Genomic DNA, 142,756 nt, shown 5'->3' with positions numbered 1-142,756 from the left:
GGGCTGTTAGGAATAGACTAATTATTGGCAGTTTTTAGTTTGGTTGAAGAAGCCCACACAATAATGTCTAAAAATGTATTTTTAAGAAGAAATATGATGAAGATGAATGTTTTACAAATTAAAAATAAACTTTATTTATATACAATTATTTTTTATTTCAATATTCACTTAAACATTAATTACACAAGTTACAACCAAAACCAATGTAAATGTTACATGTTTTTGCATTTGAGACTGCATCTCAAAGCATAAGCATTACATTAATAAGCCAGTGAGTGAGGGTCCTGGATGCCATTTCCCTCTCCTTTGAACTGATGATGGGGCAGCATATATATCATTTTGTTCATCATCTGAAATATCATGATAAAGTTAGTAAATATTAATATTTAAACTGTATATAATAAGATAAAACTAAACATTAAATTGTATCAATTGATTTTAATTTATTTATTTTACCCAAATGATTAAACAGAAACATGGGCAAATAAATTAGGGTACTAATTAAATATTTTTCTATTAATACAGTTACCAACTGAAGAATAGATTTGCATATCTCTTTTCTAAATGAAATAACAGGATTGTAATAAATTACTGTCAGTGATCTGCTCCAAAATTTGTATTTGGATAGATGGTTCCTCAACTGGAGGCTCCTCATTTGACTGTTCCTCTACTGGTAGTCCTAAAATATAAAGTTTGGGTGATGAAATGTGATATTTGTAGCTAGGAAAATGGCAACTACAAAACTATTGTTATTAAATACATGATTCAATAGCAAGGGCACTTGCAAAGAATAAGTAAAATAAAAAAGGATGTGTCTGCCAGCATAACAAACATGCTTCAGAATGAATGTCTTGTTTTATGTTTACAATCATTATTACATTAGAACCAACCTTGATCCATTGCTCCATAGACTTGTCAGGATCACTACCTACCTGACCCAGCAACATCTTTAATGGTTGGCAAAGTTCCTGGCGCCTCACTCTTCCCTGCGGGGTGTTTACCATTTTAAATACGTTATTGACGTACCTTTCCATAAATTCCACCATTATGGCGATTTGCACACTGCTTGCGTTTTTCGAATTCATTTTACAAAACGTAAATTGAAACACAAACACTTCACTAAACTTTTGTATTTTTACCGCGAGAATATTTGAACTTTATACGTCAAATTCAAATGACACAATGTTCATCGTCAAGTATAGACAATAATTTGTTTTTTTTTGACGATTTACCTTCGTCTGCACGAAAGCGACACCTCCGTGAAGTTGGCCCCCTCACTATAATTTTTTTAACTTTTTTTTACGCAAATCGTTTGAGAGGGTTTGAGAGAAAAGAAATATCGTTTGAGAGTTCCTACTTTCTCCGTAAAAACAATTTCAAATTCTAGTGTGAAGTTGGCCCCCACACTTTACTTTTTTTTCTTTTTTTCAATGCGAATCGTTAGAGAGTCGTTTGAGAGACATTAAGAGAAAAGAAATATCGTTTGAGACTTTTTACTTTTTCTGTAATAAATATTTTAATTCTGGGCATCGAAAGTTACTAATCGATTTTTCTTTTTTTCCGAATTAAATATGGCAATCATGCACTTGGACGTTTCAAATTTATTGTGTAGGTAGAAAATGGTAAGAGAGTGATTGAGAGAAAAGAGAAATCGTTTGAGAGTTAATACTTTTTCTGAAATATATATTTCAATGTCGGAATCGAAAGTATCAAATCGATTTTGCTTTTTTCCGAATTAAATATAGCAATCATGCACTTAGACGATTCAAATTTATGGTGTAGGTAGGGAATGGTAATAGAGTGATTGAGAGAAAACAGAAATCGTTTGAGAGTTAATACTTTTTCTGAAATATATATTTCAATTTTTGAGATTTGTAACTTTTGATTCCGACATTGAAATATATATTTCAGAAAAAGTATTAACTCTCAAACGATTTCTCTTTTCTCTCAATCACTCTCTAAGCATTCTCTACCTACACAATAAATTTGAAACGTCTTAGTGCGTGATTGCTATATTTAATTCGGAAAAAAGGAAAATCGATTTGATACTTTCGATTCCGACATTGAAATATATATTTCAGAAAAAGTATTAACTCTCAAACGATTTCTCTTTTCTCTCAATCACTCTCTTACCATTCTCTACATACACAATAAATTTGAAACGTCCAAGTGCATGATTGCCATATTTAATTCGGAAAAAAAGGAAAATCGATTTGTAACTTTCGATGCCCAGAATTAAAATATTTATTACAGAAAAAGTAAAAACTCTCAAACGATATTTCTTTTCTCTTAATGTCTCTCAAACGACTCTCTAACGATTCACATTGAAAAAAATAAAAAAAAGTAAAGTGAGGGGGCCAACTTCACACTAGAATTTGAAATTGTTTTTACGGAGAAAGTAGGAACTCTCAAACGATATTTCTTTTCTCTCAAACCCTCTCAAACGATTCTCAAACGATTTGCGTAAAAAAAAGTTAAAAAAATTAAAGTGAGGGGGCCAACTTCACGGAGGTATGCTTATTGTACTCTTTCGTCATCTTTATGATCGAACGACGTCATCGATGTCGTTGTAAATACAGCTTTCTGATGAAGACAGTATATCAGTGCCCAGTTGGCACACCTAAAAGCCACTGCTTGGAAATTGAATTGAATTGAATTGATGAAGACAGTGGGGCTTTGATTTAAAATGATTGAGGCAACACTCTTTGCGTCCCATTCATTGTAAATGTTTGGAATCAAATAAAAGTTTTGTTGTTCACTCGACACCTACAATTTATTTATTGGACTTTATCGCATTGGAAAGAGATTAAAAAATATTTAAGCTTTTCATTTAAAGTGATATTGTGACAAGCTCAGCGTGAACGTATCCGGGGTGGGTCGACGGGTACGCTCCCGATTCGAAATGGCGCCACGCAGTCTGGAAAATGGCGACGTATTAAACAGGGAACAAACATTTTTATTGCTCACAGTTAAAATAATTTAATCTGCATTTTGTTAATTAATTATTTTATATATCTTATACAAATTTTGAAAAGAATGGATTTTATAATTGTTGAACAAAACTCATTTTCTTTGTTCAAATATTCCTTGTACAAAGTAAAGATATAAAGAAGTAAGTGTACAAACACTTTTAATGGCGAAATATTTTTATAGGGTACAGCAGAGTAACATAAAACCATTAATAAGCCTCTTACCCGATCCGTCTAAGTCAACATTGGAGGATGGGGTAGGGGGAGGAGAGCGTTGCCATGACGCCCGGGGGCGCGGACCCGAATTTTATCGATTGATACAGCAGCCGGGTACAGGGAGAGCTCTGAGCCAAGCTAACACGATTCAACGCCCGTGTTTGCGTATTCCGACGGTTTAGGAGGGTTTTGACATACAGTAACACGTAGGATCCTATTTAAATAGCTACTATACAAACTCCCGCTCACCAAATTGCTTCTTACGTAGTATGTAATTTTCATCATGAAGTCTGATTATGTAAATTATATAACCTAAAATTTTACTTCTTTAGATCTTAACTTTGGTTAGAGAACAAAGTTAAATTTTGTAAAAAGAGCACAAGTTAAATATCATAAAAGTAACTTGGTATCGGACATCGTATTTTTATCATTATTATTAGATGTTTAATGCCATTCAACAATGCCATTAGCTTATTAAAAATAAAAAAATAAACAAAATCCTAAAACAAAACGTTCGATTTAAAAAAAAACAAAAAAGCAAACTCATATTAAAAATGTAAAAGAGCTTATAACCCAAAAGCGTAAATGGCAAATAAAAAATGGAGCAGTAGTTACAGCACATCGAAAACATAACTCTCCGAGCGATTTTTGACTGGAGATAAAGGGAGCATGGGGTCGCAAGGGTTGCCACGACTCTCTGAATGTCTCAATGTCTCACAAAACCTCCCCATGTGAATTGTTACCAGTTGCGCATATTTTTACTCGCAAAACAATCCTTTGTGTTCGCAGCACTAACTCATGTCCGATCATAAATAAATGTGTATTAATTTATTTATGTCTTTTACCGAAGTTTCCACTATGATATATTAAAAAAAAAATATCATCCATCTCTAAAGATTATATATTATATAGCTGTCGTTCGCGACTACATCCGCGCGAAATTAAAAAAAACAGCGTATTATAAGCCTATGTGTTCTTCCAAAATATTTTCTACATCTGTGCCAATTTCCATCAAAATCCGTTTAGCCGTTCCGGAGATACCTTCTAACAAACATCCATCCATTTAAACTTTCGCATTTATATTGTTAGTAAGATTAAAAAGTAATAAATAAGAATGAACTTAACAAAATAGGTTGTATATAATTTTCCTTATAGGTAAATTTGTAATGTAAATAACCACACTGGGGATATTTATCACAAAAAAGAGGAGGCCGTTTTCTCGTCTCACTTTTGTACTCCGGATTAGGTATCTATAGATATAAATTAGTATCTATGCTAATCTCATTTTCTCTTTGCAATTATAATAATATGTTTATTACAGTGAAAGTGCAACTTAAAATCCATAAAGATAAAATTACACGAAACAATAGAAACGAAATAAAGAACAACCACAAAGAAAACGGGCAGATATAATTTTTTTCCAAACGACGCCGAAAAAATTCGTAAAAAGTATCACGGAGTCCGATTAACACAATATCCTTGAAGATGTCCCTCACAAAAAGGGGCACGAGGGGACAAAAGTCCGGGATACGGTTCCCATTGAGGCGTGGGGGCAAGGGGTGACCACCCTCTCCCCGAACAAAATAACGCTCTCGCTCCATAGTGTCCATAATGTATACTTGAGAGTGGACCGTGAAAAGAAATGAGCTTTAGGGAAGATAGTAATTTTTTAACAGTAATATCACAAAACAATCTCCATACAATAGTTGTAAAAACTATTCTAATCAGTACTTGATAATATGTTTAGCGAATCTAATACAAGGGTAAGACTATGTTGATGTTATAACCCCTTGATCAAGATAATATTTAAGGAGTAGTAATGGATACGATACGACCTTACGATTTCATATTTGCTAGACCATTTACTAATTTCACTTAGAAACTTACAACGAATATTAAATTCATCAGTCGGTATCAACTTACTACTTGGTTTAAGAAAATAGATTGTATACCAAAACTAGATACCTTATAGGAGACCTGGGGAAAGCATCCTACGCCATGTAATACGTCGTAATATTGTATTTAATTTATATTTGAACGTAAATGTTCACACTGTGAGTAGATAAGGCGGACCCCGCACCTTTTAACTTGTAATTGGGGTCCTGAATGACTCGCGATTATGTTGATTGAATGTTTCCTATATATGACCACTTTTAAATCAAATTTTATATGAACATTTTTATAGCGTAGACTTCGTACGTGGAATTAAAAGCACTGAGCCTAAGGGCTTTTTCAGACTGTAATCTAGCTCTGTCGTTCTGGAATTAGATAGTAACCAAGAACCATACATGAATCCATTCAAACTTTAGTATTTATAATCTTCGTAAGATTTATTGTGAGGAAAAGACGTGTTTACAAAAATATTAAACAGGCCTGAAATTGTCAGTGTAACAACACTGAAGTGAACAAACCAATGACTCTGCAATGACTATATTTAAATAAATAACAAATAATTAAGAAATATAAAGAACAAGGGTAATCGACAGCCAAACGTCATGAAGCAATATATCAATGTGATTGTCAATAATAGAAAACTACATAAGCTATCAAAATAGCAAAAAGGTCCGCAACATCCTCCCCCTCGTGCAGCTAAGCACAAACTGGTTATTCAAACCAAGGTCAGTCAAGGCCTTAGGTGGAGAGCCTAACCAGCTTTCGTACGGGTCAGTGTAGCGTTCCCCCTGCTGTTGCAACGTCCACTACCCTTATCGCGCCATTGAATTGACAATGGCTTCTGCCTCGGCTAGTAAACTGCTTAGGGTTTCTTCTTTCGGAGCTCGTTCGGTTAATGTTGCGTTCAGAGCCACCTTTACTGATCGCACCAAGCGCTCCCAACATCCTCCAAAATTAGGTGTCGCAGGTGGGGTGAACTTCGCGAGTATACCTTGAGTGCTTGTGAAATCTTCGACATTTTCTCCGTAGAACTCTCTGAGAATGCGATTGGCACCAACAAAGCAGGTTCCGTTGTCCAAGAAAACAGTATTTGGAGAGCCCCGTCTTGCAATGAACCTTCTAATAGCCATGATGGCAGAGTCAGTTGATAGACTATGTACCATCTCCAGGTGAAGGGCTCTGACAGTTAAACAGGTGAAAAGAGCCACATAACGTTTTTCATGCCTGCGCCCGATAGTGACGCTTATGGGGCCGAAGTAGTCCAGGCCCGTAAAAGTAAAGGGCCGTCGATGGTGAGCTAATCTCTCAGGTGGCAGATCTCCTGTTTTCGGGTTTACCGGCAAGGACTTTCTTATTCTGCATAGTAGACAATCTTTAGCTACTGGCTGACGACCGTCAAGAAGGATGGGGAAGCGCGTGTCAGGATCAATGCCTTCTGCGGCTTTAATTCTTCCGGCTAACCGCAGTAATTTGTCCTCTCCCAAAGCGGGTGACAGTTTTCTGAGACGACTGTTCGGAGGATGACATGAAGAAATTCTATGGAAAAGCTCTCGAGCTGTGTTCGTTGCAGAATTTGCCTTTCAGCGGCCTTTATTAAATCTGCACTAAGAGGATAGGGTAGTGGACGCTGAAGGATGGCGGGCACAAGCAACTTCGCCTTTCAATTTAGAATTTCTAAAGGAAGCCAAAATAACACCAAACTTTGCCGCAGCTTGAAGTACCCGGGCTGTGGCACGTAATAAGCGCTGCCAATTACTAAAATTGGCAAAAATAGCTGTGACAGGTGTCGGTAACTCTTCGACAAAGGAAGTTAGTCCGACCAACTCAAAACTATTGGTCTTGAGTTCATCGGTATTTGGTGATACCTCGGCTCTGTAGGCCAGTCCTCAACGGATTTAAAACGAAAAGATGGTCCGCGAAACCATCTGTTACGCGTCGAGGTTATTGATTGCGTTCTGGTAGCGTCATCGGCACATTCAAGTCTGTTGGTACCCATCGCCAGATGCAAGAGTTTTCAAAAATTTCGCCTAAACGATGGGCAACAAAAGGCTTAAAGAGCGCGCACCACTACGTAACCATTGAAGGACTGTCATAGAATCAGTCCAAAAGAAAGTATGTGCCGGTTGTTTTCTATGACTGTCCTTAAAGGTGACCGCGTGACGAGAAGCTATTAAAGCGGCCTGGAGCTCTAAACGTGGGATAGAGGTAGGTTTCAAGGGTGTAACTCTTGCCTTACTAGAGATGAGAGAAAGCTCGATGTTGCCGTCTGAGTACCAAAGACGCCAATGAGCGACACACGCGTTCGCGAGCTCACTTGCTTCAGCAAAAACGTGTAACTGCCTCTGAGTTGGTTCAGAGTTTTTAGAGTTAGAATACCAATACGGAATTTCCAAAGAAGTTACTTTTGACAACTCTTGAAACCAATCAGACCACCTTAATGCTTCCGTGGTTGGAACTCGGTGTCCCAAGCGACATTAGACCTCCACGTTTGTTGAAATAAAATTCGACCCTTTACGACTATTGGAGCGTCCTTATCTTGCTCCCTGATCCTTACTTGAGGGAACATTTCCCGGACATCAGCAGTGAGAGCGATACGGCCCTCGCGAAACCGAAGTAAAATACCTAACAAGGGCTGAAGCAGGTCTGGACCAGGAAGCAACAAAGAGTTTAGGCTCACGTTCTCATTCGTGATTGCGGCATCGTGAACTACACGAAGTTTACGTTTCCAAGGGTGGTACACGCCAAAATGGGCTAAACAGAGCCTCATAAAAGAAGATATAGAATTACGTACCTTATTCGTTATCGTAATTAACTCTTTTAAGTAATATCCCAAACGTGGTAAATTTTTTAGAGCGGAGACTTCCCTAAATACTATAATTTCAGGGCGAGCGAAGTTCTCCTCCAGAGCTCTAATTATATCGGTCGGTTCGTCAGTAGCCAGCAACAGTGACGCGACTGCATCTCGGGCCGCGCCGCGAAGTGCATTTTGTAACCTACTAATATTTTCAATATCTGAAAAATTGCTTTTGGTTAAATCAAAAATACGTTTAAAATGTAGTTTATGATGGTGCGAAGTAGCAAGCGCCTTGGCCGCAGCTGCAGTGTCAGCAACAGCTTGAAGCAGGCTACTCCGATCAAGCTCCGTGGATATGAGCGGTCGCGTTAACACGGCCGCCTCGGACGCTTTTGTGATGTTTGAAAGTTGCTTCTGAAGAACAAAACGGTTAATAGGGGATGCAGTTGACCTAGTGGCCGGCAGAGATGCCTGGTGGCCGGGAGGCGGAACCACTAATGGCTCGCGCCCTACTGCGGGAATGCCTCTATTACCTGTATCTTCGCCAACGCATAGCACGGCCGCCTCGGACGGCCTCGTGACGTTTGAAAGTTGCTTCTGGTGAAAAAAACGGTTAATAGGGGATGCAGTTGACCCAGTGGCCGGCAGAGATGCCTGGTGGCCGGGAGGCGGAACGACTAATTGCTCGCGCCCTACTGCGGGGATGCCTCTAAAAACTGTATTTTCGCCAACGCATAGCACGGACACGTTGGATGCTTTAGTGACGTTTAAAAGTTGCTTCTGAGGAACAAAACTGTTAATAGGGGATGCAGTTGACCCAGTGGCCGGCAGAGATGCCTGGTGGCCGGGAGGCGGAACCACTAATGGCTCGCGCCCTACTGCGGGAATGCCTCTATTACCTGTATTTTCTCCAACGCAAACTGGCTGTCGTAAACTTTGTACCCATCTTTCTGTTCTTTCCACACTTACTTTGGCAGAACCACTGTGACTGCTGCGACTTAAAGTGGCTTCCGCGTCGAGAGCGGCAAGTTCGGCCTGCAATTCGCCCTCCTCTACCTGCTGGCGGAGTGCTGCCAGCCGACTTTCTCGTTGCCTCTCGCGTTCGGCCAGCTGCCTCTCGCGTTCGGCCAGCTGCCTCTCGCGTTCGGCCAGCTGCCTCTCGCGTTCGGCCAGCTGGAGCTCACGCTGCCTCTCATTTTCAGCGAGCTCCTGCTCGTGCTCAAGACGTCGGCGCAAGGCGAGGGCCTCTAGGGCGGCCTTTTGAGCCTTAATTATGGACGACGAGCGTGATGACTTTGATTTAGACGTCTCACTTGGGGCAACGGTGTCTACGTGTTGGGAACTAGTCGCAGGGCTTGTCGGCATGATTTTACTTTTACTGCGGGTGATCATTAGGTGAAAAAAATAAAAAATAAATAAAGTAGTGAAAATGAAAGCAAATACTACGAAATGAATGAATAACTAAAGTTACGTAATGAAAAATAGGTACGCTGGAAACTTACGGGTGAAGGACCAAAATGAAGTGAACAAACCAATGACTCTGCAATGACTATATTTAAATAAATAACAAATAATTAAGAAATATAAAGAACAAGGGTAATCGACAGCCAAACGTCATGAAGCAATATATCAATGTGATTGTCAATAATAGAAAACTACATAAGCTATCAAAATAGCAAAAAGGTCCGCAACATCCTCCCCCTCGTGCAGCTAAGCACAAACTGGTTATTCAAACCAAGGTCAGTCAAGGCCTTAGGTGGAGAGCCTAACCAGCTTTCGTACGGGTCAGTGTAGCGTTCCCCCTGCTGTTGCAACGTCCACTACCCTTATCGCGCCATTGAATTGACAATGGCTTCTGCCTCGGCTAGTAAACTGCTTAGGGTTTCTTCTTTCGGAGCTCGTTCGGTTAATGTTGCGTTCAGAGCCACCTTTACTGATCGCACCAAGCGCTCCCAACATCCTCCAAAATTAGGTGTCGCAGGTGGGGTGAACTTCGCGAGTATACCTTGAGTGCTTGTGAAATCTTCGACATTTTCTCCGGACAAAATGAAATGAACAAAATGAAGTGAACAAACCAATGACTCTGCAATGACTATATTTAAATAAATAACAAATAATTAAGAAATATAAAGAACAAGGGTAATCGACAGCCAAACGTCATGAAGCAATATATCAATGTGATTGTCAATAATAGAAAACTACATAAGCTATCAAAATAGCAAAAAGGTCCGCAACAAACACCTTTAGAACTTTTAGGCTTAGCACGATAGAAGTGTAGGTATTAGGTATACATTATTCTGTAGTAATCAGCTTAACACGTCACAGTGTTAAACCGAAGTGAATGCACTTAGGTTGCCTTTCAAGCCGATTATAATTAGAAATGTTTTGCTGAACACTAATATAAATAATCTTACTAATCAGAGCTGGGCATTAACTCGTTAATCCGTTAATCGTTAATTAACGAAGTTAACATTTTGCTTAACGGATTAACTTTTAAGTTAACTTCAAAAAGTGTTAACGCTTTTGTTAACTTCCGTTAAACTCAACTTCCGTTAAAAAAGTCCGTTAATCGTTAAATTAGAAACTTGGAGACGTGCTATCATTTTGTTTAAATTACGCGCCACGCCACGCTCGTAAGTTCAACTATGTTGGGCGACTGTCGGCGACTCGAATGGTGAACGAACGAGTTGATAATTGATATATGTGAAGTTCGCGTGCAAGTGTGATGCATCAGAGCGTCCGGGAAAGTAGTGACCAACAGGAAAAAATCAAAAGAAGGTTCGAAATAGTATATTTCATTACGAGTATATAAAAGCAAGAGTATGTAATAGCCCACATTGCGAACGCTCTTCGTCCCTGCAATACGCCACTTTTTGAGCAACTGCTTTAAAACACTTTTTTACTCGTGCTTTTTCTTTATCGTTTCCAAACTCGTGCTTTCTCTTTCGGAACTGTCAAAATTATGTCTATTATAAAGAAAAAATCAACCACGAAGTTTTTACAAAAAAAATCATTGAAGTTTTTATGATTCATGCAAATATTTCTAAAAAGAAGCTCCTAATTTGTTACAATATCAGATTTAATGATTTGATTATTGAATCTATAAAATTAATGAATTAGGTTTCATTTTATTTCATCTCATTAAATTTCATTTTTATTTCATATCAATAAAAATAATCTACTGAAGACTTGGCTGTTTGGGCATAGTTCCCTTTGCCTACCCAGAATGGGTGAAGAAAACAAAAAAAATCTCTGTTTGTATTCTTTTACGGTTGGGGCCATTTTTAAAACATTTTAGTTAGTTGAGTTTATTGTGTTTTTATTATTTTATTAAATTGCTTCATTATTTTGCAACTGTATTAAAAATAGTTGTTTAATACATGTGCGAAACCGTCATTGCAATTTATTCCGATGGTCAACAGTAGACATTTGTCGGAACCGGCTTCCGGCACTAGTAATGAAATATACTATACTGCATTCATACTTGTCTCTAATACTAATGTGTTATAGAAAGTATAGTAAAATTAATTTTTTAAACAAGTTTCGCCACAATAAGTGTGAAATTAGTATGTATAATTTTGGTATGGTTAACTGTTAACGATTAACTTTAACTTGCGTTAAATTTTCGAGAATTTAACGCTTTAACGATTAACGAAGTTAATTTTTTAATTAACGAATTAACGATTAACGAAGTTAACTTCTCGATTAACTGTGCCCACCTTTGTTACTAATATTATAAATGCGAATGTTATGGTATCTTCGGAACAGCTCAACGGATATTGACGAAATTTGGCATAGATGAACATCAAGTTTTTTTCTTTGATTCCGCGCGGACAGTGTCGTGGGCGAAAATTAGTATTCCTATAAGAAATATTTGAACTGAATCCAAAATAATTAACAACTGACTGTATGACTTATGAAGCTCTGAGAAAGAATACAAATGACAACTCACTCTTCAAAATCAGTCAGAATGTATTTGTATACAGGTAGTCATAATAAACAGTTACCAAAGTAATTTATCTCTGATATAAATAACTAGCAGTTGCACGCGACTTTGGGCGGAATTAAAAAAAATCTAGTACTAAACATAAGCTATGGCACCCGGTGTTAGTGTAGTTTTACAACAATGAAAGAATTCTTCAAATACAGTGTAAACTCTTTATAACGAAACTCAAGGGACTGAGCATTTTTTTGTCGTTATAGAGAGTTATCGTTATATGGAGCGAACAAAAAAACAACCAAATTAGCAAGATAACATAACATAAACAATAATACCGATAATAAATATTTACTATCTACAAATATCAACACATTTTTCGTAATAGAGAATGGCGTATCGCTATAAAGAGTGTTTCAATATGTGAGTTTTAACGCAAACCAGCCAAGTTGGGCTCACTTCAACGTTACAGGGAGTTTATTGCTATAAAGGATAACGTTATAAAGAGTTTACACTGTAGTTTCAGTAGTTTCAGAGCCTATTCAATGACAAACAAACAAACAAACAAATCTTACCTCTTTATAATATTACTAAAGAAAATAATAAAACTCGATAAATTCAAAATTAATATTTTAATTAATATTATTTCACAAGATGTCAAATATTTGGACACTCCATGTGTAACCAATATCTTCAGATCAAAGCATTTTAAAAATAATAAATATAAAATGAAAATTTTAGTCATAATTTTACTAAGTCCCATGCAAGTAACTGTAAAAAAAGTCATCCCTTTCATTCTTTCTGACAAAAGAGACCACATCATGTTTTAATACAAATCTTGCAACAGTGGAAATGTACGGTTAGAATTACTGCAATTTGTAATACAACTGACAAATGTCTTAATGCTAAATACATAATACATACAGAAAACCCTTTCTTTTCTGAAGATAAAATATATAAAGTTATTTTTTGTATTTTCAGCCGACTTCAAAAAAGGAGGTTATCAATTCGACTGTATTTTTTTATGTTTTTTTTTTTATATGATAAGGTGGCAAACGAGCAAACGGCCACCTGGATTCGCCGCAATAGCGAAGCTCCGCCTCTGGTGGTCCGATTTTGATAAAAATTATTTCAAACGAAAGGTAGTGCTTGCAGATGGGTCCCATTTTTTTTTTAATAACTAAAAGACTACTAGATTTTGAGTTTAACTTCACAATGTGTTGCGAAATTTAGTGACTTTGTTTTCATCGCTTATTGTATCTCTACTACATATTATGGTTTAATTTGATTGTATAAATTATTTTATAATTACTTTTTTTTGTTTAGAAATATTTTTGTACTTTCTAGGCGTTTATATTTATCAATAGTCCCTTATTAGTAATTAGTTTTATTTCACACAACAACTAAATTATCAGGACATAGACAAAATCCAGTTAAGTAACTTGTGACGTCAAACGAAACATACACATGAGATTTGAGACTGATGACGTCATAAAAACATGCTTTTTTACTTTACAGGGGAAGGGGTAAAGAAAAGGGGGTAAAGAATCACACCTCGCAAGTTTCATGTTATTTTATACAATATCTAATATATCAAAGTGAATTGAAAAATTTCTGTCTAGACAACAATCAGTCTAACTAATCAATTGTGGTGTAGTCATAATCAACAACTTGCACAAACTAGGGAACTGTTTGTCGATGGCGTATTTGAACCACATTGAGTTGTCTATGGTCTCAGCTTGTGAACCTTCAATTTGTAAATAAGTGTACGGCGCAAATGCTAAATGATTCCTGAGACTTAGTTTAGAATCAGCGTTAGGGATGACTTTGTTCAGCATTGTTACAGTCTGCATGTTCAGTTTGCTGAACACGTAACCTTCCTGGCGGTTGCTGAGGAAGTTTTCTTGATACAGACAAGATATAATGTCTGATGTATACGCCTTTAGTAACTGTCGATGTTCAAATTCGTGGGTATTTCGTACACCATTGTTCTTATTTTTTAACTTCGAGAATATCTTCCTGTACCTATAAAATTAAATTAAAATAAATTAATTTACATATATTTTCTCTAAAGTAATTTAAAGTTAAAATAATAGATTTTTTAAGAATTCACAGATAGTCTTAGTGAATATAATTTCAGCTATGGTGTTCTCATTTAAAACTATTTAGTTATTTCTGCCTTAAAATCTATATATATAAAAGAAAGTCGTGTTAGTTACACTATTTATAACTCAAGATCGGTCGAACTGATTTAGCTGAAAATTGGTGGGCAGGTAGCTTAGAATCAGGAAACGGACATAGGATAATTTTTACCCCGTTTTCTATTTTTTATTCCGCGCGGACGGAGTCGCGGTTAAAAGCTAGTTAAAAATAAAAAAGAGAGTAAAGAGGTTCCTAAAGTGGAGTGTATCACCCTGTATACAAAAGAAATGTATGTATGATTGTACTGACGTAAGTATGAGATGTACGAGGTGGTCGAGGGTGGCGGCAGAGGGCGCCAGCAGCGGCAGCGCCAGCAGCAGCGCGGCCGGCACACTGCACGCAGCGCCCAGGCATACATCTGCGCGTGCGCAGCGCGACGCAGCGCTCAGGCAACTCGCCAGCACTAGCGCATTGTCTAACACAGGCTTACATTTACATTCCATACAACGAATACATTCAAATACAGTAAAGTGATTCAAATAAAAGATTTTTTTCATTCATCATCAGCTCACTGTACATCCCCACTGAGGGGCTTATTGACATTGACACAAACTTAAAGGCACTTTAAGTTTGTGTCAGGGTAAGTTTTCAGTAACTGGTATACCGCGAACGAAGTCGAATCTAATAGCATTGTGAGCATGAAATCACATGTTACCGAAATGGGATATCGTCATTGTCCTGACAGACGACTTCCAAAAGCGATGAAGTAGAGTAAGAGAGAAACCTTTATAAGCTAGAAAAATATCGTGATCCCTTGGACTCTTACTTGACAGGTTTGACTGTATATCATCAGCTCACTATTCTACCCCAAGTTAGGGTTGACTAGACCATAGTCAACCACACTGGCCGGCTGCGGGTCGGTTGACTTCACACATATCATTGAATTTCTTCCCAGATATGTGCAGGTAGCATCTCAATGTTTTTCTTCACCGTTAGAACGTCGGATAAATGTACATATGTAAATCGAAAATCGAAAAAACACATTGGTACATTGCGGGATTCGAACCCAGGACCTGCAGATTGCAAGTCAAGTGCTTAACCCCTGAGCCACCGACGCTCTTGACTGTATATTTGAATGAAATCTAACACTTACAGTGATTGAGTATATGATGCAGGTCATGTGAGAAGAAAGCCTGTTCATTGTCGCTGGCCAGTGCCAGCAGAGTGGTGCCAGTGTCGTTGCAGAGCAGAGCGCGCAGTCGCGCTGGCCGAATGCTGGACCGGCTAACACTGTGCTTCAGCAGAGATACTGGGCTGAGGAAGAAACATAAATACCAACATCTGATCGACTAAATGTGGATTTATACTGTAAAAACAATCACAGAAAAGCTGACTTATTCTTTTCCTTCTTTAATATCATCTGAAATTCTTATAATCCTTTTGGCCATGGAGAAATAGTAAAAAATTTCTTAAGAATGTTTTAATACAGTTAAAAAAAATACTAGTACAGTCGAACCTTGATAAACGAGAAACCTCTATAAGCGAGAATCATTATCTGATCCTGAAGGATGGCATCCGTAAGCGTGAAAATTATTGTGGTCCCTTGAACACTTATCTAGATTTGGTTGTGATTTTCATGTTTTTATACTTTAATTATATATATTATTATATAAAAAATATATATTACTCTCATTGATTTATATTTTTTAAGGAAATATATAGATATCTTACCTAGAAAAATCAAGATATGTTTTTTGTGTAACTTGTTCAATATACTGCATTGAACCAAGCTTTAAAAATTCCATGTTTGGTATCAGTGGGTCTTTCTTATTTCTTCCCGAGTCCTGAAAAAACCAACACAATATGTTATATTCTTTTATAAATTTATGTATTTTTTAATTTAGAAATGTTTATAAAATTACTTACACAATTAATTGGATTCGTCCACAATAAATACTGTTTTGTATTGCACAACAAATTTCTTTTGCTCTGAAATTAAAAAAAAACTTAAGTCAACATGTGAATGTGAGTAAAAAAAAACATTGAAAGTATGTTTTGAGGCTGACAGAGAAAGATCATGGCTTAAAAAAAAGTAAAAAAAATTAATAATAATAACATACCTGACTTATTGTGAATCGATTCAAAAGGTTTGCATTTATCTTTCTAAAAGATGTATGTATGGATATGGATGGTATATCTTCAGGTACACATTCCGGTCTATATGACTTGAACAATCCCAAAAGAACTTGAATCTGACGGTATAAGTTCTGAAAAAATATCACAGACATTGTTAAGGATCTTTAAATCAGTTATTATTTAAGTAGTTATGTTTATCATTTACATATAGACTATTTTTTTATACATGTTTTATTAATTGCAGACAAAATTTTATAATTACTAACAAATAACAAAGAATCAGATTAATTTTTTTTTTTTTTTATATGACAAGGTGGCAAACGAGCAAGCGGCCACAGGAATTCACCGAAATGGCGAAGCGACCGCTGCCCATAGACATTTGCAATTGCAGATGCGTTGCCAACCCTCAATCGACGAAGGAGGAGACATTCCAATGCATCTCCTCCTCCATCAAATCCACCTCCCCTTCCCATCCTTTCCTTATAAGAAAAGGGTGGGAAGGGAAAGAGGACTAAAATTAGGCCTCCGGCACCACACTCATCAGACGAAACGCGGAATTACTTCCACTTCACGCCTGTCTTCTGTGTGGTCGTGTCGTCGGGTCTGTCGGGTCGTTCTGTGTGGTAATACAAGTGAAACTGAATTAAAAAATATACCTTTTTTGCTTCCCTTTTCTTTGCGCAGTTTAAAAGTTCAACAACTCTTCTTCTTGTAACATCACTTGGTTTAGTCAGATTGTACACCAATTTAATTGAATGAGGTGCCTAAAAATATAACAAATAGCTTTAAGTAGTTGTAGTTAAATTGTTTTCTTTTCATCCTAAATAGTTTAAAATACCTTGAGTAAAACTATCTAAAAATCATACTAACCAGTGCTTCATATGTCAATGTTGAATAAAAGACTTCATATCCAATATTAAGTGCATCTAATTCAACAGAATTGCAGTCCATTGCAGCTATAACAAGAAAATTGAGTTTAATACATATTAAAAACATGAAAATTATCAGTACAAAGACTGTAAAAAGAAGCAACTTTTACTATTAGTACTTAGATGGATAATTAACACACAAATTAAGACAGAGTTGATGGAATAAAACTAGGTATGCCACAAACATTTTTTTTTTCTACCGATCATGAGTAGAAATAGCTTGTAAATTTCCACTTACCTGTTAACCAGTCAAGTAAAAAGCTTATATTTGAAAAGTTTGATTGATTATCATGTTTAGCGAGAAGCCAACGTAGAGCGTAGTCAATAGTAAGCTTGCCGATTTTTTCGTTAGGAACTAAACACGCTCCCAGACTTGTCCATTTCGTTATAGCTATAAAAGAAATAGAAAAAGTTAAGCCTCTCGAATACCAAGAAAGACACAAAAACATTAAACAGCATTTATTACTTACGTATTGATAAATTTAACCAAACTTTGAATAACGTTTGGAAATCATTATACTCCAAGCCTTCATTTTCCACAATATAAGCAAGTTCATCGATTTTTCTTTGAAACAAATCCTTATCAAAACCCTTTCTTAATGATTTAATATAATGTATAATATCTTCTACATCTGTCATTTTGTTTGCAGTTTTGATTGAAAACTTTTGAATTGTATAAAAAACACAAATACAGAAGTTAAAGCATACAATCACAATGCAAAGAAGAATAACAAATTTTGAAATAAAAATACGTTACTATTTGACATCTGTCGCACGATCAAAGTAAAGCTGGGACATAGATTACAGATTTATTAAAGCGTCCTGATTAGTCCACCTCCGTGAAGTTGGCCCCCTCACTTTCATTTTTTTAACTTTTTTTTACGCAAATCGTTTGAGAATCGTTTGAGAGGGTTTGAGAGAAAAGAAATATCGTTTGAGAGTTCCTACTTTCTCCGTAAAAACAATTTCAAATTCTAGTGTTAAGTTGGCCCCCTCACTTTACTTTTTTTTATTTTTTTCAATGTGAATCGTTAGAGAGTCGTTTGAGAGACATTAAAAGAAAAGAAATATCGTTTGAGAGTTTTTACTTTTTCTGTAATAAATATTTTAATTCTGGGCATCGAAAGTTACAAATCGATTTTCTTTTTTTTCCTAATTAAATATGGCAATCATGCACTTGGACGTTTCAAATTTATTGTGTAGGTAGAGAATGGTAAGAGAGTGATTGAGAGAAAAGAGAAATCGTTTGAGAGTTAATACTTTTTCTGAAATACATATTTCACTGTCGGAATCGAAAGTAACAAATCGATTTTCTTTTTTCCGAATTAAATATAGCAATCATGCACTTAGACGATTCGAATTTATGGTGTAGGTAGAGAATGGTAATAGAGTGATTGAGAGAAAAGAGAAATCGTTTGAGAGTTAATACTTTTTCTGAAATACATATTTCAATGTCGGAATCGAAAGTGACAAATCGATTTTCCTTTTTTCCGAATTAAATATAGCAATCATGCACTTAGACTATTCAAATTTATGGTGTAGGTAGGGAATGATTAGAGAGTGATTGAGAGAAAAGAGAAATCGTTTGAGAGTTAATACTTTTCCTGAAATAAATATTTCAATTTCTGAATCGAAAGTAACAAATCGATTTTCCTTTTTTCCGAATTAAATATGGCAATCATGCACTTAGACGATTCAAATTTATGGTGTAGGTAGAGAATGATTAGAGAGTGATTGAGAGAAAAGAAAAATCGTTTGAGAGTTAATACTTTTCCTGAAATAAATATTTCAATTTCTGAATCGAAAGTTACAGATCGGTTTTCTTTTTTCCGAATTAAATATGGCAATCATGCACTTAGACGATTCAAATTTATGGTGTAGGTAGAGAATGGTAATAGAGTGATTGAGAGAAAAGAGAAATCGTTTGAGAGTTAATACTTTTTCTGAAATACATATTTCAATATCGGAATCGAAAGTGACAAATCTATTTTCCTTTTTTCCGAATTAAATATAGCAATCATGCACTTAGACTATTCAAATTTATGGTGTAGGTAGGGAATGATTAGAGAGTGATTGAGAGAAAAGAAAAATCGTTTGAGAGTTAATACTTTTCCTGAAATAAATATTTCAATTTCTGAATCGAAAGTTACAGATCGGTTTTCCTTTGCTCCGAATTAAATATGGCAATCATGCACTTAGACGATTCAAATTTATGGTGTAGGTAGAGAATGGTAATAGAGTGATTGAGAGAAAAGAGAAATCGTTTGAGAGTTAATACTTTTTCTGAAATAAATATTTCAATTTTTGAGATTTGTAAGTTTTTGAAAATCGATTTGTTACTTACGATTCCGAAATTGAAATATTTATTTCAGGAAAAGTATCTACTCTCAAACGATTTCTCTTTTCTCTCAATCACTGCCTAATCATTCTTTAGCTATACAAAAAATTTGAAACGTTTAAGTGCATGATTGCCATAATTATTTCGGAAAAAAAGGAAAATCGATTAGTAACTTTCGATTCCGACATTGATATATTTATTTCAGGAAAAGTATTAACTCTCAAACGATTTCTCTTTTCTCTCAATCACTCTATTACCATTCCCTACCTACACCATAAATTTGAATCGTCTAAGTGCATGATTGCTATATTTAATTCGGAAAAAAGGAAAATCGATTTGTCACTTTCGATTCCGACATTGAAATATATATTTCAGAAAAAGTATTAACTCTCAAACGATTTCTCTTTTCTCTCAATCACTCTATTACCATTCTCTGTCTACACCATACATTTAAATCATCTAAGTGCATGATTGCCATATTTAATTCGAAATAAAAGGAAAAACGATTTGTAACTTTCGATTCCGACATTGAAATATTTATTTCAGGAAAAGTATCAACTCTCAAACGATTTCTCTTTTCACTTAATCACTCTCTTACCATTCTCTACCTACACAGTAAATTAGAAACGTCTGAGTGCATGATTGCCATATTTAATTCGGAAAAAAGGAAAATCGATTTGTTACTTTCGATTCCGACATTGAAATAAATATTTCAGAAAAAGTATTAACTCTCAAACGATTTCTCTTTTCTCTCAATCACTCTCTTACCATTCTCTACCTACACAATAAATTTGAAACGTCCAAGTGCATGGTTGCCATATTTATTTCGGAGCAAAGGAAAACCGATCTGTAACTTTCGATTCCGAAATTGAAATACATATTTCAGAAAAAGTATTAACTCTCAAACGATTTCTCTTTTCTCTCAATCACTCCCTAAGCATTCTCTACCTACACAATAAATTTGAAACGTCTTAGTGCATGATTGCCATATTTAATTCGTAATAAAAGAAAAATCGATTTGTAACTTTCGATTCCGACATTGAAATATATACTTCAGAAAAAGTATTAACTCTCAAACGATTTCTCTTTTCTCTCAATCACTCTATTACCATTCTCTACCTACACCATAAATTTGAATCGTCTAAGTGCATGATTGCTATATTTAATTCGGAAAAAAGGAAAATCGATTTGTTACTTTCGATTCCGACAGTGAAATATGTATTTCAGAAAAAGTATTAACTCTCAAACGATTTCTCTTTTCTCTCAATCACTCTCTTACCATTCTCTACCTACACAATAAATTTGAAACGTCCAAGTGCATGATTGCCATATTTAATTAGGAAAAAAAAGAAAATCGATTTGTAACTTTCGATGCCCAGAATTAAAATATTTATTACAGAAAAAGTAAAAACTCTCAAACGATATTTCTTTTCTCTTAATGTCTCTCAAACGACTCTCTAACGATTCACATTGAAAAAAATAAAAAAAAGTAAAGTGAGGGGGCCAACTTAACACTAGAATTTGAAATTGTTTTTACGGAGAAAGTAGGAACTCTCAAACGATATTTCTTTTCTCTCAAACCCTCTCAAACGATTCTCAAACGATTTGCGTAAAAAAAAGTTAAAAAAATGAAAGTGAGGGGGCCAACTTCACGGAGGTGATTAGTCCTGATATATTTTTTGGCAAAATTTTACTTTCGTGAAGGAAAACGAAAATGATTTTAATATATTTTACTAACCTCCGTGAAGTTAGCCCCCTCACTTTAATTTTTTTAACTTTTTTTTACGCAAATCGTTTGAGAATCGTTTGAGAGGGTTTGAGAGAAAAGAAATATCGTTTGAGAGTTCCTACTTTCTCCGTAAAAACAATTTCAAATTCTAGTGTGAAGTTGGCCCCCTCACTTTACTTTTTTTTATTTTTTTCAACGCGAATCGTTTGAGAGACATTAAGAGAAAAGAAATATCGTTTGAGAGTTTTTACTTTTTCTGTAATAAATATTTTAATTCTGGGCATCGAAAGTTACAAATCGATTTTCCTTTTTTTCCGAATTAAATATGGCAAACATGCAATTGGACGTTTCAAATTTATTGTGTAGGTAGAGAATGGTAAGAGAGTGATTGAGAGAAAAGAGAAATCGTTTGAGAGTTAATACTTTTCCTGAAATAAATATTTCAATTTCTGAATCGAAAGTAACAAATCGATTTTCCTTTTTTCCGAATTAAATATGGCAATCATGCACTTAGACGATTCAAATTTATGGCGTAGCTACCTACTAGAATAGTAATAGAGTGATTGAGAGAAAACAGAAATCGTTTGAGAGTTAATACTTTTTTTGAAATAAATATTTCAATGTCGGAATTGAAAGTTACAAATCGATTTTCCTTTTATTTCGAATTAAATATGGCAATCATGCACTAAGACGTTTCAAATTTATTGTGTAGGTAGAGAATGGTAAGAGAGTGATTGAGAGAAAAGAGAAATCGTTTGAGAGTTAATACTTTTTCTGAAATATATATTTCAATGTCGGAATCGAAAGTAACAAATTGATTTTCCTTTTTTTCCGAATTAAATATGGCTATCATGCACTAAGACGTTTCAAATTTATTGTATAGGTAGAGAATGCTTAGAGAGTAATTGAGAGAAAAGAGAAATCGTTTGAGAGTTAATACTTTTTCTGAAATAAATGTTTCAATTTCGGAATCGAAATTAACAAATCGATTGTCCTTTTTTCCGAATTAAATATGGCAATCATGCACTTAGAGGATTCAATTTTATTTTGTAGGTAGAGAATGCTTATAGAGTAATTAAAAAAAACAGAAATCGTTTGAGAGTTAATTCTTTTTCTGAAAAAATATTTCACTGTCGGAATCGAAAGTTACTAATCGATTTTCCTTTTTTTCCGAAATAATTATGGCAATCATGCACTTAGACGTTTCAAATTTATGGTGTAGGTAGAGAATGGTAATAGAGTGATTGAGAGAAAACAGAAATCGTTTGAGAGTTAATACTTTTTTTGAAATAAATATTTCAATGTCGGAATCGAAAGTTACAAATCGATTTTCCTTTTATTTCGAATTAAATATGGCAATCATGCACTAAGACGTTCAAATTTATGGTGTAGGTAGGGAATGGTAATAGAAAGATTGAGAGAAAAAAGAAATCGTTTGAGAGTTAATACTTTTTCTGAAATATATATTTCAATGTCGGAATCGAAAGTTACAAATCGATTTATTTTTATTTCGAATTAAATATGGCAATCATGCACTAAGACGTTTCAAATTTATTGTATAGGTAGAGAATGCTTAGAGAGTAATTGAGAGAAAAGAGAAATCGTTTGAGAGTTAATACCTTTTCTGAAATAAATGTTTCAATTTCGGAATCGAAATTAACAAATCGATTTTCAAAAACTTACAAATCTCAAAAATTGAAATATTTATTTCAGAAAAAGTATTAACTCTCAAACGATTTCTCTTTTAATCATTCTCTACCTATACAAAAAATTTGAAACGTCTAAGTGCATGATTGCCATAATTATTTCGGAAAAAAAGGAAAATCGATTAGTAACTTTCGATTCCAACATTGAAATATATATTTCAGAAAAAGTATTAACTCTCAAACGATTTCTCTTTTCTCTCAATCACTCTCTTACCATTCTCTACCTACACAATAAATTTGAAACGTCCAATTGCATGATTGCCATATTTAATTCGGAAAAAAAGGAAAATCGATTTGTAACTTTCGATGCCCAGAATTAAAATATTTATTACAGAAAAAGTAAAAACTCTCAAACGATATTTCTTTTCTCTTAATGTCTCTCAAACGACTCTCTAAAGATTCGCATTGAAAAAAATAAAAAAAAGTAAAGTGAGGGGGCCAACTTCACACTAGAATTTGAAATTGTTTTTACGGAGAAAGTAGGAACTCTCAAACGATATTTCTTTTCTCTCAAACGATTTGCGTAAAAAAAAGTTAAAAAAATTAAAGTGAGGGGGCCAACTTCACGGAGGTGAAAGCGACTGTCGTCTGTTACTGCCACAGAGTACTTTGTAATCAAGTCTATGACACGGTAATAATAATACCGTGAGTGAGAGAGATACAGTTATACCCTCAGATGAAGAATTATATAGATATGACACGCGCGTTCACCCGTAAGGGACAGATAGAGAGTACTATAGACTATACCTATATATAAGTAAAAGGATTGGGGTTACCAGTTATTTGTTTTGTCCCGAAAATGAATAATTACGATATAATTTAATATAGACCAATTTATATATTCCCAATTAAATTGTAATTAATAAACGTAATAAATATAAAAAACAATGCGTAATTTTTGTTTATGTGACTAAGATTACGTAAACAGATTTTTTTAGTAGTACTTAGTCAGGTCATAAATTCTGTCACATGTTTAACATAAAATAATTGAAACAAGTTTATTCATTATGTGACAATTTATATACCAAAATGAACTTAACAAAACATAGATTCTTATGACACTAAAGTTTATTCAAAATGACATCCGTGATTTTGAATACAGGCCTTCAATCTGCTCGGCCAGTCGTCTATCACAGCACGAACGAGGTCTATGTCAATATCGGCGGCTGCCTTAATCAAGGATTTCTTGAGTGACTCCAAAAAAAGAATTTCCCGATATTTTTTTTCCCGCGTACCGCTTCAACAAAGCGCGGCATCTCTTCAGTCTTAGGTCCATTAGACGAGCATTCAAACGATGTCCTATTTTTCTTCGATATGCACGAAGCCCTAAGTCTTCATAAAAAGCTACAAAAAACATACCAATATTATAGTCATATAATTTTAAATTACTCTGTATATCATTACAGTGAACACTACATGTAAAACTACTTAATATTAAACTATTTTGATTGTAATTTCTAAGAAACAAAATTTACATGGGACAAATTAAAAAGCATACTCTTTAAAATCAACGGGATAAGCGAGTATCAAATATTTAAAAACACAGCATATACCAGAATTAAAAACTCCTTTTGAAATCTGTTGAAAATAGTATAAAAATGTGAATTGTTTCACTTGTATACATTATACATACTATAATTTATTTCCCCTAAATTCAGGGTAATTTTTACAACAAGATGGTGGTATTATTTTTACGGGTAATAACCGACCAATTTGAAAAGAAGTTTAATTTGGCCGCTTGTTTCCCAGATCTACAGTATATTATTTGACACAAATGACATCTGCGTTTGGGCGCATAATGTTCGAAAAATACTATTTTATTTTAGCTGATTTTACCCGTATTTTAACATATTAGTTATTACAAAGACTGTAAAGAACAACTAGTTTGTATTTTCTTCCTTATTTTGTATGAATACATGTGAATAGGTGCGTAGTTTCAGTACTTACGAGTGAAAGGTTATGTTTTTCTCTTTTCGCTCACTACGGCTTTTACAACCGACAATACAGCAGTATACCATGTTTTATAAACTTTACCTTACTAAAACTGTAATATCAAAATATTTTTGCACAATTACAGCCACTAAGTACTCACAATTTTCGAAAAATAGCACGAATGTCAAACTTTGTTAGGGACAACCTAGGTTGTTTGTAGGGGACAACCTTTGTTCCAAACAAACGCCAAAGCCTGGTACGCAGTAAGGGACAGAAGATAGTTATCCCTGTCTTTGTCACGTCACAGGAATTGGGTATAACTGTATCTCTCTCACTCACGGTATTATTATTACCGTGAGTGAGAGAGATACAGTTATACCCAATTCCTGTGACGTGACAAAGACAGGGATAACTATCTTCTGTCCCTTTTTGCGTACCAGGCTTTGGGGTTTGTTTGGAACAAAGGTTGTCCCCAACAAACAACCTAGGTTGTCCCTAACAAAGTTTGACATTCGTGCTATTTTTCGAAAATTGTGAGTACTTAGTGGCTGTAATTGTGCAAAAATATTTTGATATTACAGTTTTAGTGAGATCAAGTGTATAAAACATGGTATACTGCTGTATTGTTGGTTGTAAAAGCCGTAGTCAGCGAAAAGAGAAAAACATAACCTTTCAATCGTAAGTACTGAAACTACGCACTTATTCACATGTATTCATACAAAATAAGGAAGAAAATACAAACTAGTTGTTTTTTACAGTCTTTGTAATAACTAATATGTTAAAATACGGGTAAAATTAGCTAAAATAAAATAGTATTTTTCGAACATTATGCGCCCAAACGCAGATGTCATTTGTGTCAAATAATATACTGTAGATCTGGGAAACAAGCAGCCATATTAAACTTCTTTTCAAATTGGTTGGTTATTACCCGTAAAAATAATACCACCATCTTGTTGTAAAAATTACCCTGAATTTAGGGGAAATAAATTATAGTATGTATAATGTATATAAATGAAACAATTCACATTTTTTATACTATTTTCAACAGATTTCAAAAGGAGTTTTTAATTCTGGTATATGCTGTGTTTTTAAATATTTGATACTTTCTTATCCCGTTGATTTTAAAGAGTATGCTTTTTAATTTGTCCCATGTAAATTTTGTTTCTTAGAAATTACAATCAAAATAGTTTAATATTAAGTAGTTTTACATGTAGTGTTTACTGTAATGATATACAGAGTAATTTAAAATTATATGACTATAATATTGGTATGTTTTTTGTAGCTTTTTATGAAGACTTAGGGCTTCGTGCATATCGAAGAAAAATAGGACATCGTTTGAATGCTCGTCTAATGAACCTAAGACTGAAGAGATGCCGCGCTTTGTTGAAGCGGTACGCGGGAAAAAAATATCGGGAAATTCTTTTTTTGGAGTCACTCAAGACATCCTTGATTAAGGCAGCCGCCGATATTGACATGGACCTCGTTCGTGCTGTGATAGACGACTGGCCGAGCAGATTGAAGGCCTGTATTCAAAATCACGGATGTCATTTTGAATAAACTTTAGTGTCATAAGAATCTATGTTTTGTTAAGTTCAATTTGGTATATAAATGGTCACATAATGAATAAACTTGTTTCAATTATTTTATATTAAACATGTGACAGAATTTATGACCTGACTAAGTATTACTAAAAAAATCTGTTTACGTAATCTTAGTCACATAAACAAAAATTACGCATTGTTTTTTATATTTATTACGTTTATTAATTACAATTTAATTGGGAATATATAAATTGGTCTATATTAAATTATATCGTAATTATTCATTTTCGGGACAAAACAAATAACTGGTAACCCCAATCCTTTTACTTATATATAGGTATAGTCTATAGTACTCTCTATCTGTCCCTTACGGGTGAACGCGCATGCCATATCTATATAATTCTTCATCTGAGTTTGTAATATAGGAAATCAAGTCTATGACACGGTAATAATAATACCGTGAGTGAGAGAGATACAGTTATACACAATTCCTGTGACGTGACAAAGACAGGGATAACTATCTTCCGTCCCTTTCTGCGTACCAGGGTTTGGGGTTTGTTTGGAACAAAGGTTGTCCCCTACAAACAACCTAGGTTGTCCCTAACAAAGTTTGACATTCGTGCTATTTTTCGAAAATTGTGAGTACTTAGTCGCTGTAATTGTGCCAAAATATTTTGATATTACAGTTTTAGTAAGGTAAAGTTTATAAAACATGGTATACTGCTGTATCGTCGGTTGTAAAAGCCGTAGTGAGCGAAAAGAGAAAAACATAACCTTTCACTCGTAAGTACTGAAACTACGCACTTATTTACATGTATTCATACAAAATAAGGAAGAAAATACAAACTAGTTGTTCTTTACAGTCTTTGTAATAACTAATATGTTAAAATACGGGTAAAATCAGCTAAAATAAAATAGTATTTTTCGAACATTATGCGCCCAAACGCAGATGTCATTTGTGTCAAATAATATACTGTAGATCTGGGAAACAAGCGGCCATATTAAACTTCTTTTCAAATTGGTTGGTTATTACCCGTAAAAATAATACCACCATCTTGTTGTAAAAATTACCCTGAATTTAGGGGAAATAAATTATAGTATGTATAATGTATATAAATGAAACAATTCACATTTTTTATACTATTTTCAACAGATTTCAAAAGGAGTTTTTAATTCTGGTATATGCTGTGTTTTTAAATATTTGATACTTTCTTATCCCGTTGATTTTAAAGAGTATGCTTTTTAATTTGTCCCATGTAAATTTTGTTTCTTAGAAATTACAATCAAAATAGTTTAATATTAAGTAGTTTTACATGTAGTGTTCACTGTAATGATTTACAGAGTAATTTAAAATTATATGACTATAATATTGGTATGTTTTTTGTAGCTTTTTATGAAGACTTAGGGCTTCGTGCATATCGAAGAAAAATAGGACATCGTTTGAATGCTCGTCTAATGGACCTAAGACTGATGAGATGCCGCGCTTTGTTGAAGCAGTACGCGGGAAAAAAATATCGGGAAATTCTTTTTTTGGAGTCACTCAAGACATCCTTGATTAAGGCAGCCGCCGATATTGACATGGACCTCGTTCGTGCTGCGATAGACGACTGGCGAGCAGATTGAAGACCTGTATTCAAAATCACGGATGTCATTTTGAATAAACTTTAGTGTCATAAGAATCTATGTTTTGTTAAGTTCATTTTGGTATATAAATGGTCACATAATGAATAAATTTGTTTCAATTATTTTATATTAAACATGTAACAGAATTTATGACCTGACTAAGTATTACTAAAAAAATCTGTTTATGTAATCTTAGTCACATAAACAAAAATTACGCATTGTTTTTTATATTTATTACGTTTATTAATTACAATTTAATTGGAAATATATAAATTGGTCTATATTAAATTATATCGTAATTATTCATTTTCGGGACAAAACAAATAACTGGTAACCCCAATCCTTTCACTTATATATAGGTATAGTCTATAGTACTCTCTATCTGTCCCTTACGGGTGAACGCGCATGCCATATCTATATAATTCTTCATCTGAGTAGGAAATAGAGACCTATCTTGATGTGTCAAACGAGTAGTACGTAGCAGCGCCGTCTGTACGCAAGTTTTGAAACTACTAACCTCGTGAATATATGTATAACCAGGTACCTACCTATAGATGCATACATACTATGAATGCATTGATATCCATTTTTATGTCTGACTGAGATATTAGGTTTCTATTAGTTATTTTTCATAGTAAAATTTTCTTGAATTCATAATTTCGGTAAAGTCTTTTGAGAATTAGTAATTGAGATTATCATACATTCTTGATAATATGATCACTGAATATTTATTCTTTCCTAAAATACTATGAGATACAATAAAATTATGTATAAAAATATAGATCTTATAGTAAGAAACATAGTTAGGCATATTATTAGGTTTATTAGGATTTAAACAAAATAAAATGAGGTGGACGTTTAATTTCAATTATTTATTTTTCCGCTTGAAACATTTGTGGAAATACTTTTTAGCTTTTATTTTAAATTGGTCTTCATCATCATCACACTCCCGTCTGTTGCATATTATTTTATTTATATCTTTACAATAATTATAGATAAAAAATCTGCAAGACAAATTTACCAAGTAATCAACAATTTTCTCTTTGTGGATTTCACAATTTAAAAATTCGAATTCTATTGTACTAAATATTATGGTCTTAATTAATTTTTTTAAGTTATTTTTTTCTAAATTTCTTTTCAATTTTGTATTATTGATGTCTTGCAGACTTGATATGCAACGCAGGAGTGAATCACTTGGACTGCAAAGCCACTGCTTTCCTGCATATTCTCTATACCTTATATACTACTCAGATTGATTATTACTTATTAATTCGTTTTTGCATTTTTCACATCCCTTAAAAAAAATTTTTTTTGTATTTTTTACAAAATACCCACTTACATATTCTAGGTAGTCTATACCTATTTCACGAGGATCATTTTTGTTTTCAAGGGGTGTGATTGTTACATCTGGAATTGAATCTATTTCGCAAGTTGACGAGGCTTTGCAGTCACTTGTGATAATTAATTCTTTCAAAACTTGACAGCTATCCTTCTCACAGTTGGCCCCTGGAGCATGAACACTAGAGAGGTTATTAACAAGCAATGTTGTGAATGCTGATTCGAACCTTTCTGGTGTTGGGTTTGTGTGTGGGTTTGGCATCCGTGGCTCCTTATAGCACCAAAAAAATTTTCTATCGGATCTCGATTGAGATGCCGCAACCAAACCACACACAATCACATCATATTTTTCTTTAATATTTTTTAATAATAATTGTATTCCCTCTAATGTCCACACCCAGTTATTTAGGACATATTGGGACATATTCCACTTGTCCTGTTGTTCGGTTTACGAATTTCATATCTTTTAATCTTTTAATCCATGCATTCAAACCAAAATTGGTGATGTAGAGACCTCGGTGTAGCAGCTCCGAGGAGAGGCTTTCCATGTTTCTGTCTTTTCTCAAAGCTTCCGTTTATGGAATCAAAAACCTTATGGAAGAAAATCAGGATATCAGCGGTATCCTTGCACTGATGTGGGAGAATACCCTTATCTGTGAAAGAAACAGTTGACTATTTTAAATTTATTTAAAAGAAACATGTCATGTGGTATGTCCCTACTGTAAGAATATACTTGAGCTATAATATTTATAATTAGTAGATCATAAATTATTTCTTTCCCAAGCAAAAGAGTTTTAAGACTTATTTTAATCAAATTAAAAAAGGGCTTCAGAGTTTCATATGTATGAAAGCGCCCAGTTTTAAAAACTATATTTGACAAATATTGCAATGTGGGGCCTTAATCCTGGTAGTTTTCCTAAATATAGAGTCTAAATCACAGAGACGGGTCAGGTTCCATAGTATGTTTTTTTAATTTATGTGAAAAGTTGCCAAACGAGCAGACGGTTCACCTTAGGTGAGTTAAGTGAATACCGCCGCCCATGGACATCTGCTACACTCGAGGGTTCCAGATGTGTTGACAACCTTTTGGAAATCGGGCTCCGGCCACCTCACTCACACACAGACGAAACGCGAAACTATTATACTGCCACTTTACGCCAGTCTTCTGTGAGGTCATGGTACTTACCCGGACAAGCCTGCCCATTCGAGCAAGAGCCGAGGCTGCTGCGTAGCCCTACCACCGTAATGTATGTGATCATTGGGCATTATTATCTTTAAAACAAATAATTAATTACCTGCAAGATATCCCATATTCGTTCGTACCCACTGTCTGGCTAAATATTTGGGTTGCAAATTTAACCTTCATTTTATTCATTTTGGTGTGATCGACATGATTATTTGTTAATTTGTGTAGATTTTCTATATGTTCCCATTTAGCTACTTTTTCTTTTCCATTTTCATGGTATTTCAAGTCTTTATTTAATAGATTATTTCTTATACCTTTAATAAGATGTGGTGGGTCATAAATAGGCACAATTTCGTGATCATTAATTTTAAAAAAGTGGAACCACACGGAATGGCTCTTGTCCCTTTCTTAAAAGAGCCGCGCGAGACTCTTGAATCAGCAACTTCAGACAGTTCACATTGTTGGTGCCTTGGTCGCACACACACGGTCGCCACAACAATTAAGCCAGCAGCCTGCAATTCGTTGATCACTGCTTTCAACTGTTTAGCAAGTTCTGGTCCTTTAGTTGCAGCTTGGGAAAATGTGTGAAAAGACACAGGTTGTTTGTAATTTTTTAATAGCCCACGCACCATGAACACCTGAGCATGGTCAGCAAAGTCTGCTGCTGTTGTTTGACCATTAGAGACAAAACCAATCACTCTATCTTTTTTTTCATTATATGTTAGACTGGCTTTGAGCGACATTTCATCAGGTAGCTTGTGCAATTAGTTTTTTCACATTTTCATTAAGCCCAGGCTTGATGTCTGCATCATTAATTAGTTTAAGAAGGGTTTGTGCTGTAGGCAAGATGAATATTTTCCTCAATAAAAATCTGTAGCCTTTTGGGCTCTGTTTCATTATTGACCTTTATCTTTCTTTTTTGCCTCTCGGAACTGCATCATTGTTAAAATTTTAGCTGTGCTAGATATATATTATCTAGCGATTTAAGAAGGTGAGGGTTGGTCGAAATGTTCTTTAAATTTCTTAGTTTCACAGCCTGTTTTTTGTTTATACTGCGGCTTATATATTTATTTGATTTGATACCCACTTGGACTAGCTTTTTATATAAAGCATGTTCAGCTGGTGTCGCAAATGTACGTTTACGCTTATTTGCAACAATTTTCAGAGTTCCCTTATTTCCAAATACTGCAATAACAAGCACAAAACAATAATTATGATAAAACTAATTTATAAATGTAAAGTTGTCTTTTGTCTGAAAATCTTGTTTGACATTTTGAGAGTGCTTGTGCACCAAGGGATTAACATTTTCAGTAAATGTAACGGGATCTGAAATAGCAATTTTGTTTTATGAGCTCCTTAATAGATAAACAATGACCACTAATTACATATCCTCATACGAGTAGGTACATAGATCCACTATATTCATTAACTTCAATTTCATTAAATCTTTACAACTTGGTTGTTTTCAAATCCAGAGTAAATTAAAGTATCCTTGCTAAAATATTTTTTAATTATCAACCAAAAGTCATGCTTGACATATACTTATGAGGTCTTCCTCATCATTACTTATTACCTGGTGAGATATCTATTTATTAATATAAACCTATTCTAAATATATAAAAAAAAACTTACCAATATTTTCTTTCATTGTCATATGCTCCAACTTTCCTGAATCTGGTTGCGTAGCCTTCAGCGGATGTTGAAGGATCTAGAATGATAAAAAAATATTAACTATTATCTCATAATTAAAATCTTTAATGACAGTACAGTAGTTCAACTACAATTCACAGGCAGTAATATGAGCACCGGCAGTGCCCTATATGACGCTCGCTCTTTAATCTGATGTGCCTATAACCAATGATACTTTAACAAAAGATGGCGCATGTTCGTACTTTGCGCGTCTTTTAAACTTGACCAGATTTTATCATTTTAAGACACATAATTATGTAAGTGAATGTGACAGATGATATAGAATGTATGATATGGAAACAGATAGCAGACTAATCAATTACAACGATTGCCGTAATTTGAATGCCTCAGTTTCACGTGATAGAGTCCTCGTATTTGTATATAATATCATTGCCTATAACATAACATAAGAAACCACATGAAAAGTACCTTTTGATACAGGGTCAGCGCTTTGTCGGTTCTTTTCAATTAATTAATGTAAACTTTGGCAGTGGTGATGTTGGTCCTGAAATAAAGGTATAGAGAGCATGTTAAATTGCATTGAACATTGATAGTTTATTTTATTGATGTATTTTCAGCTGGCTAATGCTGTCTTTATAATCAAAGTTGACTAGGTCTCTGATATTGCTGTGATTTACAATATTATTAAAAAAAATGAGACATCATAAAAATCTAGATTCAATTACTGTGTGCAATGAATTTCAAATTTCAGACCACTTTGAAAATTACCACAAGTTGACTTAGGACAAAAACAATAAAGACATGAATGGGGTATTATTACCTGGCATGTGCAACGTTGGTATAGCAATGCTGCTAATTCTATTATTCCGGCACAAATATTTGTCTTCAAAATGTTTATGACATACACGACGATATTTGAAAATGTGGTCATTTTCAAGTCCCAATATATTGCCACCAACAGAATAGACCCATGAATTGAATAACGCTTTGTTCTTCTTCGGATTCGGAAACTTGTGCAAAGTCTCAGATGAACCTGAAATTAATTAATTATTATTATTTTGTCAAACTAGGGCTTCAAGTTGAAAAGAAGACTAGAACAATAATTCACTATATAAATGCGTATACAAATGACAATAACCCCTCGGAATGAGTTGATCGCTCCCAAGCTATTTTATAAAAAATAGAAATGTATAAATAGTCGGTAAAAGGTGCATATTATATAATATTTTTAAAAGATAAAAAAACGAAGCCATGATTAGATGTTAAGAGTAAATATTTTCGATTTTGCCTATTAATCATTAAAAAAAAAAATATTAAAACTTATTAACTCCAGTACGGAAATACAAAACTATTATAAAAACGCTACTAAACTTAAGTTTTTACTTTTACGGAAGATACATATAGTGAGCCAAAAAGGTTGTACAGGGTCCTGGGAACTCCGTCTCTAGGATGCGGTAAAACTTACATAATGTGATACAAACCTGAATTATTTTCGCAATCTGCGACACAGCATTTCGTATTAGACATACTAAATAACCAAAATTAACTGCACCAACAAAAAATGAGTCCTGTCTCTTAAACACGTATTTAGATTAGTAATCACAAATAGCACTGCCGGAGGAACGTGGAGCTCAACTCAACGGACTTAGGTAGCAAAAGCGTCACTAATAATTCTAAATACAACTGAATACAAAACAACACGCAATAACTCTGATCCGGGCGTACAATCTTAGAACATTTTACCATGCAATAGGGATGGCGATCTCAAATCGATTAATCGAAGAACCGATTTCTCGGACCAAATAAAACGATTTTTTAAATCGATATATCGTACTGAATGGATTCAGTGAATCGATATTTTACCCTTGAAAATCGACTTTCTATTTTTTCTCTTATGGTAAAAAAAAATATTTAGAATTAGCTGAATGTATTGAATGTGTGTATTGAATGTAATGAATATATGAATGTATTACGGCATTGCCAGTTAAAGGTTTAATTACTTTAAAATTCGCGATATGGCGGTGTGCTTAGTTTTCGTTGCTTCTCTTTAGTAAAAAAATAGTTACGTTGGTAATCTTTGACTTGGTTGATTGATATTGCGTCATTGTTTTGTCTTGTTATTATTTATTCATTTGTTTATATATATGTTTTGATTGGTTGATTGTTGTAATATACTGACCATATAATACCAAAATATATTCATTTTTCTGACCATGTAGCCTGTTCTCGAGCAATAAATAGAATAAATACTTCAATTTTAGATATTCAATCACAGCAACAACTTCCACAAAATAATAGTGAAGAATTTGACGTAATAGAAGGGACTGATTTAGAAAAAGAAATTTGGGATTTTCATAAGTTGTAAAAAGCAACTCTACATGTAATACACTTGCACTGGAAAGTCAAGGCTTAAACGAAGAGTTTAAACACTATTTATCACAGGCAGTTGTGCACCTAAAGTATGATCCTATACTTTATTGGCAAGAACAAAAAAACTCTATTTATCACCATGTTCACTCAATAGCCGTGATGTATATGAGTATCGTAGGATCATCTGTTCCCTGTGAGCGCCTTTTTTCGATTGCCGACAATCGCAAGTGATGAGCGGAACCGCTTGGATCCCAGTAGACTTGACAAATTGTTGTTTTTAAAAAGCTTAGATATGAAGCATTGGAAACTATAAGCTATGTTATCTACTCTCTTAAATTTTTAATCTAACAAATGCATTTAGAAAATAAATATCTTCTTTTATATGTGAGCTGATATTTTGATATGGTAATAAAAATAATTGTAATTGTCGAATTCCCTGAACTAAAAAATTCCTGATTTTACTGATAAGAGATCCCAGAGATTATTTATTATGGTACCATTCTTGTTTTTCATAAAATGGATTTATATTTACATTGTAAATACAAATTTGAAAAAAAATCGATTTTTTAGAAATCGATTTTTTAGACCTCGATTTTTTTATGAATCGATTTATCAGGTTACGATTCGAATCGATTTAAAAATCGATCTTTTTTGGAAAGAATCGCCATCCCTACCATGCAACTAGGAGAAAATAATGATACCAAATTGAAATAGTACCGTAATCTAGTAAAAGGACCTTTTCTTAATGCCTTTTTAATTTTGTCGTTTTATAAAAGTCATGTATTTCTTGTTTGTAAATAGAGATGTCGCTTGCTGACGCTAACCGACTAAATTGAAAATAGGTTGTAATATACTACAGATTCAGTGACAAAGTGACTATTTATTCTTGTACCATTAAACTCCATCAAATTAATGCTAAATGTTACCATTATTAAAATAAATATTTTCTTCAGTAGTTTATTTTATTATACTTGAATAAAATAAACTACCAAATTATTTAAGTAAATTTGAAATACGCATAATATATTTAATAAAATCATAAATGCTGTTTATAGCAAATTAATCATTACTACAGCCATAAGTTTTGATGTAATTGATACTTTAAAACCTGTAATAAACATTTAACTACATATTAGGTGTCGTAGTAGTTATTTTGTACTTTTTACTTGCAGCAATGAAGCAAGCTGTCAAACATTTAATTTTATTCTGTCTGTTATTAGTTATTACGACCGGTCGTTTTTGCTAATAAATTCAAGAATTTACAACGCTTCCCCGAATCTCCGTAATTCATCGAGTTGAGCCTCTGCTCCTTGGGTTTGCGTCGAGTGTTTTCATCAAGCTAGTGAGTGTTTGTACTAGTATACCGAGACAGAGACTCTTTTAAGCCAGTTTAGTGCTCCTGAGTGACTACCATGTCAAGTAAACGTTGTTGTGTTCCTCAGTGTGCAGAAATCGAAGGTACGTACGAACCAGACGGTTACATACCGGACACCAAATCAGTACCTGAATAACGTTAAATTGATAAGACATGTATAGGTTCTGTTTTGGTCTCCTGGTGTAACGCTTATTGTCCGTGAATGTAAACTGCCGTACAGAAACGTAATAGTACGTTGTGGGTTGGATTTGGAATCTTTAGAAATTTGGCGGAGTAAGGTGTTTTAATTGGTAGAGATTTGGTCCCTGATTATAATAATACAACTCACATTAAAAGGTAATGCACTGTTATCGAAAAAATAAATAAAAACTATTATAACCTAAAATGCGTAAAACATGGAAAAATTACTGTGAAAGCTGGATAGCATACAGAATTTTGTGTAAGTGTGACAATATAAGATATGTGAATATTTATGGAGAAGAGAAATTATAAGGAATAAAAGAGATCCTTTTGAGGAATTAATAAAAAAAATTATGCTTACAGACAATAAAGAAATGATTATAATATACTGTTTTATTTCTGAATTGTTTAAAACTGCCCAGAAATACTTGAACACTCAGAAATAATTTCAGTTGTAATAGGTTAGAAGGTTGTGGCGGGAGCAAAGGCAACCTGATTTTATAGATAAGATATCTGATCTGATCGAATCTGTACTAAAATTAAACCAGCACGCCCCGACTTCACATAGTCTTGTCTGCCCTATTCCTAGAGTATTTTTGTAAAGTCATTGGCACGGAGGGAGAGCAGCCCCTGCCCGCCGTAGCAAATCGCAGGCACCTGTGCGAGCCATAGCGGCTGAGGCTGGTCACTGCAGGTGGCCAATGTGCCAAAGCTGTAGAGGTGAGTATGGGTGCCTGTGATTTGCTACGAAAGGGCGAAGGGGCTGCACTTCCCGTAGCGCCGTAGCCGTTATAGAAGTAACTTTGAGTCAATATTCCTGTGTAAAAAAGTGAGGTTATGATTTTACAAAAAAATACATTACTCATAAACTATACTTTTCCGCAACGAGAGGTAGAAGGGCTTTCCCTGATAGGGCACACTCCTGCTACCCTCTTCTCCCCTCCTGCTGGAGACGATAAATGTTACTTTCAGGTTAGGTCTATGGGATTTTCTTTTTTATTTTTCTCAAGAACAGTGTATTACCTTTTAATGGGAGTAGTGTCGGGAGTAAGGGACGCTTCCCCCTTCCCCTCCCCTCAACCCCTGCCCCCTCCTCCTGCCAAACGATTCTAAATTTCAACCTACGTTATTAACATAAAATTATATTTAATGAAAAATAGTTTTAATAATTTTATTGATGTGTTTCTATGTCATAGGTAACACAAGTTTTTCTTCTGTAAATGTAACGTTTAAACTCCTTTTTTGCAGATTCTCAGAGAGTACTTCATTGGTTTCCAAACCCTGAAAAAGACATTGCTCGTTTCCGAACATGGGTTCATGCTATTGGAATCGGTGGAGAGATTTTGAGTCTGAGTAATGAAAATATTTATAAACTTCGTCGAGTATGTCATGCTGTCATTTCGAAGAGAAATATTGTTGCCGTAACAACAGAATTTCTAACATAGCCGTACCAACATTACTTATGCCAGGTAGGTGCACTATGTAGCTATACCGTTAGTTGTACTACATAGATTTACCAGCCCACACATAATTTAGAAGTACATATAGAATAATATATAAGTATTAAATAGTAAGCATATTTATTTGAATGTGCATACAAAATTGGTTTTGACTGATGAAATCAAAACCAATTGTGACAGCAAAATCAGTCAAAACTATTTTTCATCAATAAAAACAGTTTAGAAATATTATACTATCCCATGCTGAATTTATTAGGTGGGTAGGTTTTTATTGTAACCTGTCTAGAAACTTTTATTTTGTACATACATAGTTATTAAAGATAACTCAAATGTTTTAATAGAATAAATACATTTTAACTTAATCATGGTTTTGACTAAAACCAGTCCAAAGCTTTTTTGACCAGAAGAGATTTGACTGTAACATAATTATATATATATAATTTGTTTTATTAATAATATAACCACATTAGTTACCGCTTAATAAGCTTTTGTATGTGTGTCTTAAGGTTTATGTTATTGCCATTTCTGAACATAATTAAAATTAAATTAAAAAAGTGTGTTATACATTTACTATAATTTGGCATTTTATGTGTCGAAAGTTTCATCACAATTGGCCTGTTCCTTTTCAAAATATTAGAATTGGAATTGTTTGTTCAATGAAACACGACACTTTACTTTTGATAAAAGAGACTGTTTATTTTTGATACACAACTTTTTAATAATATATAACAATACATTACGAAACGTAAAAATAAAACTTTATACAAAACAAACTCGTTACAACGTGAAGAAAAAACACACACAAGAAGAATAATGAAAATAAACAAAAGACAACTCTATTCGATACATTTTTTCTTAAATAAGTCGCGGCGCCAATATGTGCCAGTTCTATGCATTATCATTAGTGGCGCCATCTATTGAAACTGAATTGCTCTTAAACATCCCGCCCACCAAAGGACGAACAGTCCTTTACATCTCTATTTAAACTCAAAATCTCTAATACACAAAACAAAATAATCACCGCCCACCATGGCAATCTATGCTTAAGTAATAAAAATATGCAAAGAATATTAATCACAACACTAGTCTCTATATAACAAGAAATATAAATGATAAAATAACACTAGACTCTATACAATGAGATATATGAATGATAAAATAAAACTCGACTCGATATAAGAAGAAAAAATTAAAGCAAATAAATAAAACACACAATGAAATTAATAATTGACTCTACTCTGTGTCTTTTGGCATGGGGTCATTTGGATTATCACTCAGGTAAGACAAAGGTCGTGAATTAAGACAGGCCACTATTTGCGTCAAGACCGTCGTTTGCTCTTCAAAGGTAAGTGTAGAATCTCCGATTATTCTTTTCAGATGCATTTTTGTTGAGCGAACACCAGCTTCCCATAGTCCTCCGAAGTTTTTTGATATGTGCGTCTTCAACTATTAATTTGGTGATGTGACTTCCACTGGGTAAAATAACTGGATGACGTCTTTTATAATCAACTTGAGCCTCTTGAATTCTGCCTCCTACTCTCAAAAGTCCAGTTTCATCGATAACTGGGTGAAAGGTAAGTAGTTGACTCTTCTGTGATACACTTTGCCCCGCTCTTAAACGATTAATGTCATCTTCGAAATACATCTTCTGTGTCTCTTTTATACAATATTTTAATATAGCCTCTGTTTCCTCTCGACTCACAATTTTGAATGAAATATTTCGTTGTTCCTTTGGTAGTCTCAAGTATAAAAACTTTTTGCAATAAGACAACACCTTTAGCATTTTAGTTAATGTTGAAAATCTCGTCCAAATAAATTCTTCATGATCTTTAGTAGTAGTAGTTAGTGCTTTAATTGGTTTTGCCTCTTCTGTAGTCTCAAAATTATTGCTTGTGTTCTGTTCATAAGTTTCTTGATGTAACCAATTTGGACCATGCCACCACAATTTGTTACCTATTAACTCTATTACTTTCAGTCCTCTAGATGCGCTATCAGCTGGATTTTGATCTGTAGCTACGTGTCTCCACTGCTCTGGTTCCAGCATGGTAAGGATCTCAGATGTTCTGTTGCTCACGAAAGTCGTCCATCGACTTGGCTCTCCTGCTATCCATGCCAAAACTATCGTGCTATCAGACCACGCGTATATTTTACTCTTAGGAATGTTCATGACTTGGGACACTTCGTTTACTAATTTTGCAGCTAGTAGCGCTGCACACAGTTCCAGGCGTGGGATTGATATCTTCTTCTCCACTGGCGCTACCTTCGTTTTAGCGGTGACAAGGTTGACGGCGATGCTACCATCTTTGCTGGTCGATTTTAAATACACCGCTGCTGCATAAGCTGACTGAGATGCATCAGCGAATATATGTAGTTCTACATTATCTCCGATACTGACGTGAAACCACCTCGGAATGACGATCTTCTCTAATTTTGGTAGGTCCTCTTTGAATTGTTGCCACTCGTGTAATAATTGTGGGGTGAGTCTCTCATCCCATGATAATTTTGCTATCCACAGTTTTTGTATAAAAATCTTCGCTCTAACGACTATTGATGCTATCCAGCCCATAGGATCATAAAGACGTGCTATCTCAGACAGTACTTTTCTTTTAGTTACGTCTTCTCCATTCTCATTACTTTTAGGTAGTTGAAAATGATACTGAAAATTATCGTTTGTTTTGTTCCAGGTAAGACCTAATACTTTTATGCTATCATTAGATTTAAATTGTATTAACTGATTGTCTCTTTGATTCTCTTTACAGATGTGTTCCAGTAAGTCTTCGCTGTTGCTGCACCATTTTTGGAGTTCAAAACCACCTGCTCTCATTAAATTAGTCATTTGCTCATATATCTCCATAGCTTACTCTGTTGTTTCACATCCGGTAAGTAAATCGTCCATATAATAGTCTTGCAGTGTGATTAGTGCCGCAAGTGGATATTTTGTTTGCTCATCTTTTGCTAGTTGTTGCAAAGACTTCACAGCTAAGTATGGCGCACAAGATGTTCCAAAGGTAAGTCTCAGTAGTTTGTAATGTTGAATAGGTTCGTGTGGATTTGATCTCCATAGTATTCTTTGGAAATCTGTATCTTGCTCGTTGACAACCACTTGACGGTACATTTTAACTAAGTCTGCAACTATACAAATTCTATGGCATCTCCATCTTATTAGAATATGACGTAGATCACTTTGTAATTTGGGTCCGACGAGAAGATTGTCATTTAATGACACATTGTTTACTCCTTTGCTCGAAGCGTCGAACACCACTCTTACTCGGGTAGTCTGTTTATCATCTCTAATCACTGCATGGTGTGGTAGATAAACGACGTGATTATCACGTAACTCTCTCTCATCAGTTATTTTTCTCATGTGATTTTGCTGTAAATAATCCTCTATCACGTTTTTGTACTCTTCTTGTAGCTTTGTATTTTTAAGTAATTTCTTCTCTAATGATTTGAACCTTCGTAGCGCTATCTCTTTTGATTGACCATGTAAACATTCTGGATTAGGACTTTTAAAAGGTAATCTGACAACGTAACGCCCTTCACTGTTTCTATATGTTGTTTCTTCGTAAATTTCTTCACATCTTAATTCCTCTTTTGTCTTTCTCTTTTTGATACTTTCAGGTTCTCTTTCTATCTCCCAGAATTGTTTTAAAAGCTCATCTTCCTTTGGTTGTAAATGCATGCTGATAATATTGCGATTTTCTTGCACTAATTCATTTTTTATTTTTCCAGATAATATCCAGCCCAATTGCGTGTTTTGTGCAACTGGTCCAGATAACTCAGAATGTTTCCGAAAACCATCCAGTAGAATTTCTCCGTAGATTTCAGCACCTAGAATAATGTCTATTCGTCCAGGTGTATTGTAGGTAGGGTCAGCCAAAGGTAAATTTGTGATCTCTTGCCAATCATATATAGATGAGTCTCGGGACGGTATAAATGAAGTCAACCTCTTCAACACGAACGCATTGACTTGAATAGAAAAGTCTGGGTTACGTAAAGAAACGATCTCAAAAGAAGCCATACTCTTCGCTTGTGTTTGACCTTCTCCGACTCCTGATATAACACCGTTCACTGAATCTCGCTTTAACTTCAGGAATTGTGCTGTGGCTTCAGTTATAAATGACGCTTCAGATCCTTGGTCAATCAAAGCTCTAACTGTTTGTGAATGACCTGTAGTTGATTTGATTTTGACCATAGCTGTAGCCAGTAACACTCTGCTCAGGTGACTCTCATTAGTAAAATGGGCTACAACTTTCCTCTCAGGTTGTTTACTCCTCTCTTTAACTTCAGTCGAAGTGTTATCGTGTGTATTACTTGAAGATTCCTCTGTAGTTGATCTCTCTTCTCGGTTAGATGTTCTCTCATAATGCAGTAATGTATGATGTCGTCGGGCACATCGACGACAGCTCGTAGTTGAGTAGCAATTCTTCACGCTGTGATTAGGTGATAAGCAATTGAAGCACAAATGATTTGATTGCACATACTCAGTTCTCTTCTCTGGGGTTTGTGCTGCAAATTGCTTACACTGATACAATAAGTGTTGTCCGGAACACATGACACAGATGTAATCTCTCTTCTCCTCTTCCACTGATGAATGAAATGATCTCTGCTTTGTAATTTGTCTCGTAGTGTTGTTATGTTGTGTTGTTTTAGCTGGTCTGCTGTTGTAATGATTTGATGACTCCAACATCTCTAACGTTCTAAATCTAGTCTCGATAAATCTCTTCAGCTCCTCCCAGGTAGGTAAAGTATCTGCTTCACTGTCTGAATGTACTCGGCTCACTTCTAACTCCCATAGCTTTCTTGTCTCTGCATCTACTCTTGTTACTACCAAGTAAATTATAATAGCGTCCCATGCACTTGTATTTATCTCCAAATTTTCTAATGATTTTAAACAGGAAGATGTCGTATCTAAAAGTTGTTTTAAAGCAGCGGGCGACTCACTCGTTAAATTCTTTTGGGAAAACAAACGTTTCATAACTTCATTGGTATTGAAGCGTTTATTGTTGTATCGTCGAACCAACTGGCTCCACGCCTCATTATAATTCACATCTGTTGTAGATAGATTTTTAAGCAGAATTTCCGTTTCGCCAGTTAAACAACTCTTCAAATAATGCAGTTTTTGAGCAGCGGTTAGTGTAGAATTGTTATGAATTAACGACACAAACATATCATAGAAAGTTTGCCAATTTTCGTATCCGCAAGAAAATTTTGGCAAATGAATTGTCGGTAATTTCACATCGCTAGAGGTCGCAACAGTACTAGGTTGATTATTAGACGCTCTCACAAATGAAGTCGGCTGGTATATCTGCAGATCATCTTTTAATTTTATTGTATAAGTTTCGTAAATATTCTCAAACTCTGAATACATATCTTCGGCAAAATAACTAAGTTTAGATTTATCAGACTTGTCTACAGAGGCAACAATCTCGTTATGATTACTTAAGAATGACTCCCACAATTTATCTAACGCCTCTTTTTTTGTTTCAATATATGTCACTGTAAGCCGATCTTTAGATGTCTTTTTGTAATTGATTTGCGCTTTACTAACCCGCTCAAATAACTCCTCTTGTCGCCGTAGACACACTTTTAATATTTCAGACATTTTTAATGTTCAACGTTCACGTAAAACAATCACAACATTAATATTTTCACTTTAGTTCGATTCGTGTTTTCCCTGGTTTCGGCACCAAAATGTTTGTTCAATGAAACACGACACTTTACTTTTGATAAAAGAGACTGTTTATTTTTGATACACAACTTTTTAATAATATATAACAATACATTACGAAACGTAAAAATAAAACTTTATACAAAACAAACTCGTTACAACGTGAAGAAAAAACACACACAAGAAGAATAATGAAAATAAACAAAAGACAACTCTATTCGATACATTTTTTCTTAAATAAGTCGCGGCGCCAATATGTGCCAGTTCTATGCATTATCATTAGTGGCGCCATCTATTGAAACTGAATTGCTCTTAAACAGGAATTTTGAATGGAAGACAATATTTGTTACTCTTAAGATTTGGATAAATACGGGCGAGATTCATATGTTACTTATTATTGTATTTGATTTAATATGTATATACACTGGAATATTCCAGTGTCTATTTTGCACTTGTAGTGTGACAATTGTACCACAGTGACTGGAATAATGCTTAGCCAAAGCAGGTGCTAATTAATAATTATGTATTTATAAGGCTTCAGGTTGCTTTTCTTATTTTTTCACTTTTCACTTTTGTTTTACGATAAGCAGGATAGCCTGACCTGATTTAAAAAGCATTTGGAGCAAATTTTATTAACAGACATGTCACCTTTGTGTGAAGTAATTATTTCAATGTTATGGTCTTCCTGCAAATTGGCATTTATCTTTTATACATATTTACTGCTACATACAGTATGCCACAGCAACACAAATTCACTTATAACAATTATTCTTGTTTCAGGATCACTATCTCTACCAAAATCCCGAAAACCATTAAAAGAAAAAGAAAAACCATTACAAGGTTGGTTCATATATAATCAAGTTTTTCTCTACTACCAGTTTGCTAATTTCAATATTATTATGATTTTTGCTGCTTAATAATATTGTTATACCCGTTGTTTTTCTTTTATGTCAGTTCATCAACTAAATCACATTATTCATCTTACAATGTTATCAACAACATAAAGGTATACTACCTACTGTACCTTTTTATTAACATATAAACTTAATGAATCTTTTGTATTCCAGCCACTGTTGAACTAGATGCAACTGTTGAAAATCTTGGAGTACAAGAATGCACACTACAGGATAAATATGGTGAGTGTCCTTTACTTAAATTTTATAGAAAAAATCTTTATGTTGCACACTACAACTCCTAGGAACCAAGCTCTGGTGAAACTCTGGGCCACAGCTAGTATGATTTAAGATTGCAGAAAGAAAATTTCAAGGAAGTTGTATTAATACACTCATGATAATATCTACAAGTTTTTTTTTTTAATTTGTTAATTACTGGGTTCTATTCACATATCTGAAAATGTAGTTTTTGTTCTTGTCAAAATCGAGGGGACAGCTCCTAGACAATTTTTCTCTCTTTCTCATAGTTTCGGTTTTCAACAATAACAAAATCTTTCTAATTGTTATTTATCATATTTGATCATGTACAGGTTCATGATATTATTTATCATCAAATATAAATTGTTCACTTCAATTGTTAAACTTCAGATACTATGATTAAATAATTTGTATTTTAATATAATAATAATGCCTAACTTGGCTTGTTTTCTAATAGCTTAATTTTATTTGCAGCATTTCCAAACACTACTAAAAAAGTATTGAATCGTATAAAATTGACCAAAAAAGAGCATAATTTATACCAAAAATTGGTAAAAATGAGAATTAAATTGTCAAAATGCCGGAACAGAGCGCCGAAGCAATCATTACAATTAAAAGAAGCCAAAAATTTTATGAAGAGTAGCACAACTTTATAGCTACTGTTAACAATTTGCCAAGTGCTGCTAAAGTTTTAACTATGTTACAGTTCAGAGAGTATAAAAAGAAAGAAAAAGGGAGAAGATTTTCTACTGAAGAAAAAATATTAGCTTTGGCAATGCTGAAGCAAAGCCCCAAAGGCCTTCCCAGCAAATACTGACAACATTTTTGAACCAGGCCAATATAAAGCCTGGTATTAACAATAATGTCTTTGCTCAACTTAAATCAAGAGGAAACAAAATGAAGCCGGCAGACAAACTCTGCATATTAATGTTTGATGAAATGTCACTAAAAGCTATTACATACATACAATGAAAGAAAAGATTTGGTGGTAGGTTTTGTTAATAATGGACGCGAGACAAAACCTGAATTTGCAGACCATGCACAGGTTTTTATGATCAGGGGTCTCATAAGGAAATATAAACAACCTGTTGCTTATACATTTGCACAGGCGGCCACTAAAGGCCCAGAGCTGGCTTTGCAAATTAAAACAATAATTGAAAACTTGCAAGAAACCGGCTTCAATGTAGTGGCTACAGTATGTGACCAAGGCACTAATAATAGAAATGCCTTAAATCTTCTCTTAAATGAAACCAGGGTACATATGCTTAGAAGTGGACAAGAAGTTAGAGAAGAGACGAAATTAATAATAATTAATGATCCCCCACATTTGTTAAAAGGTATACGAAATCTTATCTTTTAGAGAAGAATTTAAGGTATACAAGTGATAATATAGAAAAGATTGCTAAATGGGATCACATTAAACAATTACATGAAGAAAATCCTGCATATAAAGGAATCCGATTAGTGCCCAAATTGTCTGACAGTCATGTTGATCCGATGAGAACGAAAATGAAAGTTAAATTTGCCAGCCAAGTGTTTAGTAGAACTGTGTCTTCCACTATGGGATACCTTGCAGGTAAGATCAGGAATGTGATGTTATTATGTTATGATTATTTTCTGTATGTATTTTTGGCACAATGCATTTTAAATAATTCAATTCAAATTTTTTTTTATAGTATAAGGGTGACAAACAAGCACACGGTCCACCTGATGTTAAGTGGTTGCTGTGACCCATAGACATCTACATCTATCATTTGCCTCTTTTCCAGTAAAAAGGGTCTCCGGTTCTCTACACTCACCATACGAACACAGCAGCATTAAGCTGGTATTCTATGAGAGCGTGGTCCTTCCCTGGTCGAGCCGACCCATTCATGCTATAACTATGATATTAATTTAGCTGCAGCATGGCTCATGTATAAAAATAAATTACTATTAAAATCACCTGCCTTCAGTTAATCAGTAATTTAAATACAATTTTATACATATAAAGTGTACATTAAATTATTATTATTTTACAGATAACGGAATCCTCCCAGCGGAATGCAAGGAGACTGCAGATGTCCTGCTTTTTTTTGACAATTTATTTGTACACCTAATTCAAAACACCATGAATTTTGGACGGAATCAAAAAAAGTTTTAAAGTCCATGAAATTTATCACAGATAAAAACAAAGTTGCAAGTAAGTGTTCCTACTATTAATAATTGGGTATGGACACTGGAAGGCATAGAAACATTAGTTAAAATATTAGCTATTGACCACAACATTACGTCTTTATGGATGCGGGGCCATAAGAAGTCATGGGTGCCGTAACACAAATCCAACGCCAGCAGGGTTCGAATGGGCGTTAACAACCTTATTGGTCAATAACCTGTCCAGTGTCCATGCCCCTGGACAACCCCTGCAAATTGTGAAGAAGACCAATGCACTGCACTACATGCCCTCATTGTTACAAAGAATAGAGAAGCTGCGACGACTTACACCGTTAGAGGAAAAAAGTCAGCCCCAAATAATGGGGCCCCTACAATATATTTCGGGATATTTTTTAAAAAAAACGAAAAATAAAATATTTAGGTCCTGCGAAATTTGTAAGGGTAATCTCTATAGCGAAATTGAAAATGATTTTATTAGAACAAGAGAATTTGCCAATCGTCGTTGGCTTTCCAGCCCTAGCCCAGATTTTTTAACATGCATATCTAACATGCAAGATATTATATATAAAATACTAGCTGTGCCCGCGACTTCGTCCGCGTGAAGTACTGTTTTCGTTGAGCATTTTTTTTAAGGATTATTATTTTACTTGACCGACGTGCTATGCGTTGATGTATGGATGTAGACATAGAGATAGGTGTGCCGCGACCGCACCAAATGTAGGTGTTTGGTCTCTACCTATCCCTCTGGGTTACGGGCGTGAATTTAGTTGTTGTTGTTGAGGTATTTTATTTAAACTTATAAAAAATTACATCAAAACAAATGGAACTTACAAAATATTCATTTACTCTTATGCAAATTTTCATCCCCTATTCCCATATTATTGCAACATTAAGGGTAAAACTTTTACAAACTTTAAATGACCTATTTATTAATATCAAATTAGCAGCCTAAAAAAGTTAGAAGTTAGAAGCTTATTCTAACTGTAAAAATGACGATACGTCCATACAAATTTTCACCCCTACTTTTACCCCCTTACAAACCCTCTTTCACGTTAAAAATTAATATTTGTCCTTTCTCAGGCTCTAAGCTAAATATCAGTAAGTATAATAGTAAAACATATTAAACAAAACATTCATTAAAACCTCACATATTGCGAAACAAATTTTCATCCCCTATTGTTATTTAGCACCCTTACGGGTAAAATTTTTACAAAAATCGAAATTCTTACTTATTTATACCAAATTAGCAGCATTAGAAAGAAGTTTCAAGCTTCTTACTGTAAAAATTACTTTACTTCCATACAAATTACCACCCCCACATTCAACCCCTTACAACCCTTTTTTCGCGTTAAAAAGTAGTCTTTGTTCTTTCTCGGGCTCTAAACTAAATATCGGTAAGGGTAACAGCAAAACATATTAAATAAAACATTCACCTAAACCTCACATATTCCCAAACAAATTTTCATCTCCTATTGTTATTTAGCACCCTTCAGGGTAAAATTTTTACAGAAATTGAATTTCATATTTATTTATATCAAATTAGCAGCCGTAGACAGAAGTTTCATGCTTCTAACTGTAAAAATGACGATACTTCCATACAAATTACCACCCCTACTTTCAACCCCTTACAACCCTTTTTTCGCGTTAAAAAATAGACTATGTTCTTTCTGAGGCCCTAGACAAAATATTCGTAAGGGTAACAGCAAAACATTCACCAAAGTCTAAAATATTCCCAAACAAAATTTCATCCCCTACAGTTATTTAGCACCCTTGAGGGTAACATTTTTACAAAAATTTTATTTCATATTTATTTCTATCAAATTAGCAGCCTTAGAAAGAAATTTCAAGCTTCTAACTGTTAAAATGACAATACTTCCATACAAATTACCACCCCCACTTATAACCCCTTACAACCCTGTTTTCGCGTTAAAAAGTAGCCTATGTTATTTCTGAGGCTCTAGAATATCTGTGTACCAAATTTCATTTAAATCGGTTCAGTAAACAATAGTAGGCGACACTTCCATACAAACTTTCACCCCCCCTTTCAACCCCTTACAACCCCTTTTTCGCATTAAAATATAGCCTATGTCCATCCTCAGGCTCTAGACTATCTGTGTACCAAATTTCATTTAAATCGGTTCAGTAGTTTTGGCGTGAAAGCGAGACAGACAGACAGACAGACAGACAGAGTTACTTTCACATTTATAATATTAGTAAGGATTAAATAATAATTTTAAAAAAAAAGCTCTCAGGGAATACATAAAAACAATTATTCTTTTATTTTTAGATTTTAATTTTTTAACATGCTCTGATCATAAAGATAAATTAATAGAATTTTTAATTAATTTAGTATGTCGATTTTTTATATTTACATATTGTAAAAATATAAATAAAATATTATCTGGCAAAAAAGATATTGACAGTGACGAGGACGTAATGCAGTGCAAAGCAAAAAAGTATTTTAAAAGATGTTTTAAGAGAAAAAATTGACATTATCTTAATAATGCATTGTGCCAACAATGCATTATTAAAATAATGTCTAAATAAAATAAAACTGGTCACGTATTAGAAAACATAACTATAAAATGTTTTATTATGACCTACTACGACGACTATTATACCAATGCAAAATAAATTATTAAGATTATAATATGGGTTTTATTTTCTGCAGCCTTAAGTAATCCCTTAATTTATTCATATGCGTTAGTCTATGAGTAAATTACGGGGTTAATAAAAATAAATTAACTGAATTTATAATAAAAACCTGCCTGAAAGCAGAAATGGTGGTAGACGTATAGCTATTTATATAATTATATATATAGCAGGAAAGTTGTATGTTTGTAATTACAGATGGCGTCAACAATCGCTTTCCTTCTGAACCCGTTGAGTAAAGCCTCTATTCCTATATATAAGAAAGTACTCTGTGCTCTGATCAAACTCAAAGTTTGAACAAAACTGGCAAGTGGCAACGGTTATTTCGATATTTGTTTCTGTCTGGTCTATGGTTAAGTCAAAACATCATAGACAAAACTTAAACATTGATCACAGATATTTAAGATAGCTTTAACTTTTGCTTTTTTTAATTACAGCGACATCTAACGTTTCTTCATATTAACTTTTTCGACAGCGCCATCTGTACATAAGTTTTGTAATTATTGATCCTTACACTTTTTGTTTAGTACTAAGATTGTGCACCCTGCTGGTTACTGCCTAGCCTTACACGGAAAAACGAGAGACGCTATCGCTTAGACGAAACGATCGAACGTTTCGTTTTTAGTTTTTTACTGCCTAACCCCGCTGCGGGGTTAGGCAGTAAAAAACAAAAACGAAACGAAAGCGACTGTCGTTCGATTGTGATTGGTTGAGAGACTGACGTCTGACGTCACGCGTTAAAACCGTAGGCAGTAACACGCACGAAAGACGAAAGACGAAGCGTCGTCTATCGTCTATCGTTTTTCGACCAATTCCTTTGAAATTCTTAGGCAGTAACACGAAATGACATTTCCAATCGTTTTAAAAGCGACACGATCGTTCGTTTTTGAGACGATCGACAAAGGTGTCTCGTTTTGCCGCGAAGTCAACCGAATCAACTTTAGTTAAATATCTTAAACTATTATTAAATATTAAATAAAACTTCTAAGGTGAGAAATCAATTTGGTATTATGTTATAAATGATTTGTTAGTTGAATAAAGTAAACAATTTATGATTTGGCATATTATAGATATGTCTCGCATGTGGACCGCCTTGATGTTAGAAGCTGCAGATGCCGAAGCTAAAAAGATGTCTCGGCAGCGTATGCTTCTACAAAGATTAAAGAATCGCGAACGGTTACTCCAAAAAATTCCGGAGTGGCAGTTAAGAGCTCATTACAGGCTGAATAAGGAAGAGTTCCACTCGTTGTGTGACGAGCTCAGGCACAATACCAGTTTAAAAGGTTCGAAAACAACTTCACTGGAACTTAAGGTAAATTGATTTCTTATGATATATGTTTTTTTTTTTAATATATGTGTGTTAAAAGGTGATTATGTATTTAATATGATTAATGTTAACTTTAGTCACTTTGAGTCTTATACTGACACAATTATTATATTTTAGGTGCTGACAGCATTGAACTTTTATGCCATGGGTTCATATCAGAGAGGTGTTGCTAATGAGGTACATATGAATCAAAAAAGTGTAAGTCGGTGTATCAGAGAGGTGACAAAAGCTCTGAATGAGATTTCAAATAAATGGATACAATTCCCACAAACAAGCACACAAAGAACTAAAATTAAGCAAGGGTAGGGGTTACTATATATATAACTTCCGTCATTTTATTTTTATTACCTTGAGCACATACAACTACTTACAAATATTATTTTACAGATTTTATACTAAGTTTAATTTTCCTGGTGTAATTGGTGCCATTGATTGCACCCATGTGGCCATAGTTCGTCCAGCTGCAGATGTACTTTGTTTTTATAACAGAAAAGGCTTTCATTCTCTTAATGTCCAAATGGTATGAACCTTTTTATGTTTGTTATAATAATTATAAGATAATTAAAGATTAATCTCAATTAAATATTTTAGGTATGTGACAGTGATCTCAGAATCACTAATGTTAATGCCAAGTTTGGTGGTGCAAGTCACAACAGTCATATCTGGGCAAGTAACAGACTGCAAAGCCATATGGAGGCTCTGCAACTATCTGGCAAGTCCGTTTGGTTGTTGAGTAATTGCATTTTTAGTAGAAAAATATTTAACAGGTGATGTTCTATGTTAAATATTATTTGTAACTTTAATATTACTTATAACATTTTAGGTGACAGTGGTTACCCTCAAAGGAGCTACCTTGTGACACCTATTCTGAATGCAGAACCAGGATCTAGAGGAGAGAACTACACTAGAGTGCATGTCAAGGCCCGAAACTGCATAGAAAGGGCATTTGGTTAAATATAGATTTTGATATTTGTTAGGTCAGCGTATCCTTTATTATCACCCTGATTATGCAGCAGAAATTGTTATTGCATGTGTGGTACTGCATAACATGCTCATAGATTCAAGAGGAACTCCTACAGATGATGAAGAAGTAATTTTGTCCACTGCTCTTACACAACCAACTGTTGTTGAAAACGGGCTGGATGTGATTGTGGGGCGGGCTGTTAGGAATAGACTAATTATTGGCAGTTTTTAGTTTGGTTGAAGAAGCCCACACAATAATGTCTAAAAATGTATTTTTAAGAAGAAATATGATGAAGATGAATGTTTTACAAATTAAAAATAAACTTTATTTATATACAATTATTTTTTATTTCAATATTCACTTAAACATTAATTACACAAGTTACAACCAAAACCAATGTAAATGTTACATGTTTTTGCATTTGAGACTGCATCTCAAAGCATAAGCATTACATTAATAAGCCAGTGAGTGAGGGTCCTGGATGCCATTTCCCTCTCCTTTGAACTGATGATGGGGCAGCTATACTCTTGAAGAGGAGGCAACATATATATCATTTTGTTCATCATCTGAAATATCATGATAAACTTAGTAAATATTAATGTTTAAACTGTATATAATAAGATAAAACTAAACATTAAATTGTATCAATTGATTTTAGTTAATTTATTTTACCCAAATGATTAAACAGAAACATGGGCAAATAAATTGAGGTAGGTACTAATTAAATATTTTTCTATTAATACAGTTACCAACTGAAGAATAGATTTGCATATCTGTTTTCTAAATGAAATAACAGGATTGTAATAAATTACTGTCAGTGATCTGCTCCAAAATTTGTATTTGGATAGATGGTTCCTCAACTGGAGGCTCCTCATTTGACTGTTCCTCTACTGGTAGTCCTAAAATATAAAGTTCGGGTGATGAAATGTGATATTTGTAGCTAGGAAAATGGCAACTACAAAACTATTGTTATTAAATACATGATTCAATAGCAAGGGCACTTGCAAAGAATAAGTAAAATAAAAAAGGATGTGTCTGCCAGCATAACAAACATGCTTCAGAATGAATGTCTTGTTTTATGTTTACAATCATTATTACATTAGAACCAACCTTGATCCATTGCTCCATAGACTTGTCAGGATCACTACCTGCCTTACCCAGCAACATCTTTAATAGTTGGCAAAGTTCCTGGCGCCTCACTCTTCCCTGCGGGGTGTTTACCATTTTAAATACGTTATTGACGTACCTTTCCATAAATTCCACCATTATGGCGATTTGCTCATTGCTTGCGTTTTAAGAATTCATTTTACAAAACGTAAATTGAAACACAAACACTTCACTAAACTTTTGTATTTTTACCGCGAGAATATTTGACCTTTATACGTCAAATTCAAATGACACAATGTTGATCGTCAAGTATAGACAATAATTTGTTTTTTTTGACGATTCACCTTCGTCTGCACGAAAGCGACTGTCGTCTGTTACTGCCTAGCCTTACACGGAAAAACGAGAGACGCTATCGCTTAGACGAAACGATCGATCGTTTCGTTTTTAGTTTTTTACTGCCTAACCCCGCAGTTCAGGTCTGTACCACGTGTAAAACATTTGGGTTTCAGTGTTCTGTTGATTTGACAGCGGTGGTTTAAAAAAGATAAACTATAAAGTACTTGCATGCATATCAGTATTACAATTTATATGATTAATTTATCTATAATAGACATTATCCTAAAAAATACGATAATTTCGATCCATGTACGATAATTTTACGCCCCTGGTACGATAGTCAGTCCACTTCAAGTTGCTAACGCTGCTGCTTACCAAAAAACTGTTTTGTTTCGTTTTTCTCTTGGAGTAAATGCGTGTGCAAAAAATTTTACGTGGATTTTTAACGACGACCCGGCTAGTTTCCCTGACTTTGACTATTCTGCTTATCACTTTGGACACGACAAAACTTTGGAAACCGACAGCTTCGTTTATTCCGAAAGACCCTTGCAATTTCATTTGGACTCCTGTTTTGTGCAAAAAATATCAGAATTTTACCATGTCTGCTGCCAAAAGATGCTGTGTCCCGAACTGCAATAAGTCACGTAAGTTATTTTGGTAATTTTATACTATAAAATGTTGATATTTTAACTTGCAATTATTTATTGTTAATTGATATAACCCCATGACATTAATAATTCTGTTTATTATTTCAAAGTAATCTTCAATGAAATAATCTTTTATAAGATCTTTTTTATGTATTTATGTATTTTACCACTGATAGACAAATATAACAAACCAAACCAATGGTGCTACACCTGGAAGAAAAACTGTTGTTATTACGTTTAATATAGTTCTTACTTAGTTGGTTATATACTATCCATACTCTCTGTCTGTCTCGCTTTCACTCAAAAACTACTAAACCCATTTAAATGAAATTTAGTACACATATAGTCTAGTGCTTGAGAAAGGACATAGCCTATTTTTAATTGAAAAAAAGTTTTGTAAAGGATTGATAGGTATTTGTTTAAGGGCTTCAACATGAGCTAAGCCGTGGGCGAAAAGCTAGTATATACATAGTTGGTTGTAGTGTTGATCAAAAGTAAATTGTGTTTATTTATTCAATTTTTACCATTCAACGGTGGTAGGGCCATGCAACAGTGTTCACTGTTGCACAAATGTGTAGGTCCGTTCGAATGAGTACCACGATCTTACAGAAGACCGGCGTAAAGTAGAACACTAGTACACTTCTGCGTTTCGTCTGGTGAGTGAGGTAGCTTGGGCCTACTTTATTTAAAGGTGGCAACGCATTTAAAACTCTACGGGAGTTGCAAATGTCCATGGGTGGCGAACAACATCAGGTGAACCGCCAGTTCACTTTCCACTACTTTATATAAAAAAGTTAAAAATTGTAGGCCATTCTTTTGAAGACTATTTTTACATGGATGTATTCTTTATTACAGGTGGAGAGGGAAATATTTTGCATTTATTTCCGAATCCTGATCCTGAAAACTTGGACAGATTTTTAGTATGGGCAAAAGCAGTCAGCAGGTGGTGACATTTTATTGTTAGATGAACAGACTGTTTTTAGGTGCAGAAGAATTTGCAATAGGCTTAGTCCAGCTGCAGTACCCACCCTTTATTTGCAAGGTAATGCATATAATAAAATTAAAAAAAAAATCTATTGTTTTTAAGTTTTAGTAAATACAAGCTGATAAATAAGTTTTTTTAGAGGATTGTATGTAATCACTCATAGTGTTAACTCCATGTAACGTCATTCGATTTAACATCAAACTCGGACACTAACAGAGTGTTTAAATAAGATTGTTTTTAATGAACATACATCTACTAACACTAGTCTGAAATAAACTTTTCTGATGTTTCTACTCTTCATTTAACAACTCTCTATAACGCCATAAAATGCACAGTCCCTTCATTGATGTTACATGGAGTTTACACTGTATATTAATAATACATATAAAGTATGATCTTATCTACTGGCTACTACTACTTAACTAATGTAAATTTCAGCTTTCCAGTCACGACAACCTTTGGAAGATATATCTAATCGGTCAAATACTCCAAATTCAATGCAGCCGGCTCCATCAACTTCAACTTCACAGACTGCTACTAGTGTAATGGAGACATGTGCAACTGTGAAAGGTTTAAAATTTCTTTGTACATAATAATTCCTTATTGTTGTGTGTATTAAATGCTTAAATTAATTTTCAATACTTGCATAAACATTCACTCGGCTATGATCACTAAGTTGATATCAAAAAGCTCAATATATCAATATTACTGGAAATAATAGTATTTTCCTTTTTTGTAAGTTAATTAATTGTTTTATTTTACTATTTTACAGATAATGCCCAAAGAAAAATTGTTAACAATTTCAATTCTCATCTTGCAGCTTTGGGAAATAAAATAAAAAAATTGCATTTTGCAAATGCAAAAGATTCTGCAATGACAAGACTTAAAAAAGCGCTAAGATTGTCTGAAAATATTACTTTACAAAAAGCCTTAAAAAAATTTACCACTACTGCTGCAGTATTAACAATGCTACAGTTCCGAGAAGTAGGGAAAAAAAATACAGGTAGGCGTTTCAAAAGGGACGAAAAAGTGATAGCTTTGGCCTTGTACAAGCAAGGCCCTAGAGCTTATAGATGGTTGAGGAAAGTGTTTGTATTACCGTCTCCATTAACACTGAGCCGTATGATATCAACAAAAATATATTTGCACAATTAAAAAAAAAGGTGCAAAAAATGAAAAAACATGAAAAACAGAACAGAACTCATGCACGCGCCGCCCACACCGCGACCGAACGACGCCCACAACACGCTTGTACGTACGAATTGACTTGAATTGCGAGTCGGTTCACTGATTCGTTTCACACATGTGAACAGTGAACTGATCTGCAGATCATCAATTTTAGTTCAGTTACTCGCGACTATTCAATACTGCAGTAGTAGTCAGGTGAACACATATTATTGTTCAGGGTAAGAAAGCGGCGTGGTGGTGGAGCGGGGAGCGCGCGGTGCAGATGCACGCGAGGTTGCGACGCGCGCTGGCGTGCTGCGAGCTGGGACTGGTGCAGGTGTACATGCCCGCACAGAGCGTGTCCGCCCGCGGGTCCCGCCCCCTGCGCGCCATGGCCGGCATGGCGGGACTCCGCGACGCAGTCGAGAGCCACGCCGTACACAAACCAGTTCTAGTGTTCAGGTACTTCGCGATTTCCGAATTTCTAATCCATATTTCTCCTTTTTGTCTTTTAAGCAATTCGTCCGATATATTTTGATCGGTTTCTTCCTTTTCATTAATAACTGTATTTCATTAATATCCATACATAAAACGCTGGTTACATATTTTATGTCACGTTATAGAAACGACATTATTATTTCAGTCTGGGACACTTGACGATGCATTCCAACACAATGGTAAAACACCTTTGGAACGATATCAGACACGATGGCCCCACCTATATTGTAGCGAAGCCCGAACTTACACGTAAGTTGCCACTTGGCTCAAATTATATGCAATGTACGTCTAACAGGTGCAAATGGAGATTGTGAAGCAAACGTGTAACTGATTAAGAAATATTAACTCGATATAGTGGATTCGTTTCCGTGGCGCGTTCGCATCGCGGACGTGTCGTGCTATACGCTGGAGGCGCGGCGTGCTACGGAAGGAGTTCGCGGCGCGCTAAAAGACACGTGCAGCACCGCCCCGCGCGCCCTCCTCGGTCTCCTCACCACCACCGTCACCCTTTCCATAGTCACCAAGAGTCTGTCGGTGCGGCTTCCCACCCCCACGCAACGCGCGCCGCACGCCGCCCACGACGAGGTAACGCATACGAACCACTAGCTGCCGCATTCAGAGGTGTTTTGTACTGTGTGCTGCTTCTTATTGTACATTTACTATAACAAATATATACTGAGAGACTCCCTTTGTGCTTAATTAACAGCTCTGAGTGCGGCATTAAGTCGAAGCAAATATTTTCATTCACGAGTCACAAATACATCAGTCATTCAATAATTCACATTTCATTTTCCCCTACAGAAAATTAAATATTTCACAAGCGGCGTTGACTTTAAGCCTTCAACATTGAAGGAATTCATCCGAGGTCCTTCTAAGTATGTTCGATTTTTTTCTTTAATTATGTTAAATTAATTTTATTGTATCACCCTCGAATTGTTTGCTTTTATTTTGTCTTTTCAGACACAAGAGAACTAATGTGGAGGTGAGCAAAGTATCTAAATTTAATTTAGTTAACATTTTTATATTCCATTTAGTTATTTGTACAGCTACGTAAGTGGATTATATACACTATAGAATAGTCACTACTAGTGATGATCATTTTTCATTCATATAATTGTTGAGTTGTACTGTGAGTGTCGAGGTGTGTATTTGTACACAGACGAAAGCGAGCCCGGAGCCTGTGGTGTCACTGGGCGTGCACGTGCACGCGGACACGCCCCCCATCACACTACATTTAGACCAAGATCAGGTATTTTATTATTTATAACTTTACATTTTATATTTCAAAGTTAATTTTCAACCGTTTCCATTTTTTTTATCTCATTAAAAGTAATCGTGTATCTTACTAAGGTCAATATTAACTGCTTTAATTCGATATTTATTCCTACAGCACTATTCTTAGTTTATTAAGATATATACTACAAAATATAATTCCTGTATGTATGTAGGTGGGCGTGTTAGCGGACGCATTGCACTGTTTGTCGCATTTGGCACTGTTGTTGCGCCGGTCGTCCGTCTCTACGCCCGTGCCAGCCTACACACCCTCAGTTCCTGCTGTCAACAAGTCACTCATAAGGTATCCCGTTGTAATACCATTTGTCTTTCTTGCTTGATATTATCCCATATGGTGGTGGGGTCAGCTTTGCCTTTTAGTCTCTTCCACTTCGCTCCATCCACGAAGTCTTCGGCAGAAACTTTGCAATCACTCATCTCTTACACCACGACAACTTTACACCTCGGTTCTCATCCTACACCTCCATTTTTGCTTGTGAATGTTTCAACATACAACATAGCGAAGCGAACCTTAAGGTTACAATTTAAAACTTATGCCAATTGTTATTTCTGTCATTGATTTGCTATAATAAAAGTAGGTAATAGACAAGAATATTCAATAAATAGTTACGAAGTTAGTTTCATGTGTTTTCTTTTAAAGTAAATTAACTAATGAAGCTCACTACCTTTATTTTTTCAGATCTGTATCCGAACAGGAAGAGAGAGAAATGCCCTCTGAACGGACACCTAGCGACAACCGCTCAGATCTTATTCCAATATTTGAAGCGAGCTCTATAAAATGTAAGTTTGAGTAGAAAAATTGCTGAAAGAACTATTTATTATAATTCAATACTCTAATTTATTTATATTTTATTTGCAGTAGAGACGAAGACATTCGTATAGGTGCAGTGGGTTATATCGCGTGCGACGGTCGCAGTATCGACTGGTCGCGCGCGACTGGCCGCAGACGTGGACGATATTATCGCCACAGTGGATCTGCAGCCTCACTATAGTCAGTTAAAACTGAAGCTTGCTTCCGCTTCACTACGTCATTATCGACGGTAAGAGAAATGCTACACAAAATACACGCTAATCTGATATTGATTACCTTTAATGTTAAGAGCTGTGTACACAGAATAAGTAAGTTTCTAATAGTCACTAACCATCTATGATCAATCTCCCGTTGATTATTTATCTAATATCCATATATTGATGTGTTTTCAAGTGTTTGATGCACAAATAAATAAAATTCTACTGTATTATTCCTAGATCGGAGAGCGATGAATGGGAAGCCGGAGCTATGGGAGGCCGAGTGCTTGAAGCTCGGGAGCCTCTCGACTCCAAACAAGACAACCATTTCCTAGCCCTCACTGTAACGCAAGCAAAGTCAGTATTCAGCATTGTATGATCTAAGTTGGTAGCAAAATTTGTAAAAAGTAAAAACTAATAATCACTTTGATAATGTAATATTTTATTCCTAGCTACTTTTTGTATCACAATGTGTTTTATTATTTTAGGATATCTAATTTACCAGCCAGTTGGAGAGAAGAGCTACATCCTAAGTTATTGGAGCAAAAATCTGTAAGTTTGAATATTTTATGGTCTTAATGTCCAGTAATAACAGAGAAGAGGCCTATTTGATTTAACTCGTAATTCATACCATTTTCAAATTGAATTCTCTATAATTTGATATCGTTATCTTTGATTTCGTTCTTAAAGCTTTTGTCCCTTGTCTATAATAACACACATAAATAAAACTAGAGTGTCTGCATGTAATATAAAAAAAAAAATATTTCGTATAAGTGTTGTATTTGCGTTGCGGATAATGAAACACCAATTTCTTAACTTATTTTATGTCTGTTTGTCTAAACGCCTTGGTTGATTTTGACGGGAAGGTAGTTGAAGCATACGGGCATATTTTACGCTACTTTTTTCTGCGTTGACGAAGTCAGGCGACCACCAGGATGTTATATATATGTAAGACGTAATAATAGACAGCAATTTTAAGGAAAGAATTTTTTGTATTATGTGTTTTGTATAATATGTAGCAAGGGGCGGACAGTATGTGGGAGGTGTATGTGACACTGGCACCACTGGAGGCAGTGATGCAGGCGAGCGTGGTGCGGCTGGCGGCGGCCGTGCTGCGTCTGCTGCGTCCGAGCTCCGCCGCCTGCCCACTGCGCCCGCCCACGCCCACGCCCACGCCCACACCCCGCCCACTCTCCCACCTCGCCACGACACACGCCCCACTGTAATAATATACTATATTTTATACAAAAACTATATAAATAACGTAAGAGGATAACCTAATATCGAATGAATTAGTTAATTTTTATAAAAAAAAATCGCGAGATTGACGTATAAAAACATTGACAGATGACAGATTATAGCAGACTTGACGTTGGCGCCATCTACTTGGAACTTTCTGTTTATCTCCCTGCACTAAAGTACGGGTCAATATGGAAAATTATTAACAATTGTTTTGAGTAGTGTTTGGGACAATATTATAATTTCAGTTGCAGCGAATGGCAGCTTCCATTTTTCTACATGTCGGCCGGCGGCTTGCGACTGCTGCTTACAGAACACGGGGCAGAGAGTGCGGAAGATGACACAATCATGCTTGTTGTCAGTATTTACTTATATTTTATAGACAGACAAACATATATCCAAACAAACAAATTACTTGTTTCCCAAACATCAAAAACATTTTTGTTTAATTTTCATTTATTTAGATATAGTTTTTACATAATTTTTATTATATATTTACAGTTTTGATTGTAGTGTTAGGACTTATATTACTATTTTTTACAGATCGGAAAAGTCACTGTAAATCCACATCCGGAGAACCCTATTTGCAGGTGCATATCTTACTAAAATTATAAATGCGATTTTTTTTAATATCATAAAGTGGCAAACAAGCAAACGGCCACCTGGATTCGCCGCAATAGCGAGGCGACCGTTGCCCATAGACATCCGCAAATACTGATGCGTTGCCTACCTTTAATCAACGGAGAAGGGGACGCACAGAAAGAGGATATTTCTCCTTCCTATGCGTTCCCTCTTATACCAAATCCACTTCCTAACTACCGACTAAAATTAGCCCTCGGGTATCACACTCATCAGACTGTACGCGGAATTACTTCCACTTGACGCGTGTCTTCTGTGTGGTCGTGGTATTTCACTAGTCGACCCAGCCAATTCGTGCACCTAACAAATATTATTGTTGCGGGATCTACCACTGTTGAAGTGTGTATTTAGATCGATGTATAGATAATTTTATATTTGTTAGAAGGTATCTCGAAACGGGTAAACACATTTGACATAGACATAGAACATAGTCTGCAAGAATATATAGGCTAGACGAAGTCACGGGCATTATTAATCCTCAGTTAGTTGGATAATATAAATAAAGTAAATTGATTTCAAATGACATATACTACTCGTATATCCAGACGTGTAGTGAACGCGTGTGCGGAGACGAGCGGGTGGGCGACGGGCGCAAGTGCTCCTGATGGCCGACAGTATGAAGCACTCGCCCGGGGCGTGGCGCTGCGCTCTGCACGTTTTCATCAGCTTGTCAGACAGGAGGTAGCAATAACATTCTAACACACAATTTATTCATAACTAGCTTTTACCCGCGACTCCGTCCGCGCGGAATAAAAAATAGAAAACGGGGTAAAAATTATCCTATGTCCGTCTCCTAGTTCTAAGCTACCTGCCCACCAATTTTCAACTAAATCAGTTCGACCGATCTTGAGTTATAAATAGTGTAACTAACACGACTTTCTTTTAAATATATAGATTTGCATGTCTAAGATCAATTTTATACTATTTAGATTAAACTGGAACAAATACTATTTCAATATTTTCAGGTAAGCGAAGCAGAAATTATGAAAGGCACGGGCGGAGAAAATCCAGCGTTGAAATGGAGTCAGCCAACGATATCACCTGTCATCACACCAATATTACATTCGTGAGGTGTGTTTTTGTTGTCATTCTCCGTCATATCTCTATAAAACTGTAGATTTTAAGGAAAATGTTGTGTTGCAGTGTGGACGTGGAGTGCGTGGTGGCGCCTACGGTGGTGGTGTACGACGAGGAGGGGCCAACGGTGGCATGCGGGCCAGCACTTGAGCTCAATCTCGCCTCCGACTGCTCCGTCGAGCTCGGCCTGCACCAGCTCGCGCTCCTCGTCTCCCTCAGCGATTCAATGCAGAATGCCCTCACACACGGGTAACACATTTGTGTTCAAATTGTCCGGTTCCAACGGACGACTTACATAAGCGAGAAACTCGGGTTAGAGAGAAACTTCCTTAAGTGAGAAAAATATCGCAATCCCTTGAACTCTTGTTTATCCAAGTTTCACTGTATACTGGCTGAATCCGACATGCGTTGCAATGCCGAAGTCAAATTACTAAATAACGAAAAAATCTCAGTGCACGAAAAAAAATTGCACAAACCTGAACATTCTATTAAAGTTTCATCGAAACATGTTTATTCATATAGAACAAAAAGTATACAATAATAAGCTAATATTCCAATGTTCTCAAAAAATTGTCTAATTAACAGGGTGGAAGACGTTGATGCAGATGAGGCTGAGGAGGAGTCGAACACGTGTCCTTACTCGCAGCTGATCCCCGAGCCGCTGTCGCCCTGGCCAGATACAGCGCCCATGCCGCCTACACCATCCTCCGCGACCGTCGCGCCTACAACCACTGCAAACTCCACACCTGCCTCTCGTAAGAGTAATTCTTATACTATTATATTTGTAGTCCCAATTACCGACGCCACTGAATGAATTTCGGATAATAATTATTGAGTTAAGCTTAATAACTTTTCTTAGCTTTGGTAGTAATGTAAATGAAACATTACAGCGTGGACGACGCGAAGTGATTCGATGCGGGGAGGCATGGATTCGGGTGTGGCGTCGGCCGCCTCGCACTGCGCAGCCAAATATAGCTTAAGTGAGGAGCCGCAGGGTCCCATCAAGAAAAATGTATCCATTGCGCTCGCAAATCATAGGTAATTAAGATTTTTACTGAATTTTACATCAGCGGCCTTGTCCAAATTATCTATGTCCAATTATAAAATTAAGCCTACTAAAATTTTGTAACAAATTCATCCATAGTGAAATTTTGATATTACAAACGACTCATCTTACCACAGGATCGATCCATGGGAACATTTTGAGTTGTTTGTGACAATGGGGGTGATCGAAGCGTGTTTGTATGCTGCGGATACTGGCGGCAGCGAGTTAGCGCCGCTACGCGCTCGCGAACCGCCATTGGCCGACCATGTGCCAGTGTCGGCCCCGCCCAGCGCCACACCGGGCCCCGCCACTGACACAGCGCCCGAAGACCAGTCACGCCCCAATGTAATCATACATGCAAATATCTTTTTTTCTATTGAACAACAGTTACCAAGATGTTATAAATAAATCTGTTTTTCATAGGTTAGTTTCAAAGACATTAAAGATACGAGTAAGAAAGACGACGGACGCGAGTCAGCGACCGCCGGCAGTTCGATCGCACCGGACGACATTAAAAGTACTGACATCGACAAAACTCACTTTGACTTAACGGTTAGTTGTTTCAGTTAAGTTAAATGGATAAGTTGAAAAAAAATCTCATTTTATATTTAATTTACAAAAGAAATTATTTAATTTTAATTTGTGCTATTGCTGTTTTCAGAATGTTTTGCCCCAAGCCAGGAAGACGGAGGGTTACTTGCAGATGATCCATATTAGCTTGCAACAACCAAACCTGTACTACTGGCGAAAAGAAACACAGAGGACGTTCCAGGTACAAATAGAAGAAGCGACGTTTTCAACTAAGTCGCCTTAAATCCACCCGAAAAATAGTGTTACCTAACATTTTTATACCTAAGTCGCATTCGCTGTACTTCAGGTATCGTTGTTCGACGCGGGCGTGGCGCTCGGAGGAGGTACATCGCGTCGTGTGCTACTGAGTACTGAGCGCGGTACCCGAGACCCACTCACCGACATTCCGCCAGCCCTCGCCACACTTAGAGCAACCATACCCACCACCAGTAAGTTGGAAACGTTACGTACACTTACGAACATGTATGCGTACACTCACGCACACGTATATAATTGCATACGTCCTCTACGTCAAATACCATACATGGCGGCCATTACGATATTTTTTAATTTTAGTAATTTTGAGAAAATTGAAAGATAAAGTGGAGTGTTATTCTAAAATAAGGACAGCTAATGTTATGTGATAAAGCGTTTTAGAATAAATATTTTGTAATTCTGTCTATGGTTATTTATTTATTTTATTTATTTATTTCGTGCATCATTAGATAACACATAATGGAGAAAAGAAAAAAAAAACATTAATTTTAGGAAAAAAACATTACACCCACATAAATACTAAAAGAGACTAATAATCAAGGCAGTCTGTCGCCGGTCATGTGGACGTGTGCACGCACCCAGTGTCGCACAATCGGGCAGTCAAACTTGTCGCTAAGACCTCTTAGTATGGTGTTGGGGCTGTCCCGCACTCTGCGTAAAAGCGAAGCTATCCGTTTGCGCAGCACGGCGTTAAAGCCGTCAGTGTGCGCATGCGCAAACATCTCGGATGCGCTACAGTGGCGGGGAAGCCCCAGCAGCATCCTAAGGCTATTGTTGTATTGTACACGAAGGGCGCTGAGAGCCCGCTGCGTGTAGCTAACCCACAGATTACACGTGTACAAAGTTTGGCAATACGTCTTAAAGAGCATGATTTTTACACCTGTACTACATCGCGAAAATCTGCGAGCCAGCATGTTACAGCGGACAGCCATCGCCCTTCGCTCCCTTTCAATGTCATTGTCGTCCTTCATGTCCTCAGTTACAACATGTCCGAGATATTTGAAGGACGACACCCTTAGTAAGGCAACATCATTTAATTTGATAGGAGGAACATGTTCTATCTTGCGACCCCTGGCTTGGAATACCATTAGCTCGCTCTTGCGGACATTGTAGATAAGGCCATGAGCACTGGCATATTCCTCACATATCGAGATCAGTCGTCTCAGAGCGGCGGCCGAAGGACTCAGCAGCACCATATCGTCCGCATAGCTGATGCTGTTCACTGTACGGCCATCGATGGAGCACCCGACACCGGTACTGCTGAGCTCGACGATTAACTGATTTATATACAGGTTGAAAAGCAAAGGCGAGGACAGACCACCCTGCCTCACCCCGCATTCCAACCTGTACGCCCGAGAAAACTGATCTTGCCATTTGACCTGATTGGTTTGATGTCCATACCAATATTTTAAAATATTAATATATTCACCCGGAACATGGGAATCTACTAATTTGGACCAAAGAATATCATACCTTACCAGGTCAAACGCCTTAATAAGGTCCAGGAAAGCCGCATAGACAGCTGTCCTCCTATCAGTGTAATACTTGACAATGTGCTTGAGAGACAAAATGGCACACTCTGTTGATAAATGGGGCCTGAAGCCAAACTGTCCATCATGCAGTACTAAATGATGCTTGAGTTGTCTCTCAATCAGACCGTCAAGTATCTTTGCTGCAGTAGTAGCTAATGTGATCGGCCGGTAATTATTTTTGTTCCCTATGTCACCAGTCTTATTCTTAACAATGGGGACAACAACAGACCTCATTAGCTCCGCCGGCAAGTAAGAGTGCCTAATACATATGGTAAATAACAAACCAAGCAGTCTCGGAAGGTGCGGGCCCGCATTTGAGAAATGCTCGATGCTAAGGCCGTCATGTCCGGGCGACTTGCCTCTCGTCATTCCTTTAATTAATAACTCAACTTCTTTAGCAGTGATACGCTTCGGCACCCTAGACACAACGACCTCAACATCACGACCTTGTTCTCTTAACGGCGATCGCACCTGAAAATGTGAGCAAAACAGATTGGCTATAGCCTTGGGATCGTGTATGCCCTCGATGCTGGCCGGGACGCAAGGCTTGGGACTCATCCTTTTTGTGTGATTCCAAAATCCTCGAAAGTCTTTATTTTTGTGGCAAGATACTAAATTATTAATTTTGATTTGTTCCCGATTTTTTTTGGCAATACTTTAATTTTTCTTTGAATATTTTTCTCGATGACCTCATTTCATCATACAAACGTCCCAGTTTGGGTCGTCCGTGACCTACCCAATTTAAAAACTTATGCCTGGCGTCCCGGTGAGCATCGCGAACATACTGGTTCCACCCAGCTACGACTGGACTCCCACTCCGCCGAATAGGCCGTGAGCTTTTCACTGCTGCATCTTGTAATGATGATATTGTTTTCATGTACAAGTCATCAATAATCTTGGTATGGTACGAATCGTTATTTGAACAAATCGAGTCACAGCATCGATGGAGTTCATTTGGAAAGTCAATTGATTTTAATTTTTCATTACAAAGTTCAGTGTATTTAGCAATTTGTTCCCTATTTCGCACCCCCCATAGGACTCTATTGATGGAGGTGCGCGGTGGCTCCGTTGTCTCCTGCAGCGTATTTATATCACACTGAATTAGTAGTGGATAGTGATCCGACCAGTAGACATCATAGAGGACCCGTGCTTGAGTAACGGAGCCACTCGCGGCCTCGGTGACCAAACAGTGGTCAAGCCAACGATGACTACCGTTTGTGTCACTGACAAAAGTGTAAGTATTAGAATTTAAGCCTAGTATTTTTAAATCAATGCACACCCAGGTTTGGTCTTTACAAAAATGTACCAGTTCGTTATAAAAAGGCTCACCTGGATGTGCATTGAAATCTCCCAACACAAATACAGATTCAGTACTATTATTTTCTACAACAGCAACTATTTCACTTAAACATTCAACATATTCTAAAAAGTTATCTGACGAATCCGTTGGCATGTAGACAGAAAATACCAACATAGAACGCCCCATGACATTCACTTTGATTGCGACGATGCGATTACTCTCACAGGGGATAACTGACACACTCTCAAAACTGGAACTGTTCCATAGAAGTGCCACACCACCGTAAGGTCTACCCCGCAGAAGTCCCGCGGAGGTGTCGACGGCGGACTTACCCACGTAGCGAAACGATCTATTAATGGTACCTAGCTCTTGAATTTCTTGTGGTAATAGCCACGTTTCTTGTAAAGCAATAACGTCAGCTTTTTTGCAGAGCGACCTTATGCAGTCAATTGATCTCTTCATTGATCGGCAATTAAAACTTATTAAGGTTGTATTATTCATGATATTTATGATTTAATTAAGCCTCAGTTGGAACTTATTTCTTTGTCTGCATCCCTTTTTCGAAAGTCAACAAGCGACGGAAAGATATCCCGTCGGGCCACAAATCACGATTTAAAAACATATTTAGCTTATGCTTAGGAACAAAAATCTTATATGAGTTGTACTCTTTCTGTTGTTTAGCTTTTATTTTTTGTAATGTTACATCTATATTCGTTTTTCTTTTTTGTATTCAATAATATCCATTTCGCACGTATCTATATGAACATTATTAATAAACAGGGGAGCTTTCAGATCGGCGGCGCGAAACTTAAACTCCGAATCTATGCATGTACCTTTTTCACCTATAAAACGGTTTCGATATCTTTTTCTCTGGACGACCTCCCATCCTTCATCCTTTTCTTTGTCTTCCCACCTTTTGCCTTTTTTACGTAACACATCAGCCATGCTCAACTTCTCTGTGTTTACGTTGTTTGCTATCGGTGAGGAGCGCACCGTGGTTTCGGTGTTAAAAACCTCAGTGACGGCCTCCACGCGCTGCGTTGGTGCAGACAAGATAGGAGCGGGGGGTGCATCGCTGCACGAGAGCGTAAAGGACGGCACGCTATCACGCCCACTCCCGCGCCCGCGCTCCGCCAGAACCGGTTGCGATGCACTTGCACTGGCGCCCGTACTGTAATTTAAATTCAAACATCTCGGCTCTAACGTATTATTACATTTATTTGGCGACTTTGGATTTGGCGACTCTCGAGGCATATTAATCATACCTATCGGACCGCTTTCACAACTATTAAAACTTTCTTGTCGTTTGGCACAACCTCGTTTTGTATTTACATAATTACAACACTCAAAATCATTTGTACTCACAATCTCTTTTACGTTTGAGACTTCGTTTTGTAATTTGTGAAATGTAATTTTATCGACAACATTGTTCTTTAGAGTCTCGACGTCGTTTCTTAGTAACAGTAAATCTTTAAGCAGTCGAGTAACGTCGATGTGGTCGAACGTTATCGGCGGCAGTTTCTGCAAATCCCGGGCCACGAACATCGGCAATTCTTCTGGATCAACTTCTTTAAATGTGCTAATGATGTCTTCCAGTTCTCGCCGACTTTTACCATCTCCCTTACGAGCAGTCTTTCTCTTAACAGGCTTCATGGAGCCAAACAATAAGTTCTTTGCAGAAGAAATATCCTCTGGCTTAAACGTCGTTACACATAGACGAATTATGCCCTCTTCATCCATTACGTCACATTTGTTTTGGATAAAACTTAATAGTTCGTTAATCACAATATTGCAACTAGCGCACTTTAACACTGTCGGGGTCAATGACCTCACCGGCTCGGACATCGTTGATACGTGCGTTCGCAATGACGCATAGACGATGACTGATTTATTAAAACTTAGATTAAAACATTTTATATGACATGATGATGATGATGATGTCTTAAGTGCGTCTATAGAGTAATTTAATGATATAACGAGTGGTGAATGTGGCAGTAATACCTGGGTGTGATGGCCATGGTGCGGTTGGCGCGCTTGGCGAGACGTGCATTGGCGCGATGCAGAGTCTGGTGTACGTAGACGCAGGCGTTGACGACAGCATCACGGTGAGAGGGCCGAGCGCCCAGCTCACCGCACGCCGCCGGGAACTCCGACGGCGCTACGTACTCCGCGCACTCCAGGTCCATGCGCCGGGTGAACTCCTTGCCCACCTAACACACACAAACACTTGTCATTTATATTTAACGACAAATCATGTTATATAACAAGGATACTGCAAGAGCAATAGCAGCAGGTGTAATAGTAACACGTATCAACATCTCAACTGATTACTCAACGATTATAATGATTCCTAAGAAGTGTTGGAAAATAAGACTTAAGAAACATCTGGGAATGGCTCACTATTGCCAGTTTGAACAAATATTTCGTAACATAGAGGCATTAGAAGAAGGAAATCGTATCTATTTTCTATACAAAACTAAAACAATAAAAGCAGAACTCAAAAGTTTAAAAATTACTTAAATAGTCTCTGTATTGATATTCACTAAGGGACTCACTTAGTGAAATATTTACTGACCAAAAACATAGAATCAACAAAGATATAATATAAAAGTACCTGGAATAGTGCTCCATCGCTCCAGTCTCCGAACCAATTGAGTACACATCTGTTGAACAGCGCAGGCGAGGTGGCCGCTCGGTCCTTCAGCCCTTCCGAAGATGGGTTCGCATCACTTGTCCAGTGAACCTACATAATAACAACATCTCTTGTCTATCATTTCTTCAGACTATTTGTATGGTGGAAAAAAGTACAAATTTTAATAAATAGTGTAATTGTAAGATTTATTATTAACCTTTTACCCGCGACTCCGTCCGCGCGGAATAAAAAATAGAAAACGTGGTAAAAATTATCCTATGTCCGTTTCCTGGTTCTAAGCTACCTGCCCACCAATTTTCAGTCAAATCAATTCAGCCGTTCTTGAGTTATAAATAGTGTAACTAACAAAACTTTCTTTTATATATATAGACTAGCTTTTACCCGCGACTCCGTCCGCGCGGAATAAAAAATAGAAAACGTGGTAAAAATTATCCTATGTCAGTTTCCTGGTTCTAAGCTACCTGCCCATCAATTTTCAGTCAAATCGATTCAGCCGTTGTAACGTATTTAAAACGTCACATAGTCTGTGCACTCCGGCGCACGCGCCGCGGGGACTGCGCGGGTTAGAGAGGCGACCCGGGCTCGGCGGGGTCGCTGCATACGTGCCGGGTCACTTGCCTGCAATCTCCTGAGAAGAGCGGTCACCGGCGTCTTAGTTTTGGTGTGATCGTTTCCGGCTAACGTTGGCGTTCGAAAGTTATTTTTTTTTCTACATTAATACTAATACAATTTAAGTACTTGTTCCCGTTTTAGGGTAAGTTTTATGGCACATAAAATAAAATATGTAATGTTGCTAAATTTAATTGTCCTTTATAACCGTATTTTTTAAACGTTCTTTGTTCTTGTTGCTAACGGTCATTTTTAAAACTTTAACTTATTTCTTTTGTACATTTAAATTTGTATTTTCTTTATTTTACATAAGATCTTATTGCTGATTTTTCATTATTTATCCTTTATCTTTATAATACGTTATTTCGCATTTTATTTAAATTTATTTTAATTTTCGCTAGCTTCGCTTTTGCTTTGTAAACTCCGTTCTGATAGTTCCACCATCGTCAAGCCGCTACGTATTGCTTTTCTTGAGTTGCTGATGGTGGATACCAGACGGAGGAACAACGCCTTACCGAACTAACGGTCTGGTGTTTTGAATTTCCAGGAGCACTGTACGAATTTTACTGCAAGCTACAATCAAGCTAGCCATCTCCGAGCAAGCTATCGCTTGCCAGCTTCATACATCGGTAGCTGACCTGCCGTTGCGACCTCAGCACCGACGTCTACCGAATTCCTGCGGCCGCCGCTTAGCTGCCTAGGGAGCACCCAGCTACGGTCGACGTGCACCTCCTGTCCTGCCGTTCCTTGGCCTGCCGCCGCTCATCCGTCGCTGGGCGACGCCACCGTAGTTCAGCCAAAGCAGGGGAGTAATAAACGCCGCGGAAGCAGAGACTGATAGCACGTTACCCCACGACCTTATAAATTTTATGTGCCTACCGCTGAGTGCTTGGTAATATTATATATATCTTTTGTTACCACCTGAGTTTCTTTTCTCACCTCATTAGGGAGTTAGGGACCCAGGGCGCAAGGACACCCTTTTAAGCCTTGCGGGACGGTACAGAGGTTCTTGAGTTATAAATGGTGTAACTAACACGACTTTCTTTTATATATATAAGATTACCATTTATATAATTCATCGTTAGAATCCAACATGAGTCCCTCCCTCTGCGCACCTTCCTTGCATTGAGTCATCAGCGCTGCAAACTCATCGCCCTCAAATAGACCGGGCACCTGAATACAAACAATGTCTACAAATTCAAACCCACTATTACATTAAAATTACTCACTTTTAAATCTTAACACATACAAGTTATTAAGCAAAGATAAAATTTTCAAAATAAAAAAATTAACACATTTAACATTTTAATAATTACGATAGTTGTATTTTTACTAAATACGAAGTTTACTACAATTAGATATGTTTACCTCTCCGTTAGCCAGTAACGTGTTCATACGCTCCAAAAAGCCGCTATCCAGTACATTAGACTCGTCCAGTATGAAGGCGACCTTCTCATCGCGGCAACCAGCACGACGCAGCACCGAACGTAAGTCTTCATCGAAATCTGCACCAGTGTATTTGTTGTGCACCTATAGACCAACAAAATATATTTTTATTAATATTGTGTATTTACAAAAACATTCACATATGTTGATTTTTTTTCAAAGTTCAATTGATAATGGACACCTTTCTACACTTGCAAGCGGTTATATTTTCACACCGACAACCCATTTTTGGCAAATGGGCAACTAACTTAACCTAGCCTACTCTAAACTAACCTATAGGTTCGCCCTCACCTTTCCCTGTGGTACTCAGCTCGGGGTCACCTCCCTCTCTTTTACGAGCCCACAAGTGGGCCCGCAGCCTAACCTAACTTACATAACTAACTAACCTAATAGACGCTCGCCCATCGGCGAGCGCCGCCCTCTCTTTTGCGAGCCCACAAGTGGGCCCGCAGCCTAACCTAACTTACATAACTAACTAACCTAATAGACGCTCGCCCATCGGCAAGCGCCGCCCTCTCTTTTGCGGACCCACAAGGGGCCCGCAACCTAATCTAACTAACCTACTTAACCTAACTAACCTAGCTAACCTACCAGTGTTGAGTTGCGCGCCAGCCGCCGTGCCGACGACACCGCTTCCGCGCCGTTCCGCGTCGCTCCGCACCTGAAAAAGTGTTAAAAAATCGCGAGAGTGGGAAAAGTTTTGAAAAAGGTGGAGTGTTGTATATCAAAGTACGCAGAATAGTGCAAGGAACAAAACGGTGTATAAATTGTGAATTTTGGATAATCCGTTTAGAAGTTATAGTTAAAAAAGTGCAAAATTACAAAGTTTTCAAACTTTGAAAATTAACGCTGGCTAAGAACGATCGACGACATACCAGTTTTTTGGTGTCAAATTGAAGAGCTCGTCGAGATCTAGGAGCCTGGACAATTTCCAGATTTTTCTGACCCGGAAAACCGGGTGAAAAATGCAGAAAAACACCTAGCACGTGGCCATGAGGTCAATGATCCGGGGCAGCTGGAGCGTGACAAAGCACACCATCGGATAGCTGAGGACGAGGTGAACAAAACGCCGTTTCAGGATCTGAAATCAGACAAAAGGATCAAAAGTTATTGAGTGAGGAAAAAAGTGAAAAATTAGTGACAACTTCAAAAATTCGTATCTCGAAGAGTAAATCTATAAGGTACTGTTTTTATTATATCATCGGATTCGGCATTTAAAGACCTTTAAATAGACACCTTACTCAGATTTTTCAGATTAGTATTTTTTAAGATACAGACAAGTTTCCAAAAAGTGGACCAAAAAGTTACGTAATTAAATTCCAAAAATAACTTTTTTAATTTTAAGTATTTTGACAAAAATTGTAAATAGGCTAAACAAGCACCTGTAAAAAATAAGGTTGACGGGGTTTTTTGACCCATTTTAATTTTCCTTCTATTTTATTTTGAATTTTGAAAATTCATAAAACTTAAACATTGATGTAAACAAAAATTGTAAAATAGTAAGAACCATTATAAGCGGTTATTAACAAGTGTAAAAAGTGTTCTAAAACGACTTATTTGTCGTAAATAGACTTGTTTGTTTGTAAAAATATTTATTTGTAATAACCGGCTTATTTGTCTTAAAACGACTTATTTGTCATAAACTGACTTATTTGTATTAAAACCACTTATTTGTTTTAAATCGACTTGTTTGTAAAATAACTATTTGTTATAAATTGACTTATTTGTTTTCAAACGACTTATTTGTCGTAATTTGACTTGGTTGTAAAACCACCTATTGTTTGCGCCCATTGTGTTCCGAGAGCTCGCTCGCTCGCGGTCGTTAGTGAAACAAAGGAGCGCGGCGGCGGCCATTCTGAATACAATAGGGCGTAATTAGTTGAAAAAATAAGGATAAGACCAAAAATAAGAATTAAGATTTTTATTTCATATCATTTTAAATTTACTTTAATTAGAATTGTAAAAATTTTTAATAATCTTTAAATTATTTTATTATTGTAAATCAAAAATCGTATTAAAACATCGTGTAATAATATAGTGGAAAAGACTCAAAATTTGTTAAACTTAAATTTGTAAAACAAAAATTTTAAATTTAATTTAGATTTAGGTCACATGTCATTCTATTAGTATTTACTCCTTAATTAACTTAACTATAATTATAAACACTAATTATACGGACTAAAATAAAATTAAAATTATTAAGGATAGTCTTATCCACATTAATACAAACGAGCAGTGTTGAAAATTTTTAAAACTTTGTATAGATTCCACTCGTGAATAAATACTGGTACTTATAACTTAATACTTATAATACTTAACTCAATACTTGAGTCGATAATAAGGTTTTAAAAATAACTTTTGAATACACGAATTAGGTCGATCCTTATTGTTTAAAATAGACATATTGACTCAGACTCTTGTCGGCAATATTAGTAATAAGTTGCTACTGTTTTCCAACAGGCGCTATTGCCCACTAGTATTTAAGGTTAATTTAGATAGACTAAGACTGTGTCCCCTATTGGGACACTTAGATATAAATTTAATCTTAAGACTGTCCCCCTATTGGGACCATAGAATTAGAAAATTTTAAATAGTCACACTAGGTAAAAGTTTTAAAAATTTTAAAATAGACCGGTCAAAGACCCATTGAATTAATCAATAATTGTTTTTTGTGTTGTCCGACTGTCCTTTATTGGGACATTACGATTATTATTTTAAGTATTTATTTAATTTTCAATTCAGTCTTTTGACCGCCACCCCTTTTGGTGGCGAATAGGTTAGGCTAGAATAAATTCACGTTTGGGTTGTACTCACCTGAGAATCATGTCTCCTCCTATGGGAAAAAACGTTAAGAACGTTGTCATCGCACACGCGGACCGTAAAGACGATGGCAAGGAGAAACCCAGAGGAACCGCCACAACACAGCCACGAGCTGTGCCACAGTCAACCTCCCAACCAACGGAGAGCGCCACGATCCGGGCCAACAGGCTGTTTCTGGCCGCGAAGGCCCAACTGGAGCTTTCCGGGAACCTGAAGTCGTCAATCAAGGAGGGTGTCCTGGACAGCCTCTCCGGGCTGTTCCAGGTAATCCTCCAGGCGGACGACCGGCTCCGGAACCTGGACCTCCAGTTGGAGCAGCTGAGGGCTGAAAAAGAAAGAGAGATTAGAGAAAAGATAGAGGAGAAGGACAAGATTATCGAAGAGTTGGCCCGGAACAAAAGTGGACAGGACATAGAAATAAAGTTAGCTGAACTCGTCACAAATACGGAATCTATTAAGACTGATAAATCAGGACGTTATGAATAGATTCGACGAATACCCACCGGGCAGGGCACTGTGCGGAAATGTCAAAAAATTGGAAGGGTTAATGGATACAGTCAAGGAAATAAAGACAAATGTGGAAAAAACAAACAAAACACTGGAAGAGGCCGCCAAGGAAACCGAGAGCGCCGATAAAATAACAGAGTGTGTCATAAAGAAAATAGAGGAAACAAACAGGAAAGTGGAGACGGTCGGGACACGGGTTGGGGAGGTCGGCGAGAGAGTGGAAGAAAACGGAAAAACCTTAAGGGAGACCGGAAAGGCCCTAGAGGCCTTTAAAGGCCCCGGGGCCGTAACGTATGCCGAAACGGCAAAGGCCCAAACATCCAAGGCCCACCTCCCGTCAGGCCAACCCAGCCACGCCCTGATCGTATCCTCCAAGATAGACATGGACACCAGTGAAAATGTCATTGACAAGGTGAGGCAGGCCCTGGACGCCCGGAGGGCAGGGATACAGATAGACAAAGTAAGAAAAATAAGGGATGGAAAAATAGTTATTAGCTGTGGAAATAGGCCAGATCTAGAAAAAATGGAAGGTCGACTTAAGACCAATAGCGACCTAAAAACGGAACCTGCGGCAATGAGAGACCCTAGAGTGATCATCAGGAACGTGTTCGCCTACAACACGGAAGCGGACATCATCGAATCTCTAAAAGTCCAGAACAAAAGGTTGTGGGCGGACATGGACCCTGATCACTTTAGGGTCAAAGAGGTCTATAGAAAAAAGGCGAGAAATCCTCACCAGGCCCACACGGTCCTGGAGGTGTCCCCACAGATGTGGCGCAGAATGATAGAGGCGAGGGCCATATTTATAGACATTCAGGGACTAACGGCCGAGGATCAGTCGCCGCTGCTGCAGTGCACTCGCTGCCTCGGGTTCGGCCACGGCCGCAAGACCTGCAAAGAAACCGTGGACCTTTGCGGTCTGTGCGGGGGGGAGCACGAACGTGCGGATTGCCCCTCCCGCGCAGACGGAAGGGACCCGGTTTGCAGGAATTGCGACCTGGCCGGGCTACGGGACGCGAGGCACGCTGCCTTCAGCGGCGACTGTCCCATCAGGCAGAAATGGGATAGACTGGCACGGTCATCAATAGCCTACTGCTGAGGGCCCCGCCGTGGCGATGTCGGTGATACAAAACCTGGCAAATGCCCGGCGGGACCGTCACAGTGTAGGAGGGTGGAGCACGTTCATCCAGATGGGCAGCACCGGTGCGGGCTATTGCAAATTGAACGACGGTTCGGTGAGGTGGATCGGCGGCCTCCGCAGCGCCAGGGTGGTGCAGAGAGGGACGGCCGGAACAGAACTGGTAAGGCCGGCGGTCGCGGTGTTCGGTGGCGGTTTGGGGGTTCTTAAGAATCCTCAAACCCTCACAAAGAGCACTGCGGCCGTCGCCCGAAAAACTGGTGATTGGACCGTAGTAGCCGTCCCTACTCACCCTGGGGGTGCGGAGGGTGACCTTTCAAACCTCCGGAAAATGCGCGGATTTGCATATCGGGCCAGCATCGGTGTTGTCCAGGTGGGTGGAAAAGGGCGCACATATAATCTGAGGAGGAAATGTGAAGGCGAGAAGGGTTGCGAGATGGCTGCAAGGGAGATCCCTGAGCGCTCAGAGCAGCGCTGGTTAAATAGCGGAGGCGTCCCCACCTTCGGCGCGAGCCGCGGGTGCAGTTGGTATACCTACAGTGGTGCCCTCTGCACCCGTGGATCGAAGGCGGATGGTGGGGAACAAATCCCAGTTATAAATTACAACCGATGGCTGAAACGCGCGGCTCTGAGCCCCAGGGGCCCCTTGGAAACAAAAATCCGTATGGAACTCGGTTCTGAAAGGAGGTCTAAAACCGGATTTGCACCGCCCCCCTCACTACCCATATTCATTAGAATATTAGGGAGTCAGAGGGGGGTGGGACCAGTTTTTCCTGGCTGCCTCGCAGCCCCGATCGCGCACACCAAAATGGCCCATAATGACATATCGTGCGCTCCAAATGCGAAATACCTCGATGAAATAAAAATAAAAATAAAATACGTGCAACAACTCACCAGTCACGTTGGCCGCGAAATTCACATGTGTGGAAAGTTGACACCGCTGCGTCCGTGTGCTACCCGGAGACATCTGGAAATAAAATAATCCATTAAAAATAAAAATAAAAAGTCTGGAGAAAAATAAAACTAACAAGATCAATTTTTAAAAACAAAATTCAAAATTTTAAATAAATAAATAAATAAATAAAATAACATTTAATCCTTCCCACCATTACAACGCAATAAAAAACTAACATATTACAAAATAATTATAAATACATAAAACAGAATAAAATTAAAATTACACTAGCATAAAGAAACATTTATAATTAACGTTGCAATGCTGACCGGATAGGGTCCTCCCTCAGCTTTGTATGCTGGGTGCTCCTCTCTGGAACACTCAGCGCTGATCTTCCGCGAAAACCCTCACGACTATCCGCACGCCAGTTGCAGCGGTGGATAACCAAACATAAATATTTATATATATAAAGATAAATAAAAATTTCAATATTACAAAAGATAAAATAAGATAAGAACTAATGAATAATATAAGAACTATGGTATAAAAAGAAGTTAAAGTTATGTATAATTAACGGGTCCTAAGTTCAATATGCAAGGTATTTAAAACAATATTAAAGAAAAGAAAAAAAAAAAAACTTATTCACTATCATTACTTCAATGTAACTTAAAACAAATAGAAATTCTGGAACAATATTAGTCTCCCTTTTACATATGTACATTTCGATAAGCAGCCAAAGAGTGCAGGAAAAAAAAAAAAAAAAATAAATAAAATTAGAAAAAAGATTTATTATAAATTTTCTGCTTTTGGACTTCTAATAAAAATACTTTTAGCTTTCTTTTAAAAGTTAATTTAGTTAGCGCATTCTTAATAGGTGGCGGGATATTATTCCAACATCTCGTGGCAGCGTATCGAAAACTACCTCGAAATGCGGCAGACTTATGTCGCTTTGTGCATAGTTGCAAAGACCCCTGTCTTTGTTTGGGACGGCTACCTTTAGACCACTCAAGCTTACAAAATAGGTAACTAGGTGACTGTAAATTAATTATATCAAAAAGAAGAAAAGCTAGATGCAGTTTCCTACGGTAACCGATCTTTAAAATATTGTTTTCATTGAAAAACAACGTTACGTGACTACGTGGCGGCACATTAAAACAGAAACGGGCACATGCGTTTTGAACCCTCTGTATTATCTTTTCAGTCCTAGCATATAAACGCGGCCCATAAACTACATCTGTATAATTTAGTTTTGACAACACCAGCGTGTCCACCAACTGTTTACGAAGGCGTTCATTCACATATCCCCGAATTTTGTACAGTAATTTTAATCTATAGAAACAGTTGCGTACGATTTTAGATATGTAACTTTCGTACCGTAGGTATTGGTCTAGCTCTAATCCTAAATTTCGAGCTTCATAAACACGCTCAACAATCTCATTTCCTAACCTTACCTGGCAATCAGTCGGTATACTGTTAATTTGATACTTGGATCCGAAAATTATGTACTTCGTCTTGCCGGGATTTAGAATAAGACTGTTGTTTATGGACCAATTTTGTAACCTTTCAAGGTCTTCATTAAGAGATTTTATAGCAGAGTCCAATTCACTACTTTTAAATGAGATGTATATCTGTAAATCGTCAGCGTATAAATGATATTTGCAATTTTGTATGCACTTTATTATATCAGCAGTATATAAAACAAAGAGAATAGGAGATAGGATAGTTCCCTGGGGGGTTCCTCTTGTAAGGGGGCGATAATCTGAACGCCATGTGCGACCGTCGTCTCTAGCCACTTCGACACACTGACCACGACCTGTGAGGAAACTTTGGAACCATTTTACCGTATTCGGTTCGAACCCGTAATACGACATCTTAGAAAGAAGTAGTGATATATCTATACAATCAAATGCCCGTGAGAAATCTAGAAGCACTAACAATGTGCACATGCCGTCGTCCTGAGCGGTGATAATGTTGTCAGTGACATCTAAAAGAGCTGTGGTTGTGCTATGACCTTTTCTAAACCCAGACTGGAATTCGGGTAGTACATTGATAGTTTCTAAGTACTCCACTAATTGGAGTTTGAAATTTAAAGTAAAATAGTAGAAAATTTGAGGAAAAAATAGGAAGGTTTAGGCAATTTTAATAGTAGTAGAACAAGCAACACCTTAGGTTCTGCCGAATCATAAAAAGAGGATAACTGCAACAATCAGGTCAGTGCAACCCGAATAAAAAAGTTTCTTGCCACGCAAGAAGTGCCCTGAACGGCAAACCTGCAAAAAAAAAAAAAAAAAACCTACCAGTGTTTGGTTCGCGGGGCCGAAGCCCTACCCCGGCAGAAGGCCGGGGCGTTCCCCTATCCACCACCCGGGGACGCGCCTCGTCGGAGTTCACCTCTCCGCCCACTCGGACAACCGAGCAGGTCCGTGGAAACCTCTTTGACCCTAAAGTGATCAGGGTCCATGTCCGCCCACAACCTTTTATTTTGGACTTTTAATGATTCTATTATGTCGGCTTCAGTGTTGTAGGCGAACACGTTCCTTATGACCACTCTAGGGTCTCTACTTGCCGCAGGTTCAGTTTTTAGGTCGCTGTTAGTTTTAAGCCGACCTTTCATTTTTTCCAATTCTGGCTTATTTCCACAGCTTATGACAATCTTCCCATCTCTTATTTTTCTTATCCTGTCGATCTGTATTCCTGACAGGCATCTAGGGCCTTTTTTACCTTATCAATGACATTTTCATTAGTGTCCATGTCTACTTTAGAGGATACGATCAGGGCGTGGCTGGGTTGGCCGGGCGAGAGGTGGGCCTTTGGTGTTTGGGCTTTTGCCGTTTCGGCGTACGTTACGGCCCCGGGGCCTTTAAAGGCCTCTAGGGCCTTTCCGGTCTCCCTTATGGTTATTCCGTTCTCTTTCACTCTCTCCCCGACCTCGCCAACCCGTGTCCCGACCGTCTCCACTTTCATGCTAGTCTCTTCTATTTTCTTGATTACACCCTCTGTCATTTTTTCGGCTCCCTCTGTTACCTTTGCGGCTTCTTCTACTGTTTTATTGTTTTATTGTTTTTTTTTTTTTTCCACATTTGTTTTTATTTCTTTTACTATTTCCATCAGACCTTCCAATTTCTTGACATTGCCGCATAAAGCCCTGCCCGGTGGGTATTCGTCGAATCTACTCATTACATCTTGGTTTATCATGGTCTTTATTGATTCTGTGTTTGTAACGAGTTCTGTTAACTTTGTTCCTATATCCTGTCCACTTTTGTTCCGAGCCAACTCTTCGATGATCTTGTTCTTTTCCTCCATCTTTTCCATAATCTCTTTTTCTTTTTCAGACTTCAACTGATCCAACTGGAGGTCCAGGTTCCGGAGCCGGTCGTCCGCCTGGAGGACTATCTGGAACAGCTCTGACAGGCCGTCCAAGACGCCCTCCTTGATGGACGACTTCAGGTTTCCTGACAGCTCCAGTTGGGCCTTCGCGGCCAGAAACAGCCTGTTGGCCCGGATCGTGGCGTTCTCCATTGGTTGGGAGGTTGGCTGTGGCACAGCTCGCGGCTGTGTCGTGGCGGTACCTCTCCGCTTTTGTTTACCATCGTCGTCCTTACGTTCTGCGTGTGTGATGGCAACGTTTTTCACGTTTTTGCCCGTCGGAGGAGACATGATTTTCTAGGTGAGTACAACCCAACGTAAAATTTTTATTCTAACCTAACCTATTCGCCACCAAAAGGGGTGGCGGTCAAAAGACTGGATCGACAATTAAATAAATAAACTTAAAATAAAAATCGTAATGTCCCAATAAAGGACAGTCGGACAGCACAAAACAAATATTGATTAATTCTATAGGTCTTTGACCGGTCTATTTTAAAATTTTAAAACTTTATACCTAGTATGACTATTTAAATTTTTCTAATTCTATGGTCCCAATAGGGGGACAGTCTTAAGATTAAATTTATATCTAAGTGTCCCAATAGGGGACACAGTCTTAGTCTGTCTAAATTTACCTTAAATACTAGTATAATTACAACTATTTTTCTTTTATAATTCTAGGCAAAAGCGCCTGTTGGAAAACAATAGCAACTTATTACTAATATTGCCGACAAGAGTCTGAGTCAATATGTCTATTTTAAACAATAAGGATCGACCTAATTCGTGTATTCAAAAGTTATTTTTAAAACTTTGTTTCCGACTCAAGTATTGAGTTAAGTATTAAGTATTAAATATAAGTATTAAGTTATAAGTACCAGTATTTATTCACAAGTAGAATCTATACAAAGTTTTAAAAATTTTCAATACTGCTCGTTTATATTTGTGTGGATAAGACTATCCGTAAGAATTTTAATTTTAATTTAGTTCGTATAATTTAGTGTTTATAATTATAGTTAAGTTAATTAAATAGAGTAAACACTAATAGAATGACATGTGACCTAAATCTAAATTAAATTTAAAATTTTATTTTACAAATTTAAGTTTAAAATTTTTGAGTCTTTTCCACTATACTATTACACGATGTTTTAATATAATTTTGATTTACAATAATAAAAGTAATTTAAAAAATATGCAATTTTAATTAAAGTAAATTTATAATGATATGAAATAAAAATCTTAATTCTTATTTTTTGGTCTTATCCTTATTTTTCAACTAATTACGCCCTATTGTATAACAGAATGGCCGCCGCCGCGCTCCTTTGTTCCACTAATGACCGCGAGCGAGCGAGCTCTCGGAACACAATAGGCGTATGCAAATGATAATGTAAGTTAAAATGTAAACAAACTATTTCTTATTTTATTTGAATTAACAATTTTAAAGTTTTGAGATTTGAAAGTCTTTACAAAATTTTACAGCATTTTTTTAAAATGTTTAAAATATTTACTAAATTTAGTTATTATTGTCGTTATATGGTCGTTATATTTGTTAAATATGTAAATATTACTTATGACACTTGATTATGTTAGTCTTAATAGTCTAATTCCAATAATAACAGTTATTACGTCTAATACAAAGGTCAATAAACCTTGTCAAAGTACGGCGTCACGTCTAGGGCAATGACCCCGGACCGTTATCTTAATCGTATTGGCGGCGGGCAACAACTCCGCCGACCATTCAACTTATAATAACTTATAACTAATATTGTCGGGAAAAGCCCGGGTCAATATGTTAATTCTGACTTTTTCCGACTTGACTAGTTTTACAAAAAAAATTTCTCATTTAAGTATTTTATAATTTTAAGAACACGTTTGGACAATTTAGTTTGCTTGTTTAATTGATATGAGTTATTGAGTTATGTTACAATAATTATATTGCCAATTTTGAGAATTTCCCACAATAATGCAGTTTTTTTAAAAACCCTAATGATTATTATTTATTAAGTTTTTACACTTTTAATATTATTCACTTTTCTTATAGTCTTTTTATATTACAATAATGAGCCATTTATTCAATTTCTAAATATTGTGAGAGTGGATGCCCGATCCCGGGGGGAGAACCCTCCCCCGGATCAGGAGAGTGCGTGGCGGCGGGCGGCGGAGGCGCAGCTCGTCACCGAATGGCGGGAGCGGCTGCTTACGGCGTCCGCCGGCCAACGCACCATTGAGGCGATCCGGCCCGTCCTCGAGCTCTGGACGGGTCGGAAGCACGGGGCTCTCTCGTTCCGTCTGGTGCAGGTACTCTCGGGACATGGTTGTTTCGGGGCGTATCTGTGCCGGATTCCGCGGCGAGAGCCCAGTGCGAGGTGCCATGAGTGCGGCCACGCTGAGGACTCGGCGCAGCACACTCTGGAGTCGTGTGTGCACTGGTCGGCCCAGCGCGCCGCACTCGTGGCAGAAATCGGGATGGACCTCTCGCTGCCCGCTGTCGTCAACGCGATGGTGGGTAGCGAGAGCTCCTGGAACGCTGTCGCCTCCTTCTGCGAAGAGGTGATGGCGCTGAAGGAGGCGGCGGAACGTCGGCGGGAGGAGGACGCAGCCGTGGACCCTCTTCGCTCATACAGGCCCAGCGCAGGGGTGCGTAACTGCATTTCCCCTCGTACAAAAAAAAAAAAGGTTGCGGAGGAGTCCACGGACCTGCTCGGTTGTCCGAGTGGGCGGAGAGGTGAACTCCGACGTGGCGCGTCCCCGGGTGGTGGATAGGGGAACGCCCCGGCTTTCTGCCGGGGTAGGGCTTCGGCCCCGCGAATCAAACACCAGACGGGTGGAGCGCAGCGATGCGCTATCCCGATGGTGGGTCTGCCGGTCTTCGACCGGTGGGCGAGGGCTTCGGCCACTGCCGGATAACCCCTAATCTGCACTGAGCGGACCGGGGGCCCTGCGCACTGAGCGCGGGGCTGCGAGGAAGAAAACCTCTCTAAAAAATTACCCGGTGGCAACACCACACTTGGCCGTCCACTGGTCATTTTGATCGGTGGACGCCAAGCAAACCGTAATCCGCACTGAGCGGACCGGGGGCCTTGCGCACTGAGCGTGGGGCCGCGAGGAAGAAAACCTCTCTAAAAAATTACCCTGAGGAGGAGTAGGATGTTCCGTGGGGCTATACCGGATAGGGCCACCCATACCGGGCAGGCCTGCGGAACATCGGCGAGGGCGTGCGGCAACACGTTAAAAGGCAGTGGACTTCGGTCGGTGTATGGCGGCCTCCAAGGCCGCGCTTCATGGCTAGGGGACCTCACCCTGCATTAAAAAGGCGGTTTCCGGTGTCCGACAACACTGGATAAAATGGAAATGGCAAGCTTCAATAATTCATTACCCCAGGAGGGTACCGCTGGTAACACCAGCGGAGAATCCCTCCCAGAGGTCACTCTGACCTCTGGCCGGCCCTCGTATTCTGGGGGGGCCAAAGACTGCCAACCAACGACCTCGGCGAAAATAACGGACAACGATGCAAATGATATGGATTCGACGACTGGAAGAGTAGGGGATGACAGGGAGAACGACTTGGAGCTAGTCTCAATGTCGGAATCCTCTGAGTCGGACAGCACACTGGAGGGCTTCCCTACTGGAAGGAAGACGAGCACGAGCACGGCGCGGAAGAAGAACAGCGGTTCCGCGACCCGTAAAATCTCCCTCAAATTCCCAACTGGGATACAGAGCAAGGGGAAGAAGAGGGCCTTAAAAGAAGTGGAAGCAGCGGGCCCGGTCACAAAAGTGTCCACCGCAGCGAGAGGCCGTACCAGACGACCAGGGGCGCACAACGCCTACCTGCAGGAGGCGAGAGCACTACTGGCAGAGGGAGAGGGAGAGGAGAGTAGAGCAGGCAGCTCGAAAGCCATTTAAAGAGGCATACTCGGAGTCGCAGAACTCGGGCGCGCTTGACGAGATGAGGCGCGAACTTCTAGAATCCGTAGGCGGGATGGTGAACGCCCGCCTCGGAGACCTGGAATCGCGCCTCCCCCCTGAGCCGGTGGTCAGACCACCCCTCCAGGCGGATAGGCTCCATCCGCCACCGCCGCGCCCTGTGGCCCGGCCAAACCTAGTGGCTGGTGCCGCTAGAACCGCAGAGGCACAACCGGCCCCGGCCCCAGCGGCCAAAGCCGGACCGGCCCCAAGGCCGAAAAGGAAAGCTAAAAAGACCGGACCGGCCGCCCCTCCCCCCCCCTCCACCTGCTGGCGGAGAGGGGAGCGCAGGGAAGGCCGCAAAGGCCAGAGCCGGAACCGCCAATCCCGCCCCCCAAACACCCGGGGGCGACGAGACACCGTGGACCCAAGTGGTCGGCCGGAAGGCCCGGAAGAAGAAGAAGAAGGCTCCGGCCGGGGCCCCGCCCGCTGCACCAGTTCACCCTGGTAGGGTGCAGCGGGTTCCCCCCCCTCCCAAGGCTGTAAAGATCGTGGCCCCCAAAACGGCGGCCATAACCGTCACCCTCAAACCGGGGGCCACGATCACAAACGAAGCAGGACAGGTCTCTGAGGCCAAATACGTCGACGTCTTGGCCAAGGCCAAGGCAGCGATCTGCCTCAGGGACCTAGGCTTGGAGACGGTGAAAGTCAGAACTAGCATGACCGGCTCCAAGCTAATGGAGGTAGGGGGGCCTGGCTGTCGAATTGGTCAGAGTCATCGGCGACTGGGCGGACATCGCGCGTCCGTCCAAACTTGCAGACCTTCGGGTCTCCGGTTTGGACGAGACGACGACGCGCGAAGAGGTGGCAGCCAAACTGGCGTCAACCGGGGGCTGCCACCCCGATATGGTCAAAGTGGGCCTAATCAGGCCCAGCTTCTGGGGTGGGGGTTCCACTCTGGTGCGGTGTCCGGCAGCGGCGGCGAAAGCCCTCGCACAGATAGGGAAGGTGGCCATTGGATGCTGCATGGCCACCGTCACCGCGGTGAGAGCCCGGCCGCTACGCTGCTTTAAATGTATGCAGCTGGGCCACACCCGGGCCCTATGCCCATCGGAGGCAGAGGATGGTCGCCTCTGCTTCCGATGTGGCCAGGAGGGCCATAAGAGGGCTGCGTGCGAGGCGCCTGTCAACTGCGCCGTGTGCAATAGGACAGGCTGCCCGCACGCACATATAATGGGGGGAGCAAAATGCACCCCCCCCCCACTGTGAGGGGGAAGGCCCGCACCATCGGCCCTCCCCCTGCGCCACAAGCGCAACCGCCGCCCAGGCTGCAGCCGCAGCCTGAAGAGGAACGCATGCAGGTGTCATAATGCCCAGACACCTGCATGCAGAGTTCCTACACTCCGCCCGCGCACAGGACCTGCTCATGCAGGCCCTGGCGGAGTGGAGAATTGCCGTTGCTGTCGTGGCCGAGCCCTACCACATCCCATCCCAACCACACTGGGTCGGGGACAAGGAGGGCTCGGTCGGAATGGTGGTGCCGCCAACGGGCCCGCAACACCTCTCTCTCAGGGAGAGGGGCGCGGGTTACGTGGCGGCAAACTGGGGAGAAGTAGTGCTCATCGGAGTCTACTTCTCCCCGAACAGGAGCCTCTCACAATTCGAGAGGTTCCTGGATGGCCTGGAGCTGGTGGTGCGGAGGGCATTGCCAGCCCAGGTCATCGTGATGGGGGACCTCAATGCTAAGTGCGCGGCTTGGGGATCCCCCATCACCGACGTCAAGGGGGCGCACCTTCGGGATTGGGCCCTCACTATCGGCCTGGTCCCGGAGAACCGGGGCAGCGCCTTCACATGCGTGCGCGCGCGGGGTGGCTCGGTCGTTGACGTGACGTTCGCCACCCCCAGTATCGGCGCGCACATCTCGTGTTGGCGCGTCCTGGAGGATGTGGAGACCCTGTCAGATCACTTGTACATCAGGTTTAGGGTCTCCACAGCGCCCCCTGGGCGTCAAACTCGCACGGCGGGCGGCAGAGGCGTCTTCCCTAGGTGGCAGCTGTCACGTCTCGACGGAGACCTGGCAGAGGAGGCCGCAATCGTCTCTGCGTGGGCCTCCGACCCCCCTCAATCCTTGGGGGTCGGAGAAAGGGCTGCCAGGTTCCGTCGGGACTTGACGGCTATTTGCGACGCGGCAATGCCTAGGGCTCGACGCCTCGCGCCCCGAGAGGGGGTGTACTCACCGGGCACTCTCGATCAAAAACGTTATGATTTACCTTATCCATCCTTTCTAGCTTACAGTGGATACAGACTGGCTCCACTCCTGCTAGCCAATTGTCACATTTCATCTTTTGGTGTCCCGGCATCCCGCAGTGGCTACAGGTTTCGCTAGTAATTCTACATAGCCTTTTCGGGTGTCCATATTCCAGACAGGTCGAACACTGAACGAGTGGGGATTGATCCTCAACCACCACCCGCTGCAGGTCGACCCGTACCTTTCCTGCCTCTATCATTTTTCTCCAAACCTGCGGGGGTACCCTCAACACTATGTGTCTAGTGTGGGGATTTCTTGCCTTCTTTTTGTACACTATTTCCAACCTGGTTGCGTCTATATCGTCTATTATATTTTTATTCTGATTTTTCAGAGCAATCATTATCTCTTTGTCGCTGTTGTAGTTAAACACGTCTTTTAAAATTACTAACGGGTCTTTATTTTGAATGTCCTTTACATTTAAATGTTTTTCCGCTTTCTTTAATCTTTCCTTTAATATCTTTCTCTCCTCTTCCGTCTTACACCCTACTATTACCTTTCTATCCTTCGCTTTTCTTATCTTTTCAACCGATATTCCGCCATCCTTCGCGTTTACTGCTACTCCAATTCTATTTAACACCTCTTCTACTGTTTCTATTTCATTTCTGGCGGTTACGACTATCGAATGTAATGTTGGTTGTTTCGTTGTTTTTATTTCCTGTGTAACAGCATTTGCGTAAGTATAATTTTGTTTATATGATTCTTTTTGCTCCTCTAATGTGGTTTGTAATACGCTAATTTTTTCATTACTTTGTTGTATAAGTTCCGCGTGTTCTTCCATTTTTTGGATTAGGATTTTCCCAAATTTTTCCATTTCCTTCTCTTTTTCTTTTTCTTTTTCTGGTTCCTTTTCTTCTCTCTTTTTTCCTTTTTCATTCTCCCCTTTTTCCTGTATTTCTCCTTCTAATTCCTTGATTATCTTGTATAAAATATCTATGGCTAAACAAACTTCATTCTTTATTTCCGTTTTGATGTTCCTTGATTGACCCAATTGTATTTTAGCTTTCTGTTCAGGCGTAACAACGCGAAAGTTGTTAACGTACAGTTTTGTTCTAAAGACACTAGATGGCGCTGTACGATATAAATTCACGCAAGTGTTTGATTCAATTGTTTATACGTGCTTGCGGCTAATCCTAATTAAACGACTATTACACCCGACCTTTTTTGTATCATTTCGGGGCTTTTTTGGGTTCTTGTACACTTTCGTTACCCATGTCTTGGCTTCCGCAGCTCGACTCCGATACTTTGGGGAGCTGTCGGAAGTCTCTTTATGTATATTTAATTTGATGTTTAATTTCCTTTGTGCCTCTTTAACTAAGGTGCCTTTTGTTTTTTCAGGAGGAGGAGGAGAAGTTGTCTTTTCTACGCAGACCATTTTGGATGTTCCCGGCCTTTCTATACCAGGTGGAGTTACCTGGCCGGTCTTCTTTTCGGGTGTTCGGAATCCAAACATTGTTCGGGCGATCGTATAAAATTTTTGAAAATATTCTCAGTCCCAAAAACCTACCTAACTATACGCCACCAATAAGGGTGACGGTCAATAAGACTTTAAATACAATATTTATAATAATAATCTTAGTGTCCCAATAGGGGGACAGTCGGACAGCACAGTAACATAAATTGATATTTTCAATGGGTCTTTGACCGGTCTAATATTTTAAAAACTTAACGACTACTCAAATTTTTGTAAAGCTTACAATCTATGTATAAAGTCAAAAAACTTTTATACGTCAATAAAATTTTTCAATTAACCTAGGTATTGCACAATAGATGCAAGACGACAATTACAGGCAGATAAAAGCTTAAATAGCTTAGTTAACTTATTTTACAATGACTCTACAATTTGTAGAGATCGTCTCTATATACTAATAAGACGATAGCGCCAAGCTCCTACAATTACTTCTTTTCAAGAGTTCTTATTTAAATTTAGAAACACAAAATTTGTTGCTCAACTAGAGTCTGGCTCTATCTAGAGTCGTTTTATTGCCTGCAATGGAAGGCTCTCAAGTCCTTTCCAACGATACCAAACACGAGTATCCTACAACAAGTGTGGCCGGAGCTACAGGGATTTGAAATTTTTAGTTAAAATCCAAGATGGCGGAGGACTTTAGTTCCACGGCTATATCTCCTGAGTCCCGTGGCCAAAGATAGTCGTGTTTGGGCTTGTCTGTCTCGGCTCGAGTAGGGCTGTTCGAATTTTTAACTTTCGTCACAATTTTTGTCAATTTATCAAGTACAATTTTACTCGTTGAAACACTAGCCCAGGTCGTGCCAAGTGTCCTATCGAAAACCCCGTTACAATTGGCCCACTAATTGCAGAGTTATTCAAGTTTTAAAATTTCCAATATGGCGTCCAAAATGGCCGCTCACGTCCTAGATTCTTTATTTATTGTCCAAGATTAGTCGAGTTTGGGCTCGTTTTGTAGGGATTTTCCTCAGGATCACGATTCCACTTATTAAACTAACACAAACTAACCCCCCGAATTAATATTTCCAAAAAACAATAAATTTTCTTATAACTGTTATAAAAATAGAATTTTAATCCGAAAAATTTAATTTAGGTGTCAAATTTATACTATAATTTTAGCTCTACAATAATATTGAAATTACAAAGTTCTAGATTTTTTAGAAGTATTTTTAAAAAGCGTTTTAATTTTTTACAAATTTTTCAAAAATCTAAGTTTATTGGTCCAAAATACTTAATTCTAATACAGCACTGTATTATTTATACTATTACCGTTTTTTAGAAAAAAATTTGGAAATTTTTACAAGTGTTTGTTTTCGATTTACGTAATTTGATTCCGAAAAAAACTTTTTAATTTCAAAAGTTTTTGCCAAAATTTTTATTCTAAATTAATCTATACACAAAATAAATAGGATTGACACCTTTTGTTGTATCCTTTTTTGCTTAATTGTCCTTAAAATAGTCCTTGTTAACTTTATAACCTTTGTTTACATTTTACAATTTATCTTAACTTAGTTATTTTTAGTGAAATCTTGTCCAAAAAATTACAAATTTGGTATCGTTTTTGTTGAGAAATGGCAAGCTGGTGCTGCGACGTCACGACCGACGTCACGACCGACGTCACGACCGGCGGCGCGTACGAGCGGACGGCGGTCGACGTCGACGACACTCGCCATCTTGGACCCCACCGGCAACGGACGACCTTTACGAACGATCGTTTATCAAGACGGCAGTAACCAGCTTTTATACAGTCCACTCTCCTAGGTCCTCGAACATTGGTCCTTTAGGATTCTCGCCGTCTTCATTTTCGTAATTATCGAAATAACGGTCTCCGCAACGTTCACGTCGAGTCTCTGCGCACTTCAAAACGCGGTCTTCAGCTATAGAAGATCTTCGGGAGCCTTCATCGTCGTCAAGATCATCATCCTGCCGAAGAAACCTCGCCGGCAACCGCGCGCGCTCGAGAACAAAGTAGTCGACGGAACGCCGGACTTCGGACCGACCCGCTGAATCTGCGAGTCATCGTCAAGAAAAGGAGAAGATTGCATCAGCAAGGATTCACTGGTGGACGGTTTGGTCACTCGTGAGTTCGTTCCAATTATTCCTTCTATCTTTTCCTTTCGTTCCTCCGGTTCGGCGAGAAGTACACACCGACCACCATGATGTCGCCGACAAGAGCGGAGACGTATCCCCGGCCTCGGACAACGTTGGCGAAGGCCGGAGATCCCACCATGGACCGGGACGTCAAAGCCACGACACCATCTACGTCCCCCACCCAATCATCCCCTGACGGGACGCGGTAGGGCTCAGCTACCACTGCGATGTGGATCCCCCACTCCGCCATACTCTGGAACAATAAGTCTTGAGCTCTGGCGGAGTGGTTGATATTAGCCTGGAGGAGGTTCAAGTCCATTCTTAACCTTCGACCATTGGAACCTCCTCAGCCACTGGCGCTACCGCCTGGGGCGAGGAAGAAGACTGTCCGGCCACCTGGCTCGAACTGCCTTTTCCTCCCTTCTTTTTCCCCTTGGGTGGGGAGACGCAGGCTCTGCTGCCCGCGCGGTGGCCTGCCGGCCTGCCAGCGGCAGTGCAAACCGCGCAGCACAGTGCCGCGGAGCATTCGCGGGCCTTGTGGCCCGGTTGACCGCAACGGTAACACAAAGCGCTGCGATCAACCTCTTCGCTGCATTGGCCCACCGTGTGCCCACGTTCGTGACACTTAAAGCACATAAGGGGCCGGGCGTCCAGAAGCTGAATCTGCGCGGACACCCAGCCCACGAGCAGCCTTCCGCCCTCTACAATTTTTTTCGCAGCCGCGACGGGACAGGTAACAATGATTGACCCTAGTCCGTCGCGGCCGGCGTTTATTCCTCCAGCCCTCACTTGTTCCGCTGGACATACTCCTGCCGCCGCAACAGCGGCGACCACCTCGGCACTGGTAACGGAGTCGTCCAGACCCGTAACCCGTAGGCTAGCCATTTTCATGGGCCTGGAGACCCGGACGACTTCGCTACCTAAGATCTCCCGCAGCTTTTGAGCCAGGGAGTCCGCCTTTTCACCACTGGAGGCCCCTGGGAATTCGAAAAGGCGGCCTCCATTGGCTGCCTTTCGTAGTCGGACCCCCTGGCCACCGAATTCCGCCACGTCTATCTTTTCTTTTGCCGCGGCAATCACCTTCGCATAAGTCGCGCCCTTCTCTTCCGCCCCCGGTTGCAACGTCAGGACGACTGCTGACGACTGGGGTGCTTGGAGCTTACGGGCGCGACTCTTTGCGTCGGGCCGCTTTTTAGGCCCCACCTTAATCCACGGGAACTCAATAAGCTGCGGCGGCTGCGGCGGCTGCTGATGCCCCTGTGGTGGACTACTCTTTGTCTTCTTCTTCTTCTTCTTTGTCTTTTTTCTCTTCTCCCCCTCCGAAAGCGGGGTAGAAGAGGTGCCTCCTTTTGTAGCCCGCGCTTGGGCTTGGGGCGGACGAATTTGTGCGGACGCCGCAGGGCGCTGCGTGGACAAACCGGGCGCCTGCCGCGGAAGCCCGCTGGCGCCAGGTTTGGCTGGCGGCGCTGGGGGCGCCTTGCCCTGTACTCGTGGAGCTGGCACCGGTGCTGATACCGGTGCTGGCCCCGAGAGCGCCGCCGCGTAAGAGCGTCCGCTGTTTCTCTTGTCGGCTGCCAGCGGCGGCCGCAATCTTCTCTCCGGGAGGAGCCTGTCTTCAAACGAGGCCAGGCGGGCATTTAACATCCCGCCCACCTGGACCATCACCGTCCGACAGATCTCCTCTAGTTGGGAGGGCCCTGTAGGGGCGGCCTCCGCGGTCATGTCCGTGGCTGTGGGGGCGGGACATTGTGTTCGCCCTCTCTGCATTTCCTCCCGTAGCTCTGCCAGCTCCTTGCGGAGGCTGGCCATCTCGGCTCTTAGGCGGGCGTTGTCCGCCTGCAAATGCCGCGTCTCTTCCGTGACTGTGCGCTCGAGTGAGGAACTCGCTCACTATACTCATCTCTTTTCTCTTCTATATGGTCCATTACATATCTTGTATAGTTGTCACTTTTAGGTTTAGTTTCATCAAATACTACATTTCTTGCTGATATTACTTTCTTTGTTTCTATGTCATACAGTTTATATCCCGAGGAGAAATATCCAATAAAAATCATTTTCTTACCTGAATTATCTAATTTCTGTCTTAACTCTTTAGGAACATGGTTATATGCCACACAGCCAAACACTCGCATGTTAGAAACATCTGGTTTCCTGCCTTCCCATAATTCTGATGGAGTTTGATGCTTCCCTTCTGTTGGACTTCTATTTGTCACATATGCTGAAAATAAAACTGCATGTCCCCAAAATTCCTTCCCTAATTTTGAATCTATTAAAATGGTTTTTGCCTTTTCTATTAGTGTTCTATTCATCCGTTCTGCAACACCATTCATTTGTGGATTATATGGCACTGTGTACAGCATCTGGATTCCTTTGTTATAACAAAAATCTTGAAATTCTCTTGAAATATATTCTCGACCATTATCTGATTTTAATTTTAATATATTACTGTTAAAATGATTAGTAGCCATATAATAATAATGTTTGAACTTGTCAAAAACTTCACTCTTATTTGAAAGAAGATATATATTCACCTGTTTTGAAGTTACAGACATTAAGAGTTCTTCTCTCAGTAGCAGCTCAGAATAACTATGAAATTCATCAAATGGATGTAAAAGGTGCATTTTTGTATGGACGAATAGATGAGACAGTATATTTGAAAATCCCACAAGGATTATCAGTTCCGGAGGGATATGTGTTAAAATTACAGAAATCATTATATGGTTTAAAGAAAAGTCCAAAGTATTGGTATGAGAAATTTACAGAAGTTATAACTAAATGTGGTTTTACACATTCTCAAAATGATTATTGTCTTTATAGCAAAGGAAATCTTTATTTGATTTTATATGTTGATGATTTGTTACTAGTAGGACCAGAATATACTGAAATTGAAACTGTCAAAAATTTCTTAAAAACTAAATTTAGTATGAAAGACTTAGGAAATAACAATTTAATGTATCTTGGTATTAGTATTCAGAAGAATAAAAATTGTATTTATCTTAATCAAACTAAATATTTACAGAAAGTTATTGAATCTTACAGAATGGAAAATTGTAAAGGAACTAACTCACCTATGGACCCTAACTTTAAATTGGAATTTGACTTGACAGAAATTGACATGACACTAGAACATCAATGTAGGTCCCTAATTGGCTCTTTAATGTATGCTATGGTCAGCACAAGACCAGACTTAGCAATAGCCGTATCATATCTGAGTAGATTTCAATCACAGCCTACATTAAAATTATGGCAAGCTTTAAAGCGTGTTTTGAGATATGTTAAGCAAACTATTGATTATAATTTAATATATTCTAAATGTAAAGATAACAGCCTAATAGGTTTTGCAGATGCAGATTTTGCTCGAGATAATGATAGAAAGTCTACTAGTGGTTTCTTATTTGAATTGTTTGGTAATACAGTAATATGGAAGTCAAAGAAGCAGAGTACTGTTGCATTGAGTACTACTGAAGCAGAATTAATTGCCTTATGTGAAGCATCTGTTGAAGCCTGTTGGTTGAGTAAATTAGTATTAGATTTTAATATTAAAATAAGTCATATTGTAATATTTGAAGACAACCAGAGTACAATTAAAGTAGTTAAAAATCCTGATCAGAAACGTTTGAAACATTGATGTAAAATTTAATTTTATTAAACAAAAGGTTGAGGAAGGTGTAATAATTCTTAAATATGTGTCTACAGTAGATCAAATAGCTGATGTATTGACTAAGCCTATGTCAGGAGAACGATTTGTGAAATTGTGTAAAATGCTTAATTTGTTTAATGTTAGAGATGAGTGGATAAGCGCACATTGAGGGAGAGTGTTGAGGATCAATGTCCACTTATCCACAACATAGAAATAAATATTAAAAGTAAAATAAGTTTGTCTATGTCTGTTCTCGATGATTTGTTTCGGTTGTAAAAATGTGTGTGTAATGATGTGTACCTCTCTGTTAAAAAGAAATAATAAAAAGTAAGAAGAAAAGTCATAGTTTGATTTAATGCATACGAAATTCATTAATAGAGAGCCGCATTAACCTCGCGGAACTCGGCATCGCCGACGTCAAGTTCCGCAGGGCGGCCACGGGCGCCGGAATGTTGGAGGTGGGGGGCGATGCAGCCCCGGAAAAGGCCGACTCTCTGGCCGCTAAACTCAGGGAGGTGCTCGGCCCGGAGAAGGTCAGGATCGGCCGGCCGGTGAAATGCGCAGAAGTGCGCATCACTGGCCTCGACGACTCTGTCACCGCGGCCGAGGTCGTGGAGTCAGTGGCCAGAGAGGGAGGCTGCGCGGCCGACTCTATAAGGTCGGGCAAGCTCGCCTTCGGCCCGAGGGGGGATGGCTCCCTCTGGCTGAGCGTGCCGGTGGCGGCCGCCAAAAAGGTGACCGACGCTGGTCGCGTGAGGGTCGGCTGGACCTCGGCCAGGGTGGTGCTGCTCGCCCCGCGGCCGACGCGGTGCTTCCGCTGCCTCGAGACGGGGCACATGGGTGCCAAGTGCCAGTGTGAGGTGGACCGCAGCAAGCTGTGTTTCCGCTGCGGAAAGCCGGATCACCGGGCGCGAGACTGTTCGGCAGACCCGAACTGCCCCGTCTGTGAGGCGGCGGGCAAACCGGCGGGCCACTCGATCGGCGGCGACGGCTGCGTCACCGCCGGACAGAAGTCGGCGCGCAAAGAGAGAGGTGCGCCTAAGCGATGGCCTCGGCGCAAGGCCAAGAAGGCCGGAGTGGAGCGGATGGACACCAGTTCGTAAATGGACACCATCCGACTCCTACAATGTAACATCAACCACTGCGCCCGAGCACAGGACCTGCTGGCCCAAACCATGGCGCAGTGGTTGATAAATGTAGTGGTGGTTGCCGACCCGTACGTCATCCCCTCTCGGGACGACTGGGCGGGTGATGTCGGCAACCTGGTGGCCATCTCCGCTCCGGCTCGCGGCGGCTCCCCCCCTCTCCGGAAGGTAGCGAGAGGCACGGGAAGCGTGCTCGTGGTCGTCGGGGGAGTGGCCATAGTGGGGGTATACTTCCCACCCAGCTGGCCCCTCGCCGACTTCGAACGCGCCCTCGCAGAGGTGCAGGCGCTTACGGCGCGGGTCTCCCACCTCCCCGTGATCGTCGCGAGGGACTTCAACGCCAAATCAACGGCTTGGGGATCTCCCGCGACGAACCCGAGGGGGGAAGAGCTGGAGGACTGGGCGGCCGCGTCGGGGCTGATGCTCCTCAATAGAGGAAGGGAGCTGACCTGCGTGCGCCAACAGGGGGGGTCCATCGTGGACCTCTCCTTCGCATCCCCGGCCTTGGTGCCCAAAATCTGTGGATGGAAGGTCGAGGTGCGTGTGGAGACGTTGTCGGATCATCGTTATATTCGATTCGACCTCTCCACTTCCGCCTCGGCCACGACAAACTCGCCACGCACCACGGCCGGGGATGGCCCGCGCTGGGTGCTAGGGCGCCTGGATCGAGAGATGGCAAAGGAGGCGGCCATAGTCGCAAGCTGGACAGCCGATTCTGATCCCGTCGATTCCGCCGAGAACGTGGACGCGGAAGCGGACCGGCTGAGCGAGTTGCTGGCCAACGTCTGCGACTCGTCTATGCCGAGGGCCCAACCGTTTCGTCCGCGCCGGCGAGTGTACTGGTGGCGCCCAGAGCTGCGCGAGTTACGACGGGCGTGTGTGGCGTCGCGCCGCCGGTACACTCGCTGCCGAAGGCGTCGAGTCCGGGATCAGAGTATGGAGGAGGAGCTGTACCAGGCGTACAGAGCCGACTGCCTCGCTCTCCAGGTCGCCATTGCGAAGGCCAAGCAGGGAGCGTGGGAGGAGTGGCTCCAAACGCTGGAGGAGGACCCGTGGGGCAGACCGTACCGAGCAGTGCGGAAGAAGCTTCGACCCTGGGCTCCACCCATAACAATTACTACAGAAACTTTTTTTTTTTTTTTTTTTTTTTTTTTTTTAACGTTGGGAAATGTGTTAAGCATACCGCCCGCCCTTCGGGGGGGCGGGCGGTTATGTGAGGCTCCCCCGGCGCCAATAGGGGCGCCGGGTATACTCACCAAAACCCAACGGTGTTCCACCTTCTCCGCTTGTGATGGGGCCGTGGGAACGCAATAGCACACCACCACGGCCCCGTCTGCGGATTGCCCGCCACGTGGAGATGCGGCGGGCCCTGCTTCCGCGACGACGCCTTCAGCAGAAGGCGCCGTCGACCTTCGCCGAGGACTCCCCGGAACACGTGGGGAGTCCTACAGCACGGGACCCTTGCGAGGCAGGCGGCGAACCCCGATTCGCCGCCCGCGGGTCCCTCACGGCGGCGCCCTGTCTAGCGCCACAAGGTGCGCCCGACGGCGCCGCCCCGGTCTCCTGCGGCGGATCGGGAGCGAGTCGACGGCGTCTTCCCGCGCCCGCTCCGCCGCTTCTTTCAGCGTCATAACCTCGACGCTGAAAGAGGAGACCGCCTTCCATACCTCCTCCCTGTCTGCCATAGCAGCTGCCATGACAGGCAGGGAGAGGTCCGTCCCAAGGACCGAGGACACGGCGACGCGCTGCTCCGCCCATGCTGGGCATGCCTCGCGCGTGTGTTGCGCCGTGTCCACCTCTCCGGTGCCGCAGTGGTGGCAGTCCGCGGTGGGCTCCCTTTTCACCACCCCACACAGATATGCCCCGAAGCATCCGTGCCCGGTGAGCATCTGAGTGAGGTGGTAGTTGGGGGCCCTGTGGCGGCACTCTACCCACTCCCGCAGGACGGGTCGGATCGCCGCCACCAACTGCCGGCTCGGTCCCGGGGACTCCAGCTCCTCCGCCCACCTCCGGAAGAGGTCGTCGCGAGCCTCCTCCCTCCACTGCTTGACCTCCGACGGATGCGGGCGGAGGTCACTCTCCTTCAATCGCCGATAGACCGCCGCGAGGACCTCGGCCTCGAGCTCCCACGGCGGGCTACCGGCGATCAGGCACGTCGCCTCGTATGACGCCGTACGGTACGCCCGAGCCACTCTCAGCGCCATCACCCGCTGCGGACGTCGCAGCAGGATGCGGTTACGGGCGCTGAGGGATTCCGACCATATGGGCGCCCCGTACAGCGCCATCGACCTCACCACCCCCATATAGAGGCGGCGGCATGTCCCTCCAGGGCCGCCCAGGTTTGGAAGGACCCTTCCGAGAGCACCAGCGGCGGCTACCAGTTTCGGAGCCAAGCGCCGGAAGTGCTCCCGGAAGGCCCATCGACCATCGAGGATGAGTCCTAGGTACTTCATGGTACCTGCGATGGTGATGGGTGTCCCGGCCACCGTTATTTGGGAGCCTCGTGGCGGCCCACGTCGATGCCCATGGAATGCCAGGGCCTCAGACTTGTTGAGCGCCACCTCGAGCCCCAGCCTCCGAATTCGGTGGACCACCTGGGCGACCCCCGCTGTGGCGAGAACCATCGCCTCGCGGTGTGTGCTGCCACGAGCAGTCACGAGGGTGTCGTCGGCGTAGCATATCAGGCCGACCCCCCGCAACATGTCACCGCGCAGCACCCAGTCGTAACCGATGTTCCACAGGAACGGTCCTAAGACCGATCCCTGTGGAACACCGCACGACATGGCCCGTCGGGCCCAGCCGTCTCTCGTGGGGTACACCACAGCCCTTCCGATAAAATAGTCCCGGATCAGCCTTTGCAGGTGGCCCGGAACACGGAAGTGCTGCAGTGCTTCCATCACCGCCGTCCAGGGCAGCGTGTTGAAGGCGTTTGAAATATCCAACGACACAGCCACCAACACGCCGCCCTGTGCGACTACTTCCTCGGCTAGGCCCTTGAGTCGGGACACCGCGTCGATGGTCGACCGGCCACAGCGGAATCCGAACTGCGCGTCGCTCAGATTTATGTGCTCGGCGAGACGAGCAACGAGCACGCGCTCGAAGAGTTTACTCGGCTCGCCGAGCAACACAATCGGCCGATACGCCGATGCCTGGTCGGGCGGGCGGTCATCCTTCTTTAGAAGGACGAGCCTACCTTCCTTCCACGAGCTGGGGAACCGGCCCTTCTCCAGGCATTTGGTGAAAAGGGCCATAATCCGCCCCCCGAGCTCGGGAAGCGCCAGGTATAGTACCCGACCAGGCACACCGTCCATCCCGGGGGCGGTCTTCTTGAGGCGGAGCTTTACGGCGGCGTCCATCACCTCCTGCTCGGACACCGGCTCCACCTCATCGTTGACCGCCTCTCCTTCCTCCTCCGCCGGCAAGGCAGACCCTACCCGGTGCGGAAAGAGAGCCCCGACCACTTCCTCCGCCAACTGTGGCTCCATGGTAGTTGTTATGGGTGGAGCCCAGGGTCGAAGCTTCTTCCGCACTGCTCGGTACGGTCTGCCCCACGGGTCCTCCTCCAGCGTTTGGAGCCACTCCTCCCACGCTCCCTGCTTGGCCTTCGCAATGGCGACCTGGAGAGCGAGGCAGTCGGCTCTGTACGCCTGGTACAGCTCCTCCTCCATACTCTGATCCCGGACTCGACGCCTTCGGCAGCGAGTGTACCGGCGGCGCGACGCCACACACGCCCGTCGTAACTCGCGCAGCTCTGGGCGCCACCAGTACACTCGCCGGCGCGGACGAAACGGTTGGGCCCTCGGCATAGACGAGTCGCAGACGTTGGCCAGCAACTCGCCCAGCCGGTCCGCTTCCGCGTCCACGTTCTCGGCGGAATCGACGGGATCAGAGTCGGCTGTCCAGCTTGCGACTATGGCCGCCTCCTTTGCCATCTCTCGATCCAGGCGCCCTAGCACCCAGCGCGGGCCATCCCCGGCCGTGGTGCGTGGCGAGTTTGTCGTGGCCGAGGCGGAAGTGGAGAGGTCGAATCGAATATAACGATGATCCGACAACGTCTCCACACCCACCTCGACCTTCCATCCACAGATTTTGGGCACCAAGGCCGGGGATGCGAAGGAGAGGTCCACGATGGACCCCCCCTGTTGGCGCACGCAGGTCAGCTCCCTTCCTCTATTGAGGAGCATCAGCCCCGACGCGGCCGCCCAGTCCTCCAGCTCTTCCCCCCTCGGGTTCGTCGCGGGAGATCCCCAAGCCGTTGATTTGGCGTTGAAGTCCCCCGCGACGATCACGGGGAGGTGGGAGACCCGCGCCGTAAGCGCCTGCACCTCTGCGAGGGCGCGTTCGAAGTCGGCGAGGGGCCAGCTGGGTGGGAAGTATACCCCCACTATGGCCACTCCCCCGACGACCACGAGCACGCTTCCCGTGCCTCTCGCTACCTTCCGGAGAGGGGGGGAGCCGCCGCGAGCCGGAGCGGAGATGGCCACCAGGTTGCCGACATCACCCGCCCAGTCGTCCCGAGAGGGGATGACGTACGGGTCGGCAACCACCACTACATTTATCAACCACTGCGCCATGGTTTGGGCCAGCAGGTCCTGTGCTCGGGCGCAGTGGTTGATGTTACATTGTAGGAGTCGGATGGTGTCCATTTACGAACTGGTGTCCATCCGCTCCACTCCGGCCTTCTTGGCCTTGCGCCGAGGCCATCGCTTAGGCGCACCTCTCTCTTTGCGCGCCGACTTCTGTCCGGCGGTGACGCAGCCGTCGCCGCCGATCGAGTGGCCCGCCGGTTTGCCCGCCGCCTCACAGACGGGGCAGTTCGGGTCTGCCGAACAGTCTCGCGCCCGGTGATCCGGCTTTCCGCAGCGGAAACACAGCTTGCTGCGGTCCACCTCACACTGGCACTTGGCACCCATGTGCCCCGTCTCGAGGCAGCGGAAGCACCGCGTCGGCCGCGGGGCGAGCAGCACCACCCTGGCCGAGGTCCAGCCGACCCTCACGCGACCAGCGTCGGTCACCTTTTTGGCGGCCGCCACCGGCACGCTCAGCCAGAGGGAGCCATCCCCCCTCGGGCCGAAGGCGAGCTTGCCCGACCTTATAGAGTCGGCCGCGCAGCCTCCCTCTCTGGCCACTGACTCCACGACCTCGGCCGCGGTGACAGAGTCGTCGAGGCCAGTGATGCGCACTTCTGCGCATTTCACCGGCCGGCCGATCCTGACCTTCTCCGGGCCGAGCACCTCCCTGAGTTTAGCGGCCAGAGAGTCGGCCTTTTCCGGGGCTGCATCGCCCCCCACCTCCAACATTCGGGCGCCCGTGGCCGCCCTGCGGAACTTGACGTCGGCGATGCCGAGTTCCGCGAGGTTAATGCGGCTCTTCGCCTCGGCCAAGACCGTGGCATACGTAGCGCCACTCTCTTCTGCTCCCGGAGCGAGAGTGAGGGTGACCGCCGCGGTCTTTGGGGCCCGTAGTTTGACCTTCGGTCTTTCGGGGGGGCGAGTCTTGTCCGGCCCCTTGGACGCCTTCTTGGCCGCTTTCTTAGCCCCGCGGGACACTACCGTAGTCCACGGGGCTTCTGCGGGCGTAGGGGCAGACTTGTCCCTTGCCTGTGCGGCCTCTTTAGCGGCCAGGCTCGGCTGCTTCTTCTTCTTCTTCTTCTTTTTGTTTTTGGGCGGAGCCTCGCCTGGGGCCGCCGCCGAAGTTGTCGCCCGATCCTGGGCCCCGGTGCCCGATGTTGTGGGCAGGGGCTCTTTGGTCGCCCCCTTTTTCGCCTTATGGAGCGAAGCGGGGGCGGCGACATCTTCCTCTCTCCTGTCCGCCGCCAGCGGGGGCCGGCGCCGCGGTTCGGGGAGGAGACGATCCTCTAGTCCTGCCAGCCTGGCGTTTAGTATGGTGCCAAACTTTTCCACGTTGGCACGCGATACTTCATCCAGCAGCTGCCGGATATCTGCTTCGCCAGGCTGGGCAGGTCGGCGCTTGTCGATGTCTTTGAGTTCGCGCCTTAGCTCCTCCATGTCTCTTTGGAGGCGCGCGTTTGCTGCTTCCAGCCGCGACACCTCCTCCGACATCGTCCGCTCTCTTAGCTGAGAGACGGCGGCCTTGATGTTTGCCGCCGCCTCCTTCAGCGCTTTCACCAGTGTCCCCTTTATGTTGGTGGACTTGGTTGCCACGTCCAGTATCGTTTTGAGTGATGCCTCAACGCATTTGTTGAGGGCAACACTCGTCTGGTCCTCCTCGGTTTCCACCAGCGAGAGGTGAGCCGGGCCGGATGGTATGGAGGCCCTTGCCTCTCTCGCTGTGCGCAGCGCTGCGGCCACCTCGTCCTCGGCTGACTTCGTATTGAGGGGCCGGCCCCGTCCTCGTTTTGATTTATGGGCCGCCCCCTTAGCGGGAGCAGCACCATTTGTCTCCTCCGGGTCAGAAGGGCCCCTTCCTCTTTTGAGGTAGGCCCTTCTGTTGGACTCTCCGGACACGACCGACATGTAGCTGGCGGCCGAAGAGTCCGAGTCGAAATCGGTATTGGACGCCGTAGCGCCCCTGTCCAATCCAAACGAGTGGCAGCGCGTCAGCATGACCCTCAGCGTGCGCCCGGTATCTACGAGAGACTCTAGCCACTGACCACTCCCACTCTGCGTCGGTGTGCTCGAGTCTCCGCTAACTTCCTCACTTAAATCTATGTTCTTTCCGCTTGCTTCAATATCCATTTCCGTTTCCAAGGTCGTCGTGTATCCATAGCACTCTTTGCCCCCCCCAGAATACGAGGGGCAGCCCGCGGCCGAGGCCGCGGGGAGGGATTCTCCTCCGGCAATGCCGGAGGTACCCTCCTGGGGTATATCTGTTTTTAAGGTTGCCATTTCATACCGTTTTCCAGTGTTGTCGGACACCGGAAACCGCCTTTAATACGGGGTGTGGTCCCCATGACGCGCGGCCTACAAGGCCGCCATCCTCCGACCCCTCGGGGTCCACTGGTGTTCCCCGCGGGCCTGTCCGGTATGGGAGGCCCTGTCCGGCATAGCCCCGCGGGAAAACACCCCTCCACTCCGCGCGGCGGCACCTCGGTGCACGTCGCGCCCAGCACCGCCCAGTGGGCGTGCTTGGACCCCGTCCAGGGCCTGCGCTAAACGCAGGACCCGGCAAGAGCCCCATAGTGTCCGCGGGCCTTCCCGGTATGGGTAGCCCTGTCCGGTTTAGCCCCGCAGACCCTATCTCCCTCCCGGCCAGTTGTTAGCCTCCCCACATAAGGTGGGGAGTTTCCAGGGTGCACCACGAGGAGGTCACCGGCCACCGCACCCCTACTACAGAAACCTTTTTTTTTTTTTTTTTTTTTTTTTTGTACGAGGGGAAATGCAGTTACGCACCCCTGCGCCGGGCCTGTATGTGCAGTGGCGCAGGGAGTGTGGGACTCGCCTAAAGTCATTCGGCCATACCCACTAAAACCCCTCGGGCCCTCCATTCCGCCTTGTGGCTGGGTCACGGGAACACTTACGCAATCTTCCGCGACCCAGCCGGCGTTGTCCACTCGGACTCTCCTCTTGTGGGGACAAAGATGTGAGGAGTCCCCACAACACACGTCTTAAAGGCGCACCCAATGCTAGGGAGCGCCTTACACCCGAAAGTTTGGCGGGCGATAGGGCAATAGGCCGTCCATCGCCCGGAGCTCTTCTGTTACGGAGGCAGACGGCGGGTGTGCGCCTGCCGCCTGCGCCCGTCGCGACGACGACGAAGAGGGTCCGCGGCTGCGTCCTCCTCCCGCCGACGTTCCGCCGCCTCCTTCAGCGCCATCACCTCTTCGCAGAAGGAGGCGACAGCGTTCCAGGAGCTCTCGCTACCCACCATCGCGTTGACGACAGCGGGCAGCGAGAGGTCCATCCCGATTTCTGCCACGAGTGCGGCGCGCTGGGCCGACCAGTGCACACACGACTCCAGGGTGTGCTGCGCCGAGTCCTCAGCGTGGCCGCACTCATGGCACCTCGCACTGGGCTCTCGCCGCGCAATCCGGCACAGATACGCCCCGAAACAACCGTGTCCCGAGAGTACCTGCACCAGACGGAACGAGAGAGCCCCGTGCTTCCGACCCGTCCAGAGCTCGAGGACGGGCCGGATCGCCTCAATGGTGCGTTGGCCGGCGGACGCCGTAAGCAGCCGCTCCCGCCATTCGGTGACGAGCTGCGCCTCCGCCGCCCGCCGCCACGCACTCTCCTGATCCGGGGGAGGGTTCTCCCCCCGGGATCGGGCATCCACTCTCCGCCAGTAGGCGCCGGAGAGCACCTCCGCGTCTAAGTCCCATGGCGGCGTCCCCGCCAGCACACAGGCCGCGTCGCACGACACGGTGCGATAGCCACGAGTTACTCTGACCGCCATGACCCTCTGCGGCTTTCGCAGCAGGGCCCGAGTCCGGGCGGTCAGAGTATCCGCCCAGATGGGTGCGCCGTAAAGCGCCATCGACCGCACCACGCCTGTGTACAGGCGACGACACCGCGAGCCCGGGCCGCCCAAGTTTGGCAGGAGCCGGCTAAGGGCCCCAGCTGCCCCCATGAGCTTCGGGACGAGACGCCGGAAGTGCTCTTCGAATTTCCATCGGCTATCGAGGACGAGTCCGAGGTATTTCATAGTGCCCCCGACGCCGATGGAAATTCCGCCCACCATGACCGCGGACTGGGTCGGAGGTGCTCGTCGAGGCCCGTGAAAATACATGGCCTCCGACTTGTGCAATGCAACCTCCAAACCCAGGCGACGGATCCTGGCCACCGTTATGGCCAGGCCAGCAGTGGCCCTACATCGGGCCTCCCTGTGGGTGCTGCCCCGCGCCGTCACCAAGGTGTCGTCGGCATAGCAAACGACTTCGACACCGCTTGGGAGGGGCAGGCGCAGCACCCAGTCGTACCCGATGTTCCACAGGAGCGGCCCGAGAACCGACCCCTGCGGAACACCGCACGAGGTTGCCTTCTGCAACCAGCCGACGCTGGTTGGATACGCGACCGATCGCTCGGAGAGGTAGGCCGCGACGATCCTCCTGAGGTACGGCGGGAAGCCGTGGTATCCCAGCGCCTCCCTGATGGTTTCCCAGGGCAGGGTGTTGAAGGCGTTGGAAATGTCTAGAGACACGGCCAACAACACCTCGCCCCGGGACTCGGCATCCTCCGCAAGGGTCCTCACCCGCGCAATGGCGTCAAGGGTGGACCTGCCAGTGCGGAAGCCGAATTGGTTGGCGCTGAGATTCGGCCCCACCCTCTCCAGATGCTGGACGAGACGAGCGGCAACGACACGCTCAAAGAGCTTGCTGATCTCGTCCAGCAGAACGATCGGCCGGTACGCCGACGGCTCGTGGGCCGGACGTCCATCCTTTTTGAGCAGGACCAGTTTCCCCTTCTTCCACTCACTCGGGAACTGGCCCCGCTCCAAGCAGGCCTGGAAAAGTGCCCGAATCCACGGTTCGAGCGGCTCCAGCGCTAGAACCCAGGCGCAACCGGGCACACCGTCGGGGCCGGGGGCAGTGTTTTTAGCGCGCATGCGCAACACCGCCGCCCTCAGCTCTTCCTCCGTTACCGGCGGTGCACCTGAATCCGCTCCTCCCTCTACAGTGGGGTCAGCCATTTCCGGCGACACGAAACCGGCAGCTGCCGGCGGGAACAGGCCAGCGACCACCGTGTTGACTTCATGAGGCTGAAGACTCTGGGTGATGGGGGGACCCCTAGACCGGAGCTTTCGCCGCACGGCCTTGTAGGGCCTCCCGAATGGATCGATATCCAGAGTCTTCAGCATCTCGTCATTCGCCTTGTCCTTCGCAGCGCCGATCGCCACCCGCAGGGCTTGGATCTCACTTCTGTAGAGGGAGTAGAGCCGCTCTTCTTCCGTCGGGTCCCGACGCCTCCGCCGACGGTAGCGGGTGTACCGGCGTCTCGCCGCCACGCAAGAACCGCGCAGCAGCGTGAGCTCGGCGGTCCACCAGTACACCGGCTTCTTGGAGGGGACGGAACGGACTCTAGGCATGGCCCCGTCGCAGATACGCGACATAGCCGCACCCAACCGCGCCGCCTCCTGACCGATCTCGACCACAGACTCTCGGGGCGCAGAGAACCACGCCTCCACGAGAGCGACCTCGACCAGGAAATCCCGGTCCATCTGCGACAGCGACCAGCGTGGGCCCTCCCCGCTCGGGGGCCGGCCTGGGACTGGGCTCGGGTTGGACGGGGACGCGGAGATGTCGAACCTCACGTACCGGTGGTCCGATAGCGTCTCCACGTCCTCGGCCACCCGCCAGCCACGAACACGGCGTGCCAGGACGGCATCGGCGAAGGTGACGTCAACAATGGAGCCGCCCTGACGCCGCACGCACGTGTTGACCGACCCCTGGTTAAGGACCACGAGTCCGGTCTCCACCGCCCAATCATCCAACTCCCGGCCGCGAGGATCTGTCGCCGGGCACCCCCAAGCCGAGGATTTGGCGTTGAGGTCCCCCGCGACGAGCACCCGGGCGGAGCGACTTCCGCCTATCAGGACGCCGACCTCAGAAAGAAAAGACTCGAAGTCGGCGAGACTCCGATTCGGCGAGAAGTACACTCCGACCACCATGATGTCGCCGACGAGGGCCGAAACGTATCCCCGGCCTCGGACCACGTCCGCGAAGGCCGGAGAGCCTGCGATGGACCGGGATGTTAGGGCCACCAGCCCGTCTGCGTCTCCCACCCAGTCGTCCCCAGCCGGGACCCGGTATGGCTCAGCCACCACCGCCACGTGGATGTTCCACTCCGCCATGCTCTGGAACAGAAGGTCCTGAGCTCTGGCGGAGTGATTGATGTTGGCTTGGAGGAGGTTGAGGGCCATTATTCCACGACCATAGCAACCTCCTCGGCCTGCGGCGGTGCCGCCTGTAGGGATGAGGCAGTGGGCTGTCCGACCGTCGGGTTCTGACCGTCCCCACCTCCCTTCTTATTTCTCTTCCCCTTGGGTGGGGAGACGCAGGCTTTATTGCCGACTCGGTGCTCCGCCGGCATGCCGGCCGCAGCGCAGACCACGCAGTGAGGCGCAGCGGTGCATCCGCGGGCCTTGTGCCCTGGTTGACCGCACCGGAAACAGAGTCCGGAGCGGTCCACCCCCTGGCACTGGCCGGATAGGTGCCCGGGAGCCAGGCACCTGAAGCATCTGATTGGCCGGGCATCCAGCACCCTAGCCTGGGCGGACACCCAGCCCACCAGCAGACGACCAGCGGTCGCGATCTTTTTCGCAGCCGCGACGGGACACTGGACAACCACTGATCCCAGTCCGTCGCGGCCGGTGGACATCACGCCGGCCCGCAGCTGCTCGGCGGGGCACCCTCCCGCTGCAGCGATCGCGGCGACCACCTCGGCATCGGTGGTAGAATCGTCTAGGCCTGACACCCGTAGGGCCACCGACTTAGTAGGCCGGGAGACGCGGACGACTTCACCATCTAGGACCTCCCGCAGCCTTTGGGCCAGGGAGTCCGCCTTCTCGCCACTGGAGGCGCCTGGGAATTCAAAAATACGACCCCCGTTGGCAGCCTTCCGAAGGCGAACGCCCTGGGCTCCAAACTCGGCCGGGTTAATCCTCTCCTTTGCCGAGGCGATGACGCTTGCATAGGTGGCACCTCTCTCCGACGCACCCGGCTGCAGCGTGATGACCACCGCAGACGACCGGGGCGCGTGGAGTTTGGCGGCACCAGCCTTCTCCTTTTGACGCCTTTTGGGCCCCACCTTTATCCACTCACCAACCGCGGGCTGCGACTGCTGCTGCCCGGGTGGTGAGTTCTTTTTCTTGTTCTTCCTCCTCTTTCTCCTTCTCTTGCTCTTCCCCTTTTCCGCAGTAGCGGGTGAGGGGGCGCTCGTGCCCTGTGTCTCGGGCCGGCTCTGGGCGGGGCCCGGCGGGCGCTGCGATGGCGCAGCGGGAGCCTTCCGTTGGGTGCCGCTGGTGCCTGGCTGGGCTGGCACTTTCTGCGCCGTCTGCCTGGCCGCACCCTGGTCTTTTCCTTTAGCGGGCACCGTCGGCTGCCCCGCAAGCTTGGCAGCGTACGAGCTCCCGTCCCTCTTCTTATCGGCCGCGAGAGGCGGCCGCAGGTTCCTCTCCGGGAGGAGTCTGTCCTCAAGCGAGGCCAGGCGGGCGTTCATCATGCCTCCGACCTGGACCATTACTGCGCGACAGATCTCCTCCACGGAGGACGTCTCGTTAGGTGTTTGTGGGGGCCGTGATGCGGGGACGGCCTTCACTGTCGTATCCGGGTGGGAGGAGACTGCGGAACCCCGTTTCCGCAGATCCTCCTTTATGGCTGCTAGTTCCTTATGGAGTGCATCCATCTCGGCCCGCAGTCGGGCATTATCCGCCTGGAGCTGGCATGTCTCCTCCGATAGTGTGCGGGCCCCTAGGACTTCCACGGCTTCCTTAATTGAAACCGCAGCGTCCTTAAGGGCTCGCACAAAGTTGCCCTTCAAGTTAGAGGACTTGGACGCCACCTTCTCGATAATAGCCAAGTCCTCCTGCACCTGCTCTTGGAGCTGAGCGGCACACCTCTCTCCCGTCCTCTCGGCAGGTCGGGGAAACAACGCAGACCGCGTCTCGCGCCGGAAGCGAGCGAGCTCAGCTTCTTTTTCCAAGTCTTCTTCCTTTTGTTTGGCGCGAGCCTTGGCCGCGGCCCTCTTCTCTTGTTGGCGCCACCTTGCCATCCCTGGGGACGCCGTCCGTTCATCGTCCGTGGACCCCTCACTGAGGCGGGGTCGTTTCGCGCCGAGCATTGCAGCCATGGCGTCCAAAATCGGCCCCCTTTCGGCAGCGACGGTGACGCTGCAGTCCGAATCGGACGCTGCTCCACCATCGCACTCCATCCTGTCACTTCTTGTCTTTGCATTCGACGTATCGCTGGGTGCCGCGATCGGAATGCGCTCCAGCCGCACTCTCGCCTCTTTTAGTTCGACGCCATCCACTGATGGGCGTCTCGTCACCTCCGAATCCAGATCGCGTGCAATCGTTGCCATTATTCTTGCCTGAGTCGTCGTATTGGAAAAGCAGTCCTTGCCCCCCCCAGAATACGCGGGGCAGCCCGCAGCCGAGGCCACGGGGAGGGATTCTCCCCCGGCAGTGCCGGAGGTACCCTCCTGGGGTAGTATGTTTTGTAGGCTTGCCATCTCATACTTTGTCCAGTGTTATCGGACACCGGAAACCGCCTTTGGTAGCAGGGTGAGGTCCCCCTTCCATCAACGCACGACCTATAAGGCCGCCATCCACCGACCAAAGTCCTCTGCAGTTTAGAGTGCTGCCGCACAACGTCGTTTTGCCCAATAGGGAGGCCGGGTTGACCAACCCTATCGCGCCGAGGGCCTTGAAGACCCACCATCCTCCGACCCCTCAGGGTCCACTGGTGTTCCTCGCGGGCCTGTCCGGTATGGGAGGCCCTGTCCGGCATAGCCCCGCGGGAAAAACACCCCTCCACTCCGCACGACGGCACCTCGGTGCACGCCGCGCCCAGCACCGCCCAATGGGCGTGTACTCCTCCTCCGGGTAATTTTTTAGAGAGGTTTTCTTCCTCGCGACCCCACACTCAGTGCGTAGGGCCCCCGGTCCGCTCAGTGCGGATTACGGTTTGCTTGGCGTCCACCGATCATAAAGACCAGTGGACGGCCAAGTGTGGTGTTGCCACCGGGTAATTTTTTTGAGAGGTTTTCTTCCTCGCGGCCCCACGCTCAGTGCGCAGGGCCCCCGGTCCGCTCAGTGCGGATTACGGCTTGCTTGGCGTCCACCGATCAAAATGACCAGTGGACGGCCAAGTGTGGTGTTGCCACCGGGTAATTTTTTAGAGAGGTTTTCTTCCTCGCGGCCCCACGCTCAGTGCGCAGGGCCCCCGGTCCGCTCAGTGCGGATTACGGTTTGCTTGGCGTCCACCGATCAAAATGACCAGTGGACGGCCAAGTGTGGTGTTGCCACCGGGTAATTTTTTAGAGAGGTTTTCTTCCTCGCAGCCCCGCGCTCAGTGCGCAGGGCCCCCGGTCCGCTCAGTGCGGATTGCGGGTTATCCGACGGTGGGCGAAGCCCTCGCCCACCGGTCAAAGACCGGCGGACCCGCCATCGGGATAGCGCATCGCTGCGCTCCACCCGTCTAGTGTTTGGTTCGCGGGGCGAAAAAAGCCCTACCCCAGCAGTATGCCGGGGCGTTCCCCTATCCACCACCCGGGGACGCGCCACGTCGGAGTTCACCTCTCCGCCCACTCGGACGACCGAGCAGGTCCGTGGACCCGCACCCTAACCTACCTTAACTACTTAACCTAGCCTACTCTAAACTAACCTATAGGTTCGCCCTCACCTTTCCCTGTGGTACTCAGCTCGGGGTCACCTCCCTCTCTTTTGCGAGCCCACAAGTGGGCCCGCAGCCTAACCTAACTTACATAACTAACTAACCTAATAGACGCTCGCCCATCGGCGAGCGCCGCCCTCTCTTTTGCGAGCCCACTAGTGGGCCCGCAGCCTAATCTAACTTACACAACTAACTAGCCTAATAGACGCTCGCCTTGCGGCGAGCGCCGCCCTCTCTTTTGCGGGCCCGCAAGGGGCTCGCAACCTAATCTAACTAACCTACTTAACCTAACTAACCTAGCTAACCTACCAGTGTTTGGTTCGCGGGGCCGAAGCCCTACCCCGGCAGAAGGCCGGGGCGTTCCCCTATCCACCACCCGGGGACGCGCCACGTCGGAGTTCACCTCTCCGCCCACTCGGACAACCGAGCAGGTCCGTGGCCGTGGAACCTAACCTTTTTTTTTTTTTTTTTTTTTTTTTTTTATAGTCAGGAAATGCGTTTACGCACGCCTACGCCGGGCTGTGCAACGGCGTAGGGAGTGTGGGACTCGCCGGCCACAGAAGGTGACCGGAATACCCACTAAAACCTGACTGCCCTCTAACGCATTATGGCGGGCGCTACGGGAACGCTTTAGCTTTCTTCCGTGGCCCCGCCTGCGTTATCGCCCTGAAGGGGCCTCCCTCTCACGCATGGTTTGTGGGGAGAAGTACGGCGGCGAAACCCCGCCTCCTTCTCCCCACTCTCCTGCGTCTGAGCGGGGGCGCGAGGGGATTATCCTCGCGCTCTCGCTCCCTTTCCTCCTTCTGCGAAATTACTATTTCGCAGAAGGAGGAAACCGCCTCCCATGACCCCTCACTGCCCAGCATGGCGCGAATTACGCCTGGGAGTGAGAGGTCATCACCAATCGCCGCTACCAGAGTGCGGCGCTCTTCGGACCACGCTGTACATACCTGAAGGGTGTGTTGCGCGGTGTCCTCATCAGCGCCGCACTCGTGGCACGACATCCTCTCCTCTCTTCGTATTCGGTGAAGGTACCGCCCGAAGCACCCGTGGCCTGTCAGCATCTGCGAAAGTCTATATGTGATTGCGCCATGGCGCCTCCCGCACCAGTCCGAGAGCTGTGGGCGTATAGCCTCTATGGTGCGGGCGCCGTATTTGGCGTCCGCTAGGCCAGCAGCCCACAGCTCTATGGTCGTTCGCTTTCTCTCCGCCCGGGACCGGGCGAGCTCCTCTGGAGCCGGGGCTTCGCCCCGAGCTCTCTGCTCGGCCCGCTCCCGGTACGCTTGGGCCAGCACACCCGCTTCTATCTCCCACGGGGGAGTGCCGGCCAAAGCGCAGGCCGCTGCATGGCCAACCGTGCGGTAGGCCATGCATGCGCGCACCGCAACGATGCGCTGCGGCCTGCGGAGGAGGGCCCTGTTTGGCGCGTCAAGGGCTTCTGCCCATATCGGCGCGCCGTACAGGGCCATACTGCGAACGACCATGGCGTACAGTCGTCTCACCTGCACGCCCGGACCTCTCAGGTTCGGGAGGAGCCTGGCGAGGGCGGAAGCCGCGCCGACGAGTCGGGGGGTTAGCGTCCGGAAGTGGTCTCCGAAACGCCAACCCCCATCGAGGATAAGGCCAAGATATTTGATCCGGGCCTTAACCTCGACCTCGTCCCCGTTGATCCGGAGGGTCGCTCCTGCGGGCACTCTCCACCTCGGCCCTTTGAAGCAGAGGGCCTCGGTTTTGTGGAGTGCCACGCGGAGTCCGAGCGCCTCGATCCTCCGGACCAACAGGGTGGCCCCGGCTTCCGCCCTCCTCTTGACTTTCCTCCAGGTGGTGTCCCGGACGGCTATCATCGTATCATCCGCGTAGCAGATGACAGCCATCCGGGGCAGCACCTCCCCGCGGATGGCCCAGTCAAAGCCGATGTTCCACAGTAGGGGTCCTAGGACGGACCCCTGAGGAACACCGGAGGCCATCCGCCGCTCCTCTCTTCCCTCCCTCCCCATGTAGGACACTACCCGCTCTCGCAGGTAGTGTCCCACAATCCTCCGGAGATAGAGGGGCAATTCGTGGAACCGAAGTGCCTCCTCTATTACTCCGAAGGGGAGGGAGCCGAAGGCGTTGGCGATGTCAAGTGACACCGCCATCGCCCCCTGTCTCCTCTCGGCCGCATCCTCCGAGAACCTTTTCAGGGCGGTCAGAGCGTCCAGGGTGGATCGCCCGGACCGGAACCCGAACTGATTCTCGGAGAGCTGCGGCCCTTCCGTCTCCAGATGCTGGATGATCCGGGAAGCCAATACCCTTTCGAGCAGCTTCCCGGCCTCATCCAGCATCACGAGCGGCCGGTGGCCGGAAGGAGAGTCGACGGGGTGACCCTCCTTCCTCAGCAACACCAGTCGCCCCTCCTTCCACACCCCGGGGAAACGCCCCTCCGCCAGACAGTCGTTAAACAGTCTGCGGAGGCGTTCCCCGAGGTGTTCCAGCGCAATGTGCAAAACCTTGCCAGGCACTCCGTCTGGCCCCGGGACTTTGCGGGTCCCCCTGAGCCGGCCCGCCGCCCTGGCCATTTCCTCCTTCGTTATCGGGGGTGGGGCGAGAGCGGCGGATCGGTTCAACGGCTCGATGTCCGCCGGCATGTCTCTTGTCATGCGCGGTGGTACAAAAGGGGGGCTATCCGGGAACAGCCCCTCGACCACCGCGCTAAGAACCGCCGGCTCCATCGTTTCCGTGGGGGGCGCCACCTTCAGCTTCGCCCGCACCATGCGGTATGGGCGCCCCCACGGGTCTGCGTCTAGGGTCGCCAAGAACTCCGCATAGGCAGAGTCCTTGGCGGCCTTGATCGCACTGGAGAACGCCTTCTTTGCCGAGCTCAGCTCAGTGTGAAGGCGCTCCAGCTCCTCCTCTGTTCTGTTCCGCCGTCTGCGGCACCGGGTGAATGCCCGTCGGGCGGCGTTACTGGCGGAGCGCAGGGCGGCTAGGTCCTGCGTCCACCAGTACACCCCTTCCCGGGGCGCGAATCCACGTCGCGCCCTGGGCATTCCGGCGTTGCAGACGGCGGTCAGATCTCGACGAAATCTCGCTGCCCTCTCGTCGACCCCCACCGTTTGGGGGGGTTCCTCCGCCCATGCCCGGACGATGGCGGCTTCTTCCGCCAGGTCAGGGTCGAGGCGTGAGAGCTGCCACTTTGGGAAGCCCTCAGCGCCTCGTCGTCCTGCCGCTGCCGTCCGGGCCTGTGACCCCTGGGGCGCGGTGGAGACCCTGAACCGGATGTACAAATGATCGGACAGGGTCTCCACCTCCTCAAGGACACGCCAACATGATATGCGTGCACCGATGCCGGGGGTCGCGAACGTGACGTCCACGACTGATCCCCCTTGTCGGCGCACGCACGTGTTGGCGTTGCCTTGGTTCTCCGGAACTAAGCCGATCATGACGGCCCAGTCCCGGAGAAGCGCCCCTTTCAGGTCAGTGATGGAGGACCCCCACGCTGCGCATTTAGCGTTGAGGTCCCCCATCACGATGACCTGGGCCGGTGATGCTCTCTGCACCACCGGCTCCAGGCCATCCAGGAACCTCTCGAATTGTCGGAGGTTCCTGTTTGGGGAGAAGTAGACTCCTATGAGTACTACTTCTCCCCAGTTCACCGCCACGTAGCCCGCTCCTCGCTCCCTGAGGGAGAGGGGTTGCGGGCTCGAAGGCGGCGCCACAATGGCGACTGATCCCTCTGTGTCCCCGAACCAACTGGGTTGGGGGGGGACAAAGTAGGGCTCAGCCACGACCGTAACAGCAATTCTCCACTCTGCCAGGCACTGCATGAGCAAGTCCTGTGCCCTGGCAGAGTGGTTGGTGTTCGTCTGTAGTAGGTCGAAATGCAGGTGTCTTGGCATTAAGAAACCTGCATTTCTTCCTCTTCAGCCATACGGCTGCCGTGCGGTTGGGGCTGAGTGCGAGGCACTCTGCTCGACGCCGGGGCTTTGCCCTTCACCGACGGGGGTGTGCACTTGGCACCCCCCATCACGTGTGAGTGTGGGCGCCCCGTCGTTGCACACACGGTGCATTTGCAGGGGGCCTCGCACTCTGCCGACTTGTGCCCTTCACTGCCGCAGCGGAAGCAGAGACGCCCGTTCTCTGTTTCCGCTGGGCAAAGAGCGCGAGTGTGGCCCAGCATCATGCATTTATAGCATCTCAATGGCTGGGCCTCCACTGCTTTGACGGTGGCCATCGTCCATCCGATGGCCACTCGTCCCGCCTTCACGACTGCCTTAGCGGCGGTCGCTGGGCACTTGACCAGGGCGGAGCCTCCGCCCCAGAAACTCGGCCTGATGTTCCCTACTTTCATCAAGCTGGGGGGACACCCGCCAACCGATGCCAGTTGGGCAGCCACTTCCTCAGTGGTCACCGTGTCATCTAGACCGGTGATCCTGAGGACGGCCATTTTGGTTGGGCGGGTGATGTCCGCCCAGCTCCCTACTGCCTCCACCAGGGCGGCGGCGAGACGGTCCGCGGTTTCCTCGGGGGTGGTCCCCCCAACCTCCATCAGTTTGGAGCCGGTCATGCTCGTTCGGATCTTGACCGACTCCAAACCGAATTCCCTCAGGGATATCGAGGACCTGGCCTTTGCCAGGACCTCGGTGTACTTCGCGTCAGTCGTGGCCCCTTCCGCATTGGTCATGGTGGCCCCTTTCTTGAGGGTCACCACTATGGCCGCGGTTTTTGGGGCCACGATTTTAACGGCCTTTGGTGGGGCCGGGGCGATCTGCCGGGTTGTTCCGGCTGAGGGGGGGGAATAAGCAGCGACAGCGGCATTTCCCCTCTTCTTCCGCCGGACAACCTCGGACCAGGAGTTGCCCACAGTCCCCATCTGGGCTTCCCCCTCTCCACTTGTTCCAGCGGTTGGGGGGGGAGGGGTCGCGTCTGCCTGTCCTGCCCCCTGTTTTCCCTTGGAGGGAGGAGGAGGCGGGGGGGCAGTCGGCCGCTTTGCGGCGCCCTTCTTCGGCGCCTTCTTTACCGCCCTGGGTGTGGGCGCCTGGGGTGGCTGGGCCTCCCCATCCACCTCCATGGCGCCTTCCACGAGCCCCGATCGGGACTTGTGACGGGGCGGCGGCGGCTGCCGTTGGTCGGCACGCAGAGGGGGCCTCATGACGGGCTCCGGAGGAAGGCGCATCTCCAGGTCTTGTAGGCGGGCATTGATCATCCCGCCTACCGACTGCAGGAGTTGCCCCTTCATCTCCTCCATGGCGCATCTGAGCACCTCCTCGAAGTTGGGCTGCTGGGGCCCTGTCGCCTCTCTCGGGGCTGCAGCGGACTTCCGCTGCGACTCCACGTACGCCTGTTTGAAGGCCCGCAGCTCGTTGCGGACAATATCCAGCTCCCTTGTTAGGCGAGCATTGTCCGCGCGGAGCCTGCGCTGCTCTTCTTCAGGCGTAATATCGCGAAGGCCCTCAACCGCCTCTACTACGCATTTAGTGGCCCGGTTAATTTGGCCCCATACAGTACCCTTTAGGTGGCTGCTCTTCTTAATCTCCTCCTTAATCTTCTCTACACTTTTGAGAGCCTCCTCGGCGAGGGCGTCGACCGTGCCCCTGGATAGGGCGCCGGGGGTCCCGTCGTCAGAGGCCTTTGCGGAGGCCATTTTGGGGCTCGCCATCTTCCCGTGTGGACGGTAGCTTGGGTCGGGGTCCTCCCCCTCACTATCCCCCCCATCAGCCAGGTAGTCCTTTGCCTCCTTAAGGAAGCTGTATACCCCTACCGGGCGCCTAACGCGGCCCCTCGTCGAAGAGGAGGCCACTTTATGCGCCACGGCCGGGGCGTCCTCATCTGCGGATGTAGCGGCCAACGGCCGTTTATGGGTCGTTCCCGTTCGGTACCTTAATGTCAAGCCCGCTGACAGCGGCTTACCTCCCTTGTTTTGCCTTGCAGCGTCCTCGGTGCACGCGGCGCCCGCGGCTCCCAGCCGGCGCCCGGAGGCGCCCTCGTCCTCTGAGCACGTGTAGTCCGACATGGAGGTGTCCTCCCCCATGTCGTAAGTCACTTTGTTATTGTTGTTCATAGCGATTGTAGACTTTTCATAAGTAAAGTTCTACAAACACTAAGATACGCACTTAAACACTAAAAAACTAAACTATTTTGGTCTCTGTCCACCCTAAAAACTATACCGGTCGGCTTGTCTCACTGAGACGCATCTCCCGGTAAACCTAACCTAACCTTTTTTTTTTTTTTTTTTATACGAGGGGAAATGCAGTTACGCACCCCTGCGCCGGGCCTGTATGTGCAGTGGCGCAGGGAGTGTGGGACTCGCCTAAAGTCGTTCGGCCATACCCACTAAAACCCCTCGGGCCCTCCATTCCGCCTTGTGGCTGGGTCACGGGAACACTTACGCAATCTTCCGCGACCCAACCGGCGTTGTCCACTCGGACTCTCCTCTTGTGGGGACAAAGATGTAAGGAGTCCCCACAACACACGTCTTAAAGGCGCACCCAATGCTAGGGAGCGCCTTACACCCGAAAGTTTGGCGGGCGATAAGGCAATAGGCCGTCCATCGCCCGGAGCTCTTCTGTTACGGAGGCAGACGGCGGGTGTGCGCCTGCCGCCTGCGCCCGTCGCGACGTCGACGAAGAGGGTGCGCGGCTGCGTCCTCCTCCCGCCGACGTTCCGCCGCCTCCTTCAGCGCCATCACCTCTTCGCAGAAGGAGGCGACAGCGTTCCAGGAACTCTCGCTACCCACCATCGCGTTGACGACAGCAGGCAGCGAGAGGTCCGTCCCGATTACTGCCACGAGTGCGGCGCGCTGGGCCGACCAGTGCACACACGACTCCAGGGTGTGCTGGGCCGAGTCCTCAGCGTGGCCGCACTCATGGCACCTCGCACTGGGCTCTCGCCGCGCAATCCGGCACAGATACGCCCCGAAACAACCATGTCCCGAGAGTACCTGCACCAGACGGAACGAGAGAGCCCCGTGCTTCCGACCCGTCCAGAGCTCGAGGACGGGCCGGATCGCCTCAATGGTGCGTTGGCCGGCGGTCGCCGTAAGCAGCCGCTCCCGCCATTCGGTGACGAGCTGCGCCTCCGCCGCCCGCCGCCACGCACTCTCCTGATCCGGGGGAGGGATCTCCCCCCGGGATCGGGCTTCCACCCTCCGCCAGTAGGCGCCGGAGAGCACCTCCGCGTCTAGGTCCCATGGCGGCGTCCCCGCCAGCACACAGGCCGCGTCGCACGACACGGTGCGGTAGCCACGGGTCACTCTGACCGCCATGACCCTCTGCGGTTTTCGCAGCAGGGCTCGAGTCCGGGCGGTCAGAGTATCCGCCCAGATGGGTGCGCCGTAAAGCGCCATCGACCGCACCACGCCTGTGTACAGGCGGCGACACCGCGAGCCCGGTCCGCCCAAGTTTGGCAGGAGCCGGCTAAGGGCCCCAGTCGCCCCCATGAGCTTCGGGACGAGACGCCGGAAGTGCTCTTCGAATTTCCATCGGCTATCGAGGACGAGTCCGAGGTATTTCATAGTGCCCCCGACGCCGATGGAAATTCCGCCCACCATGACCGCGGACTGGGTTGGAGGTGCTCGTCGAGGCCCGTGAAAATACATGGCCTCAGACTTGTGCAATGCAACCTCCAAACCCAGGCGACGAATCCTAGCCACCGTTATGGCCAAGCCAGCCGTGGCCCTGCATCGGGCCTCCCTGTGGGTGCTGCCCCGCGCCGTCACCAAGGTGTCGTCGGCATAACAGACGACTTCGACGCCGCTCGGGAGGGGCAGGCGCAGCACCCAGTCGTACCCGATGTTCCACAGGAGCGGCCCGAGAACCGACCCCTGCGGAACACCGCACGACGTAGCCTTCTGAGACCAGCCGACGCTGGTTGGGTACGCGACCGATCGCTCGGAGAGGTAGGCCGCGACGATCCTCCTGAGGTACGGCGGGAAACCGTGGTATCCCAGCGCCTCCCTGATGGTTTCCCAGGGCAGGGTGTTGAAGGCGTTGGAAATGTCTAAAGACACCGCCAACAGCACCTCACCCCGGGACTCGGCGTCCTCCGCAAGGGTCCTCACCCGCGCAATGGCGTCAAGGGTGGACCTGCCAGTGCGGAAGCCGAATTGGTTGGCGCTGAGATTCGGCCCCACCCTCTCCAGATGCTGGACGAGACGAGCGGCAACGACACGCTCAAAGAGCTTGCTGATCTCGTCCAGCAGAACGATCGGCCGGTACGCCGACGGCTCGTGGGCCGGACGTCCATCCTTTTTGAGCAGGACCAGTTTCCCCTTCTTCCACTCACTCGGGAACTGGCCCCGCTCCAAGCAGGCCTGGAAAAGTGCCCGAATCCACGGTTCGAGCGGCTCCAGCGCTAGAACCCAGGCGCAACCGGGCACACCGTCGGGGCCGGGGGCAGTGTTTTTAGCGCGCATGCGCAACACCGCCGCCCTCAGCTCTTCCTCCGTTACCGGCGGTGCACCTGAATCCGCTCCTCCCTCTACAGTGGGGTCAGCCATTTCCGGCGCCACGAAACCGGCAGCTGCCGGCGGGAACAGGCCAGCGACCACCGTGTTGACTTCATGAGGCTGAAGACTCTGGGTGATGGGGGGACCCCTAGACCGGAGCTTTCGCCGCACGGCCTTGTAGGGCCTCCCGAATGGATCGATATCCAGAGTCTTCAGCATCTCGTCATTCGCCTTGTCCTTCGCAGCGCCGATCGCCACCCGCAGGGCTTGGATCTCACTTCTGTAGAGGGAGTAGAGCCGCTCTTCTTCCGTCGGGTCCCGACGCCTCCGCCGACGGTAGCGGGTGTACCGGCGTCTCGCCGCCACGCAAGAACCGCGCAGCAGCGTGAGCTCGGCGGTCCACCAGTACACCGGCTTCTTGGAGGGGACGGAACGGACCCTAGGCATGGCCCCGTCGCAGATACGCGACATAGCCGCACCCAACCGCGCCGCCTCCTGACCGACCTCGACCACAGACTCTCGGGGCGCAGAGAACCACGCCTCCACGAGAGCGACCTCGACCAGGAAATCCCGGTCCATCTGCGACAGCGACCAGCGTGGGCCCTCCCCGCTCGGGGACCGGCCTGGGACTGGGCTCGGGTTGGACGGGGACGCGGAGATGTCGAACCTCACGTACCGGTGGTCCGATAGCGTCTCCACATCCTCGGCCACCCGCCAGCCACGAACACGGCGTGCCAGGACGGCATCGGCGAAGGTGACGTCAACAATGGAGCCGCCCTGACGCCGCACGCACGTGTTGACCGACCCCTGGTTAAGGACCACGAGTCCGGTCTCCACCGCCCAATCTTCTAACTCCCGGCCTCGCGGATCTGTCGCCGGGCACCCCCAAGCCGAGGATTTGGCGTTGAGGTCCCCCGCGACGAGCACCCGGGCGGAGCGACTTCCGCCTACCAGGACGCCGACCTCAGAAAGAAAAGACTCGAAGTCGGCGAGACTCCGATTCGGCGAGAAGTACACTCCGACCACCATGATGTCGCCGACGAGGGCCGAAACGTATCCCCGGCCTCGGACCACGTCCGCGAAGGCCGGAGAGCCTGCGATGGACCGGGATGTTATGGCCACCAGCCCGTCTGCGTCTCCCACCCAATCGTCCCCAGCTGGGACCCGGTATGGCTCGGCCACCACCGCCACGTGGATGTTCCACTCCGCCATGCTCTGGAACAGAAGGTCCTGAGCTCTGGCGGAGTGATTGATGTTGGCTTGGAGGAGGTTTAGGGCCATTATTCCACGACCATAGCAACCTCCTCGGCCTGCGGCGCTGCCGCCTGTAGGGGTGAGGCAGTGGGCTGTCCGACCGTCGGGTTCTGACCGTCCCCACCTCCCTTCTTACTTCTCTTCCCCTTGGGTGGGGAGACGCAGGCTTTATTGCCGACTCGGTGCTCCGCCGGCATGCCGGCCGCAGCGCAGACCACGCAGTGAGGCGCAGCGGTGCATCCGCGGGCCTTGTGCCCTGGTTGGCCGCACCGGAAACAGAGTCCGGAGCGGTCCACCCCCTGGCACTGGCCGGATAGGTGCCCGGGAGCCAGGCACCTGAAACATCTCATTGGCCGGGCATCCAGCACCCTAGCCTGGGCGGACACCCAGCCCACCAGAAGACGACCAGCGGTCACGATCTTTTTCGCAGCCGCGACGGGACACTGGACAACCACTGATCCCAGTCCGTCGCGGCCGGTGGACATCACGCCGGCCCGCAGTTGCTCGGCGGGGCACTCTCCCGCTGCAGCTATCGCGGCGACCACCTCGGCACTGGTGGTAGAGTCGTCCAGGCCTGACACCCGTAGGGCCACCGACTTAGTAGGCCTGGAGACGCGGACGACTTCACTATCCAGGACCTCCCGCAGCCTTTGGGCCAGGGAGTCCGCCTTCTCGCCACTGGAGGCGCCTGGGAACTCAAAAATGCGACCCCCGTTGGCAGCCTTCCGAAGGCGAACGCCCTGGGCTCCAAGCTCGGCCGGGTTAATTCTCTCCTTTGCCGAGGCAATGACACTAGCGTAGGTGGCTCCCCGCTCTGACGCGCCCGGCTGCAGCGTGATGACCACCGCAGACGACCGGGGCGCGTGGAGTTTGGCGGCACCAGCCTTCTCCTTTTGACGCCTTTTGGGCCCCACCTTTATCCACTCACCAACCGCGGGCTGCGACTGCTGCTGCCCGGGTGGTGAGCTCTTTTTCTTGTTTTTCCTCCTCTTTCTCCTTCTCTTACTCTTCCCCTTTTCCGCAGTAGCGGGTGAGGGGGCGCTCGTGCCCTGTGTCTCGGGCCGGCTCTGGGCGGGGCCCGGCGGGCGCTGCGATGGCGCAGCGGGAGCCTTCCGTTGGGTGCCGCTGGTGCCTGGCTGGGCTGGCACTTTCTGCGCCGCCTGCCTGGCCGCTCCCTGGTCTTTTTCTTTGGCGGGCACCGTCGGCTGCCCCGCCAGCTTGGCAGCGTACGAGCTCCCGTCCCTCTTCTTATCGGCCGCGAGAGGCGGCCGCAGGTTCCTCTCCGGGAGGAGTCTGTCCTCAAGCGAGGCCAGGCGGGCGTTCATCATGCCTCCGACCTGGACCATTACTGCGCGACAGATCTCCTCCACGGAGGACGTCTCGTTAGGTGTTTGTGGGGGCCGTGATGCGGGGACGGCCTTCACTGTCGTATCCGGGTGGGAGGAGACTGCGGAACCCCGTTTCCGCAGATCCTCCTTTATGGCTGCTAACTCTTTATGGAGTGCATCCATCTCGGCCCGCAGGCGAGCGTTGTCCGCCTGGAGCTGGCTTGTCTCCTCCGATAGTGTGCGGGCCCCGAGGACTTCCACGGCTTCCTTGATTGATACCGCAGCGTCCTTCAGGGCTCGCACAAAGTTTCCCTTCAAATTGGAGGACTTGGACGCCACCCTCTCAATAATGGCCAAGTCCTCCTGCACCTGCTCTTGGAGCTGAGCGGCACACCTCTCACCCGTCCTCTCGTCAGATCGGGGAAACAACGCAGACCGCGTCTCGCGCCGGAAGCGAGCGAGCTCAGCTTCTTTTTCCAAGTCTTCTTCCTTTTGTTTGGCGCGAGCCTTGGCCGCGGCCCTCTTCTCTTGTTGGCGCCACCTTGCCATCCCTGGGGACGCCGTCCGTTCATCATCCGTGGACCCCTCACTGAGGCGGGGTCGTTTCGCGCCGAGCATTGCAGCCATGGCGTCCGAAATCGGTCCCCTTTCGGCAGCGACGGTGAGGCTGCAGTCCGAATCGGACGCTGCTCCACCATCGCACTCCATCCTGTCACTTCTTGTCTTTCCCTCCGATGTATCGCTGAGTGCCGCGATCGGCAAGCGTTCCAGCCGCACTCTCGCCTCTTTCATTTTGACGCCGTCCAGCGACGGGCGCCTCGTCACCTCCGAATCCAGATCACGTGCAATCGTTTCCATTATTCTAGCCTGAGTCGTCGTATTGGAAAAGCAGTCCTTGCCCCCCCCAGAATACGCGGGGCAGCCCGCGGCCGAGGCCACGGGGAGGGATTCTCCCCCGGCAGTGCCGGAGGTACCCTCCTGGGGTAGTATGTTTTGTAGGCTTGCCATCTCATACTTTGTCCAGTGTTATCGGACGCCGGAAACCGCCTTTGTTAGCAAGGTGAGGTCCCCCTTCCATCAACGCACGACCTATAAGGCCGCCATCCACCGACCAAAGTCCTCTGCAGTTTAGAGTGCTGCCGCACAACGTCGTTTTGCCCAATAGGGAGGCCGGGTTGACCAACCCTATCGCGCCGAGGGCCTTGAAGACCCACCATCCTCCGACCCCTCAGGGTCCACTGGTGTTCCTCGCGGGCCTGTCCGGTATGGGAGGCCCTGTCCGGCATAGCCCCGCGGGAAAAACACCCCTCCACTCCGCACGACGGCACCTCGGTGCACGCCGCGCCTAGCACCGCCCAATGGGCGTGTACTCCTCCTCCGGGTAATTTTTTAGAGAGGTTTTCTTCCTCGCGACCCCACACTCAGTGCGTAGGGCCCCCGGTCCGCTCAGTGCGGATTACGGTTTGCTTGGCGTCCACCGATCATAAAGACCAGTGGACGGCCAAGTGTGGTGTTGCCACCGGGTAATTTTTTAGAGAGGTTTTCTTCCTCGCGGCCCCACGCTCAGTGCGCAGGGCCCCCGGTCCGCTCAGTGCGGATTACGGTTTGCTTGGCGTCCACCGATCATAAAGACCAGTGGACGGCCAAGTGTGGTGTTGCCACCGGGTAATTTTTTAGAGAGGTTTTCTTCCTCGCAGCCCCGCGCTCAGTGCGCAGGGCCCCCGGTCCGCTCAGTGCAGATTACGGGTTATCCGACGGTGGCCGAAGCCCTCGCCCACCGGTCAAAGACCGGCGGACCCGCCATCGGGATAGCGCATCACTGCGCTCCACCCGTCTAGTGTTTGGTTCGCGGGGCGAAAAAAAAGCCCTACCCCAGCAATATGCCGGGGCGTTCCCCTATCCACCACCCGGGGACGCGCCACGTCGGAGTTCACCTCTCCGCCCACTCGGACAACCGAGCAGGTCCGTGGAACCTAACCTAACCTAACCTAACCCAGTCGCGAACAGTCGCGTGCCAACCGCCAAAGCGAACGCATCGCTCCGCGCGGCTCTACAGTAAGAAAATACAAAGTTGTGGGAAAAAAAAAAAAAAAAAAAAAAAAAAAAAAAAAAAAAAAAAAAAAAAAAAAAAAAAAAAGTTTGAAAATAGTGTCATGTTATATATCGTTGGATGCGCCTCGATATAGTGAACATCATAGTGGAAAAAACTGTGAAAATCGGATTATCCAATAAAAAGTCATAGTGAAAAAACTAAAAACCGGTTATGTGAAAATTTTCGAAGTGAAATATTTCAAAAAAAAAAAAAAAAAAAAAAAAAAAAAAAAAAAAAAAAAACTAAAGCGACGACATATGTGTTTTTATATACCGTTTTAATCAGCATAAGAAACTCTTTCTTGCAGTGCATAAATTAGATTTTTCTCGGTTATAAAGAAATTTTTACAAGTATTTTAAACTTTGACCATGCATCATTCAAAAACTAGTGAGTGGAGAGTGTTGTAACATATACCCACGATTTCAACTCAGTTCAGGTAATCTAAAAACAATAGTAAAAGTGTAGTCTACAGCAATTAAAAACAAATAAACAGCAAAAAACAAAAATTTCATCTCACGACACGCCAACGACATCTAGCGACGGAGAGCGGAAACATACATCCCAAAGACAAGACATAAGAACAGTAACACACGTAAGAAGAAAGAATATAACTTTAACTTATACATTTTATTACAATTATCTTTATTTTCTCTTATTCCAATAGCAAATTAGCATAACAATAGAACTTTACTACTAGTGATTAACAAAACTGTAAAACATTAAAAATAGTTAAAAAATTAAGAGTCTGTTACATTGTTAAAGTATTAAAACTGTAAAATTAATAAGTATCAACATCCAGATCTAAAGTTAGAAACATAACATTAACCACTTAATTAATTAGTCTAGAATAAAATAAGCAAAGAAATTTCAAAAACATTATATTAATCTTAGTACTGTTGTGTGTCGCTGGCATAATAAATTCTAAATTTAACGTCCACACGTTAAATTGTAAACTAAAAATAGCGACCTCTAGCGACAGGAAGTCGAAACAGCGGACTCCGAGGTTGAAACATAAGGGTCGTCACCCACCTCAGTGAATAGAAATAGATTAGTGATTATTTTTAAATTTATCTTACTTACTAAATAATTTTACCATTATAATTAATAAAACATAAAAATAGTTAACTAAAATTATTAAATAAATTATACTAAAATCACACAAGTAGATATAGAAACTGTATCATAATTAGTAAATTAGTCTAGAAATTAGTTTAGAAAATAACGTAATTAATAAAAATTTTCATTTAATTTAAACTTATATAATTAGTAGATAACAATTACTTTAGAAACTAATATAAATAAAACAAACTAAAACTATAAAATTAAAAATTGATAAACATTAAATGTAACACTGTAGTGTGTCACTCACCTAAGTGTTTCTAGAAATTTAACGTGATAACTGTAAGTTTAAATAAAGACATCTAGTGGCGAAAAGTGTAAACTGAGGAGTCCAAAGTTGAAACTTCCACGGATATTAGGATACCACCCACCTCAGTGATAATAATGTAAAATCCTAATAAAATTAGAAAATAGTAAATTTATTTAAGATATCTCTCTTTAAAATTGCTACTTGTAAAATAAAAACTGTGTAATAATTCATATCTTTAGGTACTTAAGCTAACGTACATATTATATATATATATACCGTAAGTGTAGTATAAGATCTCAGTATAGTAAGACTAGCCTATAAGTATTATCACTATATTAATATTATTATAAATATTGCAACTACAATTAACATCAACTACTCCAACAAACAACTAAGATAATTCTTTTGAAAACAACATAAATTTTAATCAGTAAAAACCAATCACTCTAGTGAATCACAGTCCGAACTTATTCTTATCTAAAATTCCATAAACATCAGGGCCGCAACCCATTCAAACGGCAAAACATAAATTTACAAAATATATTGTAGCATTATTTATTTATTTATTTATTTATTTATTTATTTATTTACATGGCAGACTTACAGCTAGAAAACAACAGTATTATAAACAAGATAGTTAACATACAGCTAATTACAAGTCCACACTTATAGCATTGGTTTAGTTAATTTGTCAGTCAGCACAGGAAATATAAAAGTAAGTAATTAAATTTACTGCTCAAGTTATTTGAAAAAATCTCGGCTAAGGCAACAACAATTATACATTAATAATTAGATATAATACGTAAATATAATAGAGAATTATAAGTAAGCCTAATTATCATAAACTAAGTAAGATAAGATTTTAATAATACTATATTAATCCTTAAAAATATTAAGAGAATTGTAAAATTATAAAACTAGAATATTACACTATAAATTGAGAATAAATATAAATAATTTCAATACGATAAGAAAAATTTAAATATTATTATTCATATGACTCACTTATAGAAGACATAAAAAACATAATAGAAAAAGAGACCAATATAAATATCCAAACACACGAAATTAATAAAGCTTATAGACTAGGAGCTAAAGGAAGTTCTACACGACCCCTATTAGTCAGTTTTACCTCAACCTGGAAAAGAAACTTAATACTTCGAAGCAAAAACAAATTTACTCCAGGATTTTACATCAAGGAAGACCTACCGAAGGCAATTTTAGTAGAAAGGAAAAAACTAATACCTCAATTAATCCAAGAAAGAGAAAAAGGGAAAATAGCATACATTAAAAAAGATAAACTCATAATTAAAGACAAGAAAGATTCAAATGACGCTAAAAGAAAACGAGACCAAGTAGATTCTCCCGAGAAATCACCGACAAAACATGACACATCAGCACCGAAAAAAGCCAATAAAACGAATAATATATTTATTTAAACAAGCAAAATACTGTGGACAAAAGTTGTTTGTTATTATCATTGGTATTGCAAAATATTTCCAAACACCACTAAGTTGCTGATTTTTCCTAGTTTAAATCCAAGAAAATGAGAGGTGACTGGGAACGATAATATGTTTTAGTGCATGTGTTGCAGCAGTCTAAATCAACGCTAATGGCAGCTACAACTGTCAAAATCGCCATATTCAGCAAGTAATTGATGACAAAAATGAAAAAAAAAACACGGTCTACCAATTCAAATCAATATTACAAGACAAATACGAGTAACTTAGTGTAAAGTTAAATAGATATTTTTTTGTAAATTTTGAATAGGCATTTAATTGCAAAGTACGTGACGTTGATACTCAAAGAATAAGTTTATAATTTTATTCTGATTTACCTTGCTTTAACATCGGGGTTACAAAATAATTAAGACATTTAAAACAAAAGCCGCCTGCGGTAAGAAAGAATGGAAAGAGGAAAATGACGGAAGTCTTAATTTTATTTAATGCGTAAAGATATTTTTATTCCAACGTTTTATACGAAAATCATTCCACTACTTATTTGTATATCTTGTTACTCGCTTTTAATTTTTTTTTAATCTTTACAAATTGTTGTTTTTTCTTTGAAAATTTTCAAGTTCCTTCTAGGTTAACTACATATAAGACCTATGCAAAATATATTCTAACCATTCAAGAATCTTGGAATTAAACATGTTACGAATAACAAGTTTGACAGCTTAATGTTGTCTATAAAAATCTTACTAACAATATCAATGCTAATGTTTAGATGGATGGATGGAAAGATACAAATTATCTCCAGAACGGTTGCATAGATCGCGATGAAATTCGGTATAGATGTAGAACACATGGGCTACTAATTAAGTTTTTTTTAATCCGCACTGACGGATTTTCGAACGACAGCCAGTGATATAATAATTTGCTTCTTAACTAAATTATTAAATTAGTTATAAATGTAAATTAACTCACTACGAGACTTCAAAGTGTGTTGATATTAGTTGATGGCTCAAAGGGTAATCAACCAGGTGTTGCAGACGTATTAGGATTTAAGCAAAGCCGGGTAAACCTAATTACGAAGAGATTACGGTATCAAGTAGGATATCGTGCATAGGTAATTATGAGTTTCAAGACAAACATCGGTGATATACGTAAAGAAAAGGACTTTTAACAAAAACGTACACATAGTATTTAATAGACTTAGTTCAAGTAATTAGTTTGACGTAATGATTGTCCGCGCGGCCCAGAGGGGCGCAAACCACAAATGTCACAACACAGACGGACTCTGTAATTACACTTGTCAACGGGACTTGCAATTAAACGTAATAATTGTTATTCATGTGCGTGTTATTTATGTTAAGTTTATTAAATTTAACGCAGTCTTATTTACCATCGACATTTAAAAGAATCGTTTTTAGTACCTATTGAAAAACGCGAGCTCTTTTTAAAATTTTGTTCCCTGTTAATTCGGTAATATTGTTTAACGAACTAGTAAATGGTAATTTGTCAGATGACGACAAAGTTAAAATAACTAATACAGTAGAACCTAGATAAGCGATGGACCGCAATTGTTTATCGCTTATAAGACTATTCTCTCTAACCCAAGTTTCTCGCTCATGGAGGCCGTCCGACGGGACCGGATATTGACTCTCGCTTATCCAGTTCGACTGAAATAAATAAAACAAATGCTGCCATTAGAAATAGGTTCTTGTTAAGTATAATTAACTTGTAATTAATGACACTATGAGTTAATTAAGAAAACTTACCACTTTAACATAATAATAATAATAAGAACTTGTTAAAGGAAAGTTATGGGACACCATTTAACTTGTCCGTACAAGTTTAAACTGTTGCGGTTGAAGACCTTTCACGACGCGCTGGAAGATAATCATTAACCGAACTATCAAACTCTTCTTTGTTCTAACAAGCATTAGTTTATTAATCATTTACTCTTAATATGCAACTATTAATCTTACTTAGAAATGCGAATCTTTAGATGCATAGATGAATGGATGTTTGATTGAAGGTATCTCCAGAGTGGCACAACGGATCTTGTTGAAATTTGGCAAGGCACATCAAAGCGGCACATAACCTGGAAAAACTCATATACTTATAATGTTTCCTTTTAATGCCACGCGGACAGAGTTATGGGCAACAGCTAGTATAAAATAACATCAATACAATATACATAACAAAGAAGATCATTGTGCTGTTCTTTTGTGGACAAGCGTCAGTACGAATTCATGCTCTGGTAATACGTAAATGTCGGAATTGTTGCTTTTAAATAAATTATATATCGTAAGTTAATCTTAATTTAAATAAGATAATCCAATGAAGTTAGAAAATACAATGTAAAAATTGTCAAATTTGCAAAAGGCAAAGTTAAACAAATTGGCTAGAATACAGATAAAGTTTTCAGTACCTTGTATATGACAGATGACAAAACAAGCGAAGCTATAGTGGAAGAGATTTTAACAATATTCAAAAGCCGTCGTGGCCGCTTTTACTAAAATACAATTGTGTCTATTAATTCTATTTTATACCCTTGTTTATAAATTTTACGAGAAAATAAAACTGTCTCGAAAAATACTGGCAAAAAAAAGAATAAACTCATTCCGTGGGAAACTTAATAAAAAGCGATAATCAGGCAATTTCTAGTTAAATTTCTAGAATATATTTTTCTTAAGCGCATTGGGTTATATTTCTGTAAAAAGTTGCCAGTATGGGAAGGAAAGAGTAACAAGAGAAGGTGGGTTATAACTTAGCATAAGATTTCATAAATCAAAAATTATTACGTAAGTAATGTTACTTCAATATAATAATGGGCATGTTAATTAATTTACGTTTTATCATTTTAATTCATTCATATCAAATTTTTATGGTTATTTATTAAACTTCTTAATTTACTTCATAAGATTTCTAAATAACCCAAAGAAATGGTAAAATATTTCTATTAAATTGCGTAATATATCTTTAAAAAGCCTTTCCAAAAACGAGGCCGTACAAAAAATAAATCATTTTTTTTTATTACACTTCAGACTGTGTTTAACAGGCTGAATAGATCTGCAGTTTTTTAAACACATAAAATGCTTTCTTTCGAAGACATTTCATTCTCATTTTCTGAAGCCGTACACGGATCCTTTAAGTTGATTCTGTATCAGCTATTTAGTTACCCGATGTAGATATTATTCACACATTTTATGAGCGAGGGTGCGAAATTGAATTTATAAAGGCAATTTTCTTCAAGTGCTTATAGTAAGTTAATATTTTTGGAGCATATTATTAAGTCGTATGCATCATAATCATCATCAACCTGCCCTTATTCCAATGGAGGGTCTGCACAGTATGTACTACTCCTCCATACATATCTATCAGCCGTCATATCTGAATTTACCCCCTTCTTACGCATATCTTCTTTCACACAATCCATCCATACATTCTTAAGTCTTCCTCTACCTTTATAGCCATCCACATTCAATCATTAAATCGTATGTATACTATTTTAAATTACATTTTATTCATTAATTTTATTAATTTTATTAATAGCGGCCACGTACAGGTCGACGCAGCGTGAGCAGGCCTCCCGCAAGATGAACCAATGATCTGGTCAAGGTTGCGGGAGTATCCTGGATGCGGGTTGCACAGGACCGATCATCGTGGCGATCTTTGGGGGAGGCCTATGACCAGCAGTGTGCGTAACAAGACTGAATGGATGGATGGATGGAATTAAAGAATTATTTTTCTTGGATCTTTTCTTTAATGTTTGTTTCGTAGATTACATAATTTTTTACCAGATTAGTAGCTTGTATTGTATTTATCTCAGATAAACAACTCATTTCTAAAAGAACGACACTTTATTTAAATTTATATAGATACTTATTTACAGCGTACGTCAGTTATTATAAACCCTTGATATAAAGATAAATAATACATTAAAACGTTTTTGTCAAAGTAAATAAAGTAGATACTCAACGAAATACATAAGTTATGTAAAGAAACCGAGACAATTTAGCTGAACCCGCTTCGAAACGCATTATCTAAATGAGATTGCCCAATTATTATTTTTTATTGCTGTAAACGAAACGGGCGCGGGTTTCACTTTCATGTTGTGTATTTCTTCACCTTTCCCGGCTTTTTCAAACAGAATGATAATGATATTAACTAGTGATGCAACGGATGTCTGTTTCCGTTTCCGCAAGTGCGGAAGTTCCGCGCGCTTTTCAACATCCGTTTCTGCTTCTGTTTCCGCAACTTTTATAACGGAGATAAAACGGAACTTTACGACGGCTGAGAGATCCAAATGCGCGGCGCGAGATGCGCAGTCCGTGCGCGGCCTTCCGGCACTTGTCGCATTTGTTTGTTTACGTACTTTTTCGTGAATTTAAGCGCGTAATATTTATTATCACCAGCTCACTATACATCCCCACTGAGGGGCTCGGAGCCTACCCCAAATTAGGGGTGACTAGGCCATAGTCAACCACACAGGCCCTGAGCGGGTTGACTTCACACATATCATTGAATTTTTTCTCAGATATGTGCAGGCAGCATCACTATGTTTTCCTTTACCGTAAGAACGTCGGATAAATGTACATATTATGTAAATCGAAAAACACATTGGTACATGGCGGGATTCGAACCCAGGACCTGCAGATTGCAAGTCAAGTGCCACGAGCCACCGTCGCCTAATAATTATATCTTTTTCTAATCTAGGTTTGGTGTGCTTGATACTTAACACATTCATTGTTTACAAAATAAAAAGGTAACAGCTGGGAGCCGAAACGTTTTATGGTGAATTTTTATTTAGTATCTGGGAATGTTTGAACATATAGATAAATTTATGATGTTATTAATTAATTATTTCAATAAAAAAAACACATTTTTTGCATTTGTGCGCTAAGGATCATCATTTTGAGCGCTAGGGATGGCAATGGTTCAAATATGTTACAAGATTTTGACAAAGTCAAGTTTTTCATCAAATTCAAGAATATTGAGTAAAACACGTAAGGATACTAATCAAAACCAGCTTTTATCTTCTTGGTTCAAGATCTTGTAACATTTCATACACACCCACACATTCACACATATACACAAAAAAACACATACACACACACACATATACACACACACATACACACACATACAGGACATACATATATTAAAAAATATACATACATAACATAAAGTTCAGGCTTAGTTTCATGTGATACAAGATATTTGTATGTTTGCCTCCGTACGAACGTGGTACTAATCACTGTAACACTGTAAGAATGAAACTAATACTCTTTTTCGTTAGTTGACAATATTGCCAGAGTGGCCACACAAAGCAACATAGACTCGCTTCAAACGCCGGCGGCTTACTGGCTACTACAAAGTGAACGGGCCCCTCGCTCGGATCCGAGGGGGAGGCGCCGCTACTAATAGCTCTACCCACTCGGATCCGAGTGGTCAGCAGTGAATGTATTAATAAAGAAATGTATTTGTAAAATGGTTTTAATATTTAAAAGCTTCCGTTTGTCAACACGTATTTCAACTTATTGCAGCACAGTAAAAATACATACATTAAAGGACACCGATATCCAATGCCTTAATAAATTAAATATGAATAAAACTAGTTTTTACAAAAAAATATATATTTGTAAGTATGTTTTTTTTTTCAATATTATTTACACTTCTGTTTCCGCATCCGTTTCCGCTTCCGCTTCTGCTAAAATTTATTTTTGACATCTGTTTCCGTTTCTGGTTCCGCTAAGACACTTCCGTTGCATCACTAATATTAACCAGAGCTGGGCATTAACTCGTTAATCCGTTAATCGTTAATTAACGAAGTTAACATTTTGCTTAACGGATTAACTTTTAAGTTAACTTCAAAATGTGTTAACGCTTTTGTTAACTTCCGTTAAGCTCAACTTCCGTTAATAAAAGTCCGTTAATCGTTAAATTTGGAGAAATTTGAAACTTGGAGACGTGCTGTCATTTTGTTTAAATTACGCGCCACGCCACGCTCGTAAGTTCAGCTATGTTGGGCGACTGTCAGCTACTCGAATGGTGAACGAACGAGTTGATAATTGATACATGTGAAGTTCGCGTGCAAGTGTGATGCATCAGAGCGTCCGGGAAAGACGTGACCAACAGGACAAAATCAAAAGAAGGTTCGAAATAGTATATTTCATTACGAGTATATAAAAGCACGAGTATGTAAAAGCCCACATTCCGAACGCTTTTCTTCCCTGCAATACGCCACTTTTTGAGAAACTGTATTAAAAAATCAAACAGGACTTACGAATGTGCTTTTCGCGATAACCGATAATAGAACCATAAATTTGAAGACAGGATGAAATGGAAGAAATATCAAATTGCTCCAGTTTATGGCAGATTCTTCTGAAGGTTCGTCCTCGTCGTCATCATCGTCGTAGCTAGAGATGTGTGTCACTGATTTCGATGATGAGCTTCCACTTTTATACATTATGTTTATTTTTATACTTACGGCTTTAAACTTTTAATTAATCATGACAAGTGTTATGTCAAATATTGACATCTTTTCAAAGCAATTCAAAGCAGAAATGTAAGCGGACAGTAACAATAATAAGATTTTTACGTTTTGTGTGTCAAATGTCATAAGCATTTGCCTTTTTGTAGAAAAAAACCTGGGCAGCATCTCTCGGTGAAGAAACAATGCGCATGCGCATGTTCAGATACTTAAGCAGGATACTACACAAGTCTACTCATAATATACTAGCTACAGGTGTACTTGGGAGCAAATATCGCTTAAATCAATTACGAAAACGTTTAATTATTTAATTCTCAAAAATTATACAATTCAAGTATTTTACCGTAATGATAATTTAGAAAGTTACAATTGGATACTAGCTACAATATTATTTGTCAATTTTTAACGTAAATTTAAACAATAAAAATCAGTTAACAATTTTGACTGACTGACTATAGTATGTGCATTTCGATTTGCCACATCGGTAACATTGTTACTCTTCTACTCGACGTACCAAAACTAGATCCAGGTCCCATAAATAGGTATACAAGTACATATCATATATTTATATATACGATGGCGGCACGACGCGGTAGCGTGGTGATGTCGTCGCCGGTCGCAGCGCGAACACTGATCGCCTGCAGGCGACACGTGCCCAACAACATGCGACCTACCACTCTGTGCAACGTGCATTCATTTAAGTGTAGGCCACACATAATTCATCTAAATTGTCGATTAAAAGGCTTAATTACTATTGACACGAAGGAAAAACTGCGAAAGTTGTCAAAAGCAATTAAACCTTATACCTATAGAAGGTTAAATTTGATAAATATACAAACTACGAAACATAAATATAAACATAATTCTAAAATCTTTCTAATATTGTAAATACGAAAGTTTAGATGAATGAATGAATGAATGAATGATTGTTTGATGGTATCTCCTGAACAGCTGGACGGATCTTGATGAAATTTGGCACACGTGTAGATCATAGTCTGGAAGAACACATAGATTACTTATAAAGTTTTTTTTTTTTAAATTCCGCTCAGATGGAGTTGCGGTCGACAGCTAGTATTATACTCAAGTATAAAATTATAAAAAAATTTTTGTACTTCTTTTTTTTTTTGATTTTTTTTTAAATTTGATTCAGAAATTGTAAAAAAAAACTTGTACATTAAGTAACGTATGCAACAAGTGCCGAAGGTATGTCTAAGTCTTAACAGAGAAAATATCTATAAGAAAAGCTTTTCGTTACATCCAATATTAGCAAACACTTACCTAACAGTACAGGGTAATATCAATTGAGGTAAAAGAAAATCAATCTCGTAGTACACAACTTCCATCGTCGGTCCATTTTCATCTTTTATCACTAAAATCTTCTCACAAGGTTTGCCCTTTCTCACGCTTAAGCATTTCGCTAAAAATATACAGAAATAACACAAAGAATACATTAAATTACACACAACAATTTCCTTGAAGTGCATTGAAAATAAAACTGTGTACAAAATTATAGTCACGAGTGTATAACTCACCAACAATTTCGTAAAGTACCAAAACGCCTATTTCCTTTAGGACCTTGTGCCATTTGAGCACTTTCTCCACGGGTCCGGAAAATGCTCGCGGTCCGCTTTTATTTAACGCCTGAACAAATTGTTCATTGTAAACAAATCTAACACGCGTATATTATATTTTAGATCAAAGGCTGTACAAATGAAAGAATATGAAAGGCTTCCCATTGCTAAATATAACATTTGTTAGTATTATTTTTATAACTTTTCTTATTTGTTAAAAGCGTTATAGAACAAAGGAAAAATGTCAATGTTTGTTTAGTTCTAGATTTTGTATTAACGAATTACAAGACAGGGGTCACACGACGTAAGTCTAGGTTATAAGAAGGTGACATCAATGTTTGTCAATTAAAACCACAACTTGCGGGTAATATTAAACCAAAAACCACAAGTATTTTCTAAATCCAACGTTTAAATTAGTAGTTGGTATTAAAAATATACAAATGTTTTATAATTATGCTTCTTGGAAACATCTTAGAATCATTAAAATTTCTAGCTGATTGTGGTTAAAGGAAAAAGATTTTTTTTTAAAGTTCAAGGATAAGGAACATACTTGAAGCTTATCTAAACGCATTTTTCGCAAATTTTGTGCTTCATTCTCCGCTACAATAATCTCCATTGGCTTGCTCCTTACTTCTAAAAATGAAACAATATCTGGCATATGTAATTTGCTATACTAAAGTGATGAAATATTAAACAAACTATAAAAAATATTTATTTTACATTAAGCTCCCAATGAATAGATCCCAAAAAACTAAACTTTGTAAGTATTATCGGTTTATTTTTTATTAAAGTATACGAAGTTTTATGATTACCTTTTAATGGCATAACTACGTTTTGCAAACTAGATTCTTCGTTTGTCGTAGAAGTTGAGGCATGACCAGAAAAATTTAACTGTTTTGATTGATAAGCTTGCGTTTGAGATTTTCCTGAAATACGTCATTATTACTAGTTCATAGAAATAGAAAGAGTCTGGTTAGAATCAAAAGAAAAAGAAATAGTTACGAAAGGGAATATAAAAGAAAATAATAATCAAGAAGCTTATAATTTTATTCTTAAGGTGAAATTCTTAGACTATCTATAACGCCAAGACATTTAGGTATGAAGCCGCCAAAGTTGGTAAAAGATCTATTGAAATAAAATACTTAAATACCTTTTGCAGTTGAACGCGGCTCATTGACATACTTCTTCGTAGTTTTGACAGCACCAGTAAAATTTTTATTCAAGTATTTAGTGGAAAATAATGCCTCTGTTGTTTCTTGGACAATATTCTGGAGATTTGGATCAGCTTGATAGCGTTGTTGACCTTGAAAAGCTTGCGGTTGAATATTTTCTTGAGGTTGAATGTACTGTTGCCCATGAATTTGTTGTTGCATACGCATGTACGGTTGCCCATGAACTTGTTGTTGTCCATGCAAGTACTGTTGCCCAGGAATTTGTTGTTGTCCATGCAAGTACTGTTGCCCAGGAATTTGTTGTTGTCCATGCAAGTACTGTTGCCCATGAATTTGTTGTTGTCCATGCAAGTACTGTTGCCCATGAATTTGTTGTTGCATACGCATGTACGGTTGGCCATGAATTTGTTGTTGTCCATGCAAGTACTGTTTCCCAGGAATTTGTTGTTGTCCATGCAAGTACTGTTGCCCATGAATTTGTTGTTGTCCATGCAAGTACTGTTGCCCAGGAATTTGTTGTTGTCCATGCAAGTACTGTTGCCCAGGAATTTGTTGTTGTCCATGCAAGTACTGTTTCCCAGGAATTTGTTGTTGTCCATGCAAGTACTGTTGCCCATGAATTTGTTGTTGTCCATGCAAGTACTGTTGCCCAGGAATTTGTTGTTGTCCATGCAAGTACTGTTGCCCAGGAATTTGTTGTTGTCCATGCAAGTACTGTTGCCCAGGAATTTGTTGTTGTCCATGCAAGTACTGTTGCCCATGAATTTGTTGTTGTCCATGCAAGTACTGTTGCCCATGAATTTGTTGTTGTCCATGCAAGTACTGTTGCCCAGGAATTTGTTGTTGTCCATGCAAGTACTGTTGCCCATGAATTTGTTGTTGCATACGCATGTACGGTTGCCCATGAATTTGTTGTTGTCCATGCAAGTACTGTTGCCCAGGAATTTGTTGTTGTCCATGCAAGTACTGTTGCCCATGAATTTGTTGTTGTCCATGCAAGTACTGTTGCCCAGGAATTTGTTGTTGTCCATGCAAGTACTGTTGCCCATGAATTTGTTGTTGCATAGGCATGTACGGTTGCCCATGAATTTGTTGTTGTCCATGCAAGTACTGTTGCCCAGGAATTTGTTGTTGTCCATGCAAGTACTGTTGCCCATGAATTTGTTGTTGCATACGCATGTACGGTTGCCCATGAATTTGTTGTTGCATACGCATGTACGGTTGCCCATGAATTTGTTGTTGTCCATGCAAGTATTGTTGCCCAGGAATTTGTTGTTGTCCATGCAAGTACTGTTGCCCATGAATTTGTTGTTGTCCATGCAAGTACTGTTGCCCAGGAATTTGTTGTTGTCCATGCAAGTACTGTTGCCCAGGAATTTGTTGTTGTCCATGCAAGTACTGTTTCCCAGGAATTTGTTGTTGTCCATGCAAGTACTGTTGCCCATGAATTTGTTGTTGCATACGCATGTACGGTTGCCCATGAATTTGTTGTTGTCCATGCAAGTACTGTTGCCCAGGAATTTGTTGTTGTCCATGCAAGTACTGTTGCCCATGAATTTGTTGTTGTCCATGCAAGTACTGTTGCCCAGGAATTTGTTGTTGTCCATGCAAGTACTGTTGCCCATGAATTTGTTGTTGCATAGGCATGTACGGTTGCCCATGAATTTGTTGTTGTCCATGCAAGTACTGTTGCCCAGGAATTTGTTGTTGTCCATGCAAGTACTGTTGCCCATGAATTTGTTGTTGCATACGCATGTACGGTTGCCCATGAATTTGTTGTTGTCCATGCAAGTACTGTTGCCCAGGAATTTGTTGTTGTCCATGCAAGTACTGTTGCCCATGAATTTGTTGTTGCATACGCATGTACGGTTGCCCATGAATTTGTTGTTGTCCATGCAAGTATTGTTGCCCAGGAATTTGTTGTTGTCCATGCAAGTACTGTTGCCCATGAATTTGTTGTTGTCCATGCACGTACAATTGCCCATGAATTTGTTGTTGATCTGGATTGTTTTGTTGACCTTGAATGTACTGCGGCTCATGAATATCTCTTCGCATTGGGATTAAATGTTGACCCTGGTTTTGCTGTTGTCCTTTTCAGTAGCGAATAAAAATATGCTAGTTATTTTGTTTTATTTATCATGACTTAGACATGTATATTGTTTACGTATTACTACTAGTCTCAGTTATGAAATATTATTTCTGATATTCATGTTTAACTTATATATTATTAATCATCAAGAGCTTTCTTGGATATTAAGAAAGTAAAAAAAAGAAAGAAAAGACTAATGCCAAATTTAATCATGAAATTCGTCATTTTATTTTGAATACAAAGGTCTCAAAAATAGATTTTTCAGAACAAATTTAATTAATATCACGCGGGCAAATTGTTTTGAAACTGGCCAATTCTAATTCATGATTTATCGTTGTTTGTACATTGATCATTTCTTTCTAAATTACTATAAAATGGTACCTGCTAAAAAATTGCTACTTCCACGATACGATGCTAAATACTGAGGATCGATTCCAGAGTGAATTTGTCCAGGATTTTGGATTATCTACGAAGGAATATATTATATGAAAGAAAAAAATATTTAAAAATATACAAAACAAAATGATTAAGCAAACAACAAAGTTAATCCCTTGTTCTTAAAACAATACCTCAGCTTCAGCCACAAACTCAACGTCCCTTTGACGTTGAAGTAACCTTAATTAAAATGTTAGGAATTTTCGAGGCTTTGCTGAGATGGAAAAAGAATTTAAAAAAAGAAGCCCTGGTGAGTTTAAAACAAGGCAATTAAGTTTTTTTGGATCTTTTTGTCCAAGAGCTACGACTCGAGTATTTCGTATGAATTCCATATTTTTAATTTCAGAATAATTAGAATAAAAATTTGTTCAAATAGAATTGTGAGCTATTCCATTAATAAAACAAGGCTTATAAATACGCACAACTAAACAATACTAAAATAAAATTAAGATGGCGTTCATTTTCAAAATTTTTATATTCCTGATAAGAGGGATAAAAGCGTTCCCCACGCATTTCCAGATAAAACAATTAGTAATTTGAAATATATCACTCAAAATAATATCTAAATGTAAAAAAAAATATTAGAATTAGAACCTGTCCTATTTTTTGTAAATAACCCAAACAACGTGACTGATTAAATGTTCAAAAGAAATCATACGTAAAACGAGAAATATTACTTACAATATTCGGATTATTTATTTGTTGTGCGTTTGGGAAAACCGGCTCATAAGTGCCGTAGTATGGGTTTTCGCCTCTGAAAGTTTCAGACAACTTTTAATGTTGTAACAAGAGAACCAAAATTTAGTAATTTGTTAGATGAAATATAAATAACCCAAGTTAATTTATTTAAAGAACCTTCACTTAGATTAATAATTAAAATAGCAATTGACCCAAAAATTAAAGACAACTATATGGTAGCATGCCTCTAACACTTCAACACGTCATGTTAAATACATAATAATGTAAGAAAATAATTCAGATAACTTACAGAGCTGTGTTATTGCCATCCATACTTGTTGATGGCAACGCAATAATTTGATTAGGCTGTGGATTCCCTGAAAAGTTTTAAGATGATTTTTAATAATGCTATCGAAAAAAAAAACTGTTATGTACTACTAACTGTTTAGCAAGATGTTTGTAACTTTCCACGATATGAATGTTTAAAAATAACATCATAAAATTTACCAAACCTGGGTTCCCTGATCACGTATCGATCCATTGATTGAATTATAATAAAATTCAACAAAATATTGAATAATACACAAATATTAATTGAACAATATTATATATAAACACAATGTAATAAGCAACTTTTATCAATTTCAAAATGTATAAAATGTTGAAATACCGGTTTCAATTCCCGCTTTTAAAGTTACATTTTTAAAACTTGATTTGGACAAAGTAAAATGTGTTTTCGGCTTACAGCTTATCTGGAATTTTAATCACAACGAAGCTTACAGTGATTATACATCTTAATAATAATATTTAAATAGGATTTGTCAAGAAAATTTTTATTAAGAAATTAATTTTCTCTTAGCTTTCAAATCTTTCTGTGCAATAGTTTTTGGGCATAATATTTCAACCATTGCCAGCGATTGTCATTGTCACATTGACATTGACAAATCAAATCAAATGAAAAATTATTAATGCAATATTTGGGCGTACCGTTTAAAAGTTTTAATAAATAAATCCTTTATATCTAATATCAGTAATGGAGCTCCAAGATACTTATTACAACAAATCGGAATACGTTGAAACTGTTAGCAGATATCTATTAAGTTTTATAATTTCAATTCAAATCGCTTCATAAAGGTTGGTCTTATTGTTTTTTAGGCATCTGGGAATAAAGTTAGTCGGCAAACAGTTCTCTGCGGATCTCAGAACATCGTTTTACACGGGAAAGTTATTATACAAAGTGATGCCATTATAAGAGGAGATCTGGCGAATGTTAAAATTGGCAGGTTTTGCATTATAAGTAAAGGATCTGTCATACGTCCTCCATTCAAGAAATTTAGCAAAGGGTAAATAATTTTGTGCATATATGGCCATTTACAAGTTTAAGTTTGTTTCTCAAATTCTCATACAACTGATATTGTTGTTGATGTAATAATGTTTTTGCCGGTGAGTTTATAAGTTTATTTGAATTATATTCTTCCTAAGTTTTATATACATAAAGTTAAAGAGGTTTATTTATTTTTATTAATTGTCAACTGTTTTTTCCCATGGTAATTTAAGTTAAATTGTTTTTTATTACAGAGTGGCATTCTTGCCACTTCAAATGGGTGACCATGTATTTGTTGGTGAAAATACAGTTGTAAATGCAGCAGTTGTTGGCTCTTATGTGTATATTGGGAAAAATGTAGTCATAGTAAGTTTAATAAATGTTTATACCTTGAATGTCAAAGGAAATGCAAAAAATTTCCATTTATTGAGAATACAACAATAAATTCATGATATGCTGTATTTGACAGAGAATTCCTAGTAAGATATTATTATACAAATTTTTGACTTCTTTTTTAAATATGAGTTATTGTATAAAATGTACTAAAACTCCTGAAGGAAAATAACATTTTGTTTGAGTTACAAACACCAAATAATTCAAGATTTGAGAGATCATCGGGAATGGCCTTTTTTCACATACTGGAGAATTTTACTCAACAGGGTTAAAGAGATGCCACTGTAGTATAGTTATGCACCTCTATTTCTTAAATCTATGCAGATAAATAATAAATTTATGTATGTAGGTGATGGCTGGCTGACCACAGAAACAGCCAAGCATGACAGACATGAAATGTAATGACTTAATCCTCATTTCTATAATAGACTTAAAATTACAAGTATCAATTCTTTCTAATGTAAAATAATATCACATTGTGTTTTCAGTTTAATAATTAAGTTAATTTATTTTATAGGGCCGCAGATGTGTATTAAAAGACTGCTGTATGATTGAGGACAATTCAGTGTTGCCAGGAGAAACAGTTGTACCTTCATTTGCTAGATATTCAGGGAGCCCGGCACGACACATAACAACATTACCAGAAGCCGTGCCTGATCTTATGACAGAATTTACAAAGAGTTATTACCAACACTTTGTTTCAATAACAGCTACTGGATAGTTATTAATATAAATAAGAAAAATATATTTATTAATAAATAAGAAAACTATTCCATGATTATTGCTTTATTTCATTGTTTCAAAGCATGTAACTACTAAGTTTGCACTGAAAGTAAGCCGATTAAATAATTTACTCGATTTTTGTTTTTCCTTAGTTTTCCAAGAGAACCCATGCTTGCACAAACATGTAATGGTATGAAAAAAACTTGAGAGGTGTCAAGGGACACCCGGATGGAGTGTCGACGAAGTTCCTTTCGATTAATTAGTGAAGGAACCAATGTTTATTCTATGAATAAAAAACTTAAGTCTTCACAAGAAGTACATTTTATTTCTATGAATTTTCGTTATATATTGTCACGTTGCCATGATGAAGTAGCGCTCATTCGTCGTTAACATACTATAGCAAAAAGTGTCGTGAAAACTTTTCGTAAGAATTTTTTCCGTCTAGCCCCCTTTCACAACGCGCGATAAGGAACTTCGTTCCAAAAACTGACCTTATTTTGGACCTTGGTTTAAAATACTATACCTTTAATCAAATCATAGAGATCAAAGTGACCAAAGCTTTTGCAGTAGGCAAAAGTTTTGACCGAAGAAGTTCTCATCCGTGGTCTTGATCATAATTTAGTCAATAGAACTTTGCAAATGAGACACGACGCACCGGTATCGACATCTTTTGTGTTATAGTTTTGATCCTTACGTTATAGAATGTAGGTAGTTTTTATTGACCACGAATAGTCGGGATCTAATGGTATGTAAAGTTCTACAAGATTTGTATCGAATCAACCCCGAAAACATATACCTAAAGTATCTAATAAAAGTTAGTTTGTCTTTATTAAAAAAAAAAAATTGTCGACCGGTATTCCTTTAAGTGTAATATTTTATTTGGGCAACCCTAAATTGACACGTAAATGACGTATACCGATATACTTGCCTACAAATAATAAACCGTTGTTTTGACAGACGAAATTTTACGCCATTCCTCTTATCTACTGAAAGCTTAAAAATTTCTTTTAATTTTTTATGGTTAAAAAATATAAATAAACATTTCCTGACATGTTAATAATATAGAATAAACATTAAATCGTTCAGAGTAATAATTCTCAATCATGGAATATCATTATTCGGATCATTGTTTGCAATCCGAACATCTGTTGACTGGTTAGTATACAATCAAAATATAGCAAAGATAATTTTCTCCAAAAGTTTCGCCGGTCCTAATAGTGCCGATTTTATTTCTTTCTTTACCCAAGAACTTCTAATATCTATTTCGTAATGTTTTTGATGACCAGAGGAATACGCAAGTGATTATTCGCAACAATTCCTCGTACCAACAAAGGAAGGGGAATATGCAGCGTTCGGAACCGTACGATAATTATCGTACACATACGATAATTTTGTGCCTACATACGATGTACAATAGCATATTATTATCGTACGCAGATTGTACGATAATTTCTATCATGATGCAAAATTTGAGAATTTATATTATTTCACTCATGCGTTGATAGTCTAAACCGCAGTAGCATGATTTTATTTTGTCCAATAAAATCTTGAGAAAATACCGGGAAATACAAGTTCTTTATTCCTATTGGTCCTTACGATCCGCTCTACTAAGTTTCACCACTGCCAATACTGTAACTTTATCCAGCGCCTGCTGTACACGCTTTCTTATTGGTTAGTATAGCATCTACCAATGCGAACAAGAGAATATAAGTTCGATATTTCGATTATGTTCACACTTCATAAGTATCGTATATTTTGTGTAGAAAAGTTGGCAGTTATTTCGTTATATTATTATGATTATATGTCCGTATTCGCTCTGACAAACGGAATTATTCAAATTAAGTGAAGAAAGAAGTAATTTTCTAGAGAAGCAAAATTTTGATCATACACTCGGAGTGATTGTACGATAATTTCGATCCATGTACGATAATTTTACGCCCCAGGTACGATAGTCAGTCCACTTCAAGTTGCTAACGCTGGGAATATGAGGTGCGGAGTAGTGTTTTGGTGGACGGCGGGGATAGATTTGGAGTGTCTGCTGTGGTGTTTGATAAACATGAAGAATTGATATGGATGGGAAACCAAGGTGTAAGTGAAACACAGTACTCATTAAAATAAACACAATGATTCTATTTAACCGAATGATTGTTTCTTCCAAATATATTAAATAATAACTGGATTCGTCATACATACAATTTGTTTTTATGTAATTTTTTTAAGTATAAATCTACACTTTTTTAATCTTTAAAAATACATTGGCTTCATTTCTTAGGGTCATGTTACATCATATTATGGTCCCAGTATGCAGAAATATACATCTTTTCAAATTCACGATTCAGAAGAAGTTAGGGACATAGTAACAGATGAAATAGGTATTTATGCATTGACGAAAACAACTCTCCGTCATCAAATACGTAGAGGAATACCGAAACATACGTACAGGTAAAAAATTCAATCAAAACAGTATTAATAAGGCAAATTTCTGATGTCAAAACTATTTTATAAAACAATGTAATCCTTCTAATAATCTCTGAACAAACAGAGATGTCAATAAAAAGAGGCAAAAACATTATTGTTTATCTTTTAATGCCATTCAAATTTATTTCAGCTGATGTTTTTTACTACAATTATTCTTCACTTACAGATCAACAAATATGACCGATATGCAATGTTTGTTACAAGTCAATCCAACAAAACTTATGATGGGAGGTCATCAAAATAAATTATTGGAGTTTGATGTAACAAAAATGACAGAAACTGTTATAGTAAGTTGGACTAACTTTTTAATAATCCCCCAGGTTAATACTTGCAAAACGTCATTATCTCCTTGACCTTATCCCACTTGCATGGGGTGGGGATTTAATAAACCTTATTTAATATTAGCAAAAGGTACCTCTAGTAATTGGTAACGGTACTATTTACCACTACAATATTATTATTTACCTAGGCCATTTAATTTTCCTAATGTGTTTGCTAAATGGATCTCAATGATATTTGGTATAGATGTAAAATACAGTCTGGAATAACACATAGACACATTTTTTTTAAAATTCTGTGTAGATGGAGTCTAGGGCGAAAGCTTGTACTGTTTATATTTATTCCAGCCAATAAAAGAAGATGGTTGTGTAGTGATGCGTAGTGGTGGTGCTACTCTTTTGGCGTGTGGCAGCGCAAACGGGCAAGTGTCACTTCGTGATCTCAGGACTCCGAATGCAGCCGAACACACTTTCAGAGCTCATGCTAATTCTTTGTCTGATATGGATATGCAAGGAGACCTGCTTATATCATGTGGATTCACACAATCGTATGTATAAGTAACATTTGACTTTATTTGTGTATCCGTTTTGGAAAAAAAAAATAAGATTTTAGTTGAGTATAGCAAAATAATCAGTATTGAAATCTCACATCATATTTTGTTTGTTAATTATTTTGCATTTAATTCAGCTCATTACGTCCACACTGAGGGGCTTGAAGCATACCCTAAGTTAGGGGTTGATTGACTTCACACTTATCTTTGAATATATTCTCAGATATTTGCTTATTGCATTAAGATGGTCAATGTAAGAATGTCGGATAAATGTACACATTTAGATCGAAAAACACATTGGTACAT

At 42.3% G+C, this 142,756-nt stretch overlaps 12 protein-coding genes and 6 long non-coding RNA genes across 22 annotated transcripts in view; 8 read left to right on the top strand and 10 right to left on the bottom strand.

The window, feature by feature from the left end:
* Window positions 1–320: 320 nt before the first annotated feature.
* Window positions 321–946, bottom strand: LOC123723375. The gene is made up of 3 exons (XR_006756718.1): window positions 891–946; window positions 593–679; window positions 321–350 (listed from the first exon to the last, which is right to left on the bottom strand). It is a non-coding gene; the product is annotated as an uncharacterized LOC123723375 (long non-coding RNA).
* Window positions 947–13,154: 12,208 nt separating this feature from the next.
* On the bottom strand, window positions 13,155–17,717 carry LOC123723035. Its single transcript, XM_045685575.1, has 10 exons — window positions 17,487–17,717; window positions 17,255–17,407; window positions 16,958–17,043; window positions 16,744–16,851; window positions 16,072–16,218; window positions 15,878–15,940; window positions 15,683–15,795; window positions 15,105–15,265; window positions 14,261–14,426; window positions 13,155–13,834 (listed from the first exon to the last, which is right to left on the bottom strand). Exons 1-10 carry the CDS (start codon window positions 17,653–17,655, stop codon window positions 13,444–13,446), a joined length of 1,557 nt encoding a protein of 518 aa, XP_045541531.1. The 5' UTR covers window positions 17,656–17,717; the 3' UTR covers window positions 13,155–13,443.
* Window positions 17,718–38,783: 21,066 nt separating this feature from the next.
* Window positions 38,784–40,280, bottom strand: LOC123723034. The gene has a single exon (XM_045685574.1). The coding sequence runs from the start codon at window positions 40,278–40,280 to the stop codon at window positions 38,784–38,786; it is 1,497 nt and encodes a 498-aa protein (XP_045541530.1).
* Window positions 40,281–40,301: 21 nt separating this feature from the next.
* Window positions 40,302–41,639, bottom strand: LOC106718455. Its single transcript, XM_014512910.2, has one exon. The coding sequence runs from the start codon at window positions 41,637–41,639 to the stop codon at window positions 40,302–40,304; it is 1,338 nt and encodes a 445-aa protein (XP_014368396.2).
* An 8,081-nt stretch (window positions 41,640–49,720) lies between these two features.
* On the top strand, window positions 49,721–51,620 carry LOC123723282 (putative nuclease HARBI1). Of its 3 annotated transcripts, XM_045685858.1 has the most exons (6): window positions 49,721–50,058; window positions 50,140–50,381; window positions 50,514–50,698; window positions 50,784–50,916; window positions 50,988–51,108; window positions 51,220–51,620. In XM_045685858.1, exons 2-6 carry the CDS (start codon window positions 50,142–50,144, stop codon window positions 51,348–51,350), a joined length of 810 nt encoding a protein of 269 aa, XP_045541814.1. In that variant the 5' UTR covers window positions 49,721–50,058; window positions 50,140–50,141; the 3' UTR covers window positions 51,351–51,620. The 3 variants fall into 3 exon arrangements, with proteins under 3 accessions (XP_045541814.1, XP_045541813.1, XP_045541815.1); XM_045685857.1 differs by lacking the exon at window positions 49,721–50,058 and having other exon boundaries at window positions 50,065–50,381; XM_045685859.1 differs by lacking the exon at window positions 49,721–50,058 and having other exon boundaries at window positions 50,065–50,381; window positions 50,988–51,112.
* Window positions 51,621–51,688: 68 nt separating this feature from the next.
* Window positions 51,689–52,938, bottom strand: LOC123723279. 3 transcript variants are annotated; one of them, XR_006756707.1, is made up of 3 exons: window positions 52,471–52,938; window positions 52,110–52,259; window positions 51,689–51,926 (listed from the first exon to the last, which is right to left on the bottom strand). It is a non-coding gene; the product is annotated as an uncharacterized LOC123723279 (long non-coding RNA). The 3 variants fall into 3 exon arrangements; XR_006756708.1 differs by having other exon boundaries at window positions 52,114–52,259; XR_006756706.1 differs by having other exon boundaries at window positions 52,173–52,259.
* A 1,516-nt stretch (window positions 52,939–54,454) lies between these two features.
* Window positions 54,455–55,269, top strand: LOC123723278. Its single transcript, XR_006756705.1, has 3 exons — window positions 54,455–54,492; window positions 54,874–55,005; window positions 55,208–55,269. It is a non-coding gene; the product is annotated as an uncharacterized LOC123723278 (long non-coding RNA).
* Window positions 55,270–57,335: 2,066 nt separating this feature from the next.
* On the top strand, window positions 57,336–58,157 carry LOC123723415. Its single transcript, XR_006756739.1, has 3 exons — window positions 57,336–57,349; window positions 57,549–57,676; window positions 58,073–58,157. It is a non-coding gene; the product is annotated as an uncharacterized LOC123723415 (long non-coding RNA).
* Window positions 58,158–58,354: 197 nt separating this feature from the next.
* Window positions 58,355–59,461, top strand: LOC123723407. Its single transcript, XR_006756733.1, has 4 exons — window positions 58,355–58,433; window positions 58,642–58,758; window positions 58,890–58,953; window positions 59,421–59,461. It is a non-coding gene; the product is annotated as an uncharacterized LOC123723407 (long non-coding RNA).
* A 16-nt stretch (window positions 59,462–59,477) lies between these two features.
* On the top strand, window positions 59,478–62,809 carry LOC123723033. The gene is made up of 9 exons (XM_045685573.1): window positions 59,478–59,623; window positions 59,889–59,997; window positions 60,184–60,230; window positions 60,825–60,960; window positions 61,245–61,345; window positions 61,423–61,605; window positions 61,942–62,111; window positions 62,247–62,394; window positions 62,539–62,809. Exons 1-9 carry the CDS (start codon window positions 59,478–59,480, stop codon window positions 62,807–62,809), a joined length of 1,311 nt encoding a protein of 436 aa, XP_045541529.1.
* Window positions 62,810–66,784: 3,975 nt separating this feature from the next.
* LOC123723032 lies at window positions 66,785–67,819 on the bottom strand. The gene has a single exon (XM_045685572.1). The coding sequence runs from the start codon at window positions 67,817–67,819 to the stop codon at window positions 66,785–66,787; it is 1,035 nt and encodes a 344-aa protein (XP_045541528.1).
* A 979-nt stretch (window positions 67,820–68,798) lies between these two features.
* On the bottom strand, window positions 68,799–70,867 carry LOC123723297. Its single transcript, XR_006756712.1, has 3 exons — window positions 70,710–70,867; window positions 70,405–70,514; window positions 68,799–68,822 (listed from the first exon to the last, which is right to left on the bottom strand). It is a non-coding gene; the product is annotated as an uncharacterized LOC123723297 (long non-coding RNA).
* A 13,912-nt stretch (window positions 70,868–84,779) lies between these two features.
* LOC123723031 lies at window positions 84,780–85,796 on the top strand. Its single transcript, XM_045685571.1, has one exon. It carries the CDS (start codon window positions 84,780–84,782, stop codon window positions 85,794–85,796), a length of 1,017 nt encoding a protein of 338 aa, XP_045541527.1.
* Window positions 85,797–98,705: 12,909 nt separating this feature from the next.
* LOC123723030 lies at window positions 98,706–100,907 on the bottom strand. Its single transcript, XM_045685570.1, has one exon. The coding sequence runs from the start codon at window positions 100,905–100,907 to the stop codon at window positions 98,706–98,708; it is 2,202 nt and encodes a 733-aa protein (XP_045541526.1).
* Window positions 100,908–112,226: 11,319 nt separating this feature from the next.
* On the bottom strand, window positions 112,227–114,359 carry LOC123723029 (spermatogenesis-associated protein 21-like). Its single transcript, XM_045685569.1, has one exon. The coding sequence runs from the start codon at window positions 114,357–114,359 to the stop codon at window positions 112,227–112,229; it is 2,133 nt and encodes a 710-aa protein (XP_045541525.1).
* A 3,695-nt stretch (window positions 114,360–118,054) lies between these two features.
* LOC123723027 lies at window positions 118,055–120,364 on the bottom strand. Its single transcript, XM_045685568.1, has one exon. It carries the CDS (start codon window positions 120,362–120,364, stop codon window positions 118,055–118,057), a length of 2,310 nt encoding a protein of 769 aa, XP_045541524.1.
* A 17,325-nt stretch (window positions 120,365–137,689) lies between these two features.
* LOC123723288 (dynactin subunit 5-like) lies at window positions 137,690–139,370 on the top strand. Its single transcript, XM_045685866.1, has 4 exons — window positions 137,690–137,784; window positions 137,859–138,046; window positions 138,282–138,393; window positions 138,938–139,370. The coding sequence occupies exons 1-4, from the start codon at window positions 137,737–137,739 to the stop codon at window positions 139,139–139,141; spliced, it is 552 nt and encodes a 183-aa protein (XP_045541822.1). The 5' UTR covers window positions 137,690–137,736; the 3' UTR covers window positions 139,142–139,370.
* A 1,756-nt stretch (window positions 139,371–141,126) lies between these two features.
* LOC123723026 (PAN2-PAN3 deadenylation complex catalytic subunit PAN2-like) overlaps window positions 141,127–142,756 on the top strand; it is a gene marked incomplete at its 5' end in the record, with an annotated part of 16,426 nt that continues 14,796 nt past the window's right edge. Inside the window, 4 exons of the mRNA XM_045685567.1 lie at window positions 141,127–141,231; window positions 141,416–141,585; window positions 141,788–141,908; window positions 142,248–142,447. Coding sequence (XP_045541523.1) covers window positions 141,127–141,231; window positions 141,416–141,585; window positions 141,788–141,908; window positions 142,248–142,447 — 596 coding nt within the window. The remainder of the gene's footprint in view (window positions 141,232–141,415; window positions 141,586–141,787; window positions 141,909–142,247; window positions 142,448–142,756) is intronic.

Source organism: Papilio machaon, chromosome W, assembly GCF_912999745.1.
Source record: "Papilio machaon chromosome W, ilPapMach1.1, whole genome shotgun sequence".
Taxonomy (NCBI): Eukaryota; Metazoa; Arthropoda; class Insecta; order Lepidoptera; family Papilionidae; genus Papilio; species Papilio machaon.
Note: the sequence above shows the minus strand (reverse complement) of the source record. Positions and strands in the feature narration are given on the sequence as shown.

Coding starts and splice junctions, on each gene's coding strand:
- LOC123723032 (XM_045685572.1), bottom strand. CDS start 67,819: ATGGATGAAGAGGGCATAATTCGTCTATGTGTAACGACGTTTAAGCCA.
- LOC123723282 (XM_045685857.1), top strand. CDS start 50,121: ATGATTTGGCATATTATAGATATGTCTCGCATGTGGACCGCCTTGATG. Junction 50,382..50,513: donor CAACTTCACTGGAACTTAAG/GTAAATTGATTT, acceptor ATTATATTTTAG/GTGCTGACAGCATTGAACTT. Junction 50,699..50,783: donor AGAACTAAAATTAAGCAAGG/GTAGGGGTTACT, acceptor ATTATTTTACAG/ATTTTATACTAAGTTTAATT.
- LOC106718455 (XM_014512910.2), bottom strand. CDS start 41,639: ATGGTCAAAATCAAATCAACTACAGGTCATTCACAAACAGTTAGAGCT.
- LOC123723031 (XM_045685571.1), top strand. CDS start 84,780: ATGCCCAGACACCTGCATGCAGAGTTCCTACACTCCGCCCGCGCACAG.
- LOC123723027 (XM_045685568.1), bottom strand. CDS start 120,364: ATGGCAAGCCTACAAAACATACTACCCCAGGAGGGTACCTCCGGCACT.
- LOC123723033 (XM_045685573.1), top strand. CDS start 59,478: ATGCAGGCGAGCGTGGTGCGGCTGGCGGCGGCCGTGCTGCGTCTGCTG. Junction 59,624..59,888: donor GCCACGACACACGCCCCACT/GTAATAATATAC, acceptor TTATAATTTCAG/TTGCAGCGAATGGCAGCTTC. Junction 60,231..60,824: donor CCGGAGAACCCTATTTGCAG/GTGCATATCTTA, acceptor TCGTATATCCAG/ACGTGTAGTGAACGCGTGTG.
- LOC123723035 (XM_045685575.1), bottom strand. CDS start 17,655: ATGACAGATGTAGAAGATATTATACATTATATTAAATCATTAAGAAAG. Junction 14,427..15,104: donor GCATCATATACTCAATCACT/GTAAGTGTTAGA, acceptor AGCCTGTGTTAG/ACAATGCGCTAGTGCTGGCG. Junction 13,835..14,260: donor CTCGTACATCTCATACTTAC/GTCAGTACAATC, acceptor TTAATTTTATAG/GTACAGGAAGATATTCTCGA.
- LOC123723034 (XM_045685574.1), bottom strand. CDS start 40,280: ATGACTAATTTAATGAGAGCAGGTGGTTTTGAACTCCAAAAATGGTGC.
- LOC123723029 (XM_045685569.1), bottom strand. CDS start 114,359: ATGGGGGAGGACACCTCCATGTCGGACTACACGTGCTCAGAGGACGAG.
- LOC123723288 (XM_045685866.1), top strand. CDS start 137,737: ATGGAGCTCCAAGATACTTATTACAACAAATCGGAATACGTTGAAACT. Junction 137,785..137,858: donor AATCGGAATACGTTGAAACT/GTTAGCAGATAT, acceptor ATTGTTTTTTAG/GCATCTGGGAATAAAGTTAG. Junction 138,394..138,937: donor TTGGGAAAAATGTAGTCATA/GTAAGTTTAATA, acceptor TTTATTTTATAG/GGCCGCAGATGTGTATTAAA.
- LOC123723030 (XM_045685570.1), bottom strand. CDS start 100,907: ATGGCAACCTTAAAAACAGATATACCCCAGGAGGGTACCTCCGGCATT.